The following is a 144,179-nucleotide window of genomic DNA, read 5'->3' as shown; positions in this document are numbered from 1 at the left end:
TCATGTCTATCACTGGAACAGCACAGCTACTCTCCACGCTCCATGTTCATCCCTATCACTGGAACAGCACAGCTGCTCTCTACGCTCCATGTTCATGTCTATCACTGGAACAGCACAGCTACTCTCCACGCTCCATGTTCATCCCTATCACTGGAACAGCACAGCTACTCTTCACGCTCCATGTTCATGCCTATCACTGGAACAGCACAGCTACTCTCCATGCTCCATGTTCATGCCTATCACTGGAACAGCACAGCTACTCTCCACGCTCCATGTTCATCCCTATCACTGGAACAGCACAGCTACTCTCCACGCTCCATGTTCATGCCTATCACTTGTCTCCAACAACAAAAACATTCCTTTCAAAGAGAAAGACAAAGACACAAACATGAAAACTCTTTTTTTCCATTTTATGTATTTCATTGTGAAAGTTTGCCTACACTGTGATTCTGAGAGTTATTTCTTTCCTCTTGCCAGCCTTAATTTGAAATCACAGAGTATTATTCCCAGGGATTTGTTTTTAATGCTCACTACCTAAATTAGAGAGGGAACGATGCCCAAGCTGCCGCACAAATGTCTATATAAGGCATAACCCATGAGCAGCACCAGATTGGCAAGAGAATATTTACACAAGGACTCTGAGCAGTTTATTTTAAAATGCTGAGTTTCAGCTTTGAATATGGTTAGCACTACTCCCGGATTGCCATATGAAATAAATTATACATTATGAAACAAAAGCCAGAATTCTAACTTGTTGTACGGTATACTCCGCTGGTGTACACCTGGATTTGAGGCCATTATTTAAACATGTTAACTAAAAAATAATAATGTCCTTCGCAGTGTTGTACAATGCAGTGTCAGTATATTGCATGGCATGTACACACATTTTCCATAAACACGTGCACCGGGTTCAGGCCGGCTGTAATGTGTGAACAGCTTTGCTTCCACAGCCAGCAACACAGCATTAACGTTGTGCATGAGCACATCTTCATCAGCATCGCCAATCAGCACTCAATAAGGTCATCTAATATTGGTGCTTATTGGGAAAGTAATTCAAGAAACACGCTATTCAGGGCCTGCAAGATCAGTTGAGGGGGGTTAAAGTTATGGAGGACCCAATATTATCACCTTGGTAACAACAGCAAAATAACCATGGTAACAGCCATGCAAGAGCGAGCAGATAAGTCAACATGACCCTTTGCGAGAGAGCAGGAGTTTTCAACCAGGGCAATCTGCTATGAGGTACAACAGCTCTTGAAAATGAAGCGCATTATTACATTCTGAAGCTTCCACATTGTTTGTTGACCTTTTGAAGATTTGTGCACAGTACAGTCCTTATAACTCAACTGAGGCACATGGTCAGCTGCGTACGACTCCCTCACACCAGTGTGTGCATGAACAGCAACAATGTAATGAAGCATGGCGTGAGACACAGAGAGCACACACATTCCCCATCCAGCTGCTGTGCTTCAATCCTACCGTCATGAGGCCAGCAAAAGCAAGCCAGCTAGCCGATAACATCTTAACAGATGACTTCATGTTAAACATTTGAGCTTTGTCTGGGGAGAGCAAATGGGCTGTGGGGCGGCTTGGGGGGATAAGGAGAACAATGACTGTCTGGTTTCTTCAAAGTATTACAACTTTCACCATGCTTTAAAACACCTTGAAAGGTGAAAGTCTGAACTGCAGTAATAGACTAAACTAGTCAAGACCACTCAGTTTTGCAGCCATGTCACTGTCTGCAACTAGTGGCAAAGGGAGGAAGACAGTATTGTATAGTATATATACACACAACACCAATAAAGCTTCAAGAGATGCACAGATTCTTTAACCAATATTTGCTGAAAGTCTAAACTATTCATTATATTCCTCCATATCTTCTACCTGCTTGGTATTCGTAGATAGGATGTATTTCATACCTGCAGGTCCCCCTGACTCGGGCTACCGTTCATATTGGCTTCTCTTTTGATGAAGCAACAAAGGAACTCCAGATAAAAAGTACCTTGTTCAGGCCTTCTGAAAATAGCATACATAATACCAGTCTTGCTGTCTAAAGGTGTAGGACTGCTAGGGGCAGTCTCAAGACATAATATACAGTGGCTGCAAATCCATTCCTGGCAACAGACAGACGAATGCACAAACACAGGCTTTTATCTACAAACTATAAGCTAAAGATGGAGATTAACAATAAATTGATTGATTTAGGGTAAAGACTGCTCTGCATCACTCCAGTTATCTCTTCAATATTCTCTCTCTTCTGAAGCTGCTTCAGATGCCCACGCAGGCCTCTCTCTCTGAACACTGCAGGCCTCTGCAGGTTGACTGGAAATAGCTCTGTATCAATTATACATCACAGCGCTTTTTCAGCTTAGAGTGTGGTGTCAAGCAAGCCCCCTCTGCAGCCCACAGCTGAGAGACTTTCTGAAGCCACGGTCCAGGCAACGGAGATCTTTGCATTTCCAACAGGAAGGTTCAGCCTGGTGCCGTTAACGCTATTTATCTATCAATGAATGCATTTCTTTACTTAAATATGTGATCAGTTAATACTCCTATTCACAGAGAAGACTGTACAGTGAAACACAGAGAGCAAGCCTGCTGTCAGCATGGAATAAACCTCAGAGCATTCTGATTAATAGGGGGGCCTCTAGTAATGCTGCAAGGTGGAGCCAGCACAGTATCAAGCTAATTTTTGCTCATTTTTAAAATGATATTTTCACAGAGCACATAGTTTCCCACGTTGCTGCTACATTATTTACCAAGCCCTGTGCGCGCTGCCCTTTCAGTTCCTCTGAGTGACAAGTCTGTGCACGCTGCCCCCTGACAAGCAGTCAAAACATCACAATGTTACATATTACATGTACTTCCAGAAACCAAACCAGGCATGAAACAATGAATAGAATAGGAGAATGTGGTGCTTATTCTCTCACCTGTGTAAGAGTCTGACAGTGCTTGCTCCTGGCAGTCTGACTGCTTAAGAAACAGCAAAATCAGGGAGAACAGACTTGGGAAGGCCAGACTTGGGCCGATCTAAGCTGCAGTTTCTAATCTTTAACTCTGGACAAATTTACAGTAGGAGTCAATCGGCCTACCTAATGAAGAGCTCCTTATACCTGAACAGCACCCTGCACTACGAATGTGTGTGTGCGTGTCTCTCAGCGTGTATCTCAGTGTGTTTGTGCGTGTGTCGCAATGTGTATGTGTCTCAGTGTGTGTGTGTGTCTCACTGTGTGTGTGTGTATTTATCTAAATGCTAGAAGTATCAGAAACAAAATTCTAGAACTTGAAGCTACTGCACTAACACGTAACTATGAGGTGATAGGTGTAACAGAAACGTGGTTGTCTGAGAATGATGGGGATGAATATAACATTTGTGGGTATACACTGTATAGGAAAGACAGGCAGGACAGAAGAGGAGGAGGGGTAGCGCTATACATAAGAAACAGTCTTGAAGCCCTGGTGTTAAACCTGGACAAAGAAAACAAAGCCGAATCAATATGGGTCAGAATAACGGACAAAAATTCAAAGGGCATAATAATAGGAGCATGCTATAGACCGCCAGATTCAGACGGTGAGCACAATAATCTGTTATACAATGACATTAGAAATGCGTGTTGCAAAGGAGAAGCCATACTAATGGGGGATTTCAACTTCCCCCAAATAAAATGGGAAAACCCGGTGGGTAGCGCGAAGGATGAAATAGAAATGGTGGAAATGACAAATGACTGCTTCCTAACACAATTTGTCAAGGCACCAACTAGAGGGGAGGCATGCCTTGATTTAGTCTTTTCAAATAACGAAGATAGAATAACTAAAACAGAGGTCAGAGAACCACTGGCAAACTCAGACCACAACATGGTCTCATTTGAAGTGTTTTTTAAAACCCCAAAAGTAATGACTAAAGCTAAGGTTTACAATTTTAGAAAAGCAAACTATGAAGGTAGGAAACAGAGACTAACAGAAGTAGATTGGAGTAAAATAGAGAAAACACCCACAGAAGAAGGATGGTTGTTCTTCAAAAACGTAGTACTAGAGGCGCAAAACAATTATATCCCTAAAGTAGACAAATCTAAATGTAAAACTAAATTGCCAAAATGGTTTAATAGATCAATTAAAAAAAATATTCAGCGAAAAAAGGCACTTTACAGAGCATTAAAAAAGGACCAAAAAGAAAGTAGGCAGAAAGAGTACACAGAACTGCAAACGCAAGTCAAAAAGGAAGTTAGAAAGGCCAAGAGAGAAATAGAAATGAACATTGCTAAGGGAGCTAAAACCAATTCCAAAATGTTTTTCCAATATTACAACAGCAAGCGAACATTCAAAGAGGAGATTAAATGTTTAAGAGATACAAATGGCAAAATCGTAGAGGAAGAAGAAAAAAAAATAGCAAATATATTAAATGATTACTTTTCACAAGTTTTTACAAAGGAAGATACTGACAACATGCCCCACATGTCATCCAGTTCCTATCCAGTTTTAAATAACTTTAGCATAACTGAGGCAGAAGTGTTAAAGGGACTAGGAGCTCTTAAAATAAACAAATCCCCTGGGCCGGATGAGATCCTCCCAATAGTACTCAAAGAAATGAAAGAAGCTAACCAAGATCATGCAGCAGTCTCTTGACACAGGGGTGGTACCGACAGACTGGAAAATTGCAAACGTAATACCGATCCACAAAAAGGGAAACAAAACTGAACCAGGTAACTACAGATCAGTAAGCCTGACTTCTATTATATGCAAACTTATGGAAACTATAAAAAGATCCAAAATGGAAAATTACCTATATGGTAACAGGGTCCTGGGAGACAGTCAACATGGTTTTAGGAAAGGGAGATCGTGCCTAACTAACTTGCTTGATTTTTTTGAGGATGCAACATCGATAATGGATAATTGCAAAGCATATGACATGGTTTATTTAGATTTCCAGAAAGCTTTTGACAAAGTCCTGCACAAAAGATTAATTCTCAAACTGAACGCAGTTGGGATTCAAGGAAACACATGTACATGGATTAGGGAGTGGTTAACATGTAGAAAACAGAAAGTACTGATTAGAGGAAAAACCTCAGAATGGAGTGTGGTAACCAGCGGTGTACCACAGGGATCAGTATTAGGTCCTCTGCTATTCCTAATCTACATTAATGATTTAGATTCTGGTATAGTAAGCAAACTTGTTAAATTTGCAGACGACACAAAAGTAGGAGGAGTGGCAAACACTGTTGCAGCAGCAAAGGTCATTCAAAATGATCTAGACAAGATTCAGAACTGGGCAGACACATGGCAAATGACATTTAATAGAGAAAAGTGTAAGGTACTGCACGCAGGAAATAAAAATGTGCATTATAAATATCATATGGGAGATACTGAAATTGGAGAAGGAATCTATGAAAAAGACCTAGGACTTTTTGTTGACTCAGAAATGTCTTCATCTAAACAATGTGGGGAAGCTATAAAAAAGGCTAACAAGATGCTCGGATACATTGTGAAAAGTGTTGAATTTAAATCAAGGGAAGTAATGTTAAAACTGTACAATGCACTAGTAAGACCTCATCTTGAATATTGTGTGCAGTTCTGGTCACCTTGCTATAAAAAAGATATTGCTGCTCTAGAAAGAGTGCAAAGAAGAGCGACCAGAATTATTTCGGGCTTAAAAGGCATGTCATATGCAGACAGGCTAAAAGAATTGAATCTGTTCAGTCTTGAACAAAGAAGACTACGTGGCGACCTAATTCAAGCATTCAAAATTCTAAAAGGTATTGACAGTGTCGACCCAAGGGACTTGTTCAGGAGTGGAGTTTAGACAAAGGGGCATTCAGAACAGAAAATAGGAGGCACTTTTTTACACAAAGAATTGTGAGGGTCTGGCATCAACTCCCCAGTAATGTTGTTGAAGCTGACACCCTGGGATCCTTCAAGAAGCTGCTTGATAAGATTTTGGGATCAATAAGCTACTAACAACCAAACAAGCAAGATGGGCCGAATGGCTTCCTCTCGTTTGTAAACTTTCTTATGTTCTTATGTGTGTGTTGCAATGTGTGTAAGTGTTTCAGTGTGTACGTCTCAGTGTGTGAGCGTGTGTCGCAATATGCATGGTTCTCACCGTGTGTGTGCTTCTCAGTGTGTGTGTGCGTGTGTCGCAATGTATATGTATCTGTGTGTGTGCGTGTGTCGCAATGTGTATGTGTATGTGTGTCTCAGTGTGTGTGTGTCAGCGTGAGTGTGTGTGTGTCTGTGTGTGTGTGTGTGTGTGTGTGTGTGTGTGTGTGTGTGTGTGTGTGTGTGTGTGTGTGTGTGTGTGTGTGTGTGTGTGTGTGTGTGTGTGTTCTTCCTGCTGCTGCCATTTTCACTCATACATGTCCCTTTGAGTCATGTAATATCGCACACTGTGTGTACCTCTGAACAGTATCCTGCACTACTAGGGGTGGATCATGAGAACTAGAGTGTTGGATTCTTCCTGCTACTGCTGCCATTTTCACTCATACATGAATACTTCCTTAATATCGCACACTGAATCTGCGTAATATCGCACACTGAATCTGCGTAATATCGCACACTGAATCTGCGTAATATCGCACACTGAATCTGCGTAATATCGCACACTGAATCTGCGTAATATCGCACACTGAATCTGCGTAATATCGCACACTGAATCTGCGTAATATCACACACTGAATCTGCGTAATATCACACACTGAATCTGTTTATTACCCCATGATAGGTGTTCTTAATAATAGCTCATGGACATTGAGCCTGAAGAATGAAAAATTGTGCACCTTTGGGACTGTCTCTGAGCAAAACTGAGCAAAGTGCCTTCCTCCATCTCCTCAAGACCCCCTCGCTTAGACTGCATTTCTCGATCTCTTGATCTGCCCCTCGTGCTCTGCACTGGACTTCCCTTCCCTCAGCACAGCGATACTGGATCCTCAGCTGATGCGCTATCCTTGCACTACTGCACTGCTGTTATGTCATTGTTCATATAACTTGCTGTAATCCTAACTTGCTGCATCCTGCTTTATATTGTATTTTAGTGGTATTATTTGCACTTACTGTATACTATACTGTATTGTATATTAAGCTTGCATTGTAACCTTGTATTGCCCTGTAACATCTGTAAGTTGCCTTGGATAAAGGTATCTGGAAATAAATAAATGAATTAATAAATAAATAAATTAATAAATTAATAATAATAATAATAATAATAATAATAATAATAATAATAATAATAATAATAATAAATAATAATAATAATAATAGTGGTATTTCTATAATATCATCTGTGTGATACAGCATACAATGTGAGAGCTCCATCAGTTCTCTAATATGGCCTCTGACTGCAGAAACAGTGAAAACAAGGGTGTGTATGAACACATAGGGATAATAAACAGCTGAAACACTCAATACTACACAAATTCAGAGGGTAGAAATGAAAGCCTTCATGTCCGGAGGTTAACGGTTTAACTGAAATCACAGCATGTTGTGTGCTGGTTTATAAAATTTATTTGACTGTTATGTAATCACAATTGCATCTGCAAACAGGGCTGTTATGTAACCAGTACTCCAGTAAACATGTTCATTCAGCCAATCAGTGCTCTTTAGAACAGGGATCTTCCTTCCCTCAATCAGAAAACAGGCAGATTCAGTCAGACATTCACACTGTATGCATGAGAGGCAGACCCCCAGGTTCACGGGATCAGAAAGCAGGCGGATTCAGTCAGACATTCACACTATATGTATGAGAGAGGCAGACCCCCAGGTTCACTGGATCAGAAAGCAGGCTGATTCAGTCAGACATTCACACTATATGTATGAGAGAGGCAGACCCCCCAGGTTCACGGGATCAGAAAGCAGGCGGATTCAGTCAGACATTCACACTATATGTATGAGAGAGGCAGACCCCCAGGTTCACGGGATCAGAAAGCAGGCGGATTCAGTCAGACATTCACACTATATGTATGAGAGAGGCAGACCCCCAGGTTCACTGGATCAGAAAGCAGGCGGATTCAGTCAGACATGTGACGGCCCATCTGGTAGACTGGAGCAGCCAGCTAGCATTTGATTAAGATCTAAGTGGAAAGGGCTGTTGCTTGTTTAAGAACAAGCTAGAAGAGACAGAACCTCTTCTACACATGGTATTGCTGAATCACAACCTTCTGATAGATGAGTCCAAGGTGTTAAAGACCTATCTATATTTATACATTACATTCCCCAGATGGGTAGACCGCTCTGTAAACATATAGTGGAGTTAAAGTCATTTGTAGCACACAGACTAAACCATCTAAGATTTCAATGTCTTTTTCCCCTACATTTAACATCAACAGGAAAGAGGTTTCTTTGCCTGGCTTGGGCCAGTCCTAAACACTGCAGAACAGTCTGAATCAAATCAAGAAAGTTTTACATATTTCCAGTGTGTGTGTCTGTGTGTGCCTCTGTGTGTGTGTGCATGCCTCTATGTGTATGTGTGTGTGTGTGTAGGTATTACTATCAATATATGGACAAACTTTGAGAAAATGTCCCCACAATGATTGTAACTCCTGAGAAAAACACATTGTGGGAACGTCCCTGCTTTGTAAAACACCTTTTTAAGAACTAAATATGCTTTCATGTCGACTTTCACCCTGTGTGGAGTTTTGTCTGACTGGAGTTAGAAATAGTAAATAAAAATATAGTGAGAATCAATGAGAAGTCTACACAAATAAAGGAATGCAAATATGTGTGTGTGTGTGTGTGTTTTAATTTTAGCGATTTTTTTAGTGATGCAAACAAACAGTATTTCTTCCCTTATGAAATACAAGTTGAATGTGTCGAGTGGAACTCTAGTTTCAAATGGTATTTGTTGGTGTGTAAGGCCTCATCTGCTCCAATATGATTTCATTGTTTTTGTCTGCCCTTCATGGTCTGCATGGCCCTGGAGGATTGAAATGTCCTCCTGCCTCACACCAGGCTTTTAGGACCCTTTGGTTTTCTTCAGCACAACTCTACTGCAAGCCACTTAATGCAACAGAGAACAAATAATGTCATATCATAAAGCATTGGTTGGCACTGTTCAGTGGCGCACACACACACACACACACACACTGACACAGTTGTGCACACACACATGCATGCATACTGACAGACACTGACACATACACACACAAAGACACTCGTGCACACATACTGACACACGTTGACACAATCGTGCACACAGTGACACACACACACACACACACACACACACACACACACACACACACACACACACACACACACACACACACACTGAAAAAACTGGGAGAGTTCCCTAAAACAGGAAGCTATGAACGGACCCTGTCTCCACTGTGCCTAACAAAGGCAACTGCAGCACTAAATCCAGCCCAGGGACTGCTGAAGTTCAATGTCCGGGTGATGTAGTTTGCAAAGGGTGTTACTTAAATACATTTAATTTGTTGGAAGCCTTGATATATCTCGGTTCAAATAAAAAGCAATGTACAAAACTGTGAAAAGCAACATGACCATGCAACTGTACTGTGTATAAGCACTGAACTACTAAATAAACACACACAGTCAGAGATCTCTTTGAAGTGTTACACTATCTCTACTGCTTACCTCACGTTGTCATGCTTCTGGATGTAAATCTTATGAAACATCATATCCTCCTGTTTGGCATTAATGTCAGCTTTCATCTCCATGGCAACGTGGCGGGGCAGAACAGAGAGCAGGAGGCGCTCCTGTGGAGTCAAGCAAATGCACTAATTACAGCCCCTCCCCTTGGAAAGCTCTTTAGTTACAGCCCGCCCCCTTGGAAAGCTCTTTAATTGAGCCATGTACAGTAGACAGGTCTTGCTAGGACTAGCTGCCCCTCACCTGTTGCTGGTTCTCTCTGCGAGTTCAGTCTTGCTTGGACTGGGTCCCCTCACCTGTTGCTGGTTCTCTCTGCGAGTGCAGTCTTGCTAGGACTGGGTCCCCTCACCTGTTGCTGGTTCTCTCTGCGAGTGCAGTCTTGCTTGGACTGGGTCCCCTCACCTGTTGCTGGTTCTCTCTGCGAGTGCAGTCTTGCTTGGACTGGGTCCCCTCACCTGTTGCTGGTTCTCTCTGCGAGTGCAGTCTTGCTAGGACTGGGTCCCCTCACCTGTTGCTGGTTCTCTCTGCGTGTGCAGTCTTGCTTGGACTGGGTCCCCTCACCTGTTACTGGTTCTCTCTGCGAGTGCAGTCTTGCTTGGACTGGGTCCCCTCACCTGTTGCTGGTTCTCTCTGCGAGTGCAGTCTTGCTAGGACTGGGTCCCCTCACCTGTTGCTGGTTCTCTCTGCGTGTGCAGTCTTGCTTGGACTGGGTCCCCTCACCTGTTGCTGGTTCTCTCTGCGAGTGCAGTCTTGCTAGGACTGGGTCCCCTCACCTGTTGCTGGTTCTCTCTGCGAGTGCAGTCTTGCTAGGACTGGGTCCCCTCACCTGTTGCTGGTTCTCTCTCTGCGAGTGCAGTCTTGCTTGGATGCACTCCCTGGTCTCCTGGAAGGCTTGCCGCTGGGAGCCCTCTGCGGGGTAGTGGGTGCACACACCCACGATGTTCGTGCAGGAGAAGATCAGCACGTTGGAGACCAGCTGGAAACCAATGGGAGACACTGGGTTCAGAACACTGCATACAGGATAGGCAATTATTTATACAAACCTTTACTATTACAAATAATATCATTATATATTAATGTATAATGTTATGCCTTACACCTGATTAGTAGATCTATATAGTTTCAGTTATTTTGTAATACAATTTAAATGATACACCCAATGGAATGCCTAGCTGTGATTCAGCATGTCAGGTTGTTACAGTATCTGGTAGAAATGGATCACTCTGTATTGAAGGTGGATTTTGTCAGTCTACAGTATCTGCAGTTCCTAAGTGGACAGCATCATGTTTTCAGCACCTCAATCTGATGGGCTGTTCATGGAGCAGGTCAACACTGTCAGGGCATCTTTGTTTGCTGAGTTTTTCTTCTTGTTTTTTATGAAGAGCAGCTCATCATGAAAATCTCACATTGGGCAGAAGGGTAAGTTATTTACAGTGCTGGAGACAAACAGACAGCTGATCTTTCCACAGCAGTCTCAGGTTCATTTAGAACAGAAAGCAAAGAACGAACGAAACGACGACAAGTTTTCATGACACCATGTCTGGCTTTTGAGACTGAATATTACGTAGGCTTCTCCAAAACTGCAAGAGATGATACAAATAAACAGAGTTCCAGAAACACATTCAGTGCTAAAAAAATCATGAGCAGAGTTTCAATAAATGAGATGAAGGAATTGCAATGGGACAGCGCTACAGCATCGTACCAGTCTCCCAGTGGTACAGTAACCATCCCGTGATGGGACAGCGCTACAGCATCGTACCAGTCTCCCAGTGGTACAGTAACCATCCCGTGATGGGACAGCGCTACAGCATCGTACCAGTCTCCCAATGGTACAGTAACCATCCCATAATGGGAAAGCATTACAGCAACGTACCAGTCTCCCAGTGGTACACTAACCAACCCATAATGGGACAGCGCTACAGCATTGTACCAGTCTCCCAGTGGTACAGTAACCATCCCGTGATGGGACAGCATTACAGCATCGTACCTGTCTCCCAGTGGTACAGTAACCATCCCATAATGGGAAAACATTACAGCATTGCACTAGTCTCCCAGTGGTACAGTAACCATCCCATAATGGGACAGCGCTACAGCATCGTACCTGTCTCCCAGTGGTACAGTAACCATCCCGTGATGGGACAGCATTACAGCATCGTACCTGTCTCCCAGTGGTACAGTAACCATCCCATAATGGGAAAGCATTACAGCATCGTACCAGTCTCCCAGTGGTACACTAACCAACCCATAATGGGACAGCATTACAGCATCGTACCTGTCTCCCAGTGGTACAGTAACCATCCCATAATGGGAAAGCGTTACAGCATTGTACTAGTCTCCCAGTGGTACAGTAACCATCCCATAATGGGACAGCGCTACAGCATCGTACCTGTCTCCCAGTGGTACAGTAACCATCCCGTGATGGGACAGCATTACAGCATCGTACCTGTCTCCCAGTGGTACAGTAACCATCCCATAATGGGAAAGCATTACAGCATCGTACCAGTCTCCCAATGGTACAGTAACCATCCCATAATGGGAAAGCATTACAGCATCGTACCAGTCTCCCAATGGTACACTAACCAACCCATAATGGGACAGCGCTACAGCATTGTACCAGTCTCCCAGTGGTACAGTAACCATCCCGTGATGGGACAGCATTACAGCATCGTACCTGTCTCCCAGTGGTACAGTAACCATCCCATAATGGGAAAGCATTACAGCATTGTACTAGTCTCCCAGTGGTACAGTAACCATCCCGTGATGGGACAGCATTACAGCATCGTACCTGTTTCCCAGTGGTACAGTAACCATCCCATAATGGGAAAGCATTACAGCATCGTACCAGTCTCCCAATGGTACAGTAACCATCCCATAATGGGAAAACATTACAGCATCGTACCAGTCTCCCAGTGGTACAGTAACCAACCCATAATGGGACAGCGCTACAGCATCGTACCTGTCTCCCAGTGGTACAGTAACCATCCCGTGATGGGACAGCATTACAGCATCGTACCTGTCTCCCAGTGGTACAGTAACCATCCCATAATGGGAAAGCATTACAGCATCGTACCAGTCTCCCAGTGGTACAGTAACCATCCCATAATGGGACAGCGCTACAGCATCGTACCTGTCTCCCAGTGGTACAGTAACCATCCCATAATGGGAAAGCATTACAGCATCGTACCAGTCTCCCAGTGGTACAGTAACCATCCCATAATGGGACAGAGCTACAGCATCGTACCAGTCTCCCAATGGTACAGCAACCATCCCATAATGGGAAAGCATTACAGCATCGTACCAGTCTCCCAGTGATAGACTAACCAACCCATAATGGGACAGCGCTACAGCATTGTACCAGTCTCCCAGTGGTACAGTAACCATCCCATAATGGGAAAGCATTACAGCATCGTACCAGTCTCCCAGTGGTACAGTAACCATCCCATAATGGGAAAGCATTACAGCATCGTACCAGTCTCCCAGTGGTACAGTAACCATCCCATAATGGGAAAGCATTACAGCATCGTACCTGTCTCCCAGTGGTACAGTAACCATCCCATTTGGCATGGAATGTCCATCCAGGGGGCTACAGGACAAACACATCTTCTCTATGAATATGTTGCAGGTTCAGTACGTTCTGCATTTCCCTTTCAGTTTGTTCAGACAGTTATTTGTAATATACTGTATACAAAATATTACAGTTGGAAAAAAAGTCTCTAGATTTTGTATTATCAATGCCTGTTTCTTGAACAAAAAAATGACTTATTAAATGAATAATTTAGATTACAACTTGTGCAGCACAGGTTAATATAACAAACAGAAATGAAACTTTTTATACTGAATTGAAATTCACAAAGTACATTAGTAATAGGATATGCTGAAGCAGTACAGTAGTCCCACTTCCATTCCTGTCTGTATCAATAACCGGTCCTTGGAGGACACTATTCAACACTAGAAAGAATCAAGCCTCCCTGGTGCTGCACTCTGTAGCAAGCTCCTTCAGTTCAAGGGTCAGAGAAGCACAGCATGTTCTACTATTAGACACTGAAGCCGTGTGAAAGAGCAAAATAACATCTTGCGCAAGAACAGTCGCATTAACAATTATATGGAAGCATTTGTCGTTGCACTCAAAACTGCTTATGCTGTACAATGTACAATGCAATCAACCTTTTCTCAGAAAAGCATTGTTCAAGCATTTACAAGACAGAAAGACAAGCAATGTTTTAAGTGTCTGCTGTACACATGTTACATGGACCTAAGAATAGAAAGGTACAGAAAACGGCTTGGTAACTCAAGTTCTCCACAAAGATGTACAAGAGCAGGTTCCAACAGAATCACGACAGTGCAAGATGAGAAACACTATAGTACAAGAGCACAAACACGACAGTGCAAGAAGAGAAACACGACAGTGCAAGAAGAGAAACATGACAGTGCAAGATGAGAAACACGACAGTGCAAGATGAGAAACACTTTAGTACAAGAGCACAAACACGACAGTGCAAGAAGAGAAACAAGACAGTACAAGAAGAGAAACACGACAGTGCAAGAAGAGAAACACGACAGTGCAAGATGAGAAACACGACAGTACAAGAGCACAAACACGACAGTGCAAGAGAAACACGAGAGTGCAAGAGCACAAACACGACAGTGCAAGAAGAGAAACACGATAGTACAAGAGCACAAACATGACAGTGCAAGAAGAGAAACACGACAGTGCAAGAGAAACATGACAGTGCAAGAAGAGAAACACGACAGTGCAAGAGAAACATGACAGTGCAAGAAGAGAAACACGACAGTGCAAGATGAGAAACACAACAGTGCAAGATGAGAAACACGATAGTACAAGAGCAGAAACACGACAGTACACACTCCCTACAGTACAAAGTACGGGGAAACTGAACAAAATGATGACTGAAGCTGGGTAACGTACCACAATGTGCAAGGCTTTGAAATACATGAAGATGAATGTTAGGGGAGTTTGTGAATATATTACACTTGTTATTAATACTATTTGTAGTTGAAGATATACTCATGTTTTCTACACAAGGTGGGGTGCATTACTCAAGCATTATATAGAGCACAGATAACACCCTTGCCATTATGTGTGTGTGTGTGTGTGTGTGTTACCAAAGAAGATTTCAACATAAGCGTTACTCTTTGCACACAATCTGAACAATACCCTTTAAAAGAAAGCAAGCTAAATTCGTCTTTGTCAATGTTTGCAAATACTGAAGAGGTGACACTCTCGAGTTTTACAACGGTCCAAACCAGCTGTAACCAAGGCGCCAGAGAGCATCCCCTGGGTATGTATGCTTCCAGCTGCAATATTATTCCAGCAGGTTAATGATTGCCAACGTTTCATAGGAAGAGGGTGTGAGGCACAGTTCTGCAGCATTTCTTAAATATGTACGGGCTGGAGAAACTGGTTTCATTGTCTGCCTTTTAACGGGATAGTCTTTTTAACATTTGAACAAATGTTTGTTGTTTTTTTGTGTTATTTGTATCTTGTTTGAGTCCTCCTCCCTCCCTCCCCTTAGAAAGGACTTTGACGACAGCAAATCTTAACCCTACTCCCTCCCCTTAGAAAGGACTTTGAAAACAGTAATTCTTAGCTTCATAACTACAAAAGCCATCGTAATCTTTCTTTTTGGGAAGCTTTGCAGTACAATACATTACATTGTAAACTAACCTAATGCCCATCACATGCCTGCATCCAAGGCACTGTATAAATATTGTAATAGGTCCAGCAATGAGAATCCCTGCTTCCCAAAGGGTTAATATATTCACAAACTCCCCTAACATTCATCTTCATGTATTTCAAAGCCTTGCACATTGTGGTACATTACCCAGCTTCAGTCATCATTTTGTTCCGTTTCCGTGTACTTTGTACTGTAGGGAGTACGTACAGGAAAAGGACTTTGATTAACCCTTGTTGAAATACATACACACAAGCCCAGTGACCTGCCTGGTGATCTTGACTTTATCAACAAGGTGGCAGATCTGTTAAGCGCTGGACTCCAGTCTGCACTGTAGCTTGGATTTAATACAGTCAGTAAATTGCATTTGAATTACATTATAGTGTAATTTGAATTACACTGCGTTGAATTACATTATAGTACCTCTACACTGTGGCTAATTAAAGCTTCTAGTAAAACCTGGCATGGGTGACACTGCTATGCATTACTTAAGGAGTGTTATTTCCATCGCTCTGCATGTACTGTGAATAAGGAGGGAGCACTGTTGTATTACTGTACATTACAAAATTGTTTTAGGAAGACTCAGCATAGGAATATTATATAAAACCACAAATGAGGATTGTAATTTACTAATTCAAAAATAATACTGAAAAAAAGAGAATTTAATCCCAGCCTCCTACAGACAGCATCTGTAAACCTCAAAACGTACAACTATACTGGACTATATGGCACCCAATTGTATCAATACTCACATCATCTTGTACTTGCACTGAACTGCTCCACACTTTGCTGCATTCTACTATTGCTCTCAATTATAATTATATTTTCTGCATCTTGTATTTGATTTTCCTCCTAAAATGTATCTATATTCACATTTATTTTATTTGAAATCATTCTTAATCATACCACAGGAATCAGTATTAGGTCATCTGCGCTTCCTAATGTACATTAATGACTTAGATTCTGGTATAGTAAACAAACTTGCTAAATTTGCAAACAACACAAAAATAGGAGGAGTGGCAAACACCGTTGCAGCAGCAAAGGTCATTCAAACTGACCTAGACAACATTCAATACTGTGCAGGCACATGGCAAATGACATTTAATAGAGAAAAGTGTAAGGTAGTGCATGCAGGCAATAAATGTACATTATAAATATCATATGGAAGATACAGAAATTGAAGAAGGAATCTATGAAAAAGACCTAGCAGTTTATGTTGACTCAGAAATGTCTTCGTCTAGACAAGAGGAGAAGCTATAAAAAAAGCCAACAAAATGCTTGGATATATAGTGAAAAGCGCTGAATTTAAATCAAGGGAAGTAATGTTAAAACTGTACAATGCATTAGTAAGACCTCATCTAGAATATTGTGTTCAGTTCTGGTCACCTGACTACAAAAAGGATATTGCTGCCAAGAAAGAGTGCAAAGAAGAACGGCCAGAATTATTCTGGGTTTAAAAAGAATGTCATATGCAGACAGACTTAACGAATTGAATCTATTCAGTCTTGAATAAAGACTACGCGGCAATCCGATTCAAGCATTCAAAATTCTAAAAGGTATTGACAATGTCGACCCAGGGGACTTCTTCGAACTGAAAAAAGAAGGGGTCACAAATGGAGATTAGACTTGTTTACACAGAAAATCGTGAGGGTCTGGAACCAACTCCCCAGTAATGTTGTTGAAGCTGACACCCTGGGATCCTTCAAGAAGCTGCTTGATAAGATTCTGGGATCGATAAGCTACTAACAACCAAACGAGCAAGATGGGCTGAATGCCTCCTCTCATTTGTAAACTTTCTTAGTTCTTATTTACTGCACTTACTACTTGCTCTTATTGGAATTTATCTTATAAGCAAATATTTTACTATAAGTTTACTCCTCTTAGTCGAAGTCACTCTCCAACGTACTTATTTACTGTATTTATTTTCTCTTATTTGATTTTGCTCTTATTTACTACTGACTATTGTCTTTTATAACTGCTCTTATCTGTAATGTGATATTCTTTATCAGCTGCAAGTCGCCCTGGATAAAGGCGTCTGATAAGAAATAAATAATAATAAATAATACAGACAGGACTGCTTTTCCTCAAAGTAGGAGGGATAAATAATCCACATCAAATACAAACATACAGCAAGCAGGACAATGCACTTAATACATCAGGCTACATCCATTTAATGGACACACACACAGCAATTTTCCCAGGTCGGGCTGACAATAATTATTCAGCACCATTTCCGATGACGGAATGTCTCTCTCAACACACACTTATCGGTGTGGTAAAGGACAGTCCATACAGCAGCTGCTCAAGGGAAAGGAAGCATGCTAAATTTAAATTTAAAACATAACTCTTACTGCAAGGCCAATTCAATTCAAACAGCTCTCCCATTGCTTTCAGGACAGTGCAGCCCAAATGTACAGTGCAACTAGAATTTATTTGCAAAAGAATGAAATACAAATCCACTTATGAACTCATATTAAGCCTAAAGCCTGGAAGTTACGTTCTGGTGATCATGTTCTGTTTTTACAGGAGGTACTCTATGCACACATACAATGTACAGCACATGTGCTGTGTTTGATACAGGGGGGTTGATAGAATTAATAGATTACTGTAGATCTTAATGTGAGTACAGACACCAGCATCAAGACAACATAACAACAAGATACTGTGCTAGCGAGAGGACTGCATCCAAACTGGAAATTAAGCTTTCCGTCCCTGTGTGAGGGGGCCAGAGGCAGTAGAAATATTTCCCAGCAGGAAAGTGCTTTTGATCTGTGAGACTCCAATGCAGGAGGCTTAGCCTGTCTGAAACGGGCTGTTCTGGGTCGTGCGTCAGCATGACTGGACACAGCAGTTACTGTGGCTGCCCTTCCATCCAGATTAGAAAAAGAAAAAAGCACACAAACACAAAACACCTGTTTGGGAACTTGACTGAAACTAACAACCTCACCAGTGTGGAATAATCGTACAAAATGACCTTTGAAGAATGGACCACGAAGTCCAGTAATATACACAACATGGGACTCTGTATAGAGATGCCGAGCTCTGCTCAACTACAGCATGTTCTCATTTCATCTCTATTGCCACCCACTTATAGCCATTTTACAAGCTATGCCACAGCTTAGAGGTGCTGAGGCACACTGTGATGTTAACAGCTAGCATGCCAAACTCATTTCAACACTTCTATTAGGTCAGTGTTCCAACACTGTAGCAAACATTTCACTTTTCCACAGTAGCAAACATTTCTACCCTCAGACCTAGATATGGTCCTTCTCTCCCAAGGATCACGCTATATAAAAATGAACAGTGAAAAGGTCACGTCTCTTTAAAATTACACACAGGGTGGTGTCTCCAAACAGCTTCGCTCCCAGTAGAAAAACTACCATATGCTGCATTTAATTTCAAGGTTTTGGAGAAGATCACATTCTGTCTGTAGTGTCTAGCTTTGTTTTTTTGGCAGTGCGTGACTTTGATAAGAAATCTGGAGTTCACATCCATCGAACACTGATGATTCTTGGAAAGTTAGGAACGGTAACACCTCTTAAACACAATAACAACACGTGGAATGTTTTTGATCTTTGGATAAGCAGCCCTTTTAAATCACTGTATACGGTGAGAAAGCCTGGTTTACACAGAGATTGTCCAATGTAATAACACTGTGGTATGAACATTTTAGAAGGGTTTTTGACAGGGTTAGGGTTAGGTCTAACTCTGTAAGAAGAGATTTGGATTTGGATGTTCAAATCATTTCTGTACAGAGGGTACTGTAGTAACCAATGCGTGTGATCTAAAGACACCAAACACAACATTAATCACATTAGCAGGATTTTCCTACTGTTCAATTAACTTGCTGGTTTCCATCAGTACATTTGCAGCTGTCACAAAATGACAAATACAATAATAATAATAATAATACACAGTCAGCCACCAATACTTCATTTTACTAGAATTAAAACAATAAAAACGCCACATTATTTTAAAAGTTGATATGTTAAACCACAGCTTGGGCAAGTTTTACACACAATATGACACCTCAAAGAAAACCCTTTTAATAAAACGTGATATTGTATCCTGTTGTATATTCTACACCAGTGGTACTCAACTGGCCTTTGAGATCCAATCCAGTCAGGTTTCTACTCCAAGCAGGTTCTAATGTAGTTAATTGCAAGCACCACAAACCACCTGCAGCTAGTTCAGAATGCTGCTGCCAGGATCCTTAACTTTTTACTCCCCCCCGTCTTGCCCAGCTGCACTGGCTACCTGTAAAGTTCAGGATTATGTTCAAAACTCTCCTGCTCACCTACACTGCCCTTCATCACACATGTCCCGAGTACCTCCTCAACCTGCTGACCCGCTATGTCCCTGCCCGCAAACTGAGGACCTCCGACTTTGGACTGCTTGTTATCCCCAAGCAAAAGTGCACCACCGTTGGACAATGGTCGTTTAGCTTCATGGCTCCAACTCTTTGGAACTCTCTCCCAGCTTTGGTGCGTGATGCTTCCACTGTGGCTCATTTTAATAACAATCATTATTTAATAATTAAATCAACTCTCAAGACCCACCTGTTCTCTCTTGCTTTCCATGCTCCCTAAGCTAGATATCTGATATTAGCTGCTGCTACTATTTCACATATTATGTTACTATTCATACAGGGCCTCTCATTGGGAATGGAAGAGTTCATACAGGGCCTCTCATTTGGGAATGGAAGAGTTCATACAGGGCCTCTCATTGGAAATGGAAGAGTTCATACAGGGCCTCTCATTGGGAATGGAAGAGTTTATACAGGGCCTCTCATTGAGAATGGAAGAGTTCATACAGGGCCTCTCATTGGGAATGGAAGAGTTCATACAGAGTCTCTCATTGGGAATGGAAGAGTTCATACAGGGCCTCTCATTGGGAATGGAAGAGTTCATACAGGGCCTCTCATTGGGAATGGAAGAGTTCATACAGGGCCTCTCATTGGGAATGGAAGAGTTCATACAGAGCCTCTCATTGGGAATGGAAGAGTTCATACAGAGCCTCTCATTGGGAATGGAAGAGTTCATACTGGGCCTCTCATTGGGAATGGAAGAGTTCATACAGGGCCTCTCATTGAGAATGGAAGAGTTCATACAGGGCCTCTCATTTGGGAATGGAAGAGTTCGTACAGAGCCTCTCACTGGGAATGGAAGAGTTCATACAGAGCCTCTCATTGAGAATGGAAGAGTTCATACAGGGCCTCTCATTGGGAATGGAAGAGTTCATACAGAGCCTCTCATTGGGAATGGAAGAGTTCATACAGGGCCTCTCATTGGGAATGGAAGAGGCACAGGCTAGCACTGGTCTGCAGTGAAAGAGATGAAATAAAAGGTGGTACAAACCCTTAGTACCGGCCTGTAGGAACAGCAGCTGTCTTTATTGCTTGGTGGGAATGACTGGACAGTGATGGCAAGCTTGATTAAACCCTAAACTGGCCTAAGAGTTTACAGGCGGAAATACACTTTCAAAATAAATGTATGTAACAAATGTATGTAATTTAACTTGACTGGGTTACGGGGGCAGAAGCAGTTCCATAAAAGTGTCTTAATTAAGCACTACTATCTATCTATCTATCTATACACACATATATATAGATTTTACTTGATGAAAGTTACAGGATGTAAAACAATTGATTGACTCAACCATAGCAGACACATGAAAAGATGGTGTAAAAGAAACAACAATGTGAATGTGAACAGCTCAGCACCTAAAATACCAGCTGCATGACATCAGCTGCCATTGATTCTCTCACAACGTCTTACTGTCTGAAGATATATGAACTGTTTGAGTATTCTGATAATTCACACAAATAAAGGGTTTCACTTACAAATACTGATGGTAGATTAATCAGATAGACAGACAGACAGATAGATAGATAGATAGATAGATAGATAGATAGATAGCTAGATAGAGCAAGGGGCAGGGTTATAAATGTGAGGTTACATGAGTACTGACTGAGTTTTAAATACAAGCTAATTGTCTTTGCGCCCTTGATGCCCGACGTGCTATTCTGTCCATTACTGATTCTAAGTTGCTGATATATGAGCAGCACCTTCAACACATTAATTAGAAGTCCTTGTAGTCCTATTTACTACAGAGTTTATTACAGTGCGTTTCACCACCCAGCAAAATGAACCTGATTAAAAGGTTTGATAATATATACTTGAATACTGTACATCGGTTCTACATACTGCGTACTGTAATGGAGGGCTTCTCTTCCGATACTTCAAGATCCTTTTAAAGATCTATCGGAGGTTTTCTTCTTTCTATTTCTGTGTATAATTATAATACACCTTGTGAAAATGCATTTTTATAGTACATTTTCAATTCAAACCTCACTGATGGAGTTACCCTTTCAGCACTGAAGAGAGTGAGATATGGTGTATGACAAGGTGTCACTTCCATCTCTATAGCACTCAATGGAAAGAGCTGAATGTTAAGAATAGTTCTCAGAAATTAGACAAACGTTCCTCATTATCTTCGAAACATTCCTCTCATGCATGCTTCTTTTTAGTACTAGTCAATGCAATGCTACTTTCAGGTTGTTGCATTGACTATGCAGGGTTCAGTTAAGCCAGCCCCACCCCTGTGCAATGCTCCTCAAACAGAACGAGAGTGGGCTGGGTTTGCATGGTAACAGCACACTTGACTTGAAGCCTGGTATCTATTTTTAGAATCATTAGGTGCTCTGACTCTGAGCACTAATGGATTACAGGTAGAGCAGACCATGTGAATCAGTGCAGTATTGTGCCAGGGTGGTGTAGCCTACCTGCATTAGGGTAATAATCACTAACTCCACAGTGTCCCTGCATTAGGGTAATAATCAAAATTCTAAAAGGTATTGACAGTGTCGACCCAAGGGACTTTTTCAGCCTGAAAAAAGAAACAAGGACCAGGGGTCACAAATGGAGTTTAGAAAAAGGGGCATTCAGAACAGAAAATAGGAGACACTTTTTTACACAGAGAATTGTGAGGGTCTGGAATCAACTCCCCAGTAATGTTGTTGAAGCTGACACCCTGGGATCCTTCAAGAAGCTGCTTGATGAGATTTTGGGATCAATAAGCTACTAACAACCAAACGAGCAAGATGGGCCGAATGGCCTCCTCTCGTTTGTAAACTTTCTTATGTTCTTCTTATGTTCTTAATCACTAACACCACAGTGTGCCTGCATTAGGGTAATAATCACTAACATCACAGTGTGCCTGCATTAGGGTAATAATCACTAACACCACAGTGTCCCTGCATTAGGGTAATAATCACTAACTCCACAGTGTGCCTGCATTAGGGTAATAATCACTAACTCCACAGTGTGCCTGCATTAGGGTAATAATCACTAACTCCATAGTGTGCCTGCATTAGGGTAATAATCACTAACTCCACAGTGTGCCTGCATTAGGGTAATAATCACTAACTCCACAGTGTGCCTGCATTAGGGTAATAATCACTAACTCCACAGTGTGCCTGCATTAGGGTAATAATCACTAACTCCACAGTGTGCCTGCATTAGGGTAATAATCACTAACTCACACTGTGGCTCATTCAATCAATTTTTAAATGATCATGGAATATAATCCTTGCATTAAATCAGTCCCAACATGTAATTGTCTTGTTAACAAACGAGTGCCCTCAATCCTAACAGTGTATTGTGATGGTGGTGAGCCTCAGTGACAGTACTGATAAACATGCCTGCTGAAGCAGCCAAACGCACATGGAGCCGCATCTGAAATACAACAGCTATAAAAGGACCAGGCCAACAGGATTCCAAACATCAATATACTCCATGGGTTTGTTTATTTAAAAGCAACCCCAAATCATGCAAATAAAATTAATACAAATGTAACAAATATTTTATTTTTTTGGTTTAGACCAAAAACACCTCTGACATTCAAGGGTTAATAATCTTTAACAACAGACTTTAAAAATCTCCCAATTCCAGCCTTCAGATACAGCCCGCTACTCGAAACCCCTAATTGAAAGGAAGCAGTCTGTTTAACTGCATCATTTGCTGTACCACATTAATCCCAGGAGAGGCTAATGGTTCAATTATATTTAAAAATCCCGGGTTAAGCGCTCCCAGGTGTTTGTCTCACAGTCCTGCACATGATACCCTCCTCCACACAGCACGATGCAGGGAAAGGAAAGGAGCGCAGACCCTCCTCCACACAGCACGATGCAGGGAAAGGAAAGGAGCGCAGACCCTCCTCCACACAGCACGATGCAGGGAAAGGAAAGGAGCGCAGACCCTCCTCCACACAGCACGATGCAGGGAAAGGAAAGGAGCGCAGACCCTCCTCCACACAGCACGATGCAGGGAAAGGAAAGGAGCGCAGACCCTCCTCCACACAGCACGATGCAGGGAAAGGAAAGGAGCGCAGACCCTCCTCCACACAGCACGATGCAGGGAAAGGAAAGGAGCGCAGACCCTCCTCCACACAGCACGATGCAGGGAAAGGAAAGGAGCGCAGACCCTCCTCCACACAGCACGATGCAGGGAAAGGAAAGGAGGAGCTCAGGCCTGGAGAGGAAGGGATTCATAAACTTTCCAACACGCTTCATTTTCACAACAAATAGACTCACTGCTTCTTAATTTGTCTTTGTTTTGATATTCTTAAAAGAGATGCTGAATGAGTGCAGAGGAAGGCTGATGTCTCAGCACCTCCTCTCTGAATGAGTGCAGAGGAAGTCTGACATATCAGCGTCTCCTCTCTGAATGAGTGTAGAGGAAGGCTAACGTCTCAGTGCCTCCTCTCCGAATGAGTGTAGAGGAAGGCTGACGTCTCAGCGCCTCCTGTCCGAATGAGGGCAGAGGAAGGTTGACATCTTGGTGCTTCCTTTCTGCTGGATCTTCAAACTGGCCTTTCTTGTGATCCTCCAGTGTCAGCATTCAAACTTATAAACAGTAATAACTACAATACAATATTACCTTTAAATAGTGCCCACAAATGTTGGTTTCAGGGTTTTAAGATGTGTTTTATTTTTCTGTAATACGATTTATAAGTTGGCTTCTCTCTCCTCTGGTAAGGTCTCACATTAACAGGGGCCAGTCCAGAACAGAATATCAGTGAGACATATCCTGCAATAGAGAACTACTGGCTGCCTACCCTACTGTGTATAACCCGTCTAGTGTTAGAGCAATGGCTCCCAAACTTTATCTTATTTCGTACCCCCTTCCAGATTTACCAGCTGTCCACATACCCCTACCAGCAGACAGGGTTTATTTTAACCCCTTTAATGCCAAAGCATTGTATAAAATGTACACATTATAATACACATGAACACACATAATATACGACTATAATAATAATAATACATTTAAAGTACATTTATAATTTTAATATACGTTTACTTAAAAACTTAAACAATGGCTTAATAATACTACTCACCATTAATGTGACGGGTGAGCTTGTTTGTTCGTGCACAGGCGCATAATGTTTGGAGTGATGGGGGATATCTTGAGTCGTAAGTTGTTTTCTACAGAAAGACGCTGACGATACTTTGATTTCACTGCAGTGAGTGACGAAAATCCGCTTTCACACAGGTAAGTTGTAGCAAACGGTATCAAAACTTTTACAGCCTTGTTCAACAATTCTTCCGTTTTGTCCCTGGTGTCAAGGTTTCGCTTCACAGAAAGTCTCTTATCAAGTCAGTAGTCGTCTCGCCAGTGATTTCAGTGCGCCGGTACTGGCAAGACAACATTCATTAACTCGCTCATTGCTCTTCTTTTTATTGTACTGTCTTTAGCCATCTGTCCATTTTCACTGGCAGATATTGCTATTTTGTGTGAAATATACAAGTTCACTGAAAGAAGAAAAAAACAACTTTGTTCTCAAATTAGTTACTAGATTCGACTGTGGTTAACCGCACTGTACGATGATTGGCGGTGAGAGGGCTCTGCACGTTATGTACGTCTCTGTGTTCTCATTGGTACATCTTGAATTAAATGAACTACCTCGTTTAGCAAATCCCGACAGAGTTTAGACGTTTCATCTTAGAAGCCTATTAAGAAAATTAAAAAAAAAAAAAAAAAAAAAAAACATAATTCGCCATTACACAATTTCTTCCACGTACCCCCCAGAGATCTCTGGCGTACCCCTGGGGGTACGCGTACCACAGTTTGGGAACCACTGTGTTAGAGGATGCTGCAATGTGCAGCACTGCACTGGAGGATGCTGCAATGTGTACCAGTGCACTGGAGGATGCTGTAATGTGTAGCACTGCACTGGAGGATGCTGTAATGTGTAGCACTGCACTGGAGGATGCTGTAATGTGTAGCACTGCACTGGAGGATGCTGCAATGTGTACCAGTGCACAGGAGGATGCTGTAATGTGTAGCACTGCACTGGAGGATGCTGCAATGTGTAGCACTGCACTGGAGGATGCTGCAATGTGTAGCACTGCACTGGAGGATGCTGCAATGTGTAGCACTGCACTGGAGGATGCTGCAATGTGTAGCACTGCACTGGAGGATGCTGCAATGTGTAGCACTGCACTGGAGGATGCTGCAATGTGTAGCACTGCACTGGAGGATGCTGCAATGTGTAGCACTGTGCTGTACTGGAGGATGCTGCAATGTGTAGCACTGCACTGGAGGATGCTGCAATGTGTAGCACTGCACTGGAGGATGCTGCAATGTGTAGCACTGCACTGGAGGATGCTGTAATGTGTAGCACTGCACTGGAGGATGCTGCAATGTGTAGCACTGCACTGGAGGATGCTGCAATGTGTAGCACTGCACTGGAGGATGCTGCAATGTGTAGCACTGCACTGGAGGATGCTGCAATGTGTACCAGTGCACTGGAGGATGCTGCAATGTGTAGCACTGCACTGGAGGATGCTGCAATGTGTAGCACTGCACTGGAGGATGCTGCAATGTGTAGCACTGCACTGGAGGATGCTGCAATGTGTAGGCACTGGAGGATGCTGCAATGTGTAGCACTGCACTGGAGGATGCACACTGGAGGATGCTGCAATGTGTAGCACTGCACTGGAGGATGCTGCAATGTGTAGCACTGCACTGGAGGATGCTGCAATGTGTAGCACTGGAGGATGCTGCACACTGGAGGATGCTGCAATGTGTAGCACTGCACTGGAGGATGCTGCAATGTGTAGCACTGCACTGGAGGATGCTGCAATGTGTAGCACTGCACTGGAGGATGCTGCAATGTGTACCAGTGCACAGGAGGATGCTGCAATGTGTAGCACTGCACTGGAGGATGCTGCAATGTGTAGCACTGCACTGGAGGATGCTGCAATGTGTACCAGTGCACAGGAGGATGCTGCAATGTGTAGCACTGCACTGGAGGATGCTGCAATGTGTAGCACTGCACTGGAGGATGCTGCAATGTGTAGCACTGCACTGGAGGATGCTGCAATGTGTAGCACTGCACTGGAGGATGCTGCAATGTGTAGCACTGCACTGGAGGATGCTGCAATGTGTAGCACTGCACTGGAGGATGCTGCAATGTGTAGCACTGCACTGGAGGATGCTGTACTGTGTAGCACTGCACTGGAGGATGCTGTACTGTGTAGCACTGCACTGGAGGATGCTGTACTGTGTAGCACTGCACTGGAGGATGCTGCAATGTGTAGCACTGCACTGGAGGATGCTGCAATGTATAGCATATACATTATAGCATATACACAGCTTATGACTTTGTTCCGATGCACATAAATCTCATTGGGTATCAGCCCCTCTGCTGACGAGCGCTGAAATGAATGCAGTGACTCAACTGCCTTGTGTCCTGTACAGGAGTTGCCACGGCAACATGCTCCCTTTCTGCCATGCAATCCCTGTGTCTGGCAGGCTCATTTAATGTGTGCATGTGTTGGGGGTGTTACTGGAAATATACTGCTGTTCATGCAAATATGAAACCCCTCTTTCTTTCAAATGAACATGCCTTACCTTTATTTTAGTACACAATAGCCCCTGTGAATCTCAAATGCCAACAGTTTAGGCAGGATTCAGACACATCTAATTTGCTTTTGATCGTGAAGGCGAGGTTTTCTTTTTTTGCAAAATCTTTCTAGCAAAATGCTGCAGACCTTGTTTAGTGTGGAACGATCCACTGGAGTTGAGTATGTGCTCAATGTACTGGCACCAGCAATTTATCATAATGCTCCATAAAAAGAAAGAATAGTATACTATACACTACATAATAAATCAACAGCAATAACATGGAGTAAATACCAGCTGAAGTGTTGTTCACTATGACATCCCACACTATCACTGCATTGCTGACAAGAAGCTGAAAGAGTTTCTAAAGCCCCATGCGACCGGGACCACCTCTTTGCATTGGCCACATTCTATTAGATTTGCTGCATGCAGATGCTCCCTAATGAGGGTTGCTACATTACTGCAAACACTCAAAGGAGGCAGTGTTTGCAGAGCATGCTGCCGCTCTGGTAATAAGAGTTTTATTGTGCAAATCCAGGATAACTAATACCACAACACTGGCTGGACATGCCTTATAAACCTAGCAGTTAAAATATTCACTCAACAGGCAGCAAACAATGAAGAACTGAACCTAATTAAAAGATTGGTATAAAAAGTCCAGTTAATTAACATGGGAAATTAGTTGATAGTTGATAGACAATGCATTGCCTGAAGCCTGTGGGTCAGAGGCTATCTACTCAGGTGGCTTTCATGAAATGAATTTAGCTCTCAGAGAAAGCTTACAGTACTATATTGTAAACCCACCAAGCTCTCTCCTCCTTTACAGGGTGCTTCACTGGATCTGGTTATACGTTCATATTAATTCATACATGTCTTAGATAACACATGTGAAATGCAGTAGTGGAAATGGGGGTTCAAGCAGGGGTCACTGTAACACAAAGGCAAGTATTACTAAAGAATCCTGAACCCTTCTGCACATTAAATGAAGAGCAGCTTTGAGAATTTAGTATGTCTCTGGACACATGACTTAACACTACCAACAACAATTAGGGCGTGCGTTTCTTTGAGTTCCACATCAGTCCTGCTCCAGACAGGGTCTGGGGGCCGGAACCATTCTGTTTTCACATGCATCTGCAGCGCAGTGAGAGAGCAGAGCCATTCTCAGAGGCCACTCCCACTCACAGGTGTTCAATGAATCACAGCAGAGCCATTCTCAGAGGCCACTCCCACTCACAGGTGTTCCATGAATCACAGCAGAGCCACTCTCAGAGGCCACTCCCACTCACAGGTGTTCCATGAATCACAGCAGAGCCATTCTCAGAGGCCACTCCCACTCACAGGTGTTCCATGAATCACAGCAGAGCCATTCTCAGAGGCCACTCCCACTCACAGGTTTTCCATGAATCACAGCAGAGCCATTCTCAGAAGCCACTTCCACTCACAGGGCAGTGTGCTGCTACTCTCCACCCTGGCTGCACAGGGCAGTGTGCTGTTACTCTCCATAGGGCAGTGTGCTGCTACTCTGCACCCTGGCTGCACAGGGCAGTGTGCTGCTACACTTCACCCTGACTGCACATGGGCAGTGTACTGCTACTCTCCAGTCTGACTGCACAGGGCAGTGTGCTGCTACACTTCACCCTGACTGCACAGGGCAGTGTACTGCTACTCTCCAGTCTGACTGCACAGGGCAGTGTGCTGCTACTCTCCACCCTGGCTGCACAGGGCAGTGTGCTGCTACTCTCCACCCTGGCTGCACAGGGCAGTGTGCTGCTGCTCTCCATAGGGCAGTGTGCTGCTACTCTCCACCCTGGCTGCACAGGGCAGTGTGCTGCTACTCTCCATAGGGCAGTGTGCTGCTACTCTCCACCCTGGCTGCACAGGGCAGTGTGCTGCTACTCTCCACCTTTTTCCAGTACAACATCTTAAAGTACTGTATGTGCTACAGTTTACATAACATAACCTTTCAGTTCCACTTCAAGGAAAGTGGGTAAGTTACAAACACAAATGGTAAGTAATGTATCAATAGGACATAAAACCCATAGCACATTACATGTTATACAAGCTTAGTTTTGTAATATTTTATCCTAGAAAAAAGCAATATATTGTGTTGTCCTGCAGCCATTACTCAACATACAGTACTTGAAACCAACATTTTGCTGTGAATATTAAAATAAATAAACCAGGAGACTTGCTGTAGGCCAACACTGTCTAGTGCTACTTTAACAGAAATGCATTTCATGTTTAGCAGAAAGCCTTACCTATGCACATGGCTGTCTTGATTTAGAGAAGCTGGAGAGACCAGCTGTTTTTGATATCAAAAGCAAAAACAAATGATGTTGTCTAAGTGCTGAAAAACGCACAACGACCTTTAAAAAAATTAAAAATCGTAATCATTTTTACGACTCATCAGTATAGCTCATTTTATCCAGAAAGGTTAGCCAGATCTTCTATACAATATGTTGTACATTATGGCTTTGAACTGAACTTCATAGACCTTGCTAGAACAGTCCTTGGAGTTTTGAGAGTCCCTGTTTGTCGGAATGCAGGTTTATGTCTGGTTACCTGAGAAGCAACAGCTCATAAATCTCACCCTCTAACTTGACTGCATGTAAATATTAGCCAGCTTCCTTGAAGTCTCTGTTCAGCAAGAGGATGGACAGACCTGCAAGGAGGCAGCAGAGTTTGTTTGATGGATGCATGTTCATTTCTATCCTTTATAACTGTTCTTGAGTGGTGGAGTTCATTACTGGTGTTCACTGGTTAGTGGACTGCATTGCTGATTGATCAGCAACAAGCAAAATCAATTTTACTTCTAATTTGTTCCTATCGTTCCAAACTGAAAAAGGAAACGGGCAACCAAACAATCGTCAATGAAGAAACAAAGAGAGATCTTAGGCGGTACTGCAGCAAGCACGACTGTAACGTCAATTTATTACTTCACTTTATTGAGTAAGTGATCATTACTGAATCAATACTCCACAGTGGAAGATGGGGCCCCCCATCACTTAACTTATCCCTAACCCGAACCTTAACACTAACCCTAACACTAACATTCCTATTACAGCTGCTGAATACACAACACTGCATCACCTGCATATAAAAATAGCGTTCGCCTTGCTCAGGGTAGATGACATGCGAGTGTTAGAATTAGAAATGTATTTGCATATTAAGAACCCTATTTTTATAAGCTGTATTTTTCTAGTGGTGCAACAGGAAAGGGGAGGATCAAAACAAAGTGTTTACATGCATGGCTGTAAAAGTAAAGTACGAACAGTAACCTAAAACACTGACAACAAAAAACTGCAAAGGCATGCAAATGACTTCCAGCGATCAGTCATTGAGGAAGGTCAGATTATCAAGGTGAATTTTGTCCACAGATTTCCATCACTGCTATACAGTACAAAGACAGTCAAAGCAAAACACCTGTAGCAAAACCATCTTTTCATGGGTTATCCATTAAGTATATACAGTCTCTGAACTTCTAACACCACAGCCGGGAGATCTGGAAAGTTCTGCGTTCATTGCAACTGCATATCAAATCACTGCGGTCATAAATTATCCCCAATAACAAAAAATAAAGCAGCATTTTAAAGAACATGAAATAACAGTAATACAATGCTTGACCCATGGGTTGACAGTCCAGCAGACCTTGTGTGGATCCATTATAAAGATAGCACTGTGGCAGAAAAGATAGTGTGTGAGCAGGGATGAGGCAATGTAAACCCCGAATTCACTCGAACTGTAACCTGCTGTTGAACTATGACAAAGTTTGGCATGGGAACCAGCATTGTCAATTTTTCTTAAAATATATCCTGCAGATGGGCCCAAAAGGACTTTATGCAGCGTGGACCATAACAAAGCCATTAATGCACAATATATATTTCACTCAGACAAGTAGGAAGATACACAGGAATCCAGAAGTATTCTTTGGAGTTCAATTCAGAAGAGATTACATTTTCTTTACAAAGCTCTGCATCATTTAAATGCACATAAACGTCTGAACACTGGTCTTACTGGAAAGGACAGCAACCGCATTCCTTCGAATTTAAGACACACTTTTTTAACCATTTTTTGGTTCTCAAAAATAGCCTGCAAGTTAACTTCGAGTACAGTAGTGATGCATCTATTAAAAATTGCCAACAAAAGATGCTAGTACCAGAGTACACAAACAGCAACGTGGCCAACTGCTGGGAAAAAATGAACCAAAATGTCACTGCCCAATGTTGAATCATCCATAACAGCCATTTTCAAAGAAGGGTCATTAGCTTCCTGAGGAATTCACAGAGAACACTTGCAATTTCAACATTTCTATCAAACAGGACCAGCTTGGACAGATTGAAAATGGGGATCAGACCCTGTATCTTTCGACATGCCAAGCAAGCAAAACAGGTGCGAGTAAATCATGAATGGTAATGAGAAGCACCACGTAACTGAAATGCTCTGTGTGATAAACTGCCTCCACATGTGGAACTGAGGTTGTATCTTTTTAAATGCACATTTGAGGTTTTATTTTTTTCCTCAAAATCAAGAGTGGGAAATTTGGGCTATATCTTAAATCAAAGGGCATCTTAAATCGAAGGAATACAGTACAGAGAATACAGAGAAACATGAAGAGCTTCTTCAACAAGAGTGTGCTGTGCAGGGCTTCCTCACTCACTCGGAGACACAGTTACACTGAGTCATCATCCTTCACTTTGCACAAGATCACACTCTGCCGTTGCCATGTTCTTCAATACTTCATTCACTCAGAGTTAGTTACCCTGATCCCTTCACTTCCCCTCTCCTCCCCTTTCCTCTCCTCCCTCTCCCACCCTCTCCTCTCCCACCCTCTCCTGACCTCAGGAGAATATCAGCTCTGGTTACGGCCCTGGGTACAAATATGGGATTAATCATTCTTTCGTTTTGTACACAGAGTAGCATGCATGCATACTTGTATTCCCTTACAGCATTGTTTAAGTACCCTAAAGAAAGGATTGCCTTGCTGTATATACATAAGAACATAAGAAAGTTTACAAACGAGAGGAGGCCATTCGGCCCATCTTGCTCGTTTGGTTGTTAGTAGTGTATTGATCCCAAAATCTCATCAAGCAGCTTCTTGAAGGATCCCAGGGTGTCAGCTTCAACAACATTACTGGGGAGTTGATTCCAGACCCTCACAATTCTCTGTGTAAAAAAGTGTCTCCTATTTTCTGTTCTGAATGCCCCTTTATCTAATCTCCATTTGTGACCCCTGGTCCTTGTTTCTTTTTTCAGTTCGAAAAAGTCCCTTGGGTCGACACTGTCAATACCTTTTAGAATTTTGAATGCTTGAATTAGGTCGCCACGTAGTCTTCTTTGTTCAAGACTGAACAGATTCAATTCTTTTAGCCTGTCTCCATATGACATGCCTTTTAAGCCCGGAATAATTCTGGTCGCTCTTCTTTGCACTCTTTCTAGAGCAGCAATATCTTTTTTATAGCGAGGTGACCAGAACTGAACACAATATTCAAGATGAGGTCTTACTAGTGCATTGTACCATTTTAACATTACTTCCCTTGATTTAAATTCAACACTTTTCACAATGTATCCGAGCATCTTGTTAGCCTTTTTTATAGCTTCCCCACATTGTCTAGATGAAGACATTTCTGAGTCCACAAAAAGTCCTAGGTCTTTTTCATAGATTCCTTCTCCAATTTCAGTATCTCCCATATGATATTTATAATGTACATTTTTATTTCCTGCGTGCAGTACCTTACACTTTTCTCTATTAAATGTCATTTGCCATGTGTCTGCCCAGTTCTGAATCTTGTCTAGATCATTTTGAATGACCTTTGCTGCTGCAACAGTGTTTGCCACTCCTCCTATTTTTGTGTTGTCTGCAAATTTAACAAGTTTGCTTACTATACCAGAATCTAAATCATTAATGTAGATTAGGAATAGCAGAGGACCTAATACTGATCCCTGTGGTACACCGCTGGTTACCACACTCCATTCTGAGGTTTTTCCTCTAATCAGTACTTTCTGTTTTCTACATGTTAACCACTCCCTAATCCATGTACATGTGTTTCCTTGAATCCCAACTGTGTTCAGCTTGAGAATTAATCTTTTGTGCGGGACTTTGTCAAAAGCTTTCTGGAAATCTAAATAAACCATGTCATATGCTTTGCAATTATCCATTGTCGATGTTGCATCCTCAAAAAAATCAAGCAAGTTAGTTAGACATGATCTCCCTTTCCTAAAACCATGTTGACTGTCTCCCAGGACCCTGTTACCATATAGGTAATTTTCCATTTTGGATCTTATTATAGTTCCCATAAGTTTGCATATAATAGAAGTCAGGCTTACTGGTCTGTAGTTACCTGGTTCAGTTTTGTTTCCCTTTTTGTGGCTCGGTATTACGTTTGCAATTTTCCAGTCTGTCGGTACCACCCCTGTGTCAAGAGACTGCTGCATGATCTTGGTTAGCGGTTTGTAAATTACTTCTTTCATTTCTTTGAGTACTACTGGGAGGATCTCAACCGGCCCAGGGGATTTGTTTATTTTAAGAGCTCCTAGTCCCTTTAACACTTCTTCCTCAGTTATGCTAAAGTTATTTAAAAGTGGATAGGAACTGGATGACATGTGGGGCATGTTGTCAGTATCTTCCTTTGTAAAAACTTGTGAAAAGTAATCATTTAATATATTTGCTATTTTTTTTCTTCATCTACGATTTTGCCATTTGTATCTCTTAAACATTTAATCTTCTACACACAGTGTCATTCTGTTGACAACGAGATGGAGTTTTGCTGGTCATTCTTGATCTTACACAAAGCTTGTTTTACTGAATGACAGGCAGATGCACACTTATTTACTTAATAGTTCTACATTCTACAGTACAAAAAATAAACAAAGGCTTCCGAAAGGTCAGATTTTTTAGATTTTAATTCAATCACATGGTATGACCATCAGAATATTTACAATATAAGGTTATACAGTATGACTGTACTGCAACTACTGTATAAAGGAGATGCCAACAACACTAGCAAATCACACGACTGGTTTGAAGTGCTGGCTGCATGACAAGTATAAAGCAGGATTTGTACGGCCCAGTATATTAAAAGAATGGAACAGATGAGAGAGCACTGGGTTTGCACACTGGCCTGCTTGCAGCACTTAGAAACCTTGGTGGATATTTATGGGGGAGGGGACAGGCAGCAGCCCAATGACACCCACTTGCAAAAGGGCACAAAAACAAGACTAACTTTTCAGAAGCTAATTAGAAGGGCAGTGGCCAGCTTTCCCTGTTGCTGTTGCTAGGAAGCATGAATAAGTGACAAGCATACGTGGATCGAGGGATCCTAAATCTCAAACTATCAGATTTACTTCAAGCCCTACTTTTCATTTCTTACACCCATCTGGCAGGCTTAGTTATTGCAGCAATGAAGGCTGGTAATGCCCGTTTCTATACATGAGGTTTAATATGAAGGCTGGTAATGCCCGTTTCTATACGTGAGGTTTAATATGAAGGCTGGTAATGCCCGTTTCTATACGTGAGGTTTAATATGAAGGCTGGTAATGCCCGTTTCTATACGTGAGGTTTAATATGAAGGCTGGTAATGCCTGTTTCTATACGTGAGGTTTAATATGAAGGCTGGTAATGCCTGTTTCTATACGTGAGGTTTAATATGAAGGCTGGTAATGCCTGTTTCTATACGTGAGGTTTAATATGAAGGCTGGTAATGCCTGTTTCTATACGTGAGGTTTAATATGAAGGCTGGTAATGCCTGTTTCTATACGTGAGGTTTAATATGAAGGCTGGTAATGCCTGTTTCTATACGTGAGGTTTAATATGAAGGCTGGTAATGCCTGTTTCTATACGTGAGGTTTAATATGAAGGCTGGTAATGCCTGTTTCTATACGTGAGGTTTAATATGAAGGCTGGTAATGCCTGTTTCTATACGTGAGGTTTAATATGAAGGCTGGTAATGCCTGTTTCTATACGTGAGGTTTAATATGAAGGCTGGTAATGCCTGTTTCTATACGTGAGGTTTAATATGAAGGCTGGTAATGCCTGTTTCTATACGTGAGGTTTAATATGAAGGCTGGTAATGCCTGTTTCTATACGTGAGGTTTAATATGAAGGCTGGTAATGCCTGTTTCTATACGTGAGGTTTAATATGAAGGCTGGTAATGCCTGTTTCTATACGTGAGGTTTAATATGAAGGCTGGTAATGCCTGTTTCTATACGTGAGGTTTAATATGAAGGCTGGTAATGCCTGTTTCTATACGTGAGGTTTAATATGAAGGCTGGTAATGCCTGTTTCTATACGTGAGGTTTAATATGAAGGCTGGTAATGCCTGTTTCTATACGTGAGGTTTAATATGAAGGCTGGTAATGCCTCTTTCTATACGTGAGGTTTAATATGAAGGCTGGTAATGCCTGTTTCTATACGTGAGGTTTAATATGAAGGCTGGTAATGCCTCTTTCTATACGTGAGGTTTAATATGAAGGCTGGTAATGCCTGTTTCTATACGTGAGGTTTAATATGAAGGCTGGTAATGCCTGTTTCTATACGTGAGGTTTAATATGAAGGCTGGTAATGCCTGTTTCTATACGTGAGGTTTAATATGAAGGCTGGTAATGCCTGTTTCTATACGTGAGGTTTAATATGAAGGCTGGTAATGCCTCTTTCTATACGTGAGGTTTAATATGAAGGCTGGTAATGCCGGTTTAATTTGGCCCCAGCTCTTTCCCCGCTCGTACATACAGGAAAGTATTTCCTGCTAACCTCTTGATTATCACTGTGCTCATAAATGATCTACATGAAACAACGGTAATACAATGTTTGACCCATCGGTTGACAGTCTGGCAGATCCAGTGTGGATCCATTATAAAGATGGCACTGTGTTACTCTCACACATTAGGATGAATTTAGCAGCACTCAGATCTTGGGCTTGCCATTGATCCAATTTCAAGTGTAACAATCAGTCCCGGTTACATGGAATGGCTATACAGTGGTGTCTCCCCCTTGGCCAGTTTTTATTGCGATGGGTTTGCATTACTGAACTATGGTATACTGTAGCCTACACTAGTCCCCGTTTCTATTGCGATGGGTTTGCATTACTGAACTATGGTATACTGTAGCCTACACTAGTCCCCGTTTCTATTGCGATGGGTTTGCATTACTGAACTATGGTATACTGTAGCCTACACTAGTCCCCGTTTCTATTGCGATGATTACTGAACTATGGTATACTGTAGCCTACACTAGTCCCCGTTTCTATTGCGATGGGTTTGCATTACTGAACTATGGTATACTGTAGCCTACACTAGTCCCCGTTTCTATTGCGATAGGTTTGCATTACTGAACTATGGTATACTGTAGCCTACACTAGTCCCCGTTTCTATTGCGATGGGTTTGCATTACTGAACTATGGTATACTGTAGCCTACACTAGTCCCTGCCCAGGGATTTATTTTCAGAAGTAGAATAAAGATGAAAGTTGTCAGGACATGTGGAATGCCTCATTGAATAAGTCTGTGCTAAAAATACACCAGCGAGCCTAAAAATAGCTTGCAGCGAATCAATGCCAAACTCTTTATAGAAAACAGCAGTGGTGAAATCTAGTTGGCTCCCCAGTGTAATTTAAATCTGAATTTCTATGAATACCTGTGGTGAAAGGCATCCCTGGAGTTGTACCCATTCACTGGAACAAAAATCTCACTAGACTCTGTTCTTCATCAATGCTTGGATGAAATGTCTAGCAATTTTTTAATATTTTCTCTATTAAAAGATATAACTTAAAAAAAAAAAAAAAAAAAAAAAAAAAAAAAAACATTTACCACGAGAGCAAAGCTGACCATTAATACATTAAAGGTAAATGTGCCAGCAGATGTAAATCAATGTCTACTACCTATAAAAAACTATAAACTACACCGTACTATAGATTACAAGCCAACTATAACACTCACATATACACCAAACTATACAGATTACTATTACCAGAGAATACGGAGCACCTCATAATCACGTACAACCCAGATAAAAACGACTTTAATTGAACCCACTTCTAGAAGAAAAGATGCCGTAACTATCCGGTGAAAGCGTAACCCTGTGACTGCACATGACACACGATCACAGGCGTAACATGTATCTATCTGCACAGCCCCGTGTATCTATCTGCACAGCCCCGTGTATCTATCTGCACAGCCCCATGATTCTATCTGCACAGCCCCATGATTCTATCTGCACCTCACAGCCCCGTGTATCTATCTGCACAGCCCCGTGTATCTATCTGCACAGCCCCGTGTATCTATCTGCACAGCCCCGTGTATCTATCTGCACAGCCCCATGATTCTATCTGCACACAGCCCCGTGTATCTATCTGCACAGCCCCGTGTATCTATCTGCACAGCCCCGTGTATCTATCTGCACAGCCCCGTGTATCTATCTGCACAGCCCCATGTATCTATCTGCACAGCCCCGTGATTCTATCTGCACAGCCCCGTGATTCTATCTGCACAGCCCCGTGTATCTATCTGCACAGCCCCATGATTCTATCTGCACCTCACAGCCCCGTGTATCTATCTGCACAGCCCCGTGTATCTATCTGCACAGCCCCGTGTATCTATCTGCACAGCCCCGTGTATCTATCTGCACAGCCCCGTGTATCTATCTGCACTGCACAGCTCCATGTATCTACAGTGGCTTTGAAAAGTATTCACCCCCTTGGACTTTTCCACATTTTATTGTGTTACAACATGGAATCAAAATGGATTTAATTAGGAGTTTTTGTCACTGATCAACACAAAAAAGTCCATAATGTCAAAGTGAAAAATAAAATCTACAAATTGTTCTAAATTAATTACAAATATAAAGCAGAAAAGAATTGATTGCAGAAGTATTCACCCCCTTTGCTATGGCACACCTAAATAAGCTCTGATGCAACAAGTTGTCTTTAGAAGTCACATAATTAGTTGAATGGAGTCCACCTGTGTGCAGTTAAGGTGTTTCACATGATTTCAGGTTAAATACACCTGTCTCTGGGAGGTCCCACAGTTGGTGAGTACATTTCCTAACAAAAACTACATCATGAAGACGAAGGAACATTCAAAGCAAATCCGGAATAAGGTTCGTCAAAAGCACTAAAATCAGGGGTAGGATATAAGAACATATCCAAGGCATTGAATATCCCCCAGAGCACAGTAAAGTTCATTATTAAGAAATGGAGAGAATGTGTAATGATCATGCTGTTTAATCAGCTTCTTGATATGCCACACCTGTCAAGTGGATGGATTATCTTGGCAAAGGAGAAATGCTCACTAACAGGGATGTAAACAAATTTGTGCACAAAATTTGAGAGAAATAAGCTTTTTGTGCATATGGAAAATTTCTGGTATCATTTCAGCTCATGAAACATGGGACCAACACTTAACATGTTGCGTTTATATTTTTGTTCAGTATATCTGCACAGCCCCAGGAATCTATCTAGCTGCACAGCCCAATGTTTCTATCTGCACTGCACAGATACATGGGGCTGTGCAGATAGATAGATACATGGGGCTGAGCAAATAGATAGATAGATGGAGCTGTGCAGATAGATAGATACATGGGGCTATCTATCTGCACAGCTCCATCTATCTATCTATTTGCTCAGCCCCATGTATATATCTGCACAGCCCCGTGTATCTATCTATCTATTGGCACAGTCCCATGTATCTATCTGCACTAGCTGCACAGCTCCATGTATCTATCTATCTATCTGCACAGCCCCATGTATCTATCTATCTATCTATCTATCTGCACAGTCCTACGTATCTATCTGCACAGCCCCATGTATCTATCTGCACAGCCCCATGTATCCATCTATCTGCACAGCTCCATCTATCTATCTATTTACTCAGCCCCATGTATCTATCTATCTGCACAGCCCCGTGTATCTATCTATCTATCGGCACAGTCCCATGTATCTATCTGCACTAGCTGCACAGCTCCATGTATCTATCTATCTATCTGCACAGCCCCATGTATCTATCTATCTATCTATCTATCTGCACAGTCCTACGTATCTATCTGCACAGCCCCATGTATCTATCTATCTGCACAGTCCCATGTATCTTTCTATCAATCTATCTGCACAGCCCCATGTACCTATCTATCTGCACAGCTCCATGTGTCTATCTATCTGCACAGCTCCATGTGTCTATCTATCTGCACAGCTCCATGTGTCTATCTATCTGCACAGCCCCATGTGTCTATCTATCTGCACAGCCCCATGTGTCTATCTGCACAGCCCCATGAAAGACCACCCCGGATTTTTAATGGGAAAATGTTATATATTTCAAATGAAGCTGAATTTCTACCAATGGAATCTCCTGAAATCACAGGCTGTCTCCGTAAATAAGGATCGACCATCGATTTGGGAAAGAGCTTCTCAAAATGAACAGAATTAAATCTTAAACACAAAGAGCAAATAAGAATTTAGGTTTCAAAAGCAAATCCTCTTATAATATATTTGCATTACAGGCATTTTCAACAAACTGTTCCTATCTAGATTCATGCTGTATTTCCAACAGATGTATCAGCGTGCTCAACTGCAACTTTCAGATAATTGTTCTTGTGACACTGCACTTATTATAATTAAGGCCAAGATGTGCTATTAGTATTTCTTATTAAATGTCAGTTGCTCAACCAGTCCCTGATTCCTATGGGGAAAAAGGCATTTTGACTATTGGAAGAAATTACGAGGACAATGGAGTGGGCTGTAGTTATAAAGGGATATGAACAGCTTTGATGAAAACAGAACTTGATAATTGGAAAGATGTGCTGGGATTAGAACTGCAAGGGCTTCATTACAAGTGCATATTTACTGCTAGTGCAAGGACAAAAAGGAAAGGGGAAGAAATCAACAAAAAAACAGAAAGGAGACCACATCAAAATAAGGGTAACAACTTGGGTAAGACAGCCATTGAATGTATTTATTTAAATGCTAGATGTCTCAAAAACAAAACGTTAGAACGTGAAGCTGCTGCATTAACAGGTAACTACGATGTGACAGGTGTTACAGGAATGTGGTTATCCGAGAGGGATGGAGCTGAATATAATATTAGTGAGTATACACTGTATAGGAAGGACAGGCAGTACAGAGGAGGCAGAGGGGTAGCGCTATACATCAAAAATAGTCTTGAAGCCCAGCTGCTAGTCTTTTCAAATAACGAGACAGAATAACTAAAACAGAGGTCAGAGAACCATTGGCAAACTCAGACCACAACATGGTCTCATTTGAAGTCATTTTTAAAACCCCAAAAGTAATGACTAAAGCTAAGGTTTACAATTTTACAAAGGCAAACTATGAAGGTATGAAACAGAGACTAACATAAGCAAATTGGAGTAAAATAAAGAAAATATTCACAGAAAAAGGATGGCTGTTTTTTAAAAATGTAATACTAGAGGTGCAAAAACAATTACATCCCAAAAGCAGACAAATCAAAATCTAAAACAAAATGGCCAAATGGTTTAATTAAAAAAATATTCAGTGAAAAAAGGCACTTAGAGCATTTAAAAGGGACCAAAACCAAAGTACACAGAAAGAGTACATGGAACTGCAAACGCAATTCAAAAAGGAAGTCAGAAAAGCCAAGAGAGAAATAGAAATAACAGAGCTAAAACCAATTCCAAAAATTTGTTCCAATATTATAACAGCAAGAGAACATTCAAAGAGGAGATTAAATGTTTAAGAGATACAAATGACAAAATCATGGACGAAGAAAAATGGCAAATATATTACATGATTACTTTTCACAAGTTTTTACAAAGGAGGATACGGACAACATGCCCCACATGTCAACCAGTTCCTATCCAGTTTTAAATAACTTTAGCATAACTGAGGCAGAAGTGTTAAAAGGACTAGGAGCTCTTAAAATGAACAAATACCCTGGCCTGGATGAGATCCTCCCAATAGTACTCAAAGAAACGAAAGACGTTATTTACAAACCGCTAACCAAGATCATGCAATAGTCTCTAGACACAGGGTTTGTACCGACAGACTGGAGAATTGCAAACGTAATACTGATCCACAAAAAGGGAAACAAAACTGAACCAGGTAACTGCAGACCAATAAGTTTGACTTCTATTATATGTAAACTTATGGAAACTATAATAAGATCAAAAATGGAAAATTACCTATATGGTAACAGGGTCCTGGGAGACAGTCAGCATGGTTTTAGGAAAGGGAGATCGTGTCTAACTAACCTGCTTGATTTTTTTGAGGATGCAACATCGACAATGGATAATTGCAAAACATATGACATTGACAAAGCTTTTGACAAAGTCCTGCATAAAAGATTAATTCTCAAACTAAACACAGTAGGAATTCAAGGAAATGCATGCACATGGATTAGGGAGTGGTTAACATGTAGGAAACAGAGAGTATGATTAGAGGTGAAACCTCATGGAGTGTGGTAACCAGCGGTGTACCACAGGGATCAGTATTAGGTCCTCTGCTATTCCTAATCTACATTAATGACTTAGATTCTGGCATAGTAAGCAAACTTGTTAAATTTGCAGGCAAAACAAAAAATAGAGGTGTGGCAAACACTGTTGCAGCAGCAAAGGTCATTCAAAATGATCTAGACAGCATTCAGAACTGGGCAGACACATGGCAAATGACATTTAATAGAGAAAAGTGTAAGGTACTGCATGCAGACAATAAAAATGTGCATTATAAATATCATATGGGAGATACTGAAATTGAAGAAGGAATCTATGAAAAAGACCTAGGAGTTTATGTAGATTCAGAAATGTCTTCATCTGGACAATGTGGGGAAGCTATAAAAAAGGCCAACAAGATGCTCGGATATATTGTGAAAAGTGTTGAATTTAAATCAAGGGAAGCAATGTTAAAACTGTACAATACATTAGTAAGACCTCATCTAGACTATTGTGTTCAGTTGTGGTCACTTTGCTACAAAAAGGATATTGCTGCTCTAGAAAGAATGCAAAGGAGAGCGGACAGAATTATTCCAGGTTTAAAAAGCATGTCATATGCAGAAAGCCTAAAAAGAACCTAATCTACTCAGTCTTGAACAAAGAAGACTACGCGGTGATCTGATACAAGCATTCAAAATACTAAAAGCTATTGACAGTGTCGACCCAAGGGACTTTTTCGAACTGAAAAAAGAAACAAGGACCAGGGGTCACAAATGGAGATTAGATAAAGGGGCATTCAGAACAGAAAATAAGAGGCACTTTTTTACACAGAAAATTGTGAGAGTCTGGAACTCCCCAGTAATGTTGTTGAAGCTGACACCCAGGGATCCTTCAAGAAGCTGCTTGATGAGATTCTGGGATCAATAAGCTACTAATAACCAAACGAGCAAGATGGGCCGAATGGCCTCCTCTCGTTTGTAAACTTACAATGTTCCATAATACAGGTGCATAATGACTAAAAGCTCTTCCACAAGAGCTGCGTTTTCTCATTGGAGCCACCAGAAGCCCAGGATCAGCAGATCTCAACTGGCATCCAGGGACAGAAGGTAAAAGCATATCATTAATGTAAGCAGATCAGTTTCCAGAGATAGCCTTGAATGCCATTAATAACATTTTTTAAATAACTCTGTACTTCACCAGAAGCCAATGCAAGCGGATAAGAATAGGTGTAATATGTTCTGTTGGAGAAACATGCTCTTTTAAGATTATTTTTGTAGCTTGAAACACAAGAGACACAACTACCATGCATGATAAATACTTACACACATTGTAATGACCATAGCATGATAGTTTAGACTTGGGTGTACAAGGAGTTCATACTCAGCAAAGAGGACAGCAGGCAGCTCTGGGTACCTTGTGGGAGACCCTGTCGTGGTAGGACCCCCCCATCTTTATTTCTAAAAGTGGCATATGTTGGATAACATGGAAAGAAGTTTGAATGCAATATAAGATACACGTGTTTGGAGGTTTATACACTGTGTTAGTTTTAAAAGGAGATTATCAGAGGAGGTATAGTAACTGGTAAATGCGAGATTGCATTTCATTGCACTGACGACAATCGTCTGACTGCTGGAATAAACACAATCGTACATTGCTGGAGGAACCGATGCATTCAAGAGATAACATGGGTTAAGCATAAAGGAACAAAGGGCCACACCAAGATAACACCATCTGAGGCAGTGTGAGCCAGAACCAGTTTTCTCTATGACACGTACAGGAGTCTCTCCACAGGGGGTTGCCCATGGTGACCGAACCCACAAAGAGAAGAAAGGGGGGTGAGGTCAGTGGCTACTTAATCAAGGTGCACTCAGCTCAGCTCACTTCTCTCTTCCATAAGACTAGTATTGGAGGCTTGTCGATTGAGAAAGTCCTGGAGGATCAAACCTACAGTACGGCATTGTATTATTTTGTTCTGTTATGTTTTGTTTTGCAGCGTGCAGTTTGCATATGAAAGTGTGATCTGTACTGTTTTGCATTGAGCGTTCTTTTTGTTTCCAGAATTAAACCTGTATATATTGAATAAACCAAACTTATAGCTGAAGAAAAGGACCGTGCATTTCTTTCATCAAGAAACAACTACTCACTACTTTTAAAAAAACTACATCATATTCAAATCTTTCTGTACCTGTCAGAATTTGTGCAGTCGTTTTCTGAACCTGCTGTGAGCAACTGATAAGTTTGCAAGGTAGAGCAGCCAACAGGGCGTTACAGCAGTCCAGACGGGATGAAACAAACGCATGAATTCAAATTTCTACATCAGATTCTGCAAAACACAAATGGACTTGAGAGGATAATAAGCAGACTTAACTACAGTTGAAATATGATGCTGAAAACTAAGAGTAGATTCAAATAAGACTCCAAGACCTATCTGAAAGCACCACACAAACTGCAGTAATAGCTTCAAGTGAAGAAGCTTCCAATGTTATTTTATGGATATATTCACTTTCCTTACTTCTTATGACCAGGTCAATTACTCCAACACTGAATAACAAATTGTACTTTTCAGTGACAATGTACATTGCATTGCCTTCTTAGCATATTTCTGCCTTGTACACTTGCACAGTCTGTTAGAGAGAGTTTATTTTTGTAATATGGATGGAATAATCTATCAGTTAAAACTGGAAGAATTATTGTAAGCATTGTAGAAGTATTCAGAAATACAGAATGGTTTACCATTAGGCACCAATAAAGATCTAGTCCTATGGTGTATAAACCAATGAGAATGCTCATGGCTCTATTCAGAACAGGAGTCGTTTACAAAAGAGATTGAATTAATTTAGCTCTTCCTAATCATTGTCCACTCCCACGTAACTTTAGTCAGGAAAAGGAAACAGTATTTTCTGAGCAATATCGGTGGTAATGGTGAGAAAGAAATGTGGTTTCCATACCAACAAGCTATAGCATCCATCCAGAGTCTGCAAATTAATTAGTCAACAGGCCTTGTGATGGAGCCCAGAGTGAGATACATCTAAACCTGGGAGATTTCTGTATTAACAGATACATCTAAACCTGGGAGATTTCTGTATTTATTTGTATTTCTAACATATAAATACGGACACTGAAACTCCCATAGCTTACAAGTTATCCAGAATCCAGGCTCAGCATAACACCTGTAAAATCATTGTGATTCATACCAACCACAGGGAATTTATAATTAGCCATAAGTGAAATATAACCCAGGCACATCAGGTCCCCTTTGAATTTCAAGACTAATTAAACCACTTCGGAGGAACGTTCCCTTGCTGTGTTTTTTGTCAATGTTTTGAAAGAAGATAAAATAACAAAACATCCACTATGCTGCAGAAGCACTCCTGGTAAGACACCTGTGTTATAATTTATTAGTCTGAAGTAGTGGTAAGCAATTAGCAGAAAAAGGTCAACAGTTCTGTTTGACATCTCCTGTTCTGTAGGAACGAAGGATGCAAGAGACTGCTTTCTGTGGAGGAAATGTGAGCAGTTTGTCATCGTCTCACTTGCGCCTATAGACTAGAACATGCAGAGTGTATTCAATACAGAGTCATTTATTGTACACAAGCTGCTAGAGTTATTAAAAATGTAAGTGTGCCATACATACAGTAAAATAAAAGTTCTCCAGTCAACTGCAAACAGGCTGCTAATCAACCTTGAATTCTGTAAACTTGTGTCTATTTTTTTCTTCTTATGTAAACCACTTAGTTTGAAAATTAAAAGTATAACAGCAGCTGACAGTACAGCAAATTAAAGAGCAAAACCTTTCCCTCACATTCTATAAAAAAAAAAAAACTGAAGGATTGCAATGATCTAAAGGTGACAGTCAAATATGATGTGTCAAGTTGCAATGACATTCTTACCTGTTTCCATAGATAGCTGTCCACTTGGTTTAACTTCCAAGAGATGGCCAGGTGCACAGCTGATAGAATGACTCCACTCACGACGGCGGCCCTCATTCTGATCGGGAGCAGTGTGTAGATGATGTAGATGAAGAAGACAGTCCACCATATCCCCTCTGAGGCACTCCTGGGCTCCACCAGCAAAACTGCTATGATCTGCACCACAAGGACAACCAAGATGACCAGGTAACAGATGATCCACATGTGGTCCTGGTGGAACCCATTCCTGTTACATATGATCATGAGCACAATGATGAGCGCAATGGCGACGGTGAAGACGACCACATAGGGCAGCTTGTAACCCCCCCCTGCACAGTGCAAGCCCAGCATCACCAGGCACAGCAACACCAAGACGCTCATGAGCATGGTCAGGCTGCTCTGGTTGAGCCTGAAGAAGTAACGCTGATAGAGCCTCTCCAGCTTCACCGACGGAAACTTCTTGGATCTGAAGATCTGCAACACGCTGCTGCAACACTGAGCCATGGAGAACTGCACGTCCTGAGCCTGCAGCCCAAGCTCCACAGACCTGGCTCTCCTCTCCTCAAGCCCGAGCTCCATGGACCTGGCTCTCCTCTCCTCCAGCCCGAGCTCCGCGGACCTGGCTCTCCTCTCCTCCAGCCCGAGCTCCACGGACCTGGCTCTCAGCTCCCCATCCTGCTTTGGGGCTGCTCTGTTGTTGTTACGGCCCTCCTCTCCATTGTCTTGCCATGCAGACTTGGACCTGAAGCTGACTCTGCTCACAGTGCTTGTGGGCCTTCCTGGGTGCCGCTCCAAATCCTCTTCTCCCCTCCACCTGCTGCTGGACCTGGTTTTCTTGGCAGCTGATTCAGTGGAGTAAGGGCACCCATTGGCTCTGGACTGGGAGTCGCTCCAAGCAGAGCGATGTTCAGTTCCACCCTGAGGTCCAGGGGCAGTGAACCCTGGAGGGCTCACGCTGTTGGATCGGGACATATCTGAGATACACACCCAGCTTGAAATGGCGAGGAGATTGATATGCAATTGGTTATTTAATTATTGAGCCAAAACACAGCAGTGGGAATCCATTCCTTCAGCACGGTGTTAGTGATCCAGAACCGCTATCCACTTAGTCTTTGTTTTGAAAATATTACAAAATAATAAATAATAATGGCCAACTATCTATTACAATTTCTTAAAGGAGTTCAGTAATCTTCCAGACAAATATTTACTCTAAACTATATAACTATGGAAGTTTTTACAGTTCAATACTCAGGAGCACATACCAGAGCAATTAAGATAGAAATAGAAGGTTTAAAACACATGTTTACTGTTAAAGGGTTCTGGGGGATGCATATGTATTTCTAAAAAATAATTTTAAGTTCAAGGGAAAATATTTGATCATAAAACATTGTTTCCAAAAATGTAAAATCAGTTACACTGTAAAGATTCTGCTAGTTAACTCTTTGTATCTTACCTTGAAGACATCTGTATTAATAATAATAATAATAATAATAATAATAATAATAATAATAATAATAATAATAATGCAAATAGTGCAGCTTTAAAATCAAATCAAATTCAAATTGTGAGAATGAATTCCCTTTGCATGCAATATCTGGTACTCCTGGACTGGGCGGTGAAGCTGCTCAATGCCGTCATTCCAATAATTGACTCGTGAATCCTTTCAAGTGCAAGGTGTCCTGCAAATATCAAAATACCAATCCTGTTTTCAGTTGAGGGGCCGGTGAAACAAAATCACCAAACGTCAGCTAAACCGAAGCAAGCTCAAACTGCAGCGACGGCGCTTTGGATGTAGCTCTCCGTTCATTTTCATAAAGGTTTGTTTGCTTTAGAATAAAACTATGTATCAATGAACAGCGTCACCTCGGCTCGTGGTGGTCTTGCGGTTCTCGTCATCGCCCGCTTGCTTACCCACTGCTTGCTGCTTCACACCTGAGCTGGCACCTTTACTGGGGAACGTTTCCTACATTTTCTATAAAGCTCAAATCTATCAAATCTCCACGAGTTTCATTCGGCTTCCGCAAGAGCTTGTTTAACATAGAACGTCTTCCAAATGAAGAATGGTTTTGCGATTGAAAATAAAGTGATGATGCGTCTGTGTTGTCAAGTAAAACCACGGGAGATCAATCAGCGTGTTCGTGTACAGCATACTGTATATCGTTTATAACATTTCAGGCAGTCGACGTTTGTATTTATCCATAGTAAATCATGCAGCAAAGATCCTCCCGTTCCGTCCTGTTGCATTCGAGCTCTTGTTTTTCATTCAGCATATGGCAGTTCTCCGCGGTACAGAAATGAAACTGGATCATTTCAGTGTGTAACCTGTGTTTATAGCGCAGCTCCCTGTACCGTGGATATTACGGATACACACACACTGTATTGATTCCGCATCCCTGTTCAGCGGCTCTTTGTACTCCCATTCAACCAAATTTGATTCGATAGCCCTCCCTTCTATCTGTTATTGGGTGCTCAGTGAGGGTAACTTTTCACTCTTGAATTTTCATTGGTCTAAGTGCCTGTCAAAAAGTGGGTAGCTTCAGCGCATAGAGCGTTTTTTTTTTCTAAATGGGAGGGGCTAGTTAAACAGATCGATTTTAGGAGCGAGGTTTTTGTTTTATTAACCCCTTAGGTGCTAGTTGGACAGTCACTAGGAGATTTAGGGCCAGTTTCACAAAGCACTGCTAACACTTAGCAGGCTGCTAGCTTGCAAGCCAGGATTGTAGCTAAGAATAGATTTTTACCGAGGCAAAAATCGAATTTGTGTCTAAAAAAAACTTTTGCATGTCCTGTATGTGTTAGGAAGGTGAAGGTTATCTTTAAACCCGGAGTCTATTCATGCAAACTGCACAGCAATGTAAGTCGCTAACTCTGCAGCCGGTGACCCACCTTGGATAATGTTTGAAATGTAAAGACCCATATTTTTTTAAACAAATTGTCTCCCAGCAAAGCCACACCAACTTAAAATTACCGTATTCCCAGAGTCAGAAATCTGTCATATTAAAAGGACAAGAAGAATAGAACTTATAAATATAAATCACTAGATGGGTTTATACCTTCATTGAGACATGTGTTTGATTCACTGCTACTGATGTTAATGCTGAGACTAGTGCTACTGATGCTACTGCTGGGACTGGTAAAACTGGTGCGGCTACTGCTGGGACTGGTAAGACTGGTGCTGAGACTGGTAAGATGTGCTGACACTGCTGGGACTGGTAAGACTGGTGCTGGGACTGGTAAAACTGGTGCGGCTACTGCTGGGACTGGTAAGACTGGTGCTGGGACTGGTAAGATGTGCTGACACTGCTGGGACTGGTAAGACTGGTGCTGGGACTGGTAAGACTGGTGCTGACACTGCTGGGACTGGTAAGACTGGTGCTGGGACTGGTAAGACTGGTGCTGACACTGCTGGGACTGGTAAGACAGGTGCTGGGACTGCTAAGATGTGCTGACACTGATGGGACTGGTAAGACTGATGCTGACACTGCTGGACTGGTAAGACTGTATGATGCCATGATTTAAAACACTGATTTAGAAGGTTTTACTTAAATATAATTTGCCAATCCTCCTCTGACCTGATCTATTGAAACGCTGTAACACTTCCTCCTGGGACACCTCCTTGTCTCTGTGGACATAGCAGGGCAAAGCCATTCAGTCTATATTCACCCATAGGGCAACATGACTAATCAAACATATTGAAACGATGTACTCAGTTAAACTGCATCATGAACCATAATATTAACCCAGGTATGTCTGAACTGCAGAGTTCCTTACTTATACAATGTTACAGCTTACTTGAAATCAACAACTGCTGAAGAGGTGAAAACAAGTAAAAATGACTAATTAACCAAATTATCAGTTCAAATGAAGGGTCTAGTTAAGTAATTGAGAGATCAGCTGGAATGAAAACCAACAGACACAGGGGGTCTCCAGGACCAGGGTTTGGAACTCTTGCTCTAAAATAAAGAGTTAAACAGCGTTTTGACCCTGTCTCTTTCTGAGAGTAGTCTAATATCCTTACCTTGCTGCTACTGTAAAACGATTTTAAGAAATTGCTGTACTGCTGTTTGTTTAATGTAGCAGGAGTATGTAGCTGTGAAATGTTTACTTAACTGAGATATCGAAAGCTAGCAACAGTGCAATTTGGTTAGCGTTAAAGCCTTTGCTTTATCCACTATAAAAACTCAGTGAAAGTTTCAGTGAAAATGACGACCGTAATGTTATACACTTTATTTACTATAAAAATGAGACTTAATGGAACGATGTTTGAGTTTCTTGTAAACCAGTACTGTGCTTTAAAATTACTTGCATTGCACATTTTGTATAATTTATTTCAAGAATAACAATGCTATCTTCTTATAAACTGGTCTGTTTTTTTCTCATCCATGATGCTATGGACAAAGAATGTTCCATGTTGACACAACTTCACTTCCCAAATTTTTCAGTAAAATCTACAGTACTGAACCGTCCACTAAATAATATACTGGACTTCTCTCTGCTCAAGGGGTTGTACTAATGAGAATGAAAAAAGGGAAAAAGCGGACAAATAGACTGTTGTTTGTTTTTAGGATCTAATCTCTGATAGTATCCACTGGATGGAGACAGTGAGCTTGCTTGCAGTATTTCCAGTATCCACTGGATGGAGAAAGTGAGTTTATTTGAATTACCTGAGAGTATCCACTAGAGGGGGAGAGTGAGCTTGCCTGCAGTACTGGCAGTATCCACTGGATGCAGACAGTGAGCTTGCTTGCAGACCCACAGTTTCCTTATATAGTTTTAACATTGACATTGTGTTTCGGCAGAATGAAGTGCTTTAATCTCTCTCTGTGAGATATTCTCTGTGTTAATGTTAGTCGCTCGTCTCTGTAAGCGTTCAATCCCTTCCCCATTGTCTAAAACAAGGAGCAGCACATTGTATATCCTCTTCAGTCACTATGTAAACTGGAGCATGTGAAGTGTCCTCTCTCAAACCACACAAAGTTCACACAGTCTGTTTTCAAATTGCAAAAACGTTATTTTAAAAAACCCTCTCTGTGAAGTACTGACAGGAACGTTTCTACGCGTTGTGTAATTCAGTATGTGATATTGTTTAGCAGGTTTTATTCGACTATGAAGGAAAATTAGTTAACACTGATTCACCACTTGAAAGCCGTTCTATTAAATGTCCACACGAGGACAGCATTGGAATAGAAATGAAAACTGAAGCCTTGTCTGTCTCGCTGAAGTTTTCTATCAGTTGTAAACAACAGAGGGCACCACAGCCTCTTGCCGGGGCCGCGCCGTAAAGAGGTCCGCCGATGAGCGGCTCTGTGTGAAGCAAGTATTTTTTATGTTATATGTTTGTTGAAAAAGGAAGCGTTTGCTATTGTTTAGCTAAGACTACGAGGGACAGAGCTCGTTAAACCAGGTGAATGCAGCCCCTTTGTTTATTATTCCGTGCAGCGGTTGCTTTTAAATCCCGCATTGTTAACACAAATGAGCGGCCGGACCCGCTTGTGATGTTTGTTCACTCGTGTCTGTTTGCTGAGTGGCTCTGCTCAGCAGGGGCTGCACGTCCGCGTCTCCGGGCAATTTCAGGGGTACGGGCTGCATGTCCACGTCTATTATTTAGAAATACTAAAATACGTTTCATTAATTCAATGACAGATGTTTTGACTGGAATTCATTTTCAGAGCCTTCAGTTTCCAATGTGTTCACAATTAAAGATATTTCTAGTGGGATTTCTTGAGGTTCTGTTAGTGTTTCTACACGCAGCACCTTTGAGACTAACAGCTGTGAATGAAGTTTCATTGTTCTACTGATCCTGCCCTTGCCTTGGTCATGGGATCAAGACACAGCTTCAGTTCACAGCTGCAGTGATGGATCAAGACACAGCTGCAGTGATGGATCAAGACACAACTGTCTTTCTCACAGCTGCAGTGATGGATCAAGACACAGCTGGCTCTCTCACAGCTGCAGTGATGGATCAAGACACAGCTGGCTCTCTCGCAGCTGCAGTGATGGATCAAGACACAGCTGGCTCTCTCACAGCTGCAGTGATGGATCAAGACACAGCTGGCTCTCTCGCAGCTGCAGTGATGGATCAAGACACAGCTGTTTCTCTCACAGCTGCAGTTATGGATCAAGACACAGCTGGCTCTCACAGCTGCAGTGATGGATCAAGACACAGCTGCAGCTCACAGCTGCAGTGATGGATCAAGACACAGCTGTCTTTCTCACAGCTGCAGTGATGGATCAAGACACAGCTGGCTCTCTCACAGCTGCAGTGATGGATCAAGACACAGCTGTTTCTCTCACAGCTGCAGTGATGGATCAAGACACAGCTGTCCGCTCATAGCTGCAGTGATGGATCAAGACACAACTGGCTCTCTCACAGCTGCAGTGATGGATCAAGACACAGCTGTCTTTCTCACAGCTGCAGTGATGGATCAAGATACAGCTGCCTCTCACAGCTGCAGTGAGATCAAGACACAGCTGCCTGTCTCACAGCTGCAGTGACGGGATCAAGACACAGCTGTCATCTGCCTGCCTGTGTGTGCTGGATGATCCCTGCCTGTGTGTGCTGGGTGATCCCTGCCTGCCTGTGTGTAGCAGGAGCTGCAGTACTGAGGAGAGGAGAGAGGAGAGAGAGGAGAACCTGCTACTGAGGGAGCTGCAGTACTGAGGAGAGGAGAGAGGAGAGAGAGGAGAACCAGCTACTGAGGGATCTACAGTACTGAGGAGAGGAGAGAGGGGAGAGAGGAGAACCTGCTACTGAGGGAGCTGCAGTACTGAGGAGAGGAGAGAGGAGAGAGAGGAGAACCAGCTACTGAGGGATCTACAGTACTGAGGAGAGGAGAGAGGAGAGAGAGGAGAACCAGCTACTGAGGGAGCTGCAGTACTGAGGAGAGGAGAGAGGAGAGAGAGGAGAACCTGCTACTGAGGGAGCTGCAGTACTGAGGAGAGGAGAGAGGGGAGAGAGGAGAACCTGCTACTGAGGGAGCTGCAGTACTGAGGAGAGGAGAGAGGAGAGAGAGGAGAGAGAGGAGAACCTGCTACTGAGGGAGCTGCAGTACTGAGGAGAGGAGAGAGGAGAGAGAGGAGAACCAGCTACTGAGGGAGCTGCAGTACTGAGGAGAGGAGAGAGGAGAGAGAGGAGAACCTGCTACTGAGGGAGCTGCAGTACTGAGGAGAGGAGAGAGGGGAGAGAGAGAGAGGAGAACCTGCTACTGAGGGAGCTGCAGTACTGAGGAGAGGAGAGAGGAGAGAGAGGAGAACCTGCTACTGAGGGAGCTGCAGTACTGAGGAGAGGAGAGAGGAGAGAGAGGAGAACCTGCTACTGAGGGAGCTGCAGTACTGAGGAGAGGAGAGAGGGGAGAGAGGAGAACCTGCTACTGAGGGAGCTGCAGTACTGAGGAGAGGAGAGAGGAGAAAGAGGAGAACCTGCTACTGAGGGAGCTGCAGTACTGAGGAGAGGAGAGAGGAGAGAGAGGAGAACCTGCTACTGAGGGAGCTGCAGTACTGAGGAGAGGAGAGAGGGGAGAGAGGAGAACCTGCTACTGAGGGAGCTGCAGTACCTAGGAGAGGAGAGAGGAGAGAGAGGAGAACCTGCTGCTGAGGGAGCTGCAGCTCTGAGGTGATCATTCATAAGTCCTCGTTGTCAGTGCTTTTGATTGAGCCCGGCTGAAACTTTGTGATTCTTTGTGAGATTCTCAATCTTCTACTTGCTGCTGCTAAATCTCCACTGAACTCCACCTTGGTGAAACATTGTGAGTAAATAAATAAGTAGAGGTGAGCTGACGGATTGCTGTGGCGTTGGGCGGTCAGCGGACCATGTAATGGATACTGAGTGACCACAGGGCATGTTTATATTGTAGCCATTGTTAATGATCCATACACAATCCCAACTTCGATGACATTATATCATACTCAGCAGTTTAAAGAAATGTACAATTTAGCAGTTATTGGATTGGGGGCTTGGGGCTCTCAATACAATTTAGCAGGTTTTGGATTGGATACTTGAGGCTCTCAATACAAGTCAGCAGTTATGCCAAACTCCTAGCCTTAATCATGAACAACACAGCATATCCAGGAATCAGTCAGATGAAAACTGTCTTCACACAGAGCTGAGTGGTGTGGGCACAGTACAGAGACCAGAGCTGAATTAATGAATTCCAGTCGATAATTAACCACAGTGGGCGAGGAGAGCTGGGGAGTTCAGAGTCTACTGATTAATTACTGATTATTTACTAACAAGAAGTGGGAAAGGGACATAGGGGGAGGGAAGAATAAAGAGGGCAATCTGGGGATTGAGAGGAGAGAGCACGGGCTTGTGACACAGAGACTCTGTCACAGAGGCAGATCAGGAGCTGAGAATGTTGCAAAGTCTCTGATCCACCCACTCAGAGCTGGCTCCTGGTTATTGTTTTACATTGACAAAGTCCTGAAGAAGATAAGGAGCCCTTCCTTATCTTACTGCTTTGTCTTTTAGACCCTTTCCTGCCTTGTCTTTCCACTCAGTCACACAGCTCACTGCAGCACAAGTGGTTTGTGCTTGTAGTTGCACTGGCTATAGTGCACAGCGTATAGTTCTGTTCTTCCCCAGAGGCGATAAACAGACAGTGTGAAGTCTTGGTGTATGGACACACGACTGACAGACAGACAGACAGACGGAAAGACAAGTGACTTGGAGTCTTAGTGTGTGGACAGACAGACAGACGGACAGGCAGACAGAAAGACAGGTGACTTGGAGTCTTGTTGTGTGGACAGACAGACAGCAGGCAGACTGACGGAGGGCTGGTTGCAGTGAGAGCAAGGGAGTGCAGCAGTGATGGTGATGGAGGAGAGAGCACCGGCCCGGCAGAGAGGCCTGGGCTATAGTGTGGAAAGGGCAGTGCTGGACGAGGAGAGCCTGGAGGAGGTGGCACAGAGACGGACCCGTGAGGACAAGCCTGCCCTGGCACAGCGGCTCAGGGCCAAACTCAGGTGAGGAGAGGAGAAGGGAGGAGGGGAGGGGGGAAGAGAGGAGAGGAGAGGGTGGGAGAGGGAGGAGAGGAAAGGGGAGCAGAGGGGAGGAGAGGGGAAGTGAAGGGATCAGGGTAACTAACTCTGAGTGGATGAAGTATTGAAGAACATGGCAACGGCAGAGTGTGATCTTGTGCAAAGTGAAGGATGATGACTCAGTGTAACTGTGTCTCCGAGTGAGTGAGGAAGCCCTGCACAGCACACTCTTGTTGAAGAAGCTCTTCATGTTTCTCCACAGTTGCTCTGCAGTCAGGTTTTGGCGCTGTCTCTTCAGCTGTATCCCAGTCCTATACTGGCTCCCGCGCTACTCCTTCAGGGAGTATGCTCTGGGAGACTTCTTCTCAGGGATCAGTGTCGGGATTATGCACCTACCACAGGGTGAGACATGTGCCTTTCTCCCTCTCTCCACTTACTCTCTCTCTCTCTCTCTCCCTCTCTCTCCCCTCCCTCACTCCCCTCCCACTCTCCCTCTCCCTCACTCCCCTCCCACCCTCTTTTCATCCCCCTTTAATCTTCTCCTTTTCCATTTGATTTCCTTCCCTCCTTTAGTTCTCTCCTCCCCTGATCTCTCCCTCTCTCTCCCCAGGCATGGCGTATGCCCTCCTGGCCTCCGTGCCCCCTGTGTTTGGGCTCTACTCCTCCTTCTACCCCATCCTGATCTACTTCATCTTTGGGACGTCCCGGCACATCTCTGTGGGTAAGGATGAAGGGAGATGTCAAGCTCCTGTAGGAGTCAGTGATTTTACAAGGTTGTGTTTTTAAAATAGCATTTTTAAAACATTTAAGCAACTTCACTAACCTCAGATCTAACCCTCCCCTCTCCACACTAACCCTCCGACTTGACCCTCCCACAGATCTAACCCTCCCCCCTCCACACTAACCCTCTGATTAGAGTCCCTCAGATCTAACCCTCCCCCCTCCACACTAACCCTCTGATTTGACAGTCCCTCCTCTCTCACACCCTCTTAAACCCTCCCTCTCCTGTCTCTCCCCTCTCCCCTCTCCCCTCTCTCCTCCCTCTCCCCTCTCTCTCTCCCTCTCTCTCCTCTCCCCTCTCCCCCTCTCTCCCCCTCCCCCCCCCTCCCCTCTCCCTCCCCCTCTCCCCTCTCCCCTTTCTCCCCACTCCCCTCTCTCAGGCACATTGGTTGTGATGAGTGTTATGATCGACAGTGTGGCGGAGAGGCTGGCTCCGGACAGTGACTTCTGCTCTCCCCTCTCTCCCCACTCCCCTCTCTCAGGCACGTTTGCTGTGATGAGTGTTATGATCGGCAGAGTGGCGGAGAGGTTGGCTCCGGACAGTGACTTCTGCTCTCCCCTCTCTCCTCCCTCTCCACTCTCCCCTCTCTCCCCACTCCCCTCTCTCAGGCACGTTTGCTGTGATGAGTGTTATGATCGGCAATGTGGCGGAGAGGCTGGCTCCGGACAGTGACTTCTCCTCTCTGGACACGGTGACGAATGAGACTCTGCTTGACGTCCTGCAACGGGACGCGGCCCGGATCAAGGTGGCGGCGGCAGTCACTTTCCTCTCCGGACTCTTCCAGGTAAATTCACGAGATCCTGGATGAGCTGCGAGGCTCGTTCTTTAGCCTGGCCTCCATCAGGAGACGTGACCAGCTTGAGAAACATACAAGTCTGGCTTCCAGTCTGCCGCTGGATTGACAGACAGTCTCCCGACTGGAGAGACCAGCAATCGAGGGCCACCTGACTCCAATATGAACCGAGCTTTCGAAGGCCCCCAGCTGGAGGCCATTTTCAGACCAGGACTGTCTTCCCTCTTGTGTAACGCCCCCTTCTCTGCAGGTGGCTCTGGGTCTGGTCCAGTTTGGCTTCGTGGTGACCTACCTGTCTGAGCCGCTCGTTCGCAGCTACACCACTGCCGCCGCCATTCATGTGATTGTGTCACAACTGAAGTACGTCTTCGGAATCAACCCGAACCGCTACCATGGACCCCTCTCAATGGTGTATGTGAGTATCAGAGCCACCAGAACACCTTACTTTCTATTCTCCTTCTCTGTCCCTCTCACTCTCTCCTCCTACCCCTCACTCTCTCCTTCTAACTCTCTCAATCTCAATCTACCCCTAACCCTCCCTGTCTCCCTCTCTCTCCCAGACGCTGATAGAGTTGTGTGCCTTGCTGCCTAAGACTAACGTGGGCACTCTGGTGGTCAGCATCGTCTCCCTGGTGGTCCTGCTGGTGGTGAAGAAGATCAGCACAGCGCTGAGCCACAAGCTGCCCATCCCCATCCCCATCGAACTCATCCTCGTGAGGGCTGCTCTTTCTCCTCCTCATTCTTCCCCTCATTCTTCACTCCTTCCCCTCCCTCCTCTCTCATCCCCATCGAGCTCATCCTCATGAGGGATGCTCTTTCACCTCCTCATTCTTCCCCTCATTCTCTACTCCTTCCCCTCCCTCCTCTCCCATCCCCATCGAGCTCATCCTCGTGAGGGCTGCTCTTTCTCCTCCTCATTCTTCCCCTCATTCTCCACTCCTTCCCCTCCCTCCTCTCCCATCCCCATTGACATCATCCTCGTGAGGGCTGCTCTTTCTCCTCCTCATTCTTCCCCTCATTCTCCACTCCTTCCCCTCCCTCCTCTCCCATCCCCATCGAGCTCATCCTCGTGAGGGCTGCTCTTTCTCCTCCTCATTCTTTCCCTCATTCTCCACTCCTTCCCCTCCCTCCTCTCCCATCCCCATCGAGCTCATCCTTGTGAGGGCTGCTCTTTCTCCTCCTCATTCTTCCCCTCATTCTCCACTCCTTCCCCTCCCTCCTATCCCATCCCCATCGAGCTCATCCTCGTGAGGGATGCTCTTTCTCCTCCTCATTCTCCCCCTCATTCTCCACTCCTTCTCCTCCCTCCTCTCCCATCCCCATCGAGCTCATCCTCGTGAGGGCTGCTCTTTCTCCCCCTCATTCTCCACTCCTTCCCCTCCCTCCTCTCCCATCCCCATTGACATCATCCTCGTGAGGGCTGCTCTTTCTCCTCCTCATTCTCCCCCTCCTTCCCCTCTCTCTCCTCCCTCCTCTCCCATTCCCATCGAGCTCACCCTTGTGAGGGCTGCTCTTTCTCCCCCTCATTCTCCCCTCATTCTCCCCTCCTTCCCCTCTCTCTCCTCCCTCCTCTTCCATCCCCATCAAGCTCACTCTTGTGAGGGCTGCTTTCTCTTTCCCCCTGTCCAGTTCTATCAATGATCTCTTCTCACTGTCCCCCTCTTGTCAGTAAGCAATCCTTGTATTCTCCTGCTGTTGAAGGCTCTTGCTAACTCTCCTCCTTCCCTGCAGGTGATTGTTTCCACGGTGATCACTGCGCAGGTGCAGCTGGACAAAAAGTATGGAGTGCAGGTCGTGGGCGAGATTCCCAGAGGGTAGGGGTCATGGGCACAGGGGTCGGGCTCACAGGTTAGGTTTTTCTACATTTTCAGTAAAATATTTATTCTCTCTCTCTCTCTCTCTCTCTCTCTCTCTCTCTCTCTCTCTCTCTCTCTCTCTCTCTCTCTCTCTCTCTCTCCTCTACTAGTCTGCAGGCACCTGTGTTTCCGGACACCTCTCTGTTTGTGTCAGTGGTAGGGGATGCCTTTGCCATTGCTGTGGTCGGCTACGCCATCGCTATCTCACTCGGGAAGATCTTTGCTCTCAAGTACGGCTACCAGGTGGACAGCAACCAGGTGAGTGCAGGGCTGCTGTCCTGACCCGGGAAACTGACCCAGGATACTGACCTGAGAAACTGACCCAGGACACTGCCCTGAGAAACTGACACAGGAAACTGACCTGAGAAACTGACCCAGGACACTGCCCTGAGAAACTGACCCAGGACACTGACCTGAGAAACTGACACAGGAAACTGACCTGAGAAACTGACCCAGGACACTGCCCTGAGAAACTGACTGAGGAAACTGACCAGAGAAACTGACCCAGGACACTGCCCTGAGAAACTGACTGAGGAAACTGCCCTGAGAAACTGACCCAGGAAACTGACCTGAGAAACTGACCCAGGAAACTGACCTGAGAAACTGAACCAGGACACTGACCTGAGAAACTGACCCAGGACACTGCCCTGAGAAACTGACCCAGGACACTGCCCTGAGAAACTGACCCAGGAAACTGACCTGAGAAACTGACCCAGGAAACTGCCCTGAGAAACTGACCAAGGAAACCTGAGAAACTAACCCAGGAAACTGACCTAAGAAACTGACCCAGGACACTGCCCTGAGAAACTGACTGAGGAAACTGCCCTGAGAAACTGACCCAAGACACTGCCCTGAGAAACTGACCTGAGAAACTGACCCAGGAAACTGCCCTGAGAAACTGACCCAGGACACTGCCCTGAAAAACTGACCCAGGAAACTGACCTGAGAAACTGACCCAGGAAACTGATCCGAGGAACTAACACAGGAAACTGACCAAGGAAACTGACCTGAGAAACTGACCCAGGAAACTGATCCGAGGAACTAACACAGGAAACTGACCCAGGAAAGTGAATTCTGGATATTCAGTGGAAGAAAGGAGACACACAGCAGTCTGATTTGTGAGGCTGGCAGGAGCAGTTCAGGTTCTTGCTGGTTTCATCGTGTTATTAGATAAAGCTCACAGGGTTCAGGTTCAGCTTCACACATGCACCTCCCCCTCTTTCCCTCAATGGTCTCTCCCTTCCTTGTTTCAGGAGCTTGTGGCGCTGGGTCTCAGTAACTCAGTTGGGGGCGTGTTCCAGTGTTTCGCTATCAGCTGTTCCATGTCCAGGACTCTAGTCCAGGAGAGCAGCGGCGGGCACACCCAGGTAACGACTGAGCTCCCCTGGACAGGAGTGCGAGTGCGAGTGAACATGCATGTGTGCTATCAAAAAAATTGTTGTTGAGGCAGAAAATGTTTACACGTCCGTCCGTCCCCCCTCCACACCCCTCTCCTCTCCTCTCACACCCCTCTTCCCTCTCCCCCTCCCACCCATGTCCTCTGTCCTCCCCTCCCACCCTTCTCTTCACTTTCCCAGGTGGCAGGGGCTCTCTCGGCCCTTGTGATTCTGGTCATCATCCTGCGGCTCGGAGAACTCTTCCAACAACTGCCCAAGGTGAGGAGAGAGGGGGGGGAGGAGGTGAGGGGTTTCAAAATACATAGACACCTCACTTCCATGGCAGTGCAGTTCCTAACCATGTTGGCTGGCTTCTGAATTCTATCACTGCAGGCTGTTCTGTCTGCCATCGTCATCATCAACCTGCAGGGAATGATGAGACAGTTTACTGACATCAGGACACTGTGGAGGAGCAACAAGGTTGACATGGTAAGAAAAACAGAGACACACAGACACACGCACAGAGAGACAGAGACACACGCACAGAGACACACAGACACATGCAGTGAGAGACAGAGACACACGCACAGAGACACACAGACACACGCACAGAGAGACAGAGACACACTCACAGAGACACAGAGACACACGCAGTGAGAGACAGAGACACACGCACAGAGACGCATGCGGCACAAGCACAGAGACACAGAGACACACACACACAGGGACACAGACTCACGCACAGAGACACAGACACGCACAAACGCGCACACGCACACACACACATACACACACACACAAAACAGAGGAAAAGAGAGACACAGTTACACACAGTGCTTCCCACAGTGTCTAAGAAGGACAGCGTTGACACTGCTGCTGCACAGTAGTTTCTGTAGCAGCTGATAGCCGCTAGACGGAGCTGGTGTTCTGGGGAAGCAGCCCAGGTGAATGAGGCGGCAGCAGCGAGGAAGATAGAGGGAAGTCAGTGAGGAGTAAAACTGTCTGCCTTTCAAAACAAAAAAATGAAACTCTACAATAAATAAACAACCCCTGACCCATGCCCTCTGCCCCCAGCTGGTTTGGGTCGTGACCCTGGTCTCCACGCTGCTCCTGAACATGGATATAGGACTCGCTGCATCTGTCGCCTTTGCGATGCTGACCATCATCTTCAGAACACAGCTGTGAGTGACCCCTCCTCTCCCTGTCCTCCCCCTCTCCTCTCCCTGGGGGGTGGACCTCCTCTCCCTCCCCCTTCCCCTCCTCATCCTCTCCTCCCTCCCTCCTCCTATTTCCCAGTAACAACTGACTGAGATGTTAGAGATTGTGAGGTAATGAGATGGTTGGGGCTGAGGGACAGAGCGGTGCTGCTGCTGACGAGGGAGGAGTCCTGTGAGGTGTGCAGAGGAAGATTAGAGATTGTGAGGTAATGAGATGGTTGGGGCTGAGGGACAGAGTGGTGCTGCTGCTGACGAGGGAGGAGTCCTGTGAGGTGTGCAGAGGAAGATTAGAGATTGTGAGGTAATGAGATGGTTGGGGCTGAGGGACAGAGCGGTGCTGCTGCTGACGAAGGAGGAGTCCTGTGAGGTGTGTAGAGGAAGATTAGAGATTGTGAGATAATGAGATGGTTGGGGCTGAGGGACAGAGCGGTACTGCTGCTGATGAGGGAGGAGTCCTGTGAGGTGTGCAGAGGAAGATTAGAGATTGTGAGGTAATGAGATGGTTGGGGCTGAGGGACAGAGCGGTACTGCTGCTGACGAGGGAGGAGTCCTGTGAGGTGTGCAGAGGAAGATTAGAGATTGTGAGGTAATGAGATGGTTGGTGCTGAGGGACAGAGCGGTGCTGCTGCTGACGAAGGAGGAGTCCTGTGAGGTGTGTAGAGGAAGATTAGAGATTGTGAGGTAATGAGATGGTTGGGGCTGAGGGACAGAGCGGTACTGCTGCTGATGAGGGAGGAGTCCTGTGAGGTGTGCAGAGGAAGATTAGAGATTGTGAGGTAATGAGATGGTTGGGGCTGAGGGACAGAGTGGTACTGCTGCTGATGAGGGAGGAGTCCTGTGAGGTGTGCAGAGGAAGATTAGAGATTGTGAGGTAATGAGATGGTTGGTGCTGAGGGACAGAGCGGTGCTGCTGCTGACGAGGGAGGAGTCCTGTGAGGTGTGCAGAGGAAGATTAGAGATTGTGAGGTAATGAGATGGATGACATTAGAAATGCGTGTAGCAAAGGAGAAGCTATATTAATGGGGGATTTCAACTTTCCCCATATAAAATTGGAAAACCCGTTGGGTAGCACGAAGGATGAAATTGAAACGGTGGAAATGACAAATGACTGCTTCCTAACACAATTTGTCAAGGCACCGACTAGAGGGGAGGCATGCCTTGATTTAGTCTTTTCAAATAACAAAGACAGAATAACTAAAACAGAGGTCAGAGAACCACTGGCAAACTCAGACCACAACATGGTCTCATTTGAAGTGTTTTTTAAAACCCCAAAAGTAAAGACTAAAGCCAAGGTTTACAATTTTAGAAAAGCAAACTATGAAGGTATGAAACAGAGACTAACAGAAGTAGATTGGAGTAAAATAGAGAAAACACCCACAGAAGAAGGAGGGTTGTTCTTCAAAAATGTAGTACTAGAGGCGCAAAACAATTACATCCCTAAAGTAGACAAATCTAAATGTAAAACTAAATTGCCAAAATGGTTTAATAGATCAATTAAAAAAAATATTCAGCGAAAAAAGGCACTTTATAGAGCATTAAAAAAGGACCAAAAAGAAAGTACACAGAAAGAGTACACGGAACTGGAAACGCAAGTCAAAAAGGTTTCAAAAAGTTAGAAAGGCCAAGAGAGAAATAGAAATGAACATTGCTAAAGGGGCTAAAACCAATTCCAAAATGTTTTTCCAATATTACAACAGCAAGAGAATATTCAAAGAGGAGATTAAATGTTTAAGAGATACAAATGGCAAAATCGTAGATGAAGAAAAAAAAAAAAATAGCAAATGTATTAAATGATTACTTTTCACAAGTTTTTACAAAGGAAGATACTGACAACATGCCCCACATGTCAACAAGTTCCTATCCAGTTTTAAATAACTTTAGCATAACTGAGGAAGAAGTGTTAAAGGGACTAGGAGCTCTTAAAATAAACAAATCCCCTGGGCCGGATGAGATCCTCCCAATAGTACTCAAAGAAATGAAAGAAGCTAAACAAGATCATGCAGCAGTCTCTTGACACAGGGCTGGTACCGACAGACTGGAAAATTGCAAACATAATACCGATCCACAAAAAGGGAAACAAAACTGAACCAGGTAACTACAGACCAGTAAGCCTGACTTCTATTATATGCAAACTTATGGAAACTATAAAAAGATCCAAAATGGAAAATTACCTATATGGTAACAGGGTCCTGGGAGACAGTCAACATGGTTTTAGGAAAGGGAGATCATGTCTAACTAACTTGCTTGATTTTTTTGAGGATGCAACATTGATAATGGATAATTGCAAAACATATGACATGGTTTATTTAGATTTCCAGAAAGCTTTTGACAAAGTCCCGCACAAAAGATTAATTCTCAAACTGAACGCAGTTGGGATTCAAGGAAACACATGTACATGGATTAGGGAGTGGTTAACATGTAGAAAACAGAAAGTACTGATTAGAGGAAAAACCTCAGAATGGAGTGTGGTAACCAGCAGTGTACCACAGGGATCAGTATTAGGTCCTCTGCTATTCCTAATCTACATTAATGATTTAGATTCTGGTATAGTAAGCAAACTTGTTAAATTTGCAGACGACACAAAAGTAGGAGGAGTGGCAAACACTTTTGCAGCAGCAAAGGTCATTCAAAATGATCTAGACAAGATTCAGAACTGGGCAGACACATGGCAAATTACATTTAATAGAGAAAAGTGTAAGGTACTGCACGCAGGAAATAAAAATGTACATTATAAATATCATATGGGAGATACTGAAATTGGAGAAGGAATCTATGAAAAAGACCTAGGACTTTTTGTTGACTCAGAAATGTCTTCATCTAGACAATGTGGGGAAGCTATAAAAAAGGCTAACAAGATGCTCGGATACATTGTGAAAAGTGTTGAATTTAAATCAAGGGAAGTAATGTTAAAACTGTGCAATGCACTAGTAAGACCTCATCTTGAATATTGTGTGCAGTTCTGGTCACCTCGCTATAAAAAAGATATTGCTGCTCTAGAAAGAGTGCAAAGAAGAGCGACCAGAATTATTCCGGGCTTGAAAGGCATGTCATATGCAGACAGGCTAAAAGAATTGAATCTGTTCAGTCTTGAACAAAGAAGACTACGTGGCGACCTAATTCAAGCATTCAAAATTCTAAAAGGTATTGACAGTGTCGACCCAAGGGACTTTTTCAGCCTGAAAAAAGAAACAAGGACCAGGGGTCACAAATGGAGTTTAGACAAAGGGGCATTCAGAACAGAAAATAGGAGGCACTTTTTTACACAGAGAATTGTGAGGGTCTGGAATCAACTCCCCAGTAATGTTGTTGAAGCTGACACCCTGGGATCCTTCAAGAAGCTGCTTGATGAGATTTTGGGATCAATACACTACTAACAACCAAACGAGCAAGATGGGCCAAATGGCCTCCTTTCGTTTGTAAACTTTCTTATGTTCTTATGTTCTTGTGGGGCTGAGGGACAGAGGGGTGGTGCTGCTGGTGAGGGAGGAGTCCTGTGAGGTGTGTAGAGGAAGGCTCAACATGATCAGGTTCTTTGCACTTTGCACCAAGTACACGCCTGCCTTCTAACTTGGTCATTTGCAGTGTTATATTTTCCATTGCTGGTGGTTTGAAAAGATTAAATGCTGATGCTGAGTCATGAATGCAAGTAACAGCAAATCCAGCCCCATTGTGAAGACAGCCTGCCTTGATTCATACATGGAGATGCTGCCCATGATATACTTCCATCTCTAGACTTGAATGTTTCATCCACATGAGAAGCAATGGGCTGGTGGGAGAGTTTGATTTTCACCTCTTCCCTTTTATGTTGAAGGAGAAACCATGGCAGATTTAGTGAGAGCATCTTCAGACTCCTCAGAGGATGATTCATGGGAATCAGGATCATTGTCAGGATTGTCTTCAATTTCTGACATGTCCTCGTCCACTTCACTGTCTCTGTCCAGCTCTGAGAACCACTTGCTCATTTGTGAACCTTTTTATCAGAGAGATGCTGCTACTTGCACAGAAAACGAACCACTGGTAAACTCTGCCTTGTAGATCTTTGTATAAACCTTGTTTAGAAACAGGTCCCCAGGCAGGTGCAGCCATTTCCAGACATCATAATAATAAAAGACCAAGAGAAAGCATTTAATTTTCTTCATGCAGACACAGCTACATAGATAAATAGCTACCCGAGTCATTCTGTTTGTGTACAAGATCAACTCTAAAAAATACAAATGTCTCAAAGTGCTTGTTTTCTGTTTGTAGTTTGTGACCCCAAACTAGGGGGAGAAAAGTCACATTTAGTGTGAATGGAAACCAGAGTGTGGTCAAATAGCCCGCAAACACAGCAGAGAGTTAAACCAGAGTGTGGTCAAATAGACTGCTGAAACACAGCAGAGAGTTAAACCAGAGTGTGGTCAAATAGACTGCTGAAACACAGCAGAGAGTTAAACCAGAGTGTGGTCAAATAGACTGCTGAAACACAGCAGAGAGTTAAACCAGAGTGTGGTCAAATAGACTGCTGAAACACAGCAGAGAGTTAAACCAGAGTGTGGTCAAATAGACTGCTGAAACACAGCAGAGAGTTAAACCAGAGTGTGGTCAAATAGACCGCTGAAACACAGCAGGGTTAACGCTGCACACAGCTCTATTCCCCAGTATGCTGGATACTTGAGAGAGGAGGTCATTTTCTAGACAACTTAATAACAACTCTTAGTGAAACCAAAACTAAACTAATTGTTTTTTCCCCTCTCCTCCCCCTCTCTTCTCCCCTCCTCTACCTTTCCTCTCCCAGGCCGCAGTACTCCTTGCTGGGTCAGATTGCTGGCACTGAGCTGTACAGATCTGTGGAGGAGTTTGCTCAGGTAAGCCCTGCGGTGTGTTCAGTGTGATGCACACAGCCTCCATGTACCTGCTGGCCCTGTGAAAAGTCTCTGGCTCTATTAAGAAGCTCTTCAGTCTCAGGAAACACACATTCTGACAAGTCATCCTCTCATTATGTTGGCTTGTTTATCTCAATTGCTTTGAGCATTATGGATTATTCATTAATATTTCCAAAGCACTTGCAACACTGGACTTGTGCAACAATTAATATCACAGCTATACAGACCTTGAACCTATTCACAGTGTAAACGACAAGACAGCCCTAGAGGCTCTACCCCACCACAGCCACTGTCTACTTAACCCTCTCTCTTTTTAAATGTACAGCATGGCTTCAATAGTGACTTCGTATCTCAGTAGCTGTTGGACCAGTGTAATAGGAAACACAACAGAATGTGTTCAGGAGCTCTGTAATAGTGCACCAGCGCAACCTTTATAGCCAATCAGATTGCTCCATTGCAGTTGATTATGTCACACTCTATTCCAAAGTTCCAGTTGCAGCCTGGCTGTACTGTGCTGAGCATTGTGGAAACGGGGTTAACCCCTCGTGACCCTCTGCTGCACAGACTGCTAGTTTAAACAATGATTGACAGCAGGGCTGTTTTATATCTGACTGGTTAAGGCTGTCCATACAAGATTAATCATACTCTTTTAGTTTTGTATTGTCTGCTATCTTCGGAGCAAGCCCCGAAACTAAAGGCTGTGAAAGTGTCTCTGTTGAGCCTGCTGAGAACCATGATTCAGATGTCTGTCTGCTTGACTGCCTGTCTGAGTCTGCCTGCCTATCTGCCTGTCTTCATTCCCCAGTCGCTGTATTTGTGATTCTCATTCCCCAGTCCCTCAGTCGCTGTGTTTGTGTTTCTCATTCCCCAGTTACTGTGTTTGTGTTTCTCATTCCCCAGTCCCTCAGTCTCTGTGTTTGTGTTTCTCATTCCCCAGTCCCTCAGTCTCTGTGTTTGTGTTTCTCATTCCCCAGTCCCTCAGTCGCTGTGTTTGTGTTTCTCATTCCCCAGTCCCTCAGTCTCTGTGTTTGTGTTTCTCATTCCCCAGTCCCTCAGTCTCTGTGTTTGTGTTTCTCATTCCCCAGTCCCTCAGTCTCTGTGTTTGTGTTTCTCATTCCCCAGTCCCTCAGTCTCTGTGTTTGTGTTTCTCATTCCCCAGTCCCTCAGTCGCTGTGTTTGTGTTTCTCATTCCCCAGTCCCTCAGTCGCTGTGTTTGTGTTTCTCATTCCCCAGTTGCTGAGTCGCTGTGTTTGTGATTCTCATTCCCCAGTCCCTCAGTCGCTGTGTTTGTGTTTCTCATTCCCCAGTCCCTCAGTCGCTGTGTTTGTGTTTCTCATTCCCCAGTCCCTCAGTCGCTGTGTTTGTGTTTCTCATTCCCCAGTTGAGTCTGAGTTTGTGATTCTCATTCCCCAGTCCCTCAGTCGCTGTGTTTGTGTTTCTCATTCCCCAGTCCCTCAGTCTCTGTGTTTGTGTTTCTCATTCCCCAGTCCCTCAGTCTGTGTTTGTGTTTCTCATTCCCCAGTCCCTCAGTCGCTGTGTTTGTGTTTCTCATTCCCCAGTCCCTCAGTCGCTGTGTTTGTGTTTCTCATTCCCCAGTCCCTCAGTCGCTGTGTTTGTGTTTCTCATTCCCCAGTCCCTCAGTCGCTGTGTTTGTGTTTCTCATTCCCCAGTCCCTCAGTCGCTGTGTTTGTGTTTCTCATTCCCCAGTCCCTCAGTCGCTGTGTTTGTGTTTCTCATTCCCCAGTCCCTCAGTCGCTGTGTTTGTGTTTCTCATTCCCCAGTCCCTCAGTCGCTGTGTTTGTGTTTCTCATTCCCCAGTCCCTCAGTCGCTGTGTTTGTGTTTCTCATTCCCCAGTCCCTCAGTCTCTGTGTTTGTGTTTCTCATTCCCCAGTCCCTCAGTCTCTGTGTTTGTGTTTCTCATTCCCCAGTCCCTCAGTCTCTGTGTTTGTGTTTCTCATTCCCCAGTCCCTCAGTCGCTGTGTTTGTGTTTCTCATTCCCCAGTCCCTCAGTCGCTGTGTTTGTGTTTCTCATTCCCCAGTCCCTCAGTCGCTGTGTTTGTGTTTCTCATTCCCCAGTCCCTCAGTCTCTGTGTTTGTGTTTCTCATTCCCCAGTCCCTCAGTCTCTGTGTTTGTGTTTCTCATTCCCCAGTCCCTCAGTCTCTGTGTTTGTGTTTCTCATTCCCCAGTCCCTCAGTCGCTGTGTTTGTGTTTCTCATTCCCCAGTCCCTCAGTCGCTGTGTTTGTGTTTCTCATTCCCCAGTCCCTCAGTCGCTGTGTTTGTGTTTCTCATTCCCCAGTCCCTCAGTCTCTGTGTTTGTGTTTCTCATTCCCCAGTCCCTCAGTCTCTGTGTTTGTGTTTCTCATTCCCCAGTCCCTCAGTCTCTGTGTTTGTGTTTCTCATTCCCCAGTCCCTCAGTCTCTGTGTTTGTGTTTCTCATTCCCCAGTCCCTCAGTCGCTGTGTTTGTGTTTCTCATTCCCCAGTTGCTGTGTTTGTGTTTCTCATTCCCCAGTCCCTCAGTCGCTGTGTTTGTGTTTCTCATTCCCCAGTCCCTCAGTCTCTGTGTTTGTGTTTCTCATTCCCCAGTCCCTCAGTCTCTGTGTTTGTGTTTCTCATTCCCCAGTCCCTCAGTCGCTGTGTTTGTGTTTCTCATTCCCCAGTCCCTCAGTCGCTGTGTTTGTGTTTCTCATTCCCCAGTCCCTCAGTCGCTGTGTTTGTGTTTCTCATTCCCCAGTCCCTCAGTCGCTGTGTTTGTGTTTCTCATTCCCCAGTCCCTCAGTCGCTGTGGTTGTGTTTCTCATTCCCCAGTCCCTCAGTCGCTGTGTTTGTGTTTCTCATTCCCCAGTCCCTCAGTCGCTGTGTTTGTGTTTCTCATTCCCCAGTCCCTCAGTCGCTGTGTTTGTGTTTCTCATTCCCCAGTCCCTCAGTCGCTGTGTTTGTGTTTCTCATTCCCCAGTCCCTCAGTCGCTGTGGTTGTGTTTCTCATTCCCCAGTCCCTCAGTCACTGTGTTTGTGATTCTCATTCCCCTGTCAATCAGTCGCTGTGTTTGTGTTTCTCATTCCCCAGTACCTCAGTCGCTGTGTTTGTGTTTCTCGTTCCCCAGTCCCTCAGTCATTGTGTTTGTGTTTCTCCAGGCTCAGGAGATCCCGGGCATTAAAATCTTCCGCTCATCGGCCAACCTCTACTTCGCCAATGCAGAGATGTATGAAGAGAACCTGAAAAAGAAAGTGAGTCTGGGTCCTGTCTCCTGTCCCAGGACATCCGAGCTGTAACTGCAGTGTAACACTGTCCTGGAGCTGTTCTCTGCACTCGTGCACAGTGTCAATTGTCAGTGACCAGCCAGCCCTCCTATCTTAAACCTCAAACCGTGATGAGGAGTCGTTATTCTACAGGGATGAGGAGAGAGTTTATTACTGCTGTATAAACTGTGATGGGGTCATTATTCTGGAGGGATAAGGAGAAAGGTTATTACTGTTGTGTTATTTGCTATTGTGTTCAGGTTGGGATTGATATCGCTCGGCTGCTGCGCCACAAGAAGAAGCTGGCAATGAAAGAGAAGCGCAGAAAGAAGCGAGAGGAGAGGAGAGCCAAGAAGGAGGCCAAGAAAACCGTACGCCCATCTTGTTTATATATTTGTTTTTGTTTTCTGTCGTGGGAGATACTGGGGATACTAGCAGCTTTGATCTGTTCAGTTAGGAATGAGAAATCACATGCAGGCAAAATTAATTGCTTGGACTCGGTCATTTTATTGCTCTGACCAGCAGGAGACAAGGTGTTGTGCGACTGGCTGTGTGAAGAGCGAGGAGGCTGGGCAAGAGGAGGCGGGGCGAGAGGAGGCTGGGCAAGAGGAGGTTGGGCAAGAGGAGGTTGGGCAAGAGGAGGTTGGGCAAGAGGAGGTTGAGAGAGAGGAGGCGGGGCGAGAGGAGGCTGGGCAAGAGGAGGCTGGGCGAGAGGAGGCGGGGAAAGAGGGGACTCAGAGGGGGTCTAATCCCCTGAACCCGCACTCCATCATCCTGGACCTTAGTCCTGTCAGCTTCTTGGACACTGTGTCAGTGAAAAAGCTGAAAAACGTGAGTATCCCTGAGCTGATGCACAAACACATTCAGATTTTCCAGAAGCGTGTTGTTATAATAATCATGTGTTATTATAAGTGATCTTGCAGGAGAAATTGATAAGGACTTTGCTCTCAAAGCAGTACAATGTCATGCTGCACCGTGACCCCATTAAAACCGGCAAAAAAATAGTGGATCAGTCACAGATAGAAAGATAAAGTTCAGCACGGAGCCGCGGGACTCATGGTGCTTCAGCTCCCATTCTTTTCTATTGCAGATTGTCAGTGATTACAGGGAGGTAGGAGTGGAGGTGTACCTAGCAGGCTGCCAGAGTGAGTACAAGCTGAGTTTCAGTGTAGGTGTGAGTGTGTGAGCGTCAGCATGAGCTTGAGTGTGAGTTTGTGTTTGCATGCAGTGTGTTTCAGTACAGTGTGTTTCAGTGCTGTGTGTTTCAGTAGTGTGTTTCAGTGCAGTGTGTTTCAGTGTGTTTCAGTACAGTGTGTTTCAGTGCAGTATGTTTCAATGTTTTTCAGTGCTGTGTGTTTCAATGTTTTTCAGTGCTGTGTGCTTCAGTGCAGTATGTTTCAGTGCTGTGTGTCTCAGTGTTTTTCAGTGCTGTGTGTTTCAGTACAGTGTGTTTCAGTAGTGTGTTTCAGTGCAGTATGTTTCAATCTGTTTCAGTGCAGTGTGTTTCAGGACAGTGTGTTTCAGTGCAGTATGTTTCAATGTTTTTCAGTGCTGTGTGTTTCAGTACAGTGTGTTTCAGTAGTGTGTTTCAGTGCAGTGTGTTTCAGTGCAGTGTGTTTCAGTGCAGTTTCAGTGTTTCAGTGTGTTTTCAGTGCAGTATGTTTCAGTGTGTGTTTCAGTGCAGTGTGTTTCAGTGCAGTATGTTTCAGTGTGTTTCAGTGCAGTGTGTTTCAGTATAGTGTGTTTCAGTGCAGTATGTTTAGTGTGTTTCAGTGCGGTGTGTTTCAGTACAGTGTGTTTCAGTAGTGTGTTTCAGTGCAGTGTGTTTCAGTACAGTGTGTTTCAGTAGTGTGTTTCAGTGCAGTATGTTTCAATGTGTTTCAGTGCAGTGTGTTTCAGTAGTGTGTTTCAGTGTGTTTCAGTGCAATATGTTTCAGTGTGTTTCAGTGCAGTGTTTTTCAGTGCTGTGTGTTTCAGTACAGTGTATTTCAGTATGGTGTGTTTCAGTGCAGTATGTTTCAGTGCTGTGTGTTTCAGTACAGTGTGTTTCAGTAGTGTGTTTCAGTGCAGTATGTTTCAGTGTGTTTCAGTGCAGTGTGTTTCAGTAGTGTGTTTCAGTGCAGTATGTTTCAGTGCAGTGTGTTTCAGTGCAGTGTGTTTCAGTACAGTGTGTTTCAGTGCAGTATGTTTCAGTGTGTTTCAGTGCAGTGTGTTTCAGTAGTGTGTTTCAGTGTAGTGTGTTTCAGTGCAATATGTTTTGGTGTGTTTCAGTGCAGTGTGTTTCAGTACAGTATGTTTCAGTGCTGTGTGTTTCAGTGTTTTTCAGTGCTGTGTATTTCAGTGCAGTGTGTTTCAGTGCAGTGTGTTTCAGTGCGGTGTGTTTCAGTGCAGTGTGTTTCAGTAGTGTGTTTCAGTGCAGTGTGTTTCAGTGCAGTATGTTTTGGTGTGTTTCAGTGCACTGTGTTTCAGTACAGTATGTTTTAGTGTGTTTCAGTGCTGTGTGTTTCAGTGTTTTTCAGTGCTGTGTGTTTCAGTACAGTGTGTTTCAGTGCAGTGTGTTTCAATAGTGTGTTTCAGTGCAGTATGTTTCGGTGTGTTTCAGTGCTGTGTGTTTCAGTACAGTGTGTTTCAGTAGTGTGTTTCAGTGCAGTATATTTTAGTGTGTTTCAGTGCGGTGTGTTTCAGTGCAGTGTGTTTCAGTGTTTTTCAGTGTAGTGTTTTCAGGAGTGTGTTTCAGTGCTGTGTGTTTCAGTGCTGTGTATTTCAGTACAGTGTGTTTCAGAGGTGTGTTTCCATGCTGTATGTTTCAATGTGTTTCAGTGCTGTGTGTTTCAGTGTTTCTCAGTGCAGTGTGTTTCAGTACAGTGTGTTTCAGTAGTGTGTTTCAGTGTGTTTCAGTGCTGTGTGTTTCAGTGTTTTTCAGTGCGTGTGTTTCAGTACAGTGTGTTTCAGTAGCGTGTTTCAGTGCAATGTGTCAGTACTGTGTGTTTCAGTGTTTTTCAGTGCGGTGTGTTTCAGTACAGTGTGTTTCAGTGCAGTGTGTTTCAGTGCAGTGTATTTCAGTGGAGAGTGTTTCAATGTGTTTCGGTGCTGTGTGTTTCAATGCAGTGTGTTTTGCCTCCTGTTGTCAGGTTGTGTTGTCGGGGAGATGGAGCTTGGGGGATTCTTCTTGAAGGCGCTCTCGAAGGCCTGTCTCTTTGTCTCGGTTCACGATGCTGTGCTGCACTGCCTGAGACGAGCTGAACATGGGCCACTGGACAGCCCTGCGGTGAGAGACACTGAGACACTACACTGTAACACTGAGACACCTCACTGTAACGCTGAGACACTGCACTGTAACCCTGAGACACTTTCATCACTGAGACACTGTACTGTGACACTGAGACAAAGCATTGTAACACTGAAACACTGAATTCTAAAGCTGCGACACTCTATTGTAACACTGAGACATTACTGTGACACTGAGATACTGCACTGAGACACTGCATTGTAACAGTGAGACACTGCACTGTAACACCGAGACATTGCATTGTAACACTGAGACACTGCATTGTAACACTGAGACACTGCACTGTAACACTGAGACACTGCACTGTAACACTGAGACACTGCACTGTAACACTGAGACATTACATTCTAACACTGAGACACTGCACTGTAACACTGAGGCACTGCACTCTAACACTGAGACACTGCACTCTAACACTGAGACACTGCATTCTAACACTGAGACACTGCATTCTAACACTGAGACACTGCATTCTAACACTGAGACACTGCATTCTAACACTGAGACATTGCATTCTAACACTGAGACACTGCACTGTAACACTGAGACACTGCACTGTAACACTGAGACACTGCACTGTAACACTGAGACACTGCATTCTAACACTGAGACATTGCATTCTAACACTGAGACACTGCATTCTAACACTGAGACACTGCATTCTAACACTGAGACACTGCATTCTAACACTGAGACATTGCATTCTAACACTGAGACACTGCATTCTAACACTGAGACACTGCATTCTAACACTGAGACACTGCATTCTAACACTGAGACACTGCATTCTAACACTGAGACACTGCATTGTAACACTGAGACACTGCACTGTAACACTGAGACACTGCACTCTAACACTGAGACACTGCACTCTAACACTGAGACATTGCATTCTAACACTGAGACACTGCATTCTAACACTGAGACACTGCATTCTAACACTGAGGCACTGCATTCTAACACTGAGACATTGCATTCTAACACTGAGACACTGCACTCTAACACTGAGACACTGCACTCTAACACTGAGACACTGCACTCTAACACTGAGACACTGCACTCTAACACTGAGACACTGCACTCTAACACTGAGACACTGCACTCTAACACTGAGACACTGCACTCTAACACTGAGACACTGCACTCTAACACTGAGACACTGCACTCTAACACTGAGACACTGCACTCTAACACTGAGACACTGCACTGTAACACTGAGACACTGCACTCTAACACTGAGACACTGCACTCTAACACTGAGACACTGCACTCTAACACTGAGACACTGCACTGTAACACTGAGACACTGCACTCTAACACTGAGACACTGCACTGTAACACTGAGACACTGCACTGTAACACTGAGACATTGCATTCTAACACTGAGACACTGCATTGTAACACTGAGACACTGCATTGTAACACTGAGACACTGCACTGCAACACTGAGACACTGCACTGTAACACTGAGACATTGCATGAAGACACGCATTTAACACTGAGACTAACTGCATGGTAAACACGAGAATGCTTCTAACTGACCATGAGACATACGCGCATTCTGTATAAAACTAACACTGAGACACTGCATTCTAACACTGAGACATTGCATTCTAACACTGAGACACTGCATTCTAACACTGAGACATTGCATTCTAACACTGAGACATTGCACTGTAACACTGAGACATTGCACTGTAACACTGAGACACTGCACTGTAACACTGAGACACTGCATTGTAACACTGAGACATTGCATTCTAACACTGAGGCACTGCATTCTAACACTGAGACATTGCATTCTAACACTGAGACACTGCATTCTAACACTGAGACACTGCATTCTAACACTGAGACACTGCACTGTAACACTGAGACATTACATTCTAACACTGAGACACTACACTGTAACACTGAGACACTGCACTGTAACACTGAGACACTGCACTGTAACACTGAGACACTGCATTGTAACACTGAGACATTGCATTCTAACACTGAGACACTGCACTGTAACACTGAGGCACTGCATTGTAACACTGAGACACTGCACTGCAAAATACACTGAGACACTGGACTGTAACACTGAGACATTGCATTCTAACACTGAGACACTGCATTCTAACACTGAGACATTGCATTCTAACACTGAGACACTGCATTCTAACACTGAGACACTGCATTCTAACACTGAGACATTGCATTCTAACACTGAGACACTGCATTCTAACACTGAGACACTGCATTCTAACACTGAGACACTGCATTCTAACACTGAGGCACTGCATTCTAACACTGAGACACTGCATTCTAACACTGAGACACTGCATTCTAACACTGAGACACTGCACTCTAACACTGAGACACTGCACTGTAACACTGAGACACTGCACTCTAACACTGAGACACTGCATAACACTGAGACATTGCATTCTAACACTGAGACACTGCACTGTAACACTGAGACACTGCACTGTAACACTGAGACACTGCATTGTAACACTGAGACACTGCATTCTAACACTGAGACACTGTACTGTAACACTGAGGCACTGCATTGTAACACTGAGACACTGCATTGTAACACTGAGACATTGCATTCTAACACTGAGACACTGTACTGTAACACTGAGGCACTGCATTGTAACACTGAGACATTGCATTCTAACACTGAGACACTGTACTGTAACACTGAGGCACTGCATTGTAACACTGAGACACTGCACTGTAACACTGAGACACTGCACTGTAACACTGAGACACTGCATTCTGACACTGAGACACTGCACTGTAACACTGAGACACTGCACTGTAACACTGAGACATTGCATTCTAACACTGAGACACTGCATTCTAACACTGAGACTGTAAACTACTTGATATTTTAAAGTTTGTCTTTTATTAGTACTGAGAAACTTGAACCCATTTCCACTATCTTGTGCCTCTGCAGGCTTTTGAGAACACCAAGTTATAACGAGAGAATGAGAGCGAGGAGGGAAGGAGCTGCAGTGAGGTCCAGGTGTTCATTCACACACACAGACGAGGCTTGGAGGGTTCAGCCACACTCTTCCTTCACTGCAGTTCACTCAAAGAAATGAAAAGGAATGTGTTTCAGTAAAGTCCAGTTTGTGCCCCTGATCCTGCACTATTACACCCAGTCCATACCTACAGCAGGATGCCCTATCTGCAGGTGCTACTGGTACATCCTCCTGAACCGTGCACCGAGGAGAAAGCATGCACTGGTCAGCTGTGGGTCTGGGAAATGCCTAAAAAAAGCTTGTTTAAAAAAATTATAAATAATACTAGAAACTCAAGGTGTTTAGAATGATATATTTTCCTAGACTTGTGATATAATTTTGTAGTTTTGTTGATTTACACAATGTTAAATAAAATATTTAAATTATGTTCATATATATATATATATATATATATATATATATATATATATATATATATATATATATATATATATATATATATAATATTGTAGCCCTGAGGACAGACTACATCAGTTGTGATGGGTCAGCAGACAGGGCAGAACACAGGGAAAGAAAGGTGCCAAGTCGTGGGGTAACATACTCACACGGACACACAGTAACTGAGAATGTTTCCCTTCACTCGCATCACTGGTGAAACCTGTTCTGAGCTTCTCAGAGACAATGTTTCACTCGCATCACTGGTGAAACCTGCTCTGAGCTGCTCATAGACAATGTTTCACTCGCATCACTGGTGAAACCTGCTCTGAGCTGCTCAGAGACAATGTTTCACTCGCATCACTGGTGAAACCTGCTCTGAGCTGCTCAGAGACAATGTTTCACTCGCATCACTGGTGAAACCTGCTCTGAGCTGCTCAGAGACAATGTTTCACTCGCATCACTGGTGAAACCTGCTCTGAGCTGCTCAGAGACAACGTTTCACTCGCATCACTGACGACACAAAAGTAGGAGGAGTGGCAAACATTGTTGTAGCAGCAAGGGTCATTCAAAATGATCTAGACAAGATTCAGAACTGGGCAGACACATGGCAAATGACATTTAATAGAGAAAAGTGTAAGGTACTGCACGCAGGAAATAAAAGTGTACATTATAAATATCATATGGGAGATACTGAAATTGGAGAAGGAATCTATGAAAAAGACCTAGGAGTTTTTGTTGACTCAGAAATGTCTTCCTCTAGACAATGTGGGGAAGCTATAAAAAAGGCTAATAAGATGCTCGGATACATTGTGAAAAGTGTTGAATTTAAATCAAGGGAAGTAATGTTAAAACTGTACAATTCACTAGTAAGACCTCATCTTGAATATTGTGTGCAGTTCTGGTCACCTCGCTATTAAAAAGATATTGCTGCTCTAGAAAGAGTGCAAAGAAGAGCGACCAGAATTATTCCAGGCTTAAAAGGCATGTCATATGCGGACAGGCTAAAAGAATTGAATCTGTTCAGTCTTGAACAAAGAAGACTACGTGGCGACCTAATTCAAGCATTCAAAATTTTAAAAGGTATTGACAGTGTCGACCCAAGGGACTTTTTCAGCCTGAAAAAGAAACAAGGACCAGGGGTCACAAATGGAGATTAGACAAAGGGGCATTCAGAATAGAAAATAGGAGGCACTTTTTTACATAGAGAATTGTGAGGGTCTGGAATCAACTCCCCAGTAATGTTGTTGAAGCTGACACCATGGGATCCTTCAAGAAGCTGCTTGATGAGATTCTGGGATCAATAAGCTACTGACAACCAAACAAGCAAGATGGGCCGAATGGCCTCCTCTCGTTTGTAAACTTTCTTATGTTCTTATGTTCTTATGAAACCTGCTCTGAGCTGCTCAGAGAGAATGTTTCACTCGCGTCACTGGTGAAACCTGTTCTGAGCTGCTCAGAGACAATGTTTCACTCGCATCACTGGTGAAACCTGCTCTGAGCTGCTCACTTATTTAATGCACTGTATCACTCACTGATACACAAAACTGACACACCCACAATCTCTCACACACTCACTGAAACTCACACTGCCACTCACAAGCACACTCAGACAATCTGACACTGAAGTAGCCACACGGCTACACTAATTGATACAATAAACTGTACATAAGAAATAGTCTTGAAGCCCAGGTGTTGAATCTGGACGAAGAAAACCATACTGAATCAATATGGGTAAGACTAATGGACAACAATTCAAAGGGCATAATAATAGGGGCATGCTATAGACCACCTGTGGCGATGTTGCCCCGCCATTGTGTGTATTTTGTGTTGTATGTTATGTGTTTTGTGTTACTGTTGGTGTATAGTCATTGGTACACGGGATATAAATGGGTCTGTGGAACACAAGTTGTTTAAAATGTATATTTGTATTTACGCACGAGGATTGCACAGCACTTCACGTGCAAGTAAAAAGTAATATGTGAGCACGGGGAATTGCACTTTATTAATTCACGTGCAGTTGTACCGAGACTCCAATTGAATAATTGATTAGCAATCAAGTCTCTGTTGTTTATTTCCTGGTTCCTGGTTCTGCTCTGACGTCACCCACTGCAGTCGTCTTTGTGACACCACCAAATTCAGACTGTTATATAATAAGCCATACTAATGGGGGATTTCAACTTCCCCATATAAAATGGGAAAACCCAGTGGGGAGCACGACGGATGAAATTGAAATGGTGAAAATGACAAATGACTGCTTCCTAACACAATTTGTCAAGGCACTGACTAGAGGGGAGGCATGCCTTGATTTAGTCTTTTCAAATAATGAAGACAGAATAACTAAAACAGAAGTCAGAGAACCACTAGCAAACTCAGACCACAACATGGTCTCATTTGAAATATTTTTTAAAACCCCCAAAGTAATGACTAAAGCTAAGGTTTAAAATTTTAGAAAAGCAAACTATGAAGGTAGGAAACAGAGACTAACAGAAGTAGATTGGAGTAAAATAGAGAAAACATCCATAGAAAAAGGATGGCTGTTTTTTTAAAAATGTAATACTAGAGGTGCAAAACAATTACATCCCAAAAGTACACAAATCTAAATCTAAAACAAAATGACCAAAATGGTTTAATTAAAAAAATATTCAGTGAAAAAGGCACTTACAGAGCATTTAAAAGGGACCAAAAACAAAGTATACAGAAAGAGTACATGGAACTGCAAACGCAAGTCAAAAAGGAAGTCAGAAAGGCCAAGAGAGAAATAGAAATGAACATTGCTAAGGGAGCTAAAACCAATTTCAAAAAGTTTTTCCAATATTAGAAAAGCAAGAGAACATTCAAAGAGGAGATTAAATGTTTAAGAGATACAAATGACAAAATCATGGACGAAGAAAAAAATGGCAAATATATTAAATTATTACTTTTCACAAGTTTTTACAGAGGAAGATACTGACAGCATGCCCCACATGTCATCCAGTTCCTATCCAGTTTTAAACAACTTTAGCATAACTGAAGCAGAAGTGTTAAAGGGACTAGGAGCTCTTGGGATCAATAAGCTACTAACAACCAAACGAGCAAGATGGGCCGAATGGCCTCCTCTCGTTTGTAAACTTTCTTATGTTCTTTCTTATGTTCTTAAAATAAACAAATCCCCTGGGCTGGATGAGATCCTCCCAATAGTACTCAAAGAAATGAAAGAAGTAATTTACAAACCTGCTAACCAAGATCATGCAACAGTCTTGACACAGGGGTGGTACCGACAGAATGGAGAATTGCAAACATAATACCCATCCACAAAAAGGGAAACAAAACTGAACCAAGTAACTACAGACCAATAAGCCTGACTTCTATTGTATGTAAACTTATAGAAACTATAATAAGATCCAAAATGGAAAATTACCTATATGGTAACAGGGTCCTGGGAGACAGTCAACATGGTTTTAGGAAAGGGAGATCGTGTCTAACTAACCTGCTTGATTTTTTTGAGGATGCAACATTGACAATGGATAATTGCAAAGCATATGACATTGACAAAGCTTTTGACAAAGTCCTACATAAAATATTAATTCTCAAACTAAACGCAGTAGGGATTCAAGGAAATGCATGCACATGGATTACGGAGTGGACAACATGTAGGAAACAGAGAGTACTGATTAGAGGAGAAACCTCAGAATGGAGTGAGGTAATCACTGGACTATCACAGGGATCAGTATTATGTCCTCTGCTATTCCTAATCTACATTAATGACTTAGATTGTGGTAAAGTAAACAAATGTGTTAAATTTGCATACAACACAAAAATAGGAGGAGTGGCAAACACCATTGCAGCAGCAAAGGTCATTCAAAATGATCTAGACAGCATTCAGAACTGGGCAGACACATGGCAAATTACATTTAATAAAGAAAACTGTAAGGTACTGCATGCAGGCAATAAAAATGTGCATTATAAATAAAAAGACCTAGGAGTTTATGTTGACTCAGAAATGTTTTTGTCTAGACAATGTGGGGAAGCTATTAAAAAAAGGCCAACAAGATGCTCGGATATATTGTGAAAAGTGTTGAATTTAAAATCAAGGGAAGTAATGTTAAAACTGTACAATGCATTAGTAAGACCTCATCTTGAATATTGTGTTCAGTTCTGGTCACCTCGCTACGAAAAGGATAGTGCTGCTCTAGAAAGAGTGTAAAGAAGAGCGATCAGGATATTAAATGATTACTTTTCACATGTTTCTGCAAAGGAAGATACGGAAAACATGCCCCACATGTCAACCTGTTCCTATCCTGTTTTAAATAACTTTAACATAACTGAGGCAGAAGTGTTAAAGGGACTAGGAGCTCTTAAAATGAACAAATACCCTGGCCTGGATGAGATCCTCCCAATAGTACTCAAAGAAATGAAAGAAGTTATTTACAAACCGCTAACCAAGATCATGCAACAGTCACTTGACACAGGGGTGGTACCAACAAGACTGGAGAATTGCAAACGTAATACCCATCCACAAAAAGGGAAACAAAACTGAACCAGATAACTACAGACCAATAAATCTGACTTCTATTGTATGTAAACTTATGGAAACTATAATAAGATCAAAAATGGAAAATTACCTATATGGTAACAGTATCCTAGGAGACAGTCAGCATGGTTTTAGGAGAGGGAGATCGTGTCTAACTAACCTGCTTGATTTTTTTGAGGATGCAACATCGACAATGGATAATTGCAAAACATATGACATTGACAAAGCTTTTGACAAAGTCCTGCATAAAAGATTAATTCTCAAACTAAACACAGTAGGGATTCAAGGAAATGCATGCTCATGGATTAGGGAGTGGACAACATGTAGGAAACAGACAGTACTGATTAGAGGAGAAACCTCAGAATGGAGTGAGGTAATCACTGGATTATCACAGGGATCAGTATTATGTCCTCTGCTAGTCCTAATCTACATTAATAACTTAGATTGTGGTATAGTAAGCAAACTTGTTAAATTTACATACAAAACAAAAATAGGAGTGGCAAACACCGTTGCAGCAGCAAAGGTCATTCAAAATGATCTAGACAAGATTCAGAACTGAGCAGACACGTGGCAAATGACATTTAATAGAGAAAAGTGTAAGGTACTGCACAAAAATGTGCATTATAAATAAAAATACATTATACATTATAAATATCATATGGGAGATACTGAAATTGGAGAAGGAATCTATGAAAAAGACCTAGGAGTTTATGTTGACTCAGAAATGTCTTCATCTAGACAGTGTGGGGGAGCTATAAAAAAGGCCAATGATGCTTGGATATATTGTGAAAAGTGTTGAATTTAAATCAAGGGAAGTAATGTTAAAACTTTACAATGCATTAGTAAGACCTCATCTAGAATATTGTGTTCAGTTCTGGTCACCTCGCTACGAAAAGGATATTGCTGCTCTATAAAGAGTGCAAAGAAGATTGACCAGAATTATTCCGGATTTAAAAGGCATGTCATATGTAGACAGGCTAAAAGAATTGAATCTACTCAGTCTTGAACAAAGAAGACCTTGCTGTGATCTGATTCAAGCATTCAAAATCCTTTTTTGACCTGAAAAAAGAAACAACAAGGCACTTGTTTTACATAGAGAATTGTGGGAGTCTGAAACCAACTCCCCAGTAATGTTGTTGAAGCTGACACCCTGGGATCCTTCAAGAAGCTGCTTGATGAGATTTTGGGATCAATAAGGTACTAACAACCAAACGAGCAAGATGGGCCAAATGGCCTCCTTTCATTTGTAAACTTTCTTTGTTCTTATGTTCTAACATTGTGATCTGACTCCAGAATTGCGTGTAGTTTGATTTTGCTGGTGCAGTTTGAGTTGTGTCTCCGTTTGCCAGTACCCTCTGTGTCTGTTCTAGTGTGGATCGTTCTGACACTGAATCTCACCCACAGTAGCTAGACTTCCACGTCACTGTACCAGGGCTGTTCTTTCAAAGTTGCCTTGTCAGACAACAATTAATGTGTTCCTTCCTGTTGTGTCAGCTTCCAGCAGACAGGATGTTGTTTGTGGTAATGGTGAGTAATTAGAGAGCTGGCCGGTTATGTATTTACACGTAGGACAGTGGTGAGCTGTGGAATGTTCCCGGCACGGTGAGTGGCAGGGCGCTTCTCCCGATGTGCTATTTAAAGGTTTTATCTGTAATAACCTGTGTGGCTGAGCGTCCCCAGGACAGGTTAGTGTTCCTGGAGTTACTGATTACTGGCTGCGATTCTGACTGGGTATAAAGGCAGTTGTGCTGCTCCCCTGCCCACACTGGCACTCAACTTCAGAGACCCAGCTAGTCTGCTGGACCACTCTGAGGATCAGGAGACACGGCTGAGCTGCTCCCTTGCCCACACTGGCATTCAGCTTCATAGACCCAGCTAGACTGCTGGACCGCCCTGAGGATCAGGAGACTGTGTTGCTCCTCTGCTTTCACACAGATCTTCAAATCACAGTTACTGCTGCTGCAGCACAGGCAGGGGGCTGAGACAGACAGACAGACAGACAGACACACAGATAAAAAAACAGGCAGACAGACAGACAGACAGAAAAGTAGACAAGCAGGCAGGCAGTCTGACAGAGGGCTGGTTGCGGTGAGAACGAGGGAGTGCAGCAGCGATGGTGATGAAGGAGAGAGCACCGGCCCGGCAGAGAGGCCTGGGCTACAGTGTGGAGAGGGCAGTGCTGGACGAGGAGAGCCTGGAGGAGGTGGCACAGAGACGGACTCGCAAGGACAAGCCTGCTCTGGAACAGCGGCTCAGGGGCAAACTCAGGTGAGGAGAGGAGAGGAGAAGATAGGAGAGGAGAGGGGAGTAGATGTAGGAGGAGGGAAGAAGGGAGCGGTGCCATGTGTCTCGTTGTGTTTGTGTGTGGGCTCTGTCTCAACGTGTCTCAGTGCCTCAGTGTGTCTCCGTGTATCTCAGTGTATCTCAGTGTGTATCTCAGTGTGTATTTCAGTGTGTATCTCAGCTGGTTGCTCTTCATGTTTCTCCACAGTTGCTCTGCAGTCAAGTTGAGGCATTGTCTCTTTAGCTGTATCCCAGTCCTGTCTTGGCTCCCGCGTTACTCCTTCAGGGAGTGTGCTCTGGGAGACCTCTTCTCTGGGATCAGCGTCGGAATCATGCACCTACCGCAGAGTAAGAGAGAGAGTTATAGACAACACACGTGCCTTTCTCCCCCTCTCTACTCTTCCTCGCCCCAAATCCCCTTCTCTTATTCCCTCTCTCCCCCTCTCTACTCCTGCTCTCTCGTATTCCCTCTCTCCCCCCTCTCTACTCTCCCTCCCTCTCTCTTATTCCCTCTCCACCCTCTCTACTCCCCCTCCCTCTCTCTTATTCCCTCTCTCCTACCTCTTCTTCCCTTGATCTCTCTCTCTCTCTCCCTCTCTCTCCTTAGGCATGGCGTACGCCCTCCTGGCCTCCCTGCCCCCTGTGTTTGGGCTCTACTCCTCCTTCTACCCAGTCCTGGTGTACTTCATCTTTGGGACATCCCGACACATCTCAGTTGGTGAGCACAAATTAACATGTCAGTCCTGGGGCTGGGCTGAGTGTATTCTCATAGGGAGTATATTGGGGTGTTTCTATGCAGTGGTGTCTATGCAGTCTATTGCTGTGGTGTCTCTGTGTGGTCACTGTAATGGCTGTGTGTCTCTGTTTAGTCAGTTTAATGGCTATGTGTCTCTATGTAGTGGTCAGTTTAATGGCTGTGTGTTTCTGTGTGTCTCTATGCAGAAGTCAGTCTAATTGTTGTGTGTCTCTGTGTGGTCAGTCTAATTGCTGTGTGTCTGTGTGTCTCTGTGTGGTCAGTCTAATGGATATGTCTCTCTATGTAGCGGTCAGTCTAATGGCTGTGTGTCTCTGTGTGGTCAGTCTAATTGCTGTGTGTCTCTGTGTGGTCAGTCTTATGGCTGTGTGGTCAGTCTAATGTCTGTGTGTCTCTGTGTGGTCAGTCTAATGGCTGCGTGTCTCTGTGTGGTCAGTCTAATGTCTGTGTGTCTCTGTGTGCCTCTGTGTGGTCAGTCTAATGGCTGTGTGTCTGTGTGGTCAGTCTAATGTCTGTGTGTCTCTGTGTGTCTCTGTGTGGTCAGTCTAATGGCTGTGTGTCTCTGTGTGGTCAGTCTAATGTCTTTGTGTCTCTGTGTGCCTCTGCATGGTCAGTCTAATGGCTGTGTGTCTCTGTGTGCCTCTGTGTGGTCAGTCTAATGTCTGTGTGTCTCTGTGTGGTCAGTCTAATGTCTGTGTGTCTCTATGTGGTCAGTCTAATGGCTGTGTGTCTCTGTGTGGTCAGTCTAATGGCTGTGTGTCTCTGTATCTCTGTGACTCTGTGTCAGGCACGTTTGCAGTGATCAGCATGATGGTTAGTAGTGTGACAGAGAGGCTGGCTCCAGACAACATGTTCCTCCTTAGCCCGGGGAACCTGACCAACGTGACTGGTATCGACACCGAGGCGCGGGACGTCATGAGGGTGCAGGTTGCCGCAGCAACCACCATTCTGGCCGGACTCTTTCAGGTAAACTGACCTGTTAGTGAAATATCTTTAGTATCATAAATAAAGGCAGGATTCCCATTGTCTGTGTGAATACCCGGGCCTGCCTTCCTTGCAACGGAGAGAAAGAGACTAACCCTAACCCAACCCCTAACCCTAACCCAAACCCTAACCCTGGCTAACCCCTAACCCAACCCCTAACTCCCTGTGTCACTGTGCCCTGGTTGTATAGCGTGACTCCCTGCGTCACTGTGCCCTGGCTGTATAGCGTGACTCCGTGCGTCACTGTGCCCTGGCTGTATAGAGTGACTGCCTGCGTCACTGTGCCCTGGCTGTATAGATTGACTCCCTGCGTCACTGTGCCCTGGCTGTATAGAGTGACTCCCTGTGTTGTGTAGATACCCCTCTTGTGTAACGCCCCCCTCTCTGCAGGTGGCTCTGGGTCTGGTCCAGTTTGGCTTTGTGGTGACCTACCTGTCTGACCCGCTTGTGCGCGGCTACACCACTGCCGCCGCCACCATGGTGGTGGTGTCACAGCTCAAATACATGTTGGGAGTCCACAGTGACCAGTTCAGTGGACCCCTCTCCTTCATCTACGTGAGTCTCCCTCACTGCTTATTGGAATACAATGCATGGATAATTACATGAAGAATAATAATTTCTCTCTCCACTCTCAACACCTTTCCTCCCTCCCTCTCCCTCTGTCTGTCTCTCTCCCTCTCTCTCTCCTCAGACGCTGATAGATGTGTGTTTCCTGCTGCCCGAGACTAACCTGGGCACTCTGGTGGTCAGCATTATCGCCCTGTTGGTTCTAGCGGCAGGGAAGGAGCTCAACACAGCATGGAACCACAAGCTACCCCTGTGCATTCCCATCGAGCTCATCACAGTGAGGACTGCTCTTTCTCTCTCCTCCTCTCCCATCCCCACCAAGCTCGTCACAGTGAGGACTGCTCTCTCTCCTCTTCTCCCATCCTCATCAAGCTCATCACAGTGAGGACTGCTCTCTCTCCTCCTCTCCCATCCCCACCAAGCTCATCACAGTGAGGACTGCTCTCTCTCCTCTCCCATTCCCATCAATCTCATCACAGTGGGGACTGCTCTCTCTCCTCCTCTCCCATCCCCATAGAGCTCATCACAGTGAGGACTGCTCTCTCTCCTCCTCTCCCATCCCCACCAAGCTCATCACAGTGAGGACTGCTCTCTCTCCTCTCCCATTCCCATCAAGCTCATCACAGTGAGGACTGCTCTCTCTCCTCCTCTCCCATCCCCATCAAGCTCATCACAGTGAGGACTGCTCTCTCTCCTCTTCTCCCATCCCCATCAAGCTCATCACAGTGAGGACTGCTCTCTCTCCTATTCTCCCATCCCCATCAAGCTCATCACAGTGAGGACTGCTCTCTCTCCTCCTCTCCCATCCCCACCAAGCTCATCACAGTGAGGACTGCTCTCTCTCCTATTCTCCCATCCCCATCAAGCTCATCACAGTGAGGACTGCTCTCTCTCCTCCTCTCCCATCCCCATCAAGCTCATCACAGTGAGGACTGCTCTCTCTCCTCCTCTCCCATCCCCATCAAGCTCATCACAGTGAGGACTGCTCTCTCTCCTCCTCTCCCATCCCCATCAAGCTCATCACAGTGAGGACTGCTCTCTCTCCTCCTCTCCCATCCCCATCAAGCTCATCACAGTGAGGACTGCTCTCTCTCCTATTCTCCCATCCCCATCAAGCTCATCACAGTGAGGACTGCTCTCTCTCCTCTCCCATTCCCATCAATCTCATCACAGTGAGGACTGCTCTCTCTCCTCCTCTCCCATCCCCATCGAGCTCATCACAGTGAGGACTGCTCTCTCTCCTCCTCTCCCATCCCCACCAAGCTCATCACAGTGAGGACTGCTCTCTCTCCTCTCCCATTCCCATCAAGCTCATCACAGTGAGGACTGCTCTCTCTCCTCCTCTCCCATCCCCATCGAGCTCATCAGAGTGAGGACTGCTCTCTCTCCTCCTCTCCCATTCCCATCAAGCTCATCACAGTGAGGACTGCTCTCTCTCCTCCTCTCCCATCCCCATCAAGCTCATCAAAGTGAGGGCTGCTCTCACTCTCTCTCCTCCTCCTCTCACATCCTCATCGAGCTCATCACAGTGATGACTACTCTCTCTCCTCCTCTCCCATTCCTATTGAGCTCATCACAGTGAGGACTGATCTCTCTCCTCCTCTCCCGTCCCCATCTCCTGGACATCTTGCTTGGCAGATCACTATGGCTCTCTTGTAGTCCTGCAGCACTCTGTTAATGTTTGAAATTAAGGTTAATTTCCATAGCGCTGTGCGCAGCTTGTCCAGCAGACTGTGACCCCAGGTCTCTCTCCTCCTCTCTCAGATCGTCTTGGCGACGGTGATCTCAGGCCAGGCCACCTTGAGTCTGAGCTACGGTGTGGACGTGGTGGGGGAGATACCCAGCGGGTTAGTGTGCAGGAGGGCAATGAGAGATACCCAGTGGGGGAGTGTGCAGGAGGCAGCGAGAGATACCCAGCAGGGGAGTGTGCAGGAGGGCAGCGAGAGATACCCAGCAGGGGAGTGTGCAGGAGGCAGTGAGAGATACCCAGCGGGGGAGTGTGCAGGAGGGCAGCGAGAGATACCCAGCAGTGGAATGTGCAGGAGGCAACAAGAGATACCCAGCAGGGGAGTGTGCAGGAGGGCAGCAAGAGATATCCAGCGGGGGAGTGTGCAGGAGGGCAGCGAGAGATACCCAGCGGATTAGAGTGCAGGAAGCAGCAAGAGATACCCAGTGGGGGAGTCTGCAGGAGGGCAGTGAGAGATACTCAGCGGGGGAGTCTGCAGGAGGCAGCGAGAGATACCCAGCAGGGGAGTGTGCAGGAGACAGTGAGAGATACCCAGCGGGGGAGTGTGCAGGAGGGCAGCGAGAGATACCCAGCTAGTGAGTGTGGAGGAAGCAACGAGAGATACCCAGCAGGGGAGTCTGCAGGAGGCAGCGAGAGAGATACCCAGCGGGGGAGTGTGCAGGAGGGCAGCGAGAGATACCCAGCAGTGGAATGTGCAGGAGGCAACAAGAGATACCCAGCAGGGGAGTGTGCAGGAGGGCAGCGAGAGATACCCAGTGGGGGAGACTGCAGGAGGGCAGTGAGAGATACTCAGCAAGGGAGTCTGCAGGAGGCAGCGAGAGATACCCAATGGGGGAGTGTGCAGGAGGCAGCAAGAGATACCCAGCGGGGGAGTCTGCAGGAGGCAGCGAGAGATACCCAGCGGGGGAGTCTGCAGGAGGCAGTGAAAGATCCCAGCAGGGGAGTGTGCAGGAGGCAGCGAGAGATACCCAGCAGGGGAGTGTGCAGGAGGCAGTGAGAGATACTCAGTGGGGGAGTGTGCAGGAGGGCAGCGAGAGATACTCAGTGGGGGAGTGTACAGGAGGCAACGAGAGATACCCAGCGGGGGAGTGTGTAGGAGGCAGTGAGAGATACCCAGCTAGTTGGTGTGCAGGAGGTAGCGAGAGAGTGAGAGGAGGCTAAAGATGTGATTAATATGCATGCTTGCTATTGACTGTGTCCTGGGCTCTCCTCTCCACTCTGTGTTAGACTGAAGCCCCCCAGTCTCCCGGACTGCAGCCTGTTTGGTCAGGTGATCGGAGATGCCTTCGCTCAGGCCATTGTTGGGTATGCCATCTGCATCTCTCTGGGTAAAACATTTGCAATGAAACACGGCTATAAAGTGGACAACAACCAGGTAAGGACAACTCACACAATACACTCAATACACACTCAACATACAGTCACTCACACTCAACACATTCATTCACACTCAACTCACAATCAACACACAGTCACTCATACACAACACACTCAACTCACACTCAACACACATTCACTCACACTCAACTCACACTTGACACACATACAACACAGTCACTCACACTCGTCACAGTCACTCACACTCAACACACAGTCACTCACACTCAACACACAGTCACTCATACTCAACATACACACACAGTCAATCGACCTCGACACACACAGTCAGCATGCAGTCAATTACACTCAAATCACACTCGACTCACACTCAACATAGAGTTACTCACACTCAACACACATGAAACACAGTCACTAACACTCAGCACACTCAACACATTCACTCACACTCATCACAGTCACTCGCATTCAACGCACAGTCACTCACACTCAACACACACTCAATACAGTCACTCACACTCGACTCACAATCACTCAAACTCAACTCACACTCAACACAGTTAATCTCACTCAGCTCACACTCATTACAGTCAATCACAATCAATACAGTAACACAAACTAAACACAGTCACTCATGCTCACTCACAACGGTTTCTCCTCACCAATCTAGGAGCTGGTGGCACTGGGTCTCAGCAATGCGTGTGGAGGTTTGTTCCAGTGTTTCACTGTCAGCTGCTCCATGTCTCGCAGTCTGATCCAGGAGAGCACAGGAGGCAAGACCCAGGTAACGATCTTTATACAGCACTGCTCTGTTTCTGTACTCTCAGTCATAAAGCACTGCTCTGTTTCTGTACTCTCAGTGTTTATAAGGCACTGCTTTGTTTCTGCACTGTCAGTGTTTATAAAGCACTGCTCTGTTTCTGTACTCTCAGTGTTTATAAATCACTGCTCCCTTTATGTACTCTCAGTGTTTATAAGGCGCTGATCTGTTTCTGTACTCAGTGTTTATAAGGCACTGCTCTGTTTCTGTACTCTCAGTGTTTATAAAGCACTTCTCTCTTTCTGCACTCTCAGTGTTTATAAAGCACTGCTATGTTTCTGTACTCAGTGTTTATAAGGCACTGCTCTGTTTCTGCACTCTCAGTGTTTATAAAGCACTGCTCTCTTTCTGCACTCTCAGTGTTTATAAAGCACTGCTATGTTTCTGTACTCTCAGTGTTTATAAGGCACTGCTCTGTTTATGTACTCTCAGTGTTTATAAAGCACTGCTCTCTTTCTGTACTCTCAGTGTTTATAAAGCACTGCTCTGTTTCTTTACTCTCAGTGTTTATAAAGCACTGCTCTGTTTCTATACTCAGTGTTTATAAAGCACTGCTTTGTTTCTGTACTCAGTGTTTATAAGGCACTGCTCTGTTTTTGCACTCTCAGTGTTTATAAAGCACTGCTCTCTTTCTGTACTCTCAGTGTTTATAAAGCACTGCTCTGTTTCTGTACTCTCAGTGTTTATAAAGCACTGCTCTGTTTCTGCACTCTCAGTGTTTATAAAGCACTGCTCTGTTTCTGTACTCTCAGTGTTTATAAAGCACTGCTTTGTTTCTGTACTCTCAGTGTTTATAAGGCACTGCTCTGTTTCTGCACTCTCAGTGTTTATAAAGCACTGCTCTCTTTCTGTACTCTCAGTGTTTATAAAACACTGCTCTGTTTCTGCACTCTCAGTGTTTATAAAGCACTGCTCTGTTTCTGTACTCTCAGTGTTTATAAAGCACTGCTCTGTTTCTGTACTCTCAGTGTTTATAAAGCACTGCTTTGTTTCTGTACTCTCAGTGTTTATAAGGCACTGCTCTGTTTCTGTACTCTCAGTGTTTATAAAGCACTGCTCTGTTTCTGTACTCTCAGTGTTTATAAAGCACTGCTCTGTTTCTATACTCAGTGTTTATAAAGCACTGCTCTGTTTACTCTCAGTGTTTATAAAGCACTGCTCTGTTTCTGCACTCTCAGTGTTTATAAAGCACTGCTCTCTTTCTGTACTCTCAGTGTTTATAAAGCACTGCTCTGTTTCTTTACTCTCAGTGTTTATAAAGCACTGCTCTGTTTCTGCACTCTCAATGTTTATAAAGCACTGCTTTGTTTCTGTACTCAGTGTTTATAAAGCACTGCTCTCTTTCTGTACTCTCAGTGTTTATAAAACACTGCTCTGTTTCTGCACTCTCAGTGTTTATAAAGCACTGCTCTGTTTCTGTACTCTCAGTGTTTATAAGGCACTGCTCTGTTTCTGCACTCTCAGTGTTTATAAAGCACTGCTCTGTTTCTGTACTCTCAGTGTTTATAAAGCACTGCTCTGTTTCTGTACTCTCAGTGTTTATAAAGCACTGCTCTCTTTCTGTACTCTCAGTGTTTATAAAACACTGCTCTGTTTCTGCACTCTCAGTGTTTATAAAGCACTGCTCCCTTTATGTACTCTCAGTGTTTATAGGGCCTGATCTGTTTTTGTACTCTCAGTGTTTATATGGCGCTGATCTGTTTCTGCACTCTCAGTGTTTATAAAGCACTGCTTTGTTTCTGTACTCTCAGTGTTTATAAAGCACTGCTCTGTTTCTATACTCAGTGTTTATAAAGCACTGCTCTCTTTCTGTACTCTCAGTGTTTATAAAGCACTGCTCTGTTTCTGTACTCTCAGTGTTTATAAAGCACTGCTCTGTTTCTATACTCAGTGTTTATAAAGCACTGCTCTCTTTATGTACCCTCAGTCTTTATAAAGCACTGCTCTGTTTCTGTACTCTCAGTGTTTATAAAGCACTGCTCTGTTTCTATACTCAGTGTTTATAAAGCACTGCTCTCTTTATGTACTCTCAGTCTTTATAAAGCACTGCTCTGTTTCTGTACTCTCAGTGTTTATAAAGCACTGCTCTGTTTCTGTACTCAGTGTTTATAAAGCACTGCTCTCTTTATGTACTCTCAGTCTTTATAAAGCACTGCTCTGTTTCTGCACTCTCAGTGTTTATAAAGCACTGCTCTCTTTATGTACTCTCAGTGTTTATAAAGCACTGCTCTGTTTCTGTACTCTCAGTCTTTATAAAGCACTGCTCTGTTTCTGTACTCTCAGTGTTTATAAAGCACTGCTCTGTTTCTGTCACAGTTCTGGCTGAGCTGTATTTATGGCTTTACTGCAGTGTTACTCTATGTAAATGCTGCTGCCTCTGCTGGTTCAGATGTGATTCCTGCTTTGTGTTTCCAGGTTGCTGGGTTGATTTCCTCGATCATCGTCTTGGTAACGATGCTCAAGCTAGGGGTTCTGTTTCAGGAGCTGCCCAAGGTATGGATAGAGATGTGGTAATAAAGCATTATGTGCAGAGTATTGTAATCGGGCAGTTGTGAGCCCTGATCTTGTGCTTTGTGTTCCAGACCGTGCTTTCTGCCATCATGTTGATCAATCTGAAGGGAATGTTTAAACAGTACAGTGACATAGTGACCCTCTGGAGAACCAGCAAGATAGACCTGGTGAGAAACTGAGAGACACAGAGACACACACACACACAGGCACACAGACTCAGATACACTCACAGTCCCACTAGAACACATGCAGCTGCATTAACCCTGTTTGATAGCATATTGTTTTATAGTTCCACCTCTCTGTTAGCTCTATCTAGTCACATTTTATATTATCCAGACATGAATGATTAATGGATGGGCTACTTGCCTGTAATACTCTCTGCTCCCCTGCAATAACTGCTATTAGAGGGTAGCATTGAGGTCAAGGGTAATATCCTATAACAAAGCTGTCTGGTTCATTTAAAGTTTTTGTTTACTTGGTCACATTCTGTGCCCCCTGACCACTGCCCTCTGCCCCCAGTTGGTTTGGGTCGTGACCCTGGTCTCCACACTGCTCCTAAACCTAGATCTGGGACTTGCTACGTCCATCGCCTTCGCAATGCTGACTGTCATCTTCAGAACACAACTGTGAGTGACCCCTCCTCTCCCTCTCCTCCCCCTCTCTCCTCCATGACCCCACCTCTCCCTATCCTCCTTCCTTCCTCTCCCTCTCCTCTCCCCACTCCCTCCCCCCTCATCTCCCTCTCCTCCCCCTCTCTCTTTCCTCCCTCTCTGGTTCTCATTAGTATATGAAATGCTTCTTGTTTTCAGGCCACAGTATTCCGTTCTTGGACAGATTCCTGGAACTGAACTTTACCTGGATGTGGAAACTTTCAAACAGGTGAATGCTCTGTGTGTGTGTGTGTGTGGGGAGGGGTGGTGTGGGGGTGTGGTGTGCCCATGGGTATGTGGGGGAGAGGGGGGGCGTTGTGTGTACGGAGTGCACTCAGCAGTGTCTCTCTACGATTCCCCGTTTCTATTTTTTATTTTCCAGGCGAGAGAAATTCCGGGAATCACAATCTTCCGCTCCTCTGCAACCCTGTACTTCGCCAACGCGGATCTGTTCTTGGAGGCGCTGAAGAAGAAGGTAAGCTCCAGCACCTCACCTTCAGAGCATGAGCCCTGCAGTGCTGCTTTATCATGCACTCCAAGCCCTCTGACACCATCTCTGTAGATCCCCTCTCTTTATTTTACGATTCTTACTGCAGTGATTGTGTTGCTCTTGTGTCAGGTTGGGATCGATATCGCTCAGCTGCTGACCTACAAAAAGAAGCTGGCAGCGAAAGTGAAGCGCAGAGAGCAGCGAGAGGAGAGGAGAGCCAAGAAGGATGCCAAAAAAATGGTACGAGCCTTGACAGAACTGAGACAGAGGGACAGGCAGAGAGACAGAGAGACAGGGGACAGAGAGACAGATGGATAAAGAGACAGGTAGGCAAAGAGATAGAGAGACAAAGGCAGAGTGACAGAGGGACAGGCAGACAGGCAGAGAGACAGAGGGACAAAGAGGCAGGTAGTCAGAGAGACATAGAGACAGGCAGAAAAAGAGACAGGCAGGGCTTCATCTTCTAACAGACAATCTATTAATTGTACTAAAGCAGGGTGGTGATTGTAAATGGAAGGAGGTTGTATCCAGTGCAGTGCTGCAGACTCTCGACTCTGGACTTTATCGTTAGGAGTTCTAGGACAGTAAGCGCTCTATTCAGCCACTGATAGAGAGCCAGTATTCTGGTACTGATCGTTCTGAAGGTGTGTCTTACATCAATGTGTTTATTTGTGTGGTAGGGCGCCCTCTTCTGGCTCAGGATCCTGACAAGAATATTGTAATAGGGGAAGCCTTGTTACCTGAGCTATAAACACGCAGTAGAAAGATTTCATGTCTCCAGTGTGACCCCCCCCGCTCTCCTTGCAGGAAGCCGACTGGTGTGAGCAGGGTGAGGGGGCTGTGTTCTCAGTGGAGCTGGAGGCTCAGTGCCGGGGGTACAGTGATGAGGGTACAGCAACGGGGGCACAGCGGCAGGGGCACAGCAACGGAGGCACAGCGCTAGGGGCACAGCAACGAGGGCACAGCGATGAGGGCACAGCGATGAGGGCACAGCAACGAGGGCACAGCGACGAGGGCACAGCGATGAGGGCACAGCAACGGGGGCACAGTGATGAGGGCAGAATGCACAGCTACAGCAGGACAGTGTTTGTGATCCCTGAATCGGCCGCTCTTATGAACAGGCCCTTGAGCTGGGAGTATCTGAAGACAGGGGACCCCGAGACAGGAACACTGGACTCGGTCTTCGGGCTAGACCCCGAGACAGGGACGCTGGGCTCGGTCTCCGGGCTGGACCCCGAGACAGGAACACTGGGCTTGGTCTTCGGGCTGGACCCCGAGACAGGGACGCTGGGCTCGGTCTCCGGGCTGGACCCCGAGACAGGGACGCTGGGCTCGGTCTCCGAGCTGGACCCCGAGACAGGGACGCTGGACTCCACTCTCGATGGAGACGACACTCTGAGCAGAGACCTGGAGCGTGTCTCCCTCGGCTCGCTGGGGAAGTGGAGCTGGGACATTCACTCCATCATCCTGGACCTCAGCACTGCCAACTTCACCGACACCATGTCCATCAAAACACTGAGAAATGTGAGAGCAAGAGGGAGGAGGGGAGGGGAGGGGAGGGGAGGGAGGGGGGTGAGAGGAGAGGCGTGGTAGAACATCTATAAAGCTGTTTACAGAGATACGAATTTGTCCACGCACTCAGTTTCTTGGCAACAATCATTTAGATGTTCCTAGACTTGTGGTGCAGTTTTAGATGTATATATAGTATATTTACCTTATTTATTTGGGATTTATTCCAGATATGCCATGATTTCAGAGAAATTGAAGTGGATGTATATTTGGCTGGCTGCCAGCGTGAGTATTCCTGAGACTGGGACTGAGGTTCTAGTGAGACATTCACACTGAAAAAGTACTGATGAGTAGTGAATGACGAGACAGGGTGAGAGGTGGGAGACTGGGACTGGGGTTTTAATGAGCACGCCCTTTAAGTGAGACAGTCACACTGAAAGAGTACTGATGAGTAGTGAATGACGGGACAGGGTGATAGCTGGGAGACTGGGACTGGGGTTCTAATGAGCATGCCCTTAAAGAGAGGCAGTCACACAGTAAGTGAATGAGCTGGCAGTTTTACTAACCTTGTGTTCCTCTTGTCTCAGCGTGTGTCGTGGAGGAGCTGGAGCGTGGCTTGTTTTTCTCGAAGATGATCACTAAAGCCCATCTCTTTGCCTCGGTTCACGATGCTGTGCTGCACTGCAGGGCTCACAGGGGCTCCCCCCGGCCCCCCCACCACTGTGATGGGGTGAGACTCTCCTGAGACACATGACACCTCATTCTGGCATGCTGGTCACATGACACCTCATTTTGGCATGCAGATCACATGACATCCGCGATGATGAAGCCAGGTTTAGCAAATCATTCTATGTCTTCAGCTGCACCAGTTTCACGTCATCCTTGTGTTAATACATTTCTGTACTGTTCATATTGGATGTGCTTTAAAGTGTGATTCAGTGCTTCAGTGATGATGTTCCAAGCTTCATGTTAAGAGAGGGAATTGATAAGAGGGTTAGTTAGTGCAGCAGCTTCAGAATCAGCCTGTATCATTGTAATAGACCCACGGCCAGAGCAGCTCCATTGTGTTCTAATAGCATCCTCTTCTAATTGCAGGACACTGGCCTCAGTACCAAGCTGTAGCCAGCAGAGGAAGGCTGCTCCAGTGAGCTCTGAGGGAGGCAGCCAACGTGCTGTACAATGAGACTACAATACCAGAGTGTTAATAGAGCTCACTGACACTGCAATACCAGTGTTAATAGAACTCATTGACACTGCAATACCAGAGTGTTAATAGAACTCACTGACACTGCAATACCAGAGTGTTAATAGAGCTCACTGACACTGCAATACCAGAGTGTTAATAGAACTCACTGACACTGCAATTCCAGTGTTAATGGAGCTCACTGACACTGCAATACCAGAGTGTTAATAGAGCTCACTGACACTGCAATACCAGAGTGTTAATAGAACTCACTGACACTGCAATTCCAGTGTTAATGGAGCTCACTGACACTGCAATACCAGAGTGTTAATAGAGCTCATTGGCACTGCAATACCAGAGTGTTAATAGAGCTCACTGACACTGCAATACCAGAGTGTTAATAGAGCTCATTGGCACTGCAATACCAGTGTTAATAGAACTCATTGACACTGCAATACCAGAGTGTTAATAGAGCTCACTGACACTGCAATACCAGAGTGTTAATAGAGCTCACTGACACTGCAATACCAGAGTGTTAATAGAGCTCATTGACACTGCAATACCAGAGTGTTAATAGAGCTCATTGGCACTGCAATACCAGTGTTAATAGAGCTCACTGACATTGCAATACCAGAGTGTTAATAGAGCTCATTGACACTGCAATACCAGAGTGTTAATAGAGCTCACTGACACCGCAATACCAGAGTGTTAATAGAGCTCACTGAGACTACAATACCAGAGTTAATAGAGCTCACTGACACTGCAATACCAGAGTGTTAATAGAGCTCACTGACACTGCAATACCAGAGTGTTAATAGAGCTCACTGACACTGCAATACCAGAGTGTTAATAGAGCTCACTGACACTACAATACCAGAGTGTTAATAGAGCTCACTGACACTGCAATACCAGAGTGTTAATAGAGCTCACTGACACTGCAATACCAGTGTTAATAGAGCTCACTGACACTGCAATACCAGAGTGTTAATAGAGCTCACTGACACTGCAATACCAGAGTGTTAATAGAGCTCACTGACACTGCAATACCAGTGTTAATAGAGCTCACTGACACTGCAATACCAGAGTGTTAATAGAGCTCACTGACACTGCAATACCAGAGTGTTAATAGAGCTCACTGACACTGCAATACCAGAGTGTTAATAGAGCTCACTGACACTGCAATACCAGAGTGTTAATAGAGCTCACTGACACTGCAATACCAGTGTTAATGGAGCTCACTGACACTGCAATACCAAAGTGTTAATAGAGCTCACTGAGACTACAATACCAGAGTGTTAATAGAGCTCACTGACACTGCAATATCAGTGTTAATAGAGCTCACTGACACTACAATACCAGAGTGTTAATAGAGCTCACTGACACTGCAATACCAGAGTGTTAATAGAGCTCACTGACACTGCAATACCAGAGTGTTAATAGAGCTCACTGACACTGCAATACCAGAGTGTTAATAGAGCTCACTGACACTGCAATACCAGTGTTAATGGAGCTCACTGACACTGCAATACCAGAGTGTTAATAGAGCTCACTGACACTGCAATACCAGAGTGTTAATAGAGCTCACTGACACTGCAATACCAGAGTGTTAATAGAGCTCACTGACACTGCAATACCAGAGTGTTAATAGAGCTCACTGACACTGCAATACCAGAGTGTTAATAGAGCTCACTGACACTGCAATACCAGAGTGTTAATAGAGCTCACTGACACTGCAATACCAGAGTGTTAATAGAGCTCACTGACACTGCAATACCAGTGTTAATAGAGCTCACTGACACTGCAATACCAGTGTTAATGGAGCTCACTGACACTGCAATACCAGAGTGTTAATAGAGCTCACTGACACTGCAATACCAGAGTGTTAATAGAGCTCATTGGCACTGCAATACCAGAGTGTTAATAGAGCTCACTGACACTGCAATACCAGTGTTAATAGAGCTCACTGACACTGCAATACCAGTGTTAATAGAGCTCACTGACACTGCAATACCAGAGTGTTAATAGAGCTCATTGGCACTGCAATACCAGAGTGTTAATAGAGCTCATTGCCACTGCAATACCAGAGTGTTAATAGAGCTCACTGACACTGCGGTACCAGTGTTAATAAAGCTCACTGACACTGCAATACCAGAGTGTTAATAGAGCTCATTGGCACTGCAATACCAGAGTTTTAATAGAGCTCACTGACACTGCGGTACCAGAGTGTTAATAGAGCTCACTGACACTGCGGTACCAGAGTGTTAATAGAGCTCACTGACACTGCAATACCAGAGTGTTAATAGAGCTCACTGACACTGCGGTACCAGTGTTCACAGAGCTCACTTCACTCCCACAAAGCCAAGACATCCAGGTTCTTGTCCTGCTTTGCTCCCTAGTGCCCGAGTGCTTGCTGGTAGTGCTGAGGCATGCTGAGCCCTGAACATTAGCTTTAGGGTGATGTTGTTTCATCATTAATAATGAATTAGTGGAGACAGCACAGTGCTAGGGGGTATGAAAGATTACATCATAATAGAAACTTTGCACAAAGTCAACCTGCTAGAAATTGAATCATTTCTGCTGCGCAGATTCAGATTCCACAGCTTGACGAGGGACACAGTATAAAAAACACAAGTTCCTATGGAAGCCACACAGCAATTATATATATATATGAGAAGTATTAACACTCCTAGCACTGATCCTGGTATCCCTGGTATTTACCTGAGGGCCCTGCTGTGTAATAAGTGTATGTTTCATACTCCCGCCTCTCTTCAGTCAACTGTACAACCAGCACCAGGATTCTCAACTCCAGCAGTGTGATCTCTGACAAGGGAAGCGAATCTCATATACAAGGTTGCTGCAAGGCTCTCACAAGGAGTCAGATGGTGCAGTGGGCTAGTTCACAAGCATGCTGTTCTCCTTGGGGGACGTGGTTCAAATCCAGGTGGTTCCTTCCTTTGTTTTCAAAGACTTAGTTAATTAAGGTAATGAAAAAGCAGGCTCTTCCATGGAAGTGAGATGGATTGAGTCCATTCTCATTTCCCTTCCCTGAATCTGGAGAGCCCATTCTCAATCCACTTTCATTTCCCTTCCCTGAATCTGGAGAGCCTCCTCTGTAAAATTATATATTTCTATGCCATAACTCTAATAAATCCATGATACAAGGACCCTGTGGTGACGTGCTTTCCCATCACTCTGAGTCATTCACACACACATATTCAGCAGCTTTAGGATAAAGAACCACAATATATGCCAGGTCTGCATTCCCATCTTTTATTGTTCTTGACACAAAACTGAAAAATAATCATTTTCAATGCTTCAAACTAACACTGACTTATAAACCCATTCAATACTGAGTTTAATAGATGGAACAGTCGCTGGTGCAGACACACAGAGCACAGGAGCAGATCTCACTGGCTGAGCCCTCTCGCCCAGATTCACTGTACTATCAGGGGCTCCAGACTCACTGCACAGCAAGCTCTATTATCAGGGGCTCCAGACTCACTGCACAGCAAGCTCTATTATCAGGGGCTCCAGACACACAGAGCACAGGAGCAGATCTCACTGGCTGAGCCCTCTCGCCCAGATTCACTGTACTATCAGGGGCTCCAGACTCACTGCACAGCAAGCTCTATTATCAGGGGCTCCAGACACACAGAGCACAGGAGCAGATCTCACTGGCTGAGCCCTCTCGCCCAGATTCACTGTACTATCAGGGGCTCCAGACTCACTGCACAGCAAGCTCTATTATCAGGGGCTCCAGACACACAGAGCACAGGAGCAGATCTCACTGGCTGAGCCCTCTCGCCCAGATTCACTGTACTATCAGGGGCTCCAGACTCACTGCACAGCAAGCTCTATTATCAGGGGCTCCAGACACACAGAGCACAGGAGCAGATCTCACTGGCTGAGCCCTCTCGCCCAGATTCACTGTACTATCAGGGGCTCCAGACTCACTGCACAGCAAGCTCTATTATCAGGGGCTCCAGACACACAGAGCACAGCAAGCTCTATTATCAGGGGCTCCAGACTCACTGCACAGCAAGCTCTATTATCAGGGGCTCCAGACTCACTGCACAGCAAGCTCTATTATCAGGGGCTCCAGACTCACTGCACAGCAAGCTCTATTATCAGGGGCTCCAGACTCACTGCACAGCAAGCTCTATTATCAGGGGCTCCAGACTCACTGCACAGTACGCTCTATTATCAGGGGCTCCAGACTCACTGCACAGCAAGCTCTATTATCAGGGGCTCCAGACTCACTGCACAGCAAGCTCTATTATCAGGGGCTCCAGACTCACTGCACAGCAAGCTCTATTATCAGGGGCTCCAGACTCACTGCACAGCAAGCTCTATTATCAGGGGCTCCAGACTCACTGCACAGCAAGCTCTATTATCAGGGGCTCCAGACTCACTGCACAGCAAGCTCTATTATCAGGGGCTCCAGACTCACTGCACAGTACGCTCTATTATCAGGGGCTCCAGACTCACTGCACAGCAAGCTCTATTATCAGGGGCTCCAGACTCACTGCACAGCAAGCTCTATTATCAGGGGCTCCAGACTCACTGCACAGCAAGCTCTATTATCAGGGGCTCCAGACTCACTGCACAGCAAGCTCTATTATCAGGGGCTCCAGACTCACTGCACAGCAAGCTCTATTATCAGGGGCTCCAGACTCACTGCACAGCAAGCTCTATTATCAGGGGCTCCAGACTCACTGCACAGCAAGCTCTATTATCAGGGGCTCCAGACTCACTGCACAGCAAGCTCTATTATCAGGGGCTCCAGACTCACTGCACAGCAAGCTCTATTATCAGGGGCTCCAGACTCACTGCACAGCAAGCTCTATTATCAGGGGCTCCAGACTCACTGCACAGTACGCTCTATTATCAGGGGCTCCAGACTCACTGCACAGTACGCTCTATTATCAGGGGCTCCAGACTCACTGCACAGTACGCTCTATTATCAGGGGCTCCAGACTCACTGCACAGCAAGCTCTATTATCAGGGGCTCCAGACTCACTGCACAGCAAGCTCTATTATCAGGGGCTCCAGACTCACTGCACAGTACGCTCTATTATCAGGGGCTCCAGACTCACTGCACAGTACGCTCTATTATCAAGGCCTCATAGGGAGGGAGAGAGAGGGGGGAGTGGAAGAGAACAGGGGAGGGAGAGATGTTGGTATTCAAACAACTTCAGTCAGGTGAGGAGATTTTTCCCACTTGAGGTTAGGGGCTAGGTATCATATCTGTATGTGTGTGTTTGTATGTGTGTGTCTCTGTGTGCGTTTTGATGGGACACCCACCCACCCAGACACACACACACACACACACACACACACACACACACACACACACACACACACACAGGCTGCTGTGATGAAGCAGGGTGCCGCCCCTAGATGACTGTCTCAAAGAGCAGGGTGGATTTCTCCAGGCCCGATGGAGGCAGCAGCTTGGCCTCAGACTCGTGTGCAAGGTACTCCAAGTGATGATGTCCCCACACTGGGGTGATGAGGTGCTGCCAGCGCTGCCAAGACATGGAGGAGTCATTCAGTTACTGAAAACACAGTGGAACCTTAGCAGGGTTCTTTATAGAGAGAGGCTTCTTCTATATTCCAGGGATATACAGACTGACTGATGGATAGAGACAGCTAGACAGCCAGACAGGCAGACTAACTGACCTCCAGCAGTGAGCCCTTGCAGCTCAGCATTTTGAAGAGCACGGTGACAGGGATGCACAGCATGGAGGACAGTGCCAGGCACCAGCCCACAGCCTCCCCCCACCAGGGGTAAACGTAGCTGGAGTTGTAGCTCACCGGTCTGTAGTTCACCACTTGGAACAGGAAGATCCCCTGAGGAGCACAGACACACACACAAGTATTTCACTGGAGCCACGCTGCATACAACACTGAACCTGGACTGCAGCAAGGCTCCAACACATGAGAACAGCAATTCTGTGCCCTAATACAGTGTGAGTGTGAGAGAGTGTGTGAGTGATGTATATGTGAATATGAGAGAGAGACAGAGAGAGAAATTGACAGACAGAGATAGACAGACAGAGAGACAGACAGACAGACACACAAAGACAGCCATATGACACACAATGAGGTCTGCACAAACACAGCATTAACACGTGCAGATAGAAATAACACGGAAGTGAAATCAAACAAAATCAATTTTGTTCAATCTGTTTCTAAAGAATTCAGAATTTTCACTCCTCAATTCCCTCGTCCTACCTCAAGCATCCTTGTTTAAAGCTGCCTTACCCTGAGCCCATGTCAGTGGCTGGGACGCCCTGCAGTTCTACGGAGGGCACAGGGCAGCTCCAACTGTGAGTAACAAGAAGGCAACAGTTGCTTCCAGCTCCAGCCCTGATTAACCCAGCGCTCGACGGTCCTGTGTACTCACCATGCAGATGCAGGGGGTGATGAACGCCCAGCACCACTTCACCAAGGTCATGGGCTGGTATCCAATCATCCTGGCAATATCATCCATGAAGCGATCAGCCCCTGCACACACAGGGAGAGCTAAATACAATATGAGTATATGCACCCCGCACTGACTGCTCCCTTCACATTGACCTAGCCACAAACCCGCCATGCCCACTCCCTTAAATAAGACCCAGCAACACACCCGCCCTACCAGCTCCCTTATCATAGACACAACCACACATCCACCCTGCCCGCTCCATTCCCACAGACCCAGCCACACACCCGCCTTGCATGCTCCATTTCCACAGACCCAGCCACACACCCGCCCTGCCTGCTCCATTCCCACAGAACCAGCCACACACCTGCCTTGCATGCTCCATTTCCCAAAGACCCAGCCACACACCGCCCTGCCCGTCCCTCACTTCCCATAGACCCAGCCACACACTCACCCTTCCCTGCCCACTCCTTTACCATAGACCAAGCCATACACCTGCCCTGCTCGCTCCATTCCCATAGACCCATCCACACACCCACAGTGCCTGCTCCCTTACCATACACCCAGCCACACACCCACCCTGCATACTCCCTTCCCATAGACACAGCCACACACCCGCCCTGCCCACTCCCTTACCATAGACCCAGGCCACCACCACACACTCCCAGAAGGCCTGCCAAAGCAAAGTAATTCCACTGGCTGAGTAATAATCGAAGAGCTGGAACACGAATATCCCGCCCTGGAGAGAGGAGAGGGGAGAGGAGAAGAGGAGAGGGGGAGAGGGAGGAAAAGAGAGGAGAGCAGAGGAGGAAAAGAGAGGAGAGCAGTGGAGAGGAGAAGAGAAGAAGAGAGGAGAAGAGAGGAGAGCAGAGGAGAGGGGAGAAGAATAGGAGGGGAAAGGAGAAGAGGAGAGGAGGAGAGCAGAGGAGGAGAGGGGGAGAGGAGGGAGAGGAGAAGAGGGGAGAGGGGAGGAGAGAGGAGATGAGGGGAGGAGAGCAAAGGAGGAGAGGAGGGAGAGGGGAGAGGGAGGAGAGGAGGAGAGAAAGAGAAGGGGAGAGGGAGCAGAGAGGAGAGGAGAGCAGAGGGGAAAGGAGAGGAAAGCAGAGGAGGAGAGGGGAAAGGAGAGGAGGAGAGGGAGAGGAGAGAAGAGCAGAGATGGAGAGGAGAGCAAAGGAGGAGAGGGAAGAGGGGAGGAGAGAGGAGAAGAGGAGGTGAGAGGGGAGGAGGAGAGAGAGAGAGAGGGGGAGAGGGGAGAGGAGAGAAAAGCAGAAGAGGTGAGGGGAGAGGGGAAGAAAGCAGAGGGGGAGAGAGGAGGAGGAGAGAAGGAGAGGTGGATTGGACAGGATAGAGGAGAGGAGAGCAGAGGAGGAGAGTGGTAGAGTTGAGGGGAGAGGGAAGGAAGGAGAGGAGTAGAGAGGAGGAAGAGGAGGAGTGGGGAGAGAGGAGGGGAGAGAGGTTTAGTAAATTAAATTAAAGAGGTTTCTGTTCATTCAAACAGGACTCCATTATTAACTCCTCAGAGGAGAGTGTAAGAGGCGGGGCTTACCTCGTTCACCATGGAGAGGTCAATAATGAAGCAGATGAAGCAGCAGATCGCCACAACGGCCTCTCTGCGCACAGAGCCAGACACAGAATTGGGGATCATGTCCATAATCCCAGTAATGAAGCCCTCCACTCCCACAAACTGTGCAGAGGGAGAGAGACGAAGTGAGTGTAGAGCAGGGTTGTGTTTTAGGGTTAGTCTGTGTTTACAGTGCAGGGTTAAAACTCTGGGTACCTGGCTGTCGAGCCCCAGGATGAGCAGCATGAAGAAGAAGAGAGTGGCCCAGAAAGGAGCGAGAGGCATCAGAGTCACAGCCTTGGGGTACGCAATGAACACCAGCCCAGGACCTGGGAGAGGAGAGCAGAGAATCAGCCAGGAGAGACAGTGAACACCAGCCCGGGACCTGGGAGAGGAGAGAAGAGAATCAGCCAGGAGAGACAGTGAACACCAGCCCGGGACCTGGGAGAGGAGAGAAGAGAATCAGCCAGGAGAGACAGTGAACACCAGCCCGGGACCTGGGAGAGGAGAGAAGAGAATCAGCCAGGAGAGACAGTGAACACCAGCCTGGGACCTGGGAAAGGAGAGTAGAGAATCAGCCAGGAGAGACAGTGAACACCAGCCCAGGACCTGGGAGAGGAGAGCAGAGAATCAGCCAGGAGAGAGAGTGAACACCAGACCGGGACCTGGGAGAGGAGAGAAGAGAATCAGCCAGGAGAGACAGTGAACACCAGCCCGGGACCTGGGAAAGGAGAGTAGAGAATCAGCCAGGAGAGACAGTGAACACCAGCCCGGGACCTGGGAAAGGAGAGTAGAGAATCAGCCAGGAGAGACAGTGAACACCAGCCAGGGACCTGGGAGAGGAGAGCAGAGAATCAGCCAGGAGGGAGAAGGAGAGGGGAAGAGAGAGACTGCCTCCTGAGGACTGATATATTTCACATGCTGAACAACGCGGCACTAGAACTCAAGATGCTTTTGTAATGGGACTATAGTACAGGGAAGAAAGCCTCCAGTAGCTAAGGAGAGACGCTGGGTGGGATATAGATTCAGCACACCAAGAAACTGATTGATTGTTACTGACGCACTGGCAGTATCCCCACATGCCTGTTCTATTGTCTATTGTTGTTTCAGGAATAAAGTTAATTTGGATTTGAGTATTGAACTCTCCAGTGTCGTTATTCATTATCACCACACCGTCAGAGTGTAGCACTTCCAGTATATACGCTTTTTATTTCTCAAAAAAAAGAAAGAAAAACATTTATTTTTGCTGTAATGGTAACAAAACGCATGCACACACACGTATGTGTATGTACATTTATATTTGTGGGTGTGTGTGTGTATGTGCACTCATATTTGTGTGCTTATGTGTGTATGTGAGTGTGTGTTAGTGTGAGTGAGTGTGGGTGTGTGAATGTGAGTGTGGGTGAGTGTGTGAGTGAGTTTGTGTGAATGTGTGTGTGTGTGTGAGTGTATGAGTATGTGTGAATGTGAGTGCGAGTGTGTGTGAGTGTGAGTGTGTGTGTGAATGTGTGTGAGTGTGGGTGTGTGAATGTGAGCGAGTGTGTGAATGTATGAGTGTGTGTGAGTGTGTGAGAATGTGGGTGAGTGTGTGGGTGAGTGTATGATTGTGTGTGTGTGAGTGTGTGTGTGTGTGTGTGTGTGTGTGTGTGTGTGTGTGTGTGTGTGTGTGTGTGTGTGTGTGTGTGTGTGTGTGTGTGTGTGTGTGTGTGTGTGAGTGTGTGTGAGTGTGAGTGAGTGTGTGAGTGTGTGTGAATGAGTGTGTGTGAATGTGGGTGAGTGTGAATGTGGGTGAGTGTGTGTGTGTGTGTGAGTGTGAGTGTGAGTGAGTGAGTGTGAATGTGAGTGAGTGTGTGTGTGTATGTGAGTGTGTGTGTGTGTGTGAGTGTGTGTGTGTGTGTGTGTGTGTGTGTGTGAGTGTGTGTGAATGTTAGTGAGTGTGTAAGTGTGTGAATGTGAGTCTGTGTGAATGTGAATGTGTGTTAGTGTGGGTGTGTGAATGTGAGTGTGAGTGTGTGAGTGTCTGTTTGTGACCCAGCTCTTCCTCTGGTTAGACTCAGACAGACTCCTGGTCCACATGGTGCCTTGCTGGGACTGTGGGCTGTGAAACACAGTTTAATATTTCACTCCACAGGCAGGAGAATGTAATCACTGGATTAAATGCTATTAACAAGGTTTTAAATTCCACATTCCTGGGTTCATACAAAGTCCAGAGCTCCCTGTCGTCATGGTGGCACAGCTTCTCATGCATTATCAATTCCACAATGTGGACAAAATGTTTCTCTCGCATTTTTTCTCATTTAGGAATTAGTTACAGAACCCTAACACTGCCTCGTCCCACTGAGCTGAGTGTGCGTTTAACCCTTTCCACACTGCTCAGATTCAGTGACAATGTAGTTTACTACAGAAGCAATCAGGATAAAGCTCTCTGTCTGTTGGTACAAAATACTAAAGTCCCATGTAGTTCAAATATTTCACCTCAAATGAACATAAAGGCTCTTGGTATACCTCAGAGTCTGCACAACTGGAGCTTTCCAAAAATACACAACACCAGCAGTTATAGCATCTGAAAACACCTTGAAACATAAAGACTAACTTCAAGCTGGGATGGGATGGATTGGGATGCACAGAGAGTCTCTCACTGGCCAGACTAACTACAAACTGGGATGGGATGAGATGGGATGGGATGGTCTCACCGGATTCAGCCACCCTGGAGATATCGACCCCCTGCTCAGATGCCATGAAGCCCAGCACAGAGAAGACCACGAAGCCAGCAAAGAAACTGGTCCCACTGTTAATAACGGCCAGGACATAGGCATCCCTGAGACAGGAGGGGCACACTTCAGTAACAGGCAGATAAAAACAGTACAGTACAGTACAATATAGGAGATGAAAACAGGGCAGGGCACCACAGCACAGCACAGGGCAGAGCATCACAGCACAGGGCAGAGCATCACAGCACAGCACATCACAGCACAGCACAACACAGGGCAGAGCATCACAGCACAGCACTGGGCAGGGCATCACAGCACAGGGCAGGGCATCACAGCACAGCAAAGGGCAAGGCATCACAGCAAAGCAAAGGGCAAGGCATCACAGCATAGCACAGGGCAGGACATCACAGCACAACACAGCACGGGGCAGGGCATCACAGCACTGCACAGCACGGGGCAGGGCATCACAACACAGGGCACAGCACAGCACAGGGCAGGGCATCACAGCACAGCACATGCAGGACAACACAGCACAGGGTATAGCATCATAGCACAGAACAGTGCAGACTCACTTACTGGTAGCAGTTGTTGTGGAAGCGGTTGTAGCTGCCCAAGGCAGTCAGAGCCCCCAAACCAATCGCATAAGAGAAGAAGATCTGAGTTCCAGCATCAATCCAAACCTAGAGACAGAGAGAGAGAGAGATACAGGGAGAGAGTGATACAGAGATAGTGACACAGGGAGAGAGTGACATGGAGAGTGTGATACAGGGAGAGAGTGACACAGGGAAAGCGTGATACAGGGAGAATGATACAGAGAGTGATAAAGAGAGTAATACAGGGAGAGTGAGTGATGCAGAGAGAGTGACATGGAGAGAGTGATACAGAGAGAGAGGGATCCAGGGAGGGAGTGATACAGAGAGCGAGTGATACAGACATAGGGATCCAGGGAGACAGACAGCAAGTGTTTATGTTTTGATGTTTGAACATTGAAAATGTCACAAAGAATTTGTTTTAATAGTCTCCAGAAAGTGTCTGTGTGTTGGATCAAGCCAGCGCTCAGGGACTGTCCTCCCGTCTCCCACACTGACCTGTGCTTCACCCAACTTGGACCAGTCAGGCTTCAGGTAGTAAATAATGCCATCAAGAGCCCCTGGCAGAGTCACACCATGGGCCAGGAGAACAGCAAGCACCAGGTAAGGAAATAGAGCTGTGAAGTACACCACCTGCACAGAGAGGGGACAGCTTTCATTGAGGAGAGAAGACAACAGGGATGCAAGTCAAGGAAACACACATTCTGGTGACTGCCTTCATCACTGTTCAATGGCACCTAATATGTCTGATATGCTTAAACATTGCAACACAAAGTGTCACAATGCAGCCCTGGGAACAGGAAGGAGTACCTGTACAAAGTGAGACACCCCTACCCTCTACTGCCTGAACATGCTTGCCCCTACCCTCTACTGTCTGGACCATCCTCACCTCTACCTTCTACTGCCTGGACAGCCTCACCCCTACCCTCTACTGTCTGGACATCCCCAAACCTACCCTCTACTGCTTGGACATCCTCACCCCTACCCTCTACTGCCTGGACATCCCCAAACCTACCCTCTACTGCTTGGACATCCTCATCCCTACCCTCTACTGTCTGGACAGCTTCACCCCTACCCTCTACTGCCTGGACATAAACTCCCAGAGGGATTCCAGGACGTGTAGACAGGAGTTCAGATGTGTCACTCAGCTCCCAGCTCAAGAGGTCAGCATTTCTGCAGTGGCTGAAACCTTGAGATGTAAAATAGAAGCCGTTTATTCCCAAGCATTTCAGAGACCCCCTTGTTCAGACTACAAAGCTCTTAATTCTCTGCTCTGAGAACATTCTTCAGGGGTCTCTCGTTAATTCACTTACATTCTTGATCGGGGGGGGGGGGGGGGGGGGGGGGGTTGGTTTACAAGTATAGCAAAGACAAGCCCAGCTTAGTAAGGAGTGAACTACTCTATACATCCATATTTATTCACAATGCTGCTCTGCACTCAGACAGCGCTGTGAAGCCTGTGAGATGGAGGGAGCTCCTGTTCCAGTTCATCATACTGCCTGCAGGTGTAATCAAGCAGCACCCCCTGGCATTTACCTTCCCTGAGGACTTCACCCCTTTCCAGACACAGAAGTAGACAGTGATCCAGGTGGCAAGAAGACAGAGGGTCATCTCCCAGTTGATATTTCCTGGCTCATCCAAACCTCCAGAGATACGCAGAACTTTGTTCCTGAAAGTGTGAAGTCTGTTATTACACTCAGCACCATGCAGTATTTCATTAAACACATTCAATCAATCTTTATTTTATATAGCGTCTTTCATTGTTGACCACCACCACAAAGTGCTTTACAAGATGCAGTAACAACAAGAAAATCCATAAAACTTCAAATACAGAGAAATGCATAATACATGCATAAGCACAGCCACTCAGCACCATGCAAGACCATTAAACACATTCCCTTCTGTCCAAGTCATTACACATTCCTTGAGAGTGACCAGCTCCAAAACTATTCTGTACTAAACTAAAGAAGCACCCACTCCAAGTCTCTTGCATGGAGCCTGGCAGCAGCCAGAGTGGAGGGCAAGGAGGACAGAGCCAGAGCCTCAGCCTGCCCTTCCTGGAGATCACACAACTCTACTAAGAACATAAGAACATAAGAAAGTTTACAAACGAGAGGAAGCCATTCAGGCTCATCTTGCTCGTTTGGTTGTTAGTAGCTTATTGATCCCAAAATCTCATCAAGCAGCTTCTTGAAGGATCCCAGGGTGTCAGCTTCAACAACATTACTGAGAAGTTGATTCCAGACCCTCACAATTCTCTGTGTAAAAAAGTGCCTCCTATTTTCTGTTCTGAATGCCCCTTTGTCTAATCTCCATTTGTGACCCCTGGTCCTTGTTTCTTTTTTCAGGCTGAAAAAGTCCCTTGGGTCGACACTGTCAATACCTTTTAGAATTTTGAATGCTTGAATTAGGTCGCCACATAGTCTTCTTTGTTCAAGACTGAACAGATTCAGTTCTTTTAGCCTGTCTGTATATGACATGCCTTTTAAGCCCGGAATAATTCTGGTCGCTCTTCTTTGCACTCTTTCTAGAGCAGCAATATCTTTTTTATAGCGAGGTGACCAGAACTGCACACAATATTCAAGATGAGGTCTTACTAGTGCATTGTACAGTTTTAACATTACTTCCCTTGATTTAAGTTCAACACTTTTCACCATGTATCTGTCATGGGCATGGGCAAGGTGTCTTTTACCATTAGAAGAGAGGTTCCTGACTCTACTCAATCCCAGAACTCCATGATGGGGGAGCTCCTGACTCTACTCACTCCCAGAACTCTATGATGGGGGAGCGCTGGCCCACCAGCTCCTCACAGCTGCTGTTGAAGGCTGATGCATTGCTGCTGGTAGAGCTGTTGTAGCAGCCGTCGCCACGGAAGACTTGGGTGCAGTTTGCAGTGTTCCAGGTGTTTCCGCAGGTGGCCCAGGGCAGAGGGTCAGTGAAGGAGTGCAGCAGGTAGTACAGCCCCCACACCAGGACCATGATGTAATAAGTGTTGCAGAAGAACACAATGACCATAGAGGAGACGCCTAGACCTGCAGACACACACACAGGGTTACACCAGAGCCTCTGCACAATACACACACACACACACACACACACACACACACACACACACACACACACACACACACACACACACACACCAGAGCCTCTGCACAACACACACACACACACACATAAACACACAGGGTTACACCAGAGCCTCTGCACAATACACACACACACACACAGGGTTACACCAGAGCCTCTGCACAATACACACACACACACACGGAGTTAAACCAGAGCCTCTGCACAATACACACACACACACACAGGGTTACACCAGAGCCTCTGCACAATACACACACACATTTGCATTCCTATATATCTACTCTCACTATATTTTTAATTAGTTTTTCTAACTTCTGTTAGACAAATCGCCACACAGGGTGAAAGTCAACAACGAACTAAGTATTTTGGCCGTTTTATTTTTATTTTTTGAAGACATACTTAGTTCTTAAAAAGGTGTTTTACAAAGTGTCAACGTCCCCACAACGTCATTTTTTTCAGAAGTTTCTACCCTGTGCTATATGGGGACATTTTGTAAGATTTAGTCCTTAAATTGATAGTAATACCTGCCCACACACAGATATACCAGCAGCATTATGATACAACTTTTGGGCTCTGTTAGATACAGTAGAAGGTTTTCTCATAAAAAAAAATGTTTCTGGTTGATTCAAAGCCAGGTATCTAGCGCCACCTGGTGGAGATGTTACCTTTGAAGAGCGGGGCGATGTTCCAGGCGGAGACTCCTCCCTGCTTCATGAACTGTCCGAGCGCCACCTCCAGGAAGAACACTGGTATCCCCCCGACAAATACGATCAGCAGGTACGGGATCAGGAACACACCTACCCCACAAACACACTGCAGTCAGGAGCTCCACCTGCACCGTTAGAGACAGCACAGCACAGCACAGCACAACACAACACAGCACAGCACAGCACCCAAAAGGGACACACCTACCCCACAAACACACTGCAGTCAGGAGCTCCACCTGCACCGTTAGACACAGCACAGCACAGCACAGCACAGCACAGCACAGCACAGGACAGCACAACACAACACAGCACAGCACCCAACAGGGACACACCTACCCCACAAACACACTGCGGTCAGGAGCTACACCTGCACCGTTAGACACAGCACAGCACAGCACAGCACAACACAGCACAGCACAGCACCCAACAGGGACACACCTACCCCACAAACACACTGCAGTCAGGAGCTCCACTTGCACCGTTAGACACAGCACAGCACAGCACAGCACAGCACAGCACAGCACAGCACAGCACAGCACAGCACAGCACAGCACAGCACAGCACCCAACAGGAACACACCTACCCCACAAACACACTGCAGTCAGGAGCTCCACCTGCACACTAAACACAGCACAGCACAGCACAGCACAGCACAGCACCCAACAGGGACACACCTACCCCACAAACACACTGCAGTCAGGAGCTCCACCTGCACACTAAACACAGCACAGCACAGCACAACACAGCACAGCACCCAACAGGGACACACCTACCCCACAAACACACTGCGGTCAGGAGCTACACCTGCACCGTTAGACACAGCACAGCACAGCACAGCACAACACAGCACCCAACAGGGACAGGCTGCCCCACAAACACACTGCTGTCAGGAGCTCCACCTGCACACTAAACACAGCATAGCACCCAGCACTCTGGGGAAGTAAAATAAAATAAAAAAAGATTATCCTCCTTTGGAAACATTCCTTGCTAATCTTGGAGCCCTGTGATCACAGTGGGCAAGACTCCATTGTTGCTATGGAACACTGTCTCAGTCAACTTGGCTGAAGGTCATTGAGAGAGAGAGAGAGAGAGACAGACAGACTGAGACTTTTAAGATCCTTTATTAAATAATTGCAATTAAAATCCATTAAATAACAATAAGGTAAAATACAACACTATTAAGATACATGCTGGCTCCAGGGAAACCTCCCCAGTCAACAGCATAAAATCCTAAAAAACATCATGTTCTCCTTTAAAAACAGATTTTAACCAAATAAAAGGATCATAAAATGTAAATAAAAACAAAAAAATCTAAACAGTGTTTTTCCTCCTGTAAAAACAGATTAAACCCAAAGAGAGAGAGAGAGAGAGAGAGAGAGAGAGAGAGAGAGAGAGAGAGAGAGAGAGAGAGAGAGAGAGAGGAGAGAAAGCAAGCAAGCAATGCGGTCCAGAGGAGATTCCTTCACAGAGGGTAAAGGAGTGAGACAAGCCTGCTGTCTCAGCCCAACACTTTTTAAATTTATAAATAAACCAACTGAGCACAGATCTGGACCAGTCCCCTGACCCAGGACTTGTCATAAACGACCCACAGCTACTGTCACCCACAGCAACAGGCCACCAGCAGAAACTCACTACACTGGAGTGATACTGTAAATGCTGGGCCCTAGAAATGAACCCAGATAAAACTAAAATAATAATTTTCCAGAAAAAAAGCCAAACTGCAGGGAAATAAATTCCAGTTCACTATTAATAAAAATGTAATAGAACACACAACAAAATACAACTACCTGGGTCTAGTAATCAGCTCATCAGGGCATCTAAATCTGGCAATAAAATAGAGAAAAAATTAATCTGTCACTTAAATCCATCAATAGAAATGTGGACGAAACTTTTTGACAGTGTGATCCTGCCCATTCTACTGTATGGCAATGCAATCTGGGGTCCAGCTCTATTTCCTCATCTCGAGAAACTGGAAAAAAGTCCAACGGAACAATTTCACCTACAATTCTGTAAAAACATTTTAAACAGACAGAAACACTCCCAACAATGGCTGTAGAGCTGAACTTGGACGTTTCCCTCTGATACTTGCACTTCAAAAAAGAGTCCTCAAATTCTGGATCCACTTAAAACAATGTGATCCAGACTCCTTACAATTTAAAAGAGAGCAGAGCCTGGAACTGAACCTTGACACAGCCCCACTCTGACTCTGAAACTCAGGGAGCTGAGCCACACAGACAGCACTGAGCTGCTTTACAATACCACAAAGAGAACATAGCCCCCCCAGGTCAAGGCAATAGTGTCAGCATTAAAAAGAGATTACATAAACACCTGGAGAAAGCAAATTAACACCCAGAACAAGCTGGAGCTACACCACACTGAACAGAGAATATTCCATCACACAATACCTGGAGAGAGCAAATCAACACCCAGAACAAGCTGCAGCTGCACCACACTGAACAGAGAATATTCCATCACACAATACCTGGAGAGAGCAAATCAACACCCAGAACAAGCTGCAGCTGCACCACACTGAACAGAGAATATTCCATCACACAATACCTGGAGAGAGCAAATCAACACCCAGAACAAGCTGCAGCTGCACCACACTGAACAGAGAATATTCCATCACACAATACCTGGAGAGAGCAAATCAACACCCAGAACAAGCTGCAGCTGCACCACACTGAACAGAGAATATTCCATCACACAATACCTGGAGAGAGCAAATCAACACCCAGAACAAGCTGCAGCTGCACCACACTGAACAGAGAATATTCCATCACACAATACCTGGAGAGAGCAAATCAACACCCAGAACAAGCTGCAGCTGCACCACACTGAACAGAGAATATTCCATCACACAATACCTGGAGAGAGCAAATCACCACCCAGAACAAGCTGGAGCTGCACCACACTGAACAGAGAATATTCCAATACCCAATATCTGGGTGAAATAAAAGACCCAAAACTGAGGAGGACATTGGCAGGCTTAGTGAGCACAATCTAGAGGAGGAAACCCAGAGCATTGTGGGCATTGTGAATAGGAGGAGATTGAAACAGAACAGCACTTTGCTCTGGACTGTATAAAACACAGGCAAGTCAGAGATGATCTCTTCCCTCGATTCACAAGCCAGGCCCCTGACTTCCCACAGCTAGACAAACAGTCCAGCCTCAGTGCAGTAGTGGGAGAGAGCAAAGCCACAGCACAGCTGGCTGCACAATACAAATGCCACAACATGAGAGATACAACATAAAAAATGTACTGTAACTATATAAAGAAAATAATATATCTAATTGTATTATTAATGTGTGTCTGTTTTATTTATATGTAAATGCTTTGGCAATACTATATATATATATATATATATATATATATATATATATATATATATATATATATATAATGTCATGCCAATAAAGCTTTTTTTTATTTGAATTTGGACTTGAGAGAGACAGAGAGAGAGAGAGAGAGAGAGAGAGAGAACGGTGGCACTCTGTGTAGAAATCACATCATGCTTGTGATTGATGGTTCCCTGGATGCTGCAGAGGAAGGAGGTAAGCAGGGAGACAGACAGACCTGCGGTCCTCGTCACAGGGGAGACAGGCAGGCGTAGCTCTGCTCTGCTCTTCACTCTGCTCTGTTCTCTCTACTCTGCTATACAGCTCTGCTCTGCTCTTTCCACTCTGCTGTACAGCGCTGCTCTGCTCTGCTCTCTCCACTCTGCTATATAGCTCTGCTCTCTCCACTCTGCTATACAGATCTGCTCTCTCCACTTTGCTGTACAGCTCTGCTCTCTCCACTCTGCTGTACAGCTCTGCTCTCTCCACTCTGCTGTACAGCTCTGCTCTCTCCACTCTGCTGTACAGCTCTGCTCTGCTCTTTCCACTCTGCTGTACAGCGCTGCTCTGCTCTGCTCTTTCCACTCTGCTATATAGCTCTACTCTCTCCACTCTGCTATACAGATCTGCTCTCTCCACTCTGCTGTACAGCTCTGCTCTGTCCACTCTGCTATACAGCTCTGCTCTGCTCTCTCCACTATGCAATACTGGGGAGCAGTTCACAATGTCAATGCCAGCAGTAAATCTGTCAGGACCGCTGAGCAGCTATTCAATTCAATCCCTCTCCAGGGCTCCAGCAGGAATGCAGCATGTGAGCGAGTGATTTATTAAACTTGGGTTCCGTTCAAACTTACCGCAATGAGCCACCAGATCATTTAACATTTAAACACATTTAAAGTGCCAGGCACTGCTATAGAGCAAACCAGTGCTGGGAAGGACAGTCCTTTCAGATCAGATTGACTTGTAGCATGTAAAAGCAGAAAGGGCTTCCAGTGCTCTTGTGTGGAACAGGAGTCTCACACTAACACGCTCACTCACTCGCACACTCACATGCACACTCACTCGCACACTCACTCGCACACTGACACGCTCACTCACTCGCACACTCACTCGCACTCTCACACGCACACTCACTCGCACACTCACACGCACACTCACTCGCACACTCACACGCACGCTCACTCGCACACTCACACGCACACTATCTTGCACGCTCACACGGTTTCAGGAAAGGAACTTAAAATGATTCGTCCTGTTCAAGGTAAAAGAAGGGTTGCGCATCACTGTTTGGAATTGACTCATCTTTCAAGCTTCCTGTTTTTAAACCCTAAAGATAACATGAGTACTGAAGCCAGGTCTGAACACACAGATAACAATAGTACTGTAGCCAGATCTGAACTCACAGATAACATGAGTTCTAAAGCCAGATCTGGAGACTATGAAGAGGGGAGTGAACAGGAGGGCAGATAGAGGGGGTTGTTCTATATATCTGCATGCAGAGAGGATTGTGAGTTTACTGGAACCAGACCCTGTGCAGGCATTTCTTCCTTACCGCCTCCATTCTTGTAGCAGAGGTAGGGGAACCTCCAGACATTGCCCAGCCCCACAGCGAAGCCCACACAGGACATGATGAAGTCCATTTGCCGGGTCCAGGTCTCCCTCTCTGGGACGGGGATCTTCGTCTCCCCCATTCCCGGGACCACCAGGGGGGAGACCACCGCCATGTCCTCCGAGAATAAGTCTGCTCCCTCCCCCTCCTCTGGCAAGACACTGCCTCCTGCAGTGACAGACAGACAGCTCTCTGTGACAGTACCTTACTCCAGCTCTCACTCCAGCCCCTCCAGTTACTCCACATTCTAGACAGCTACTATAACCAATGGAGATCATTTGAATAGCTGTTAGCTGAGAGTTTGTTTTAACAGCAGACGGATTCACAGACTGACCAGCACAGAGATACAAAGCAAAAAGGGCATGCAGGCACTCCATGCGCACACATACACACAGTCACACACAATACAGATATAAACACACCTGCCTACACATAATATAGATATAAACACACACACACACACACACACACACACACACACACACAGGCAGGCACAGGAATTCCAAGCACACTGATTTCATAACACACATATATATATATATATATATATATATATATATATTATATATATATACATAGTACATTACTACAGGTCCCAGAAATTCAAACCCTGCAGGTTGTTATCACTGGGACGTCAATCCTGTTCAGACGACTCAGCCTTGAGACAAGTCTTTATAGTGACTGTATACGAACGAACATTAGTGCTTGTATTGCTGTCATAAGACGATTCTAATTATTATTATTATTATTATTATTATTATTATTAATAATAATAATAATAATATAATAATAATAATAATAATAATAATAATAATAATAATAATAATAATGTGACACTTTGGAATGGTGGTACCACCTCTGACAGAGATTTATAAAAGCGCGATTTTTTTATTATTATATTTGTATTTTTAAAAATGTAATACAAATATTTTATATATAAATCTAACTGTCATACACAATTATTAGTTTTTATGTTTAAAAAATATATATTAAAAAATGCACCGTGCAGATTTGATTCAGAAGCAATCGACGAAGCACTTGAATGTGAGTCTGAAGTACCTCATTGATGAGGCGGAGAACCGACAACAGTTCAGTGAGACGCTAGACGCTAGTGTGCTGATCGAGCGAGCAGCAATGCCATGAAGCAGAAGTCTTTGTGTCTGCACGGACCGCACCAATCCCTGGAAGAAACGAGGAATGAGCTTCGTGTAGCATGCAGTACCGCCGACAGGGAGGGAGTTGAACCGCCCACACGCCTTCACTGGCTCCTCTCATAGAAGCGCCTCATCAGACTCGCACAACAGAACTGCATTTCAATATCATAGAGCAGTGGTTTTCAACCCTTTCATCAACAGTTACTGCTGTTGTAAAACTGCCACCTACCCCATTACAATGAGGTTTGTTGTGTTGACTGGAAAGAGCTCAGAACATTTATAAGCTGTGTGGTCCTGTGGTTAAAGAAACAAGCTTATAAGCAGGAGGTCCCTACTTCAAATCTTAACTCAGCCAGTGACTCACTGTGTGACCTGCGCAAGTCACTTGTGCTCCATATTTTGGGTGAGACATTTTTGTAAGTGACTGCAGGTGATGCATTGTTCACACACCATAGTCTCGTGTTTTGTAACGTGCATTGTGATGGTGGTCCACTAGGAAAGGTGCTATATAAAAATGTATTGTTATATTTGTAATATTTTGCAAGTGTTGTGTGTGAAATTGGAGACCGCACCTTAATTGTGTCCAGCATGCTGCAGCTTCCATGCTCAGTGTCAGTGACTGCTGATCTGACAGCATGACTATATATATATATATATATATATATATATATATATATATATATATATATATATATATATATATATTTGTTTTGTTTCTAAAGGAGATTAGTGTATTTGCGCTAATGCTCTCCCAATTGAGTTATTTAAGCTGAGAGGTTACATAACATACATAAGAACATAAGAACATAAGAAAGTTTACAAACGAGAGGAGGCCATTCGGCCCATCTTGCTCGTTTGGTTGTTAGTAGCTTATTGATCCCCAAATCTCATCAAGCAGCTTCTTAAAGGATCCCAGGGTGTCAGCTTCAACAACATTACTGGGGAGTTGATTCCAGACCCTCACAATTCTCTGTGTAAAAAAGTGTCTCCTATTTTCTGTTCTGAATGCCCCTTTTTCTAAACTCCATTTGTGACCCCTGGTCCTTGTTTCTTTTTTCAGGCTGAAAAAGTCCCTTGGGTCGACACTGTCAATACCTTTTAGAATTTTGAATGCTTGAATTAGGTCGCCACGTAGTCTTCTTTGTTCAAGACTGAACAGATTCAATTCTTTTAGCCTGTCTGCATATGACATGCCTTTTAAGCCCGGAATAATTCTGGTCGCTCTTCTTTGCACTCTTTCTAGAGCAGCAATATCTTTTTTATAGCGAGGTGACCAGAACTGAACACAATATTCAAGATGAGGTCTTACAAGTGCATTGTACAGTTTTAACATTACTTCCCATGATTTAAATTCAACACTTTTCACAATGTATCCGAGCATCTTGTTAACCTTTTTTTATAGCTTCCCCACATTGCCTAGATGAAGACATTTCTGAGTCAACAAAAACTCCTAGGTCTTTTTCATAGATTCCTTCTCCAATTTCAATATCTCCCATATGATATTTATAATGTACATTTTTATTTCCTGCGTGCAGTACCTTACACTTTTCTCTATTAAATGTCATTTGCCATGTGTCTGCCCAGTTCTGAATCTTGTCTAGATCATTTTGAATGACCTTTGCTGCTGCAACAGTGTTTGCCACTCCTCCTACTTTTGTGTCGTCTGCAAATTTAACAAGTTTGCTTACTATACCAGAATCTAAATCATTAATGTAGATTAGGAATAGCAGAGGACCTAATACTGATCCCTGTGGTACACCGCTGGTTACCACACTCCATTCTGAGGTTTTTCCTCTAATCAGTACTTTCTGTTTTCTACATGTTAACCACTCCCTAATCCATGTACATGTGTTTCCTTGAATCCCAACTGCGTTCAGTTTGAGAATTAATCTTTTGTGCGGGACTTTGTCAAAAGCTTTCTGGAAATCTAAATAAACCATGTCATATGCTTTGCAATTATCCATTATCGATGTTGCATCCTCAAAAAAATCAAGCAAGTTAGTTAGGCACGATCTCCCTTTCCTAAAACCATGTTGACTGTCTCCCAGTACCCTGTTACCATATAGGTAATTTTCCATTTTGGATCTTATTATAGTTTCCATAAGTTTGCATATAATAGAAGTCAGGCTTACTGGTCTGTAGTTACCTGGTTCAGTTTTGTTTCCCTTTTTGTGGATCGGTATTACGTTTGCAATTTTCCAGTCTGTCAGTACCACCCCTGTGTCAAGAGACTGCTGCATGATCTTGGTTAGCGGTTTGTAAATTACTTCTTTCATTTCTTTGAGTACTACTGGGAGGATCTCATCCGGCCCAGGGGATTTGTTTATTTTAAGAGCTCCTAGTCCCTTTAACACTTCTGCCTCAGTTATGCTAAAGTTATTTAAAACTGGATAGGAACTGGATGACATGTGGGGCATGTTGTCGGTATCTTCCTTTGTAAAAACTTGTGAAAAGTAATCATTTAACATATTTGCTATTTTTTTTTCTTCCTCTACGATTTTGCCATTTGTATCTCTTAAACATTTAATCTCCTCTTTGAATGTTCTCTTGCTGTTGTAATATTGGAAAAACATTTGGAATTGGTTTTAGCTCCCTTAGCAATGTTTATTTCTATTTCTCTCTTGGCCTTTCTAACTTCCTTTTTGACTTGCGTTTGCAGTTCTGTGTACTCTTTCTGCGTACTTTCTTTTTGGTCCTTTTTTAATGCTCTGTAAAGTGCCTTTTTTCACTGAATATTTTTTAATTGATCTATTAAACCATTTTGGCAATTTAGTTTTACATTTAGATTTGTCTACTTTAGGGATATAATTGTTTTGCGCCTCTAGTACTACATACATACTACATACAGGGAGCAGCGGTCCTGCATACGTGTGTGTCCAGATCACTGCCTTCATAAAACACATCCCTCAACCAAATTCACTAGCATGTCCACCTCGTCTGATACAGCATTACCATTGCTCATGACCAGACATTTTCATGAATACATATTCAGGCAGATGTTTCTACCAGCAGAGTTTTTACTGCTGATTCCATAGCTACCAATAGCTGCACAAGACCGATTCTTAATAGAGCTTTCCATCTCCCTTACTCTTCAACTGAAGACCTGTCTCTCTTGTTCTCTTTGTATATGAATGTCTCTTTCTTCATCCCTGGTGCTGGCAGTGGTCTTGTTCAGATTTCAAACTGGCATCACAATGTGTGCTCTTAATAAGAAATCCAGCAAGGCTGCTGTGAGATTTTCAAGTATTTAAAGTGGAATGGGCAAATCTCCCTTCTCATGATACAAACAGTGAGCTCACCTCCCCAGCATACTCACTGTCTTCACCATGCCTGTATCACACATGTGTTCTCTTTACAACACACGGCCAGTAGTGACTGGCCAAGCTTTACCAAGCTGCAGGAAGGCAGCGTGGCTTTCCTTCCTCTTCAGACCCAGATATTCAGAGATGCTGTAGCATTCAGGAATTGTAGGGTCGCAAAATAAAGTGCAGGGATGTTCAGAGACAATCAATCACACCGGCTGTTGCATCAAAGGTTTATTGCAGTGGTCATCAAACAACAGAGCGCTCCGGAGAATAACGGTCACTTTATCAGTAACCAGTGTATTCTGCAGGGGTAAAGCATGTACATGGGTTATATAGTTTCTACATAAAATCCCTTGCTCCTATCAGGATTTGGCACGCCTAACCCTTACACCCCCCCCACCCCCCCCCCTCCGTTGCATTTGTTATATTCATTTCAGAAACCAGTTAAGATTAAGATTAACATTTTATGGTTAAGCAAACATAGCACTTCTCTTTCTACCCTTCCTCTGTCCCCAGTCATCTGACTCTGACTCAACCTAAGGGTGTGATAGAACATTCTGTCCTTTCTTTCACCTTTCACATATTGCAAAACTGCACCCCAATGATCGTTGGTTGATCCTGTTATCCTGTTTGGTTCCTTCAGTATGATCCAGCAATAACCCCTCCTCCTCAACAAACTGCAACATCCACTTCTTTGAATTTTCTTTATTTTATCATTGGAATAAAGCAAAGTGTTTCAGTGCACATGAAAATCAAATCAATACGTAACACTAACCATAACAATCAAACAAATAAATAAATACAGAAATAAATAAGCAAACAGAAAAATGAACAAACAAGACTGTCAGTTTAAACACACCATGCCTGAGTATTGTATGGGAGGTGATCAGGAGCTGCACTGCACATAGCCAGCCACACTGCAAGCCAGCCACACAGCAAGCAAGCCACCAACACACCAGCCAGCCAGCCACACAGGCTACCACACAGCGAGCCGCCAGCCCCAAAAGCTGTTGTGTTCTAACTGAACAAAATCAGCTCCACCCTTACTGATGCTCAGATAGGTACAGGGTGGAATATTACTGATGCAGCTCTGCTGGGTACAGCGTGGAATATTACTGATGCAGCTCTGCTGGGTACAGGGTGGATATTACTGATGCTCAGATAGGTAGAGGGTGGAATATTACTGATACAGCTCTGCTGGGTACAGGGTGGAATATTACTGATGCAGCTCTGCTGGGTACAGGGTGGAATATTACTGATGCAGCTCTGCTGGGTACAGGGTGGAATATTACTGATGCAGCTCTGCTGGATACAGGGTGGAATATTACTGATGCTCTGCTGGATACAGGGTGGAATATTACTGATGCAGCTCTGCTGGGTACAGGGTGGAATATTACTGATGCAGCTCTGCTGGATACAGGGTGGAATATTACTGATGCTCTGATAGATACAGGGTGGAATATTACTGATGCAGCTCTGCTGGATACAGGGTGGAATATTACTGATGCAGCTCTGCTGGGTACAGGGTGGAATATTACTGATGCTGTGCTATATGGGGACATTTTGTAAGATTTAGTCCTTAAATTGATAGTAATACCTGCCCACACACAGATATACCGGCAGCATTATGATACAACTTTTGGGCTCTGTTAGATACAGTAGAAGGTTTTCTCATAAAAAAAAAAAAGTTTCTGGTTGATTCAAAGCCAGGTATCTAGCGCCACCTGGTGGAGATGTTACCTTTGAAGAGCGGGGCGATGTTCCAGGCGGAGACTCCTCCCTGCTTCATGAACTGTCCGAGCGCCACCTCCAGGAAGAACACTGGTATCCCCCTGACAAATACGATCAGCAGGTACGGGATCAGGAACACACCTACCCCACAAACACACTGCGGTCAGGAGCTCCACCTGCACCGTTAGAGACAGCACAGCACAACACAGCACAACACAACACAACACAGCACCAAACAGGGACACACCTACCCCACAAACACACTGCGGTCAGGAGCTCCACTTGCACCGCAAGACACAGCACAGCACAGCACAACACAACGCAGCACAGCACATGTTGGTAATGTGTCATGTGTGGACCAGCAAACCACTGCACAACAGTGTCAAGTGGGTAACCTTGGGGTGTTGTGTGACCCCACAAACACACTGCGGTCAGGAGCTCCACTTGCACCGTCAGTGCACAGTGTGCAAGCACAGCACCCAATTGCGTCGTGTCACCTGGGTATACAAACACACTGTGGATGGGGTGTTTGTGTGACGCCCAGTCCACAGCACTCGAGGTGAACGTGGCACAGCAATGTGTCGTGTCGTGTCCGTGTTGTGTTGCGTTGTGGTCGTGTCGGGGTATACCCTGTTGTGGATGGGGGACGGGTGTTTGTGTGACGCCAGTCCTCGAGAGGCGAACGTTAGGCAATCAGTGTCAGTGTCGTGTCGTTCGTGCACAGCACCCAACAGGGGGTTGTCCTGTGTGGATGGGTTGTTTGTGGACGTCAGTCCTCGGCTGCACCTGCACAACACAGCACAGCACAGCACAGCACAGCACAACACAGCACAGCACAGCACCCAACAGGGACACACCTACCCCACAAACACACTGCGGTCAGGAGCTACACCTGCACCGTTAGACACAGCAAAGCACAGCACAGCACAACACAGCACCCAATAGGGACAGGCTGCCCCACAAACACACTGCTGTCAGGAGCTCCACCTGCACACTAAACACAGCATAGCACCCAGCACTCTGGGGAAGTAAAATAAAATAAAAAAAGATTATCCTCCTTTGGAAACATTCCTTGCTAATCTTGGAGCCCTGTGATCACAGTGGGCAAGACTCCATTGTTGCTATGGAACACTGTCTCAGTCAACTTGGCTGAAGGTCATTGAGAGAGAGAGAGAGAGACAGACAGACTGAGACTTTTAAGATCCTTTATTAAATAATTGCAATTAAAATCCATTAAATAACAATAAGGTAAAATACAACACAATTAAGATACATGCTGGCTCCAGGGAAACCTCCCCAGTCAACAGCATAAAATCCTAAAAAACATCATGTTCTCCTTTAAAAACAGATTTTAACCAGATAAAAGGATCATAAAATGTAAATAAAAACAAAAAAATCTAAACAGTGTTTTTCCTCCTGTAAAAACAGATTAAACCCAAAGAGAGAGAGAGAGAGAGAGAGAGAGAGAGAGAGAGAGAGAGAGAGAGAGAGAGAGAGAGAGAGAGAGAGAGAGAGAGAGAGAGAGAGAGAGAAAGCAAGCAAGCAATGCGGTCCAGAGGAGATTCCTTCACAGAGGGTAAAGGAGTGAGACAAGCCTGCTGTCTCAGCCCAACACTTTTTAAATTTATAAATAAACCAACTGAGCACAGATCTGGACCAGTCCCCTGACCCAGGACTTGTCATAAACGACCCACAGCTACTGTCACCCACAGCAACAGGCCACCAGCAGAAACTCACTACACTGGAGTGATACTGTAAATGCTGGGCCCTAGAAATGAACCCAGATAAAACTAAAATAATAATTTTCCAGAAAAAAAACCAAACTGCAGGGAAATAAATTCCAGTTCACTATTAATAGAAATGTAATAGAACACATAACAAAATACAACTACCTGGGTCTAGTAATCAGCTCATCAGGGCATCTAAATCTGGCAATAAAATAAAGAAAAAATTAATCTGTCACTTAAATCCATCAATAGAAATGTGGACGAAACTTTTTGACAGTGTGATCCTGCTCATTCTACTGTATGGCAATGCAATCTGGGGTCCAGCTCTATTTCCTCATCTCGAGAAACTGGAAAAAAGTCCAACGGAACAATTTCACCTACAATTCTGTAAAAACATTTTAAACAGACAGAAACACTCCCAACAACGGCTGTAGAGCTGAACTTGGACGTTTCCCTCTGATACTTGCACTTCAAAAAAGAGTCCTCAAATTCTGGATCCACTTAAAACAATGTGATCCAGACTCCTTACAATTTAAAAGAGAGCAGAGCCTGGAACTGAACCTTGACACAGCCCCACTCTGACTCTGAAACTCAGGGAGCTGAGCCACACAGACAGCACTGAGCTGCTTTACAATACCACAAAGAGAACATAGCCCCCCCAGGTCAAGGCAATAGTGTCAGCATTAAAAAGAGATTACATAAACACCTGGAGAAAGCAAATTAACACCCAGAACAAGCTGCAGCTGCACCACACTGAACAGAGAATATTCCATCACACAATACCTGGAGAGAGCAAATCAACACCCAGAACAAGCTGCAGCTGCACCACACTGAACAGAGAATATTCCATCACACAATACCTGGAGAGAGCAAATCAACACCCAGAACAAGCTGCAGCTGCACCACACTGAACAGAGAATATTCCATCACACAATACCTGGAGAGAGCAAATCAACACCCAGAACAAGCTGGAGCTGCACCACACTGAACAGAGAATATTCCAATACCCAATATCTGGGTGAAATAAAAGACCCAAAACTGCGGAGGACATTGGCAGGCTTAGTGAGCACAATCTAGAGGAGGAAACCCAGAGTATTGTGGGCATTGTGAATAGGAGGAGATTGAAACAGAACAGCACTGTGCTCTGGACTGTATAAAACACAGGCAAGTCAGAGATGATCTCTTCCCTCGATTCACAAGCCAGGCCCCTGACTTCCCACAGCTAGACAAACAGTCCAGCCTCAGTGCAGTAGTGGGAGAGAGCAAAGCCACAGCACAGCTGGCTGCACAATACAAATGCCACAACATGAGAGATACAACATAAAAAATGTACTGTAACTATATAAAGAAAATAATATATCTAATTGTATTATTAATGTGTGTCTGTTTTATTTATATGTAAATGCTTTGGCAATACATATACAGATATAATATATATATATATATATATATTATACATATTATATATATATAATAGTACAGTACGGTTATTTCGAAAAAAAATACTAAACTTAAACCTGGATTCTCTTGAGAGGAGAGCGGAGACGTCTTGGCTAACTTCGTCTTCTCTAGTAGACTCCTCTGAGAGAGAGAGAGAGAGAGAGAGAGAGAGAGAGAGAGAGAGAGAGAGAGAGAGAGAGAGAGAGAGAACGGTGGCACTCTGTGTAGAAATCACATCATGCTTGTGATTGATGGTTCCCTGGATGCTGCAGAGGAAAGAGGTAAGCAGGGAGACAGACAGACCTGCGGTCCTCGTCACAGGGGAGAGAGGCAGGCAGGGAGACAGACAGACCTGCGGTCCTCATCACAGGGGAGAGAGGCAGGCAGGGAGACAGACAGACCTGCGGTCCTCGTCACAGGGGAGAGAGGCAGGCAGGGAGACAGACAGACCTGCAGTCCTCGTCACAGGGGAGAGAGGCAGGCATTGAGACAGTCAGACCTGCGGTCCTCATCACAGGGGAGAGAGGCAGGCAGGGAGACAGACAGACCTGCGGTCCTCGTCACAGGGGAGACAGGCAGGCAGGGAGACAGACAGACCTGCGGTCCTCGTCACAGGGGAGACAGGCAGGCGTAGCTCTGCTCTGCTCTTCACTCTGCTCTGTTCTCTCTACTCTGCTATACAGCTCTGCTCTGCTCTTTCCACTCTGCTGTACAGCGCTGCTCTGCTCTGCTCTCTCCACTCTGCTATACAGATCTGCTCTCTCCACTTTGCTGTACAGCTCTGCTCTCTCCACTCTGCTGTACAGCTCTGCTCTCTCCACTCTGCTGTACAGCTCTGCTCTGCTCTTTCCACTCTGCTGTACAGCGCTGCTCTGCTCTGCTCTTTCCACTCTGCTATACAGCTCTGCTCTCTCCACTCTGCTATACAGATCTGCTCTCTCCACTCTGCTGTACAGCTCTGCTCTGTCCACTCTGCTATACAGCTCTGCTCTGCTCTCTCCACTATGCAATACTGGGGAGCAGTTCACAATGTCAATGCCAGCAGTAAATCTGTCAGGACCGCTGAGCAGCTATTCAATTCAATCCCTCTCCAGGGCTCCAGCAGGAATGCAGCATGTGAGCGAGTGATTTATTAAACTTGGGTTCCGTTCAAAGATCATTTAACATTTAAACACATTTAAAGTGCCAGGCACTGCTATAGAACAAACCAGTGCTGGGAAGGACAGTCCTTTCAGATCAGATTGACTTGTAGCATGTAAAAGCAGAAAGGGCTTCCAGTGCTCTTGTGTGGAACAGGAGTCTCACACTAACACGCTCACTCACTCGCACACTCACATGCACACTCACTCGCACACTTACTCGCACACTGACACGCTCACTCACTCGCACACTCACACGCACACTCACTCGCACACTCACACGCACGCTCACTCGCACACTCACACGCACACTATCTTGCACGCTCACATGGTTTCAGGAAAGGAACTTAAAATGATTCGTCCTGTTCAAGGTAAGGGAAGGGCTGCGCATCACTGTTTGGAATTGACTCATCTTTCAAGCTTCCTGTTTTTATACCCTAAAGATAACATGAGTACTGAAGCCAGGTCTGAACACACAGATAACAATAGTACTGTAGCCAGATCTGAACTCACAGATAACATGAGTTCTAAAGGCAGATCTGGAGACTATGAAGAGGGGAGTGAACAGGAGGGCAGATAGAGGGGGCTGTTCTATATATCTGCATGCAGAGAGGATTGTGAGTTTCCTGGAACCAGACCCTGTACAGGCGTTTCTTCCTTACCGCCTCCATTCTTGTAGCAGAGGTAGGGGAACCTCCAGACATTGCCCAGCCCCACAGCGAAGCCCACACAGGACATGATGAAGTCCATTTGCCGGGTCCAGATCTCCCTCTCTGGGACGGGGATCTTCGTCTCCCCCATTCCCGGGACCACCAGGGGGGAGACCACCACCATGTCCTCTGAGAATAAGTCTGCTCCCTCCCCCTCCTCTGGCAAGACACTGCCTCCTGCAGTGATAGACAGACAGCTCTCTGTGACAGTACCTTACTCCAGCTCTCACTCCAGCCCCTCCAGTTACTCCGCATTCTAGACAGCTACTATAACCAATGGAGATCATTTGAATAGCTGTTAGCTGAGAGTTTGTTTTAACAGCAGACGGATTCACAGACTGACCAGCACAGAGATAATATATAATATAGATATAAACACACACACACACACACACACACACAGACAGGGAATCTCCAGTCAAGGTTCGTGATGACTAAAGTATTGTCGGTATATAATATATTATATATATATATATATATATATATATATATATATATATATGATATATATATATACATTATATATGTATATCCTAAATATATGATTGGATGTCCGAGGGGTCTTAAGTTTGGGACGTCCAACAAGTAGTGACGACTAGTTAGGACAAGTCTTTAGATAGTCCGTGGAGACTCTGTATACGTACTTATTACTTGCTTGTAATCACGTCATAACGACAGATTGCTTTAAGAAATAAATTATTATATTAGTATAATATATTAATATGATTATTAGGTATAAGTATATAATAATAATAATAATAATAATAATAATAATGGAATGGACCTACCACCACAAGACAGAGACTGTATAAAAAGTCGCGCTACTTTTTTTTTTTATTATTATTATTTTTTTATTTTTGTATTACTATTTTTTGACAGATAAGTACATACACAATTATTAGTTTTTATGTTTAAAAAATATATATTAAAAAATGCACCGTGCAGATTTGATTCAGAAGCAATCGACGAAGCACTTGAATGTGAGTCTGAAGTACCTCATTGATGAGGCGGAGAACCGACAACAGTTCAGTGAGACGCTAGACGCTAGTGTGCTGATCGAGCGAGCAGCAATGCCATGAAGCAGAAGTCTTTGTGTCTGCACGGACCGCACCAATCCCTGGAAGAGACGAGGAATGAGCTTCGTGTAGCATGAAGTACCGCCGACAGGGAGGGAGTTGAACCGCCCACACGCCTTCACTGGCTCCTCTCATAGAAGCACCTCATCAGACTCGCACAACAGAACTGCATTTCAATATCATAGAGCAGTGGTTTTCAACCCTTTCATCAACAGTTACTGCTGTTGTAAAACTGCCACCTACCCCATTACAATGAGGTTTGTTGTGTTGACTGGAAAGAGCTCAGAACATTTATAAGCTGTGTGGTCCTGTGGTTAAAGAAACAAGCTTATAAGCAGGAGGTCCCTACTTCAAATCTTAACTCAGCCAGTGACTCACTGTGTGACCTGCGCAAGTCACTTGTGCTCCATATTTTGGGTGAGACGTTTTTGTAAGTGACTGCAGGTGATGCATTGTTCACACACCATAGTCTCGTGTTTTGTAACGTGCATTGTGATGGTGGTCCACTAGGAAAGGTGCTATATAAAAATAAGATTGTTATTATGTAAAACAATATAAACATTGAAAAGTGTTCACAAACAACACACTTTAACCACTGCCGTGGTGTTAACACAGGTGTACGACGTCGATGGTACGTGTCACAGTCACTGACGATCTAAGACTGCATATTTATATAATATATATATATTATATATATATATATTATTATATTATATTCAAATAAATCGATATATCGTAAATCAATAATTTATTTGTTTTGTTTCTAAAGGAGATTAGTGTATTTGCGCTAATGCTCTCCCAATTGAGTTATTTAAGCTCCATACAGGGAGCAGCGGTCCTGCATACGTGTGTGTCCAGATCACTGCCTTCATAAAACACATCCCTCAACCAAATTCACTAGCATGTCCACCTCATCTGATACAGCATTACCATTGCTCATGACCAGACATTTTCATGAATACATATTCAGGCAGATGTTTCTACCAGCAGAGTTTTTACTGCTGATTCCATAGCTACCAATAGCTGCACAAGACCGATTCTTAATAGAGCTTTCCATCTCCCTTACTCTTCAACTGAAGACCTGTCTCTCTTGTTCTCTCTGTATATGAATGTCTCTTTCTTCATCCCTGGTGCTGGCAGTGGTCTTGTTCAGATTTCAAACTGGCATCACAATGTGTGCTCTTAATAAGAAATCCAGCAAGGCTGCTGTGAGATTTTCAAGTATTTAAAGTGGAATGGGCAAATCTCCCTTCTCATGATACAAACAGCTCACCTCCCCAGCATACTCACTGTCTTCACCATGCCTGTATCACACATGTGTTCTCTTTACAACACACGGCCAGTAGTGACTGGCCAGGCTTTACCAAGCTGCAGGAAGGCAGCGTGGCTTTCCTTCCTCTTCAGACCCAGATATTCAGAGATGCTGTAGCATTCAGGAATTGTAGGGTCGCAAAATAAAGTGCAGGGATGTTCAGAGACAATCAATCACACCGGCTGTTGCATCAAAGGTTTATTGCAGTGGTCATCAAACAACAGAGCGCTCCGGAGAATAACGGTCACTTTATCAGTAACCAGTGTATTCTGCAGGGGTAAAGCATGTACATGGGTTATATAGTTTCTACATAAAATCCCTTGCTCCTATCAGGATTTGGCACGCCTAACCCTAACACCCCCCCCCCCCCCCCCGTTGCATTTGTTATATTCATTTCAGAAACCAGTTAAGATTAAGCAAGCATTTTATGGTTAAGCAAACATAGCACTTCTCCTTCTACCCTTCCTCTGTCCCCAGTCATCTGACTCTGACTCAACCTAAGGGTGTGATAGAACATTCTGTCCTTTCTTTCACCTTTCACAAGTTCTTCATATTGCAAAACTGCACCCCAATGATCGTTGGTTGATCCTGTTATCCTGTTTGGTTCCTTCAGTATGATCCAGCAATAACCCCTCCTCCTCAACAAACTGCAACATCCACTTCTTTGAATTTTCTTTATTTTATCATTGGAATAAAGCAAAGTGTTTCAGTGCACATGAAAATCAAATCAATATGTAACACTAACCATAACAATCAAACAAATAAATAAATACAGAAATAAATAAGCAAACAGAAAAATGAACAAACAAGACTGTCAGTTTAAACACACCATGCCTGAGTATTGCATGGGAGGTGATCAGGAGCTGCACTGCACATAGCCAGCCACACTGCAAGCCAGCCACACAGCAAGCAAGCCACCAACACACCAGCCAGCCAGCCACACAGGCTACCACACAGCGAGCCGCCAGCCCCAAAAGCTGTTGTGTTCTAACTGAACAAAATCAGCTCCACCCTTACTGATGCTCAGATAGGTACAGGGTGGAATATTACTGATGCAGCTCTGCTGGGTACAGCGTGGATATTACTGATGCAGCTCTGCTGGGTACAGGGTGTAATATTACTGATGCAGCTCTGCTGGGTACAGGGTGGAATATTACTGATGCAGTTCTGCTGGATACAGGGTGTAATATTACTGATGCAGCTCTGCTGGGTGGAATATTACTGATGCAGTCTGCTGGATACAGGGTGTAATATTACTGATGCAGCTCTGCTGGGTACAGGGTGGAATATTACTGATGCAGTTCTGCTGGATACAGGGTGGATATTACTGATGCAGCTCTGCTGGGTACAGCGTGGATATTACTGATGCAGCTCTGCTGGATACAGGGTGGATATTACTGATGCAGCTGTGATAGATACAGGGTGGAATATTACTGATGCAGCTCTGCTGGGTACAGGGTGGAATATTACTGATGCTCTGCTAGGTACAGGGTGGAATATTACTGATGCAGCTCTGCTGGGTACAGGGTGGAATATTACTGATGCAGCTCTGCTGGGTACAGGGTGGAATATTACTGATGCAGCTCTGCTGGGTACAGGGTGGATATTACTGATGCTCTGATAGATACAGGGTGGAATATTACTGATCCAGCTCTGCTGGGTACAGGGTGGATATTACTGATGCTCCGATACAGGGTGGAATATTACTGATGCAGCTCTGCTGGGTAAAGGGTGGAATATTACTGATGCAGCTCTGCTGGGTACAGGGTGGATATTACTGATTCTCTGATAGGTACAGGGTGGAATATTATTGATGCAGCTCTGATATGTACAGGGTGGAATATATTCTTTGAGGATACTAGGTGTGTAGCACAGTAAGTGTCATAGAATGTTGTACTTATAAAAAGCTATATATACAGATGATCCCAGATCAACCTGGTCACTGTGCTGCACAACAGTAGTGCGCAACATGACATCACTACCCTTTACAGGTTACAAGAGACACATCTCTGTCCCAGAGCACAGGCCTCCACTCTAGGTTTAAACACTCATAACGAGTCACGCTGGCTTTTAAATTATTACAGAAGCAACATGAGGACAGTTATTACAGTGCTTTCAATCTTCAAATGAGAACGTTAACGGTTTCAAGCATTGACCCTCCGAAATCCTTATTAACCTGCCGGGCCTGTTTGAACCAGAGTCACAAAGATGTGCAGACACCAGCAAGAGCAATCACAGAAACTCTCAGATTAAGAAGTTGGAAACTTTGAAGTAGCTTTCCTCATATCACCGAGTCTGGAATCTTACTGCAATTACAACATCTGGCCCCCAGGTGAAAATTAAAGCTAAACAGTAACACTAGGAGACTTCCTTCAGCCACAGCTGTTCATAGAAGACTGCAGAGATATGAAAGCTGAGAAACCCTTTATGTTCTACTGCAAACTAAACAAGAAGTAATGGCTATTTACAGTTGCATCGCAGAGAAGGCTCTTCAGAACAGCCATGAGATCTGCTGGTTCCCATCTTCACTTCTCAATAGATGAATGATTGCTACAAGTCCTGGTGCAGGTCCTGGTCTGTGTGGAGGTCCTGGTGCAGGTCCTGGTCTGTGTGGAGGTCCTGGTGCAGGTCCTGGTCTGTGTGGAGGTCCTGGTGCAGGTCCTGGTCTGTGTGGAGGTCCTGGTGCAGGTCCTGGTCTGTGTGGAGGTCCTGGTTATGGTCTGCATGGATCCCCCGGTACAACTTCTCCAGCTTCTCTGTGGCAGTCTCCTCCCCACCCAGGTGGGACACTAGCTGCTGGTAGCGAGTCTGCCGCCGGGAGTCTGGGTCCACGTTAATCCAGTTATTAGCAACCCACTTAGTGCCCTGAGTGACCACACAGCCTCCGTGCAGAGAGTACTCATCGAGGTCCCCCACCCAGCCTGCAGGCACAAACACAGGACAGGTTAGTGACCACAAACACAGAAGACAGGAAGAGTGCATCCATCCATCCATCCATCCACACACAGAGGACAGGTAGAGTGCATACATCCATCCATCCACACACACACACACACACACACACACACACACACACACACACACAGGACAGGTAGAGTGCATGCATTCATCCATCCATCCACATACACACAGGACAGGAAGAGTGCATCCATCCATCCATCCATCCACACACACACAGAGGACAGGTAGATTGCATCCATCCATCCATCCACACACACACACACACACACACAGGACAGGTAGAGTGCATGCATTCATCTATCCATCCACACACACACTGGACAGGAAGAGTGCATCCATCCATCCATCCATCCACACACACACACACACAGAGGACAGGTAGAGCGCATCCATCCATCCATCCATCCATCCATCCACACACACACCGGACAGGTAGCGTGCATGCATGCATCCACACACACACACAGGAAAGGTAGAGTGCATACATGCATCCTTCCAACCACACACAGCGGACAGGTAGAGTGCACGCATGCATCCATCCATCCACACACACACACAGCGGACAGGTTGAGTGCATGCATGCATCCACACACACACACACAGCAGACACGTAGAGTGAATGCATACACACATACAAACACACACAGTGCATGCATGCATACACGCATACAAACACACACAGAGGTCAGGTAGCGTGCATGCATGCATCCATCCATCCACACAAGAAAACACACAGAGGACAGGTAGAGTGCATGCATGCATACACACATACAAACACACACACAGGACAGGTGGAGTGCATGCATTCATGCATCCATCCACACACACACGCAAACACACAGAGGACAGGTCGAGTGCATGCATCCATCCATCCATTCACACACACAGTGTTCCTGATAGCTGTACCTTTCCCATCAGACAGGTAGTTGTACCACAGGAGGGCGGTGCCCTGGTTGGGCTTCACGCGCAGGTTGCCCTTGTCACAGTGCTTCCGGGTGTCCAACAGATCCACATCGTTCTGAATCAGAGACTGGAAAACAAAGCAGCACACGCTTCATCAGCACTGCCTCCACTATCATTGCATGCAGTACACAAGGGGAGGCTAGCTGCAGAATACATCAAACACACACAGAGCTTCACACTGTCCTCCTAAAAACACAGCACCTGCAGTAAACACTACTGGGTGCAGTCTATGTCCTGAGAGTGTGCAGAATCATGCACACGATCAGTCATGTTACTCACTCTAGGCAATGCTGTTTAATCTATATACATTATGAAGTGGACAAAACCTAGGAATTATACAGACCAAAATTATCGGTCATAATATTTGCTGAAACCACACACACACACACACACACACACACACACACACACACACTCCCTCACCAGCTCCTCGTATGTTCTGTTATCGGCAACTGGGAAGGTCGTCTCTCCCCCTCCAGGGACAGAGTTCAGGTAGAACAGGACTGTGATGTACCTGAGAACAGGAGAGAATCAGCATGTCACCCCAACTGCCCTCTCTGTTGGAATAGCAAGGAATCAAAACACAGTGCTCTCTCTAGGACTAGCAGGGAATAAAAACACAGTGCCCTCTCTAGGACTAGCAGGGAATAAAAACACAGTGCCCTCTCTAGGACTAGCAGGGAATGACAGACACAGCACAGTGCCCTCTCTAGGACTAGCAGGGAATGACAGACACAGCACAGTGCCCTCTCTAGGACTAGCAGGGAATGACAGACACAGCACAGTGCCCTCTCTAGGACTAGCAGGGAATGACAGACACAGCACAGTGCCTCTCTAGGACTAGCAGGGAATGACAGACACAGCACAGTGCCCTCTCTTGGGCTCCCCGGCAATGCCAGTAATGCAATGAGTGCCTGTGACAGAAATATAATGAGTTCTGGTTGTAAATCTCCCTCCCGACCTATGAGGGTGCTAGGTAGCGGAAGGGGAAGCCTTTGGATTGGCTGGCCTGACAGTTCATTTCCTGGGTCGGGAAGTATGTTAGCCTGGAAGAAGGCAAGACTACGTTGCAGGAATGAATTGACCCGGAAGGTAAACGATGTAGCAGCTGTAGGAAATAGAGACAGCTGCAATCATTTACCAAGGGGTCATGCGTGATAGCATAAAGAGGCTGGAGAATCATAAATCTTTTCCTTCGCTTGGTTTTGGGTTATAAACTGGAAGAACCGTGTGAGACGCAGAGAGAAAAGCGTACTTAAAGTATTCATGAGTGTTTGTTTGTTTTTCGTGTTGTTAGTAATTGTCTTGTTTGTATCACTAGACGGCTAAACATGAACCCAGAGATGTCGCCAAGGGCCAGAACAAAAACCGGATCAACACTGCACTACAGTCACGATTAACATTGTTATCACCATTTGTTCACCACTATAGCACGTATTATATTGTACTGCACCACAAGCACTGAGAGCACTCACTTTGGACTTTGTGATCGTGTGTGTGTCTAATTGTGTGCTAAGTACTGTGCTTATTATTTACGGGATTGCAACCCCCGTTTTTTTACTGTGCAATGCTGCGTCTTGCAAAGCTCTTTATTATTTACCGGCTGGTCATCAGACCACTGGTTTATAACCCTAATAAAACAATCCATTTCACCCGTACTTTGTTGTCTGTTGGTTTCTTTGGATTTCTGCACCAGCACCGCACCTGCTATACACCTGCACTAATTGCCACTTTGCCACAGTTCCTCACCGGCAGGAGGTTTCGAAAGGGGTGCTAGCGTTGGCTACCAGCTTGGTGTGGTAGCAGACAGTCTCAGGGTACACAGGCCCGCTGTCGTGGTGAGCGTGATAGTGCCCTCCCCGCTGGTAACGCACCACCTGCAGTGGTTCGCTGTTCTCCACGATGTCAGGAGGCAGGCGTGTCAGACGAGTCACTCTGCCAACAAAAGTGAGACAGTGATGTAGAAATCTGCAAAACTACACAAAAGTGACTTGCAATACTCTACAGCCGTGCTGACCCCTCATCTCCCTCCCCAGCCCCAGCACCACCTCACCTCTGCTGCAGCTGCCTCAGCACTCGGTGCGCCCCCTCCCCCTGGTACAGCCAGGTGTGCATGCTGTTGCGCACCAGCTGGCTCTTCTCCACTCCACGCTGCTGCAGGAACTGCTGGAAGGCGTTGGCATTGAGCTTCTTGAACTCCTGTACATTCAGCATCCCTGGGGGCATTTCAAAACGCAGAGCACTCATCACTCACAACACACAGCACTCAGTCACTCACAACACAAAGCACTCACCACTCACAACACAAGAGTACTCACCACTCACTCACAACAAGACTACCGTTCCACTTCATCTAGTGACCTGCACGACCCAAGCCTACCGTCTACTTCATCTAACATCTTTATTTTTTTACTGTTTTCTTTTAGATTTTGACATATTAATATGATTTGTTTTTAAATTCTTTTTCACAACTAGGTAAAAGCAATGTGTACAGAACCCCGTTGAGCTGGCTGCATTTTGGAAGTTCCTTTAACAGAAGGATGAAAGTTGCTAATTGGCACTGCAGGACAATCTAATTAATGCAACATCTGAGATGTTCTGCCCTACAGATTGTTAATGTAACAATCTGCACCTCTCCCCAGCTCCCTCGCTGCTCTCACACAGCATGCTTCCTGCCTCTACCCCAGCTCACTCCCTCACACAGCATGCTCCCTGCCCCTCTCCCCCAGCTCATTCCCTCACACAGCTTGCTTCCTGCCCCTCTCCCCAGCTCACTCCCTCACACAGCCTGCTCCCTGCCCCTCTCCCCTAGTGCACTCCCTCACTCAGTGCAGGACCTTCAGGGGAATTCAAGGAATCAGAACCCCTTGTGGAAAACTCCACTGCCAGCAGTGAACCCTTCTAACTGCTGAAGATCAGAAACTGCCGCTTTCCTCACCATTCCCATCAGGATCAGCCTTCAGCCCTGCATAGATCTCCCTCACATTCTCCGGAGTGAGCCAGATTCCGTCCCGGACACGCGAACGGGTCAGAACCTGCAACAGGGAAGAATAAGACAGCAAACTGTTATATCAAACTGGAAGCAAATCATCCAGGCATATAGCATATAGCATGCTGTGTGTAGCACAATGCTATGCTCTGGTATATCTCTTCTGTGTGTAGCACAATGCTCTACTTTGGTATATATAGTCTGTGTGTAGCACAATGCTCTGCTCTCTGGTATATATCGTCTGTGTGTAGCACAATGCTCTGCTCTGGTATATATAGTCTGTGTGTAGCACAACACTCTACTCTGGTATATATAGTCTGTGTGTAGCACAATGCTCTGCTCTGATATATATAGTCTGTGTGTAGCACAATGCTCTGCTCTGGTATATATAGTCTGTGTGTAGCACAATGCTCTGCTCTCTGGTATACATAGTCTGTGTGTAGCACAATGCTCTGCTCTCTGGTATATCTATTCTGTGTGTAGCACAATGCTCTGCTCTGGTATATATAGTCTGTGTGTAGCACAATGCTCTTCTCCCTGTACCTCCTGCAGCTGCAGCTGCCCGTCCTGGTTGTGGTCCAGCAGATTGAAGATCTCCTCTTGGCTGATCTCCAGCTGCTCTGCCAGCTCTTCCCCTCCCTCTGGGATCATCACCTGGCTCTCCTGCAGCCCCTTCAGCTTGGCCAGGTGAATGAGGAGACGACACTCTTCATCAGACAGGAAGCCAGAGATCTCTGGGGGAGAGGTTCAAGGTTACACTGGTAACTGATATGTGACTGGGGAGCGAGGCAGACTCCTCTCTGTTTAAAACACTAGCACCTTAATGATGTGATCTGTAATTGAATGAAGACGTCATTCGATTACAACCTCACATGCACATCACTGCACTGCACACCTGGGCACTAACCCTAACCCTCACATGCACACCTGAGCACTAACAAGGTGCCCTCTACACCCTCACATGCTACTAACAAGGAGAACAGGACTACTTCAGAGCAGTTTCAAACTGTACAGCTCTCTCAAATGGGACCAGAGCTGTGTTAATAAGTGTCTGCGCTGAGTTTGTGAGTGTCTGCGTGGTTTTTGAGAGTGGCTGCGCTGCGCTTGAGAGTGGCTGCGCTGCGCTTGAGAGTGGCTGCGCTGCGCTTGAGAGTGGCTGCGCTGCGCTTGAGAGTGGCTGCGCTGCGCTGTGCTGCTCACTCACCGAAGAGCAGGGGTTTCAGGCTGAGTGTCTTCAGCTCGTGGACTTTGTTTGGCACCAGCGCCACCTTCTGTACATGTCCCACCTGTGCACACACAAGAACAGCACACAGTGAAATCCACAGCTGAGAGGAACCACTTTCGGCCCTCCCAGGGTAACAAGGGAGAAAGACACCCTAAACATCGGCCACAGGGGCCGTCCTGTTTCAACACCCCTGGTTATGAGAGTGCTTTATCCACCAGGACTGTGTTAGGAACACAGAACTGTGTTCAGAGCTATACTGGAAGCAAAGAAGTTTTGTCACAGTTTGTAATTATGAAAACCTTTATTTACATTGTTAGTGTAGAAGTGTAGTACTTTTAGCAGGCAATAGGAAACGCTCAACTGAAATTGCAAGTCTTCTGTAAATGTTAGGTTTGAATTGTGTAATCTCTTTCTTTATAGTGCCTTTCATAGTGGACCACCATCACAAAGGCTTTACAGAGGTAGGCTGTGAACTGTGCATTACATGCAGAGTCACTTACAACAGGACATTGATTTAACATCACTGTGTGACTTGCTCAGGGTCACACAGTGTGTGTGTGTGTCAGTCAGTGGCAGAGGTGGGATTTGGTTACAAGCCCTGGACTTTAACCACTGGACCACAGTGCAATACTAGAATTAGTAACTAACTGCCGCTTAACAAAATGGAATTTGCTTTTTGTTGAATTGTTCCCACTGTGGATTCATAAATCAATACATCTGTTCCTTTTCAAAAACCACTCAACCACTTTTACTTAAGAGTCATAGACTTAAATCAATCAAATTATCGGAGCGTGACGTCACACTGAGGTTTTACTTGCTCCTATTCTAAAAAGGACCCAGATAGTGAGACCCAGATAATGGTCAACTGAATAACGCGCTCAAAACCCAGCGCCACCAAAAAGTTGTGTTACTTTTTAAACGCTATGAGGAAAGCAGCGACTAAACTATAATCCAACAGCGAAGTGGCTAACGTTACTAATACAGGGCACCCCACGATAAAAGTTACGACGACTGTCTCAATCTACCCTGCAACGCACATCTGCAGCATACAGCGCTTCACGTTTATCTGAAACGAAATGATTACAATTATGCAAAACTAACAAGGCTAAGTATAATGTTCATCTAGCTTCTCTTTGCATCTGTATGAAAACTGCCACTTCAGAGCCTTTCGGTTCGGTAGACACATACCTTGATGCCCTCCAGGCGAGGGAGATGCATGGCGTCTTGCCCGGGATTCGGGCTCACGGACAGCGGCAGCGGCTGTGCCCCGCTGTTACCGAAGGACGGGTTAGCCGAGGCCTGCCCGTCCACAGCAGAGCTGTCCCCGGGGCCGTTGTTGTAATGCACGTAGAGCAGCAACGCGATGACATTGATAATGTACACGTGCACAAACACCATGACCACGACAAAGTAGGAGCGAGAGCACACGTTGCTTTTCTGAATCGAGACGCGGTCCCGGGGCATGGAGAGCTCGGTGGAGCCCAGCGGCGCTCTCGATCCCTGTGGACTCAAAACCCCGGGGCGATGGTCCATCATCACTGCAGCGCGGTCGCGGATGTTGTTTATAACAGTAGCTAGACGACCATGGACCTGTGACTCGGCATTACAATAACCAAATGCGTGTACACAGCCCTGCCGCCAGGCGTTACTCGTTTAGCCGCCTCACACGGTCATTCAAATAACACAAAATATAATAGCGCCGTTACTTAGCAACTGGGTGCGTACTGTCCGGCCAGATTTCACAAATACGACAACATAACAACAGTTTTTAACTGAAGGATACTAATAAAAACGAACAAGTAATTGGTCTAGGTCCGCAGCCGTGTGCCCCAGGAATTCTCAGTGTCTACCCCACTTACAAGCTCTCTGTCTCGGCCGAGGGATCGGGATGCTGCGCAACATTCTCCGGAGCGGCGATGATCGGACGGTTTTTGTGTTGCAGTATTTACTGCATTACTATTTTACCCTCATTAAACGTATATCCATTTACATATATCCTCGTTGTGCCAGCTAGTATTCTTATGAATTGTTTATTCTGTGATTAAACGAGTGCCATACAGCTCAGACTAGACCACTCTCAAATCCAAGATGACCGTTGCAGCAAAACCTCATCATTCGGCGAAGCCGGCGTCGGCCATCTTAGTGAAGTGCACGTCAATTATACTATTATGAAATAATGTAGCTTTTATCGGACTAACTATGTCATTTATAATTAACGAATAACGGATAAAATATGTGGGATAGAAAACACGCTAGGGACTTCCTTAGCCAAACAATACAGCACCAATGCTAGGGAATCGACTAGCAGTTAAATATCCATGTTACCTGTAATAGCATCAGCACATAACATCTTTCAAACAGATTCATTACATACAGTAACAGCGAATCTGAGGTGTTTGCCGATCATTAATCATATAAATACAGTGATCACATAAACGCGATACACTTTATTTATCAGCATTACAAAACACATTGGAATCTTTGTAGTCATAGATCCTGTGAACAATTTCATAAGATACGTTTTCAACCTTATTGGTGAGTCGAATCTTAAAACTCCTTCCACCTGTAACTGGTACTCTGCAATACAAAATACAAGTGGAATGACATCTTACAGACTGAACATCTTAAAACTGTACAAAAACAGGTACTACAAGGTTGTATTTGATATACATTAATAATACACCAGGTTGACATACACATTAATAATGCAGGATGTAAGATTATTTAATGTATTCTGTACTAATGCTGCCACCCAGTGGCGACAACGTGGAGCTGCTATGTTTTCGTGCGGACTTGTTTAAAAAACATATTTTATGATTAATACAAAATATCGTAATACAGGTAATATTTTAAAACAGGCAGTTTCCAAAATAGTAAAGAATTAAACCGGAACTTTGCTGAAATAAGTGTCGTTTGAACGTTAGGTTATTACCATAACCCTGGTTCCCTGAAAGAAAATGACAACCATTACCAAATGGGAAAGAGCCCTCTCTGACCGTCAATCACTGAGCATATATAAAAAAGCTGCCCTATCAGGGCCCTGCTGTGAGGGGGAAGTGTCTCTCCCACCTCCTGTTGAAGAGGGAAGTCCTCACAGTAATATATTGTCATTTTTTTTCAAAATGAGAGGTCAGCTGGGGACACAACCTCGAAGGGTAATGGTTGTCATTCTCTTTTAGGGAACCAGGGATATGGTAATAACCTAACGTTCCCTTTCAATTGAATGACAACCATTACCGAATGGCAAGCTGTACCAAAGCTGTCGTGGCTCCAGATTACTGACAGTACAGTCTCACGGCGATAGCCTCAGAGCCCACATAATGCCTAAGGGCATGCCACCTGCAACACCCTAGAGCCCAGAGAGGGTCTTGCTCGGTTTGTGACATGAGGTGGTAAAAATGCGTAAATGTGTAAATAAGTGACCCTTTTTCATACAGACCCTTTTACCCCAGCAGGCTGTGAATGCCACTTTGGGCGCTGACAGTAAGCCGGAAGGCGTGAAAATTTGGACTCGACTTCCGTGGCCTTGTGGGACCTCTCAAGGCTCACATCTATGGTCGCCCCAAATGTCTGCCCCGGCGTAATGGGGGCATCCAGTAGTGCCACCTTCTCGGTCTCCACAACCTTGGCTTGCATCAACCACAAATGCCAATGAGCAGCCACCGTCGCCACCAACGACCATCCTGATCCCTGGCCTAACTACTCTATTAGTGCCTGGAACTCTTCCCTCTGCGACACATGCAGCAAGGGCGGTAAGGAGCCCCGCGCCATGGCCTGCCCAATGGAAGCGGCTGGGTCTGAGATGTCTGATCTGGATGCCGTGAAGGACAGCTCGTCTGGTATAGGAGGTCTAGGTAGTGGGGATGGGGAACGAGACTGTGGGGGCTGGGACTGCCCGGTGGTAGGAGGCAGTCTGCCCTGTGATTTCAGTAAGGTCTCAAGCATGGTCTGCTGAGCCCTTGGCCTAGCACCACTAGGCCAAGCTTGGGTGCCTTCGAGGCAACTGTGTCGGGGATCATCTGCGCCTGTGTGGGGAAGGGGAGCAGTGCCTGTGCGGCAACCACCTGTTCCCTGGTGAGCGTCCCCTCGAGCGGTACTGCCTCGGCAGTAACCATCTCGTCTCTCCTGAGAGGTGTCTGTGCCTCTGTACCAGTGGTGGGGAAGGGGAGGTTGACCCAGGTGTGAGTGAGAGCTCCCTGGTGACTGTAGCAGGGAGGTCATGGATGACCTCTGCAGAGGCTCTTGGACCACTGATCTCATTCTCCCATGTCTCGAGGAGAGAGACTCTGCTGGGGATAGGAGGTTTTCGAGGACAGCTAAGTGGCGGAGAGCAGTCCAGCTCATCTGCCAGTGCTTTGGTGACATGTTCTGGCCCTAGATATTTGGCGCAAGTGTTCATCCTGCCTGGGCAGCTTCGCCGCGCACTGGTCACACTGGTGGAACCCAGCGGAGGACCCAGTTGACTGGACCGACATGGCTTCACTTGCGAAGCTGCTGGGCTCAGTGTCAATAGTAGCGAGGTCAGTCCCGGCTGTAGATGCTTCCAAGCAATTCACCGATGCCAAATCAGTCAGTGCCAGGATCGGCGTCGAGGCGAGTGCTGTCGGTGCCGAGTGGTCAGAGCCGAGTCAGTCGGCGCCGATGTGTAGCTGAAGATAGTCACCGGTGCCAAGTTAATCAGTGCCGGGATCAGCGTCAAAGAAAGCACTGTCGGTGCCGAACAGACGGTGCCGAGTGGACCTGTTCCAAGGTCGGTGCCGATGGTAAGCATGGTCGGTGCCAGGCTATAGGTGGCGCTGAAGATGTTTACACCGGTGCCGAGTCAATCGGGCCAGGTAGGCGCTGTTTTTCTCAGCTTCTCAAGTCGGCAGGAAAAACAGTAGATGCCTGACGATGCAGCCGATTCAGTCAGCATGGTCACCGAGGGCAAGCGCAGCCATGCTAGGAAAGCTCAAGGCTTGAGAGGGGTGCTCCAGCCTGTGGAGTCTCCTTACAGCAGCACAACAGCTCCCCACACGGTATATCAACTACACAAGGCCTCATCTAGTGAAAAAGAGAAATGGCCACTCGCCAATCACTCAAGAGCCAGCTCTAGTCAGAATTCAATGACCTGAATGGGAAAACGTGGCATCCACGGATTCAAGAAGTGAATATGCTTGTTAACCAAGGGTCATGAGCAAGGGTATAAAATAAGGATGTAGCAAAGTAGTCTTTTCCTATGTCAATGGTTGGAGTTAACCTAAAAGGTTATCTCTATGAGATATTCTCTGTGTTAATGTTAGTCGCTCGTCTCTGTAAGCGTTCAGTCCCTTCCCCATTGTCTAAAACAAGGAGCAGCACATTGTATATCCTCTTCAGTCATTGTGTTTAAACTGGAGCTGTGTCCTGTCTCATACGCCATAGAATTCAATCAAACTGTTTTCAAATTACAAAAATATTATTTAAAAAAACCCTCTCTGTGGAGTACTGACAGGAATTTTTCTTTACGTAAAGTTCATGCAAGTCCAATTCAAATGTTTAGTGACTTCAAAATGATACACGCGTCTAAATTTCACAATATGTTTTAAAATAAGTCTTTGGGTCATGTGATCGAGTGGTTGCCAGGGCGCCATTCCGGTTCCAGCCAGACAGCCTCAGCCGGTAATGTTTAGATGTAACTGCGGAGCCAAAGCACAGCAAAGCAGCCACTGAGGCGCACTGCTCCCTCCTGTGGACACACACCGGATAATGTGAAGCTGGTAGTCATCTAATACTGCAGCTAGATTATTATTATTATTATTATTATTATTATTATTATTATTATTATTATTAGTAATATTAATATGTTTTGTAGGAATCACGATTGTTATGATTTTGTGACAGGTCTGTGATATATTTTTAGCAGAGCGATGTCATTTTAGCTGCTCAGCTTTCACATGCAGTTTTCCGTCCCTAATTAGAGTAATTTACAGTGAAACTGCGACACACGGGCCAGTCGTCACAATTGTGCTTGAGTCCTGCGGAGCTGCCGACACTGAGGCCCATGGCTACCCCCCCGTGGACACGCACCGGTACTGCAGTCGTGAGTCGCTGGAATATTATTTGATGTATTCATTACCGATGCTGCCACCTCGTGGAGTGAAATTGAAACTGTTACGTCTTGCTCTAAACAATTTGATTGGATAAAAAACAAGTTACAAAGTAGATGACTTCTAATTGGCGAACGCAGTTAGTGAATCAAAAGTTAGAAACGCGTTACTTAAATTCCATATGGCTGCCCAGCGTGCGCACCTGTTTAAAAATCTATATTTATTATCAATATAACATGTTGTACTACACGTGTCCACATAACTATTTTAAAAATATTATATTTTCATGTTTCTAATTAAGAATTTTTTTTACTATCGGTCATATTTTAAAACAGGCATTTTCAAAATAACCAAAACAGCTACAGCATCCCTTTACTCTGTACGTCTCTTCATACACTGTGCTGTCCCAGTAAAGCCCTTTGCAGCCACTTCTTGTGTTTCAACAACACAAGCCTCACTCACACAATTTTCTTAAAGGAATTGAATTCTCAGAAGCTGCCGCGCTGAACGGCTTCCCGTTGTCACAGAGTGGGCTGAACTGCGGTGCTGCAAATCAGGGCACTTTAAAATATGTACCTTCCAAGCAGAGGTATTGTTGAAGTAAAGTCCTCCTACAGGAGGACAGGAAGCCGTCAAGGAGGGGATGTCATTACTTGTCCTGAGAATTTTCTTAAAAACATTGTTTTATTGTTTCTAAGCCTAAGCTGTTATTGCCTTTTAGCTACTGAGAATAATAATTTGGATACAGCTTCTGTAAGTGACAGTACAATGACAGTAAGTGCATTTGCATGGTGGCATATGTTGGCACAGGAGTGCTGTGCTTCTAGATGCTCTGATAGTGTATGTGTGTTCCTGTCTCTTCACAGGTCTGTGACAATGCAAGTTAGTTTCAGTGCTGGTTCTCACTCTCACTTCTCTCCATTTATTAGATGAAGTGTGTGTATGTGTATGTGTGTGTGCATGTTTCAGTGTTTAATGCTCATCCCCTCACTGTGTGTTCTTGTCTCTTGACAGGTCTGTGAGGTTGAGAAGGTCTGCACAGTCTGGAGTCTGGTCTCTGAGAAGCTCAACATACATACCTGTCAATCAACAGGAACATGCATGTTATTCTACATATATCTATAAACAGTAACACCTACAAAGTGTTTTCAATCGTTTATCATCTTTGAGTTGCATGCAGTCTTTTAATATGACTTTTAATCTCTCCCCTCTGAGCACAGCCTATCACACAACTCCATCAGTCCCAAACACAGACACACAGATACAGTGCACATCTCTCCCTTCTGAGGTTTTCCCTTAATTTACTAGCTGTTTTCTACATGTTTACCACTTCACCTTGTCTATGTACAAGTTATTTCTTGAATCCCAACTGCGTTCAGTTTGTGAATTAATCTTTTGTAGATTCCTTTGCAAAAAGCTTTCTGAAAATCTAATATAATATTATAATGCTATTTTTTTAATTTCCTCTACACAAACACAACACACACACACACACACCCTGGTCTGTAGTTGCCTGGGTCAGTTTTGGTGCAACACACACACACACACACACACACACACAATAGCTTTGCCTATTGAGGAAGGAGTGGCGCTCATGTTGTTTTATCAGTGATAATGAATTAGTGGAGACAGTGCAGTGCCAGGAGATATGAAAGCTTGCATCATAATAGAAACCTTAAAGACAATATTGTGTCCTTTG

General features: G+C 45.0%; 6 protein-coding genes and 1 long non-coding RNA gene across 8 annotated transcripts in view; 3 read left to right on the top strand and 4 right to left on the bottom strand.

Moving 5' to 3' along the window:
- LOC121322974 (adenylate cyclase type 5-like) overlaps nucleotides 1-11,436 on the bottom strand; it is a 57,765-nt gene extending 46,329 nt beyond the window's left edge. Inside the window, exons 1-4 of the mRNA XM_041263642.1 lie at nucleotides 11,297-11,436; nucleotides 11,159-11,174; nucleotides 10,421-10,570; nucleotides 9,580-9,701 (exon numbers count right to left, since the gene is read on the bottom strand). Of these exons, the coding sequence (XP_041119576.1) occupies nucleotides 9,580-9,701; nucleotides 10,421-10,570; nucleotides 11,159-11,174; nucleotides 11,297-11,436 (428 nt within the window). The remainder of the gene's footprint in view (nucleotides 1-9,579; nucleotides 9,702-10,420; nucleotides 10,571-11,158; nucleotides 11,175-11,296) is intronic.
- A 32,457-nt stretch (nucleotides 11,437-43,893) lies between these two features.
- LOC121322971 (adenylate cyclase type 5-like) lies at nucleotides 43,894-47,020 on the bottom strand. Its single transcript, XM_041263635.1, has 2 exons — nucleotides 45,473-47,020; nucleotides 43,894-43,905 (listed from the first exon to the last, which is right to left on the bottom strand). The coding sequence occupies exons 1-2, from the start codon at nucleotides 46,460-46,462 to the stop codon at nucleotides 43,894-43,896; spliced, it is 1,002 nt and encodes a 333-aa protein (XP_041119569.1). The 5' UTR covers nucleotides 46,463-47,020.
- A 7,040-nt stretch (nucleotides 47,021-54,060) lies between these two features.
- LOC121323386 (solute carrier family 26 member 6-like) lies at nucleotides 54,061-75,032 on the top strand. Its single transcript, XM_041264423.1, has 19 exons — nucleotides 54,061-54,451; nucleotides 54,729-54,868; nucleotides 55,077-55,187; nucleotides 55,856-56,031; nucleotides 56,291-56,455; nucleotides 56,601-56,753; nucleotides 57,772-57,854; nucleotides 58,007-58,154; nucleotides 59,150-59,263; nucleotides 59,474-59,551; nucleotides 59,666-59,761; nucleotides 60,347-60,453; nucleotides 65,264-65,333; nucleotides 68,488-68,580; nucleotides 68,853-68,963; nucleotides 69,250-69,423; nucleotides 69,683-69,737; nucleotides 71,724-71,860; nucleotides 74,832-75,032. Exons 1-19 carry the CDS (start codon nucleotides 54,297-54,299, stop codon nucleotides 74,853-74,855), a joined length of 2,190 nt encoding a protein of 729 aa, XP_041120357.1. The 5' UTR covers nucleotides 54,061-54,296; the 3' UTR covers nucleotides 74,856-75,032.
- A 6,860-nt stretch (nucleotides 75,033-81,892) lies between these two features.
- slc26a6l (solute carrier family 26 member 6, like) lies at nucleotides 81,893-94,582 on the top strand. The gene is made up of 20 exons (XM_041263634.1): nucleotides 81,893-82,075; nucleotides 82,299-82,438; nucleotides 82,698-82,808; nucleotides 83,632-83,810; nucleotides 84,219-84,383; nucleotides 84,520-84,672; nucleotides 86,160-86,242; nucleotides 87,370-87,517; nucleotides 88,151-88,264; nucleotides 90,716-90,793; nucleotides 90,883-90,978; nucleotides 91,331-91,437; nucleotides 91,621-91,690; nucleotides 91,844-91,936; nucleotides 92,081-92,226; nucleotides 92,743-93,097; nucleotides 93,254-93,475; nucleotides 93,691-93,745; nucleotides 94,048-94,190; nucleotides 94,556-94,582. The coding sequence occupies exons 1-20, from the start codon at nucleotides 81,921-81,923 to the stop codon at nucleotides 94,580-94,582; spliced, it is 2,640 nt and encodes an 879-aa protein (XP_041119568.1). The 5' UTR covers nucleotides 81,893-81,920.
- Nucleotides 94,583-99,408: 4,826 nt separating this feature from the next.
- LOC121322881 (sodium- and chloride-dependent creatine transporter 1-like) lies at nucleotides 99,409-126,075 on the bottom strand. Of its 2 annotated transcripts, XM_041263385.1 has the most exons (15): nucleotides 125,839-126,074; nucleotides 120,880-121,011; nucleotides 114,624-114,848; nucleotides 109,691-109,822; nucleotides 108,697-108,964; nucleotides 107,469-107,601; nucleotides 106,431-106,565; nucleotides 105,919-106,022; nucleotides 105,325-105,449; nucleotides 102,848-102,960; nucleotides 102,617-102,754; nucleotides 101,707-101,809; nucleotides 101,053-101,153; nucleotides 100,326-100,496; nucleotides 99,409-100,171 (listed from the first exon to the last, which is right to left on the bottom strand). In XM_041263385.1, the coding sequence occupies exons 1-15, from the start codon at nucleotides 126,008-126,010 to the stop codon at nucleotides 100,040-100,042; spliced, it is 2,184 nt and encodes a 727-aa protein (XP_041119319.1). In that variant the 5' UTR covers nucleotides 126,011-126,074; the 3' UTR covers nucleotides 99,409-100,039. The 2 variants fall into 2 exon arrangements, with proteins under 2 accessions (XP_041119319.1, XP_041119320.1); XM_041263386.1 differs by lacking the exon at nucleotides 100,326-100,496 and having other exon boundaries at nucleotides 125,839-126,075.
- LOC121322883 lies at nucleotides 120,318-130,913 on the top strand. The gene is made up of 3 exons (XR_005951104.1): nucleotides 120,318-120,658; nucleotides 129,690-130,830; nucleotides 130,861-130,913. It is a non-coding gene; the product is annotated as an uncharacterized LOC121322883 (long non-coding RNA).
- On the bottom strand, nucleotides 130,824-138,567 carry p4htmb (prolyl 4-hydroxylase, transmembrane b). The gene is made up of 9 exons (XM_041263387.1): nucleotides 137,601-138,567; nucleotides 136,392-136,473; nucleotides 135,731-135,921; nucleotides 135,137-135,233; nucleotides 134,252-134,414; nucleotides 133,948-134,133; nucleotides 132,622-132,712; nucleotides 132,142-132,265; nucleotides 130,824-131,195 (listed from the first exon to the last, which is right to left on the bottom strand). Exons 1-9 carry the CDS (start codon nucleotides 137,946-137,948, stop codon nucleotides 130,825-130,827), a joined length of 1,653 nt encoding a protein of 550 aa, XP_041119321.1. The 5' UTR covers nucleotides 137,949-138,567; the 3' UTR covers nucleotide 130,824.
- Between the last annotated feature and the right edge of the window lie 5,612 nt (nucleotides 138,568-144,179).

This window comes from Polyodon spathula, chromosome 11 (genome assembly GCF_017654505.1).
Source record: "Polyodon spathula isolate WHYD16114869_AA chromosome 11, ASM1765450v1, whole genome shotgun sequence".
Classification (NCBI taxonomy): Eukaryota; Metazoa; Chordata; class Actinopteri; order Acipenseriformes; family Polyodontidae; genus Polyodon; species Polyodon spathula.
Note: the sequence above shows the minus strand (reverse complement) of the source record. Positions and strands in the feature narration are given on the sequence as shown.

What these genes read in the sequence shown, in the direction of transcription:
- LOC121323386 (XM_041264423.1), top strand. Translation starts at nt 54,297, where the DNA reads ATGGTGATGGAGGAGAGAGCACCGGCCCGGCAGAGAGGCCTGGGCTAT. An exon ending in GTGGGCGAGATTCCCAGAGG is followed by an intron (nt 57,855 to 58,006) that starts GTAGGGGTCATG and finishes CTCCTCTACTAG; the next exon opens with TCTGCAGGCACCTGTGTTTC. An exon ending in CTGTGGAGGAGTTTGCTCAG is followed by an intron (nt 65,334 to 68,487) that starts GTAAGCCCTGCG and finishes GTGTTTCTCCAG; the next exon opens with GCTCAGGAGATCCCGGGCAT.
- LOC121322881 (XM_041263385.1), bottom strand. Translation starts at nt 126,010, where the DNA reads ATGGTGGTGGTCTCCCCCCTGGTGGTCCCGGGAATGGGGGAGACGAAG. An exon ending in CTGCTACAAGAATGGAGGCG is followed by an intron (nt 121,012 to 125,838) that starts GTAAGGAAGAAA and finishes TTTGTGGGGTAG; the next exon opens with GTGTGTTCCTGATCCCGTAC. An exon ending in CTGCTACAAGAATGGAGGCG is followed by an intron (nt 109,823 to 114,623) that starts GTAAGGAAGAAA and finishes TTTGTGGGGTAG; the next exon opens with GTGTGTTCCTGATCCCGTAC.
- LOC121322971 (XM_041263635.1), bottom strand. Translation starts at nt 46,462, where the DNA reads ATGTCCCGATCCAACAGCGTGAGCCCTCCAGGGTTCACTGCCCCTGGA.
- p4htmb (XM_041263387.1), bottom strand. Translation starts at nt 137,948, where the DNA reads ATGATGGACCATCGCCCCGGGGTTTTGAGTCCACAGGGATCGAGAGCG. An exon ending in CCTGAAACCCCTGCTCTTCG is followed by an intron (nt 135,922 to 136,391) that starts GTGAGTGAGCAG and finishes CCTCTCCCCCAG; the next exon opens with AGATCTCTGGCTTCCTGTCT. An exon ending in CTGAGGCAGCTGCAGCAGAG is followed by an intron (nt 134,134 to 134,251) that starts GTGAGGTGGTGC and finishes TTTTGTTGGCAG; the next exon opens with AGTGACTCGTCTGACACGCC.
- slc26a6l (XM_041263634.1), top strand. Translation starts at nt 81,921, where the DNA reads ATGGTGATGAAGGAGAGAGCACCGGCCCGGCAGAGAGGCCTGGGCTAC. An exon ending in GTGGGGGAGATACCCAGCGG is followed by an intron (nt 86,243 to 87,369) that starts GTTAGTGTGCAG and finishes ACTCTGTGTTAG; the next exon opens with ACTGAAGCCCCCCAGTCTCC. An exon ending in ATAAAGTGGACAACAACCAG is followed by an intron (nt 87,518 to 88,150) that starts GTAAGGACAACT and finishes TCACCAATCTAG; the next exon opens with GAGCTGGTGGCACTGGGTCT.